Source organism: Peromyscus maniculatus, chromosome 11 (genome assembly GCF_049852395.1).
Source record: "Peromyscus maniculatus bairdii isolate BWxNUB_F1_BW_parent chromosome 11, HU_Pman_BW_mat_3.1, whole genome shotgun sequence".
NCBI classification, from domain to species: Eukaryota; Metazoa; Chordata; class Mammalia; order Rodentia; family Cricetidae; genus Peromyscus; species Peromyscus maniculatus.
In genome coordinates this window covers 57,034,324-57,178,502 of record NC_134862.1, presented here as the reverse complement: position 1 = coordinate 57,178,502, position 144,179 = coordinate 57,034,324, and the positions used below count along the sequence as shown (strand labels likewise).

The window sequence follows — 144,179 nt, the reverse complement described above, 5'->3', positions numbered from 1 at the left end:
AGTGAGGCTACCTGGAAAACGAGACCCCAAAAAAAGACACGGAGAAATGGACGAGATCTACATGAATAGCCTGGTCATGAGTGGGAACAATGAAGGGCGACAGTCGAGGGAAAGAGTGGGAGATCCTAGCTGGATCAAGAAAAGAGAGGGAGAACAAGGAATAGGAGACCATGTTAAATGAAGACCACATGAGAAGGTGAGAAGGGGAGGAAGCAGAGAGCTAGGGAGGCCCACGGAGATCCACAAAGATACCCCCTCAAAAGACTGCTGGCAATGGTCGCGAGATGGCAGGAACTGAACTACTCTGGTGATGGGATGGCCAGACACCCAGATAGTGGTGCCATAAACCCCATCCAAGGACTGAGGAATCTGAAGGCAGACATCCACGGCTGGGCCCCTGGTGGAGCACTGGGAGTCTAATTAGTGAGTAAGAAGAGGATTTATATGAGCGAGAATTGTTGAAGCCAAGGTTGGATAAAGCACTGGGACAAATAACCAAATGAATGGAAGCACAGGATCTATGAACCAAAGGCTGAGGGGCCCCCAACTGGATCAGGCCCCCTGAACGGGTGAGACAGTCATTTGGCTTGATCTGTTTGGGAGGCAGCTGTGCATTGGTGCCAGGTCCTGGGCTCGTTGCATGAGTTGGCTGTTTGAATCCTGGGACTTATGCAGGGACACTTGGCTCGGTCTGGGAGGGGGGAATGGACCTGCCTGGACTGAGTCTACCAGGTCAACCCCGGTCCTCGGGGGAGACCTTGATCTGGAGGAGGTGGGAATGGGGGGTGGGCTGGGGGGAGGGGTGGGCGAGAGGGGGAGAACAGGGGATTCTGTGGCTATTATGTTGAACTGAATGGTGTTGTAAAATAATAATAATAATAAAAAAAAGAAAAAAAATAAAATAAAAATCTGAATGAAAGCGTGGCTATACTTCTTCAGTAGAGAACAAGAAACATCTTAGCACTCTTACAATCTAGTGTAATTTGATATGGATATAATGTGTATGAAACAGCTTTCTGGGAGTGAAGCCTGTTGTGAAAGCATAGTACAGTTACCACCATGCATTCCAGAAAATGGACCTGGAGCACTGCATGGCTGTACTGAACGGTGTCTTGTGGGAATGGTGAAGCAAATCTGGGAAAAGATATTCTCTTGAAACCTGGTCATTACAATGGTGAACACACACACAAATAGATGATATAGAAATGTAGAATATAGATATGATAGGATAAAAGAGTAGATTGAATCTACTTTTAAAAAGAAACAACTCCTTTAAAATATTATACATTGCTATAGATTTTAATTTATTGATACAAATTTAAAGTTAGTTTTGTTATCCTGTATATATATATATATATATATATATATATATATGTATGTATATTTCTACTCTTGCTTAAGACACGATGTTTTTTTTTTTGTTTTTTTTTTTTTTTTTTTTTTTTTTTTTTTTTTTTTGGTTTTTCGAGACAGGGTTTCTCTGTGTAGCTTTGCGCCTTTCCTGGAGCTCACTTGGTAGCCCAGGCTGGCCTCGAACTCACAGAGATCCGCCTGCCTCTGCCTCCCGAGTGCTGGGATTAAAGGCGTGCGCCACCAACGCCCGGCTTTAAGACACGATGTTTATTCAATTCATTCAAAATATAAAATATAATTAAGAAATAAAGATTAATAATCATCTATGATAATCACATTTATAGTCACAATCCAAGTAGGCTTGGGTGAGCATCCTGACTCCCAGGAAGTATGAACAATGATGAAATAATTACTAGTAAATGTGGGAATCTATTCCCATTTAATCAGATTATGTGCTGAGTTAAGTACTATGCAACTGAAGAGGTCTAGTCTCCATTTGTTTTCTTTTTATTTATTTATTTATTTAATATTCTTATTTTATAAGTAACTTAATTTCACATATCAGCAATGGATTCCCCCATCTCCCTCCTCCCACCCCTCAGTTCTTCCCCCCAATCCACCCCCCATTCCAACCTCCTCCAAGGCAAGGTCTCCCTTGGGGAGTCAGCCCAGCCTGGTAGAATCAGCCTAGGCAGGTCCAGTCTCCTCCTCCAAGGCTGAGCAAAGAGTCCTAGCATAGGCCCCAGGCTCCAAAAAGGCAGCCCATGCACCAAGGACAGGTCCTGGCTCCACTGCCTGGGGGTCTCGCAAATAGTTCAAGCTAATCAACTGTCTCACTTATCCAGAGGGCCTGCTCCAGTTCCATGGGAGCTCCTTAGCCATTGGTTCATAGTACATGCATTTCTACTAGTTTGGCTATTTGTCCCTGTGCTTTTTCCAATTATGGTCTGGATATCTCTCACTCATACAGTCCCTCCTCTCTCAGCTTATGCTCCAGAGGATATGGAGCAAGAGGAACACTTTGGAAATCAATATGGCACTTTCTTAGAAAATGGGAATCGACCTCCCTCAAGACCCAGCTATACTACTTTTGGGCATCTACCCAAGGACACATGCTCAACTATGTTCATAGCAGCATTATTTGTAATAGCCAGAACCTGGAAACAACATAGATGCCCTTCAACTGAAGAATGGATAAATAAAATGTGATACATATACACAATGAAGTACTACTCAGGAGAGAAAAACAATGCCATCATGGTTTGCAGGCAAATGAATGGAACTAGAAAAAAATCATCCTGAGTAAGGTAACCAAGACTCAGAAAGACAAACGTGGAATGTACTCACTCATAAGTGGATACTAGATGTAAAGCAAAGGATTACCAGACTGCAACTCACAACTCCAGGGAGGCTACCTAGTAAAGAGGACCCTAAGAAGGACATAGGGATTGCCTAGTGATCTACATGAGCAAACTGGGGGTGGGGAGATAATGGAGGGCAAGGATCAGGAGAAAGAGAGCTTAGGGGAACAGGAGGTCCCAGCTGGATCAGGAGCAGAGTGGGAGAACAGGGAGGGAGATACCATGATGAATGTAGACCCCAGGGGAATAGGAAGAAGCAGAGTGCTAGAGAAGTCCCCCAGAAATCCACAGAGATACCTCCACTGTAGACTACTTGCAATGGTCAAAAGAGTACCTGAGCTGACTTGCTCTGGTGGTAGGATGGCTGAACACCCTAGCTGTCATGATCTCATCCAGTGTCTGATGGAAACAGATGCAGAGATCCACGGCCGAGCCCCTAGGTGGAGCTCTGGGAATCCAATTGGCAAGAGAGAGGAGGAACTCCATTTCATTTCTTTATGTCAGCTAGAAGCAACATTTTTCTTTTTCCTTTCAGAAGCTATGAATCCTCTATGACATCAGATCATTTTCTTTATTTCAAATCCAGTAACAATCAGCCACATCATATTCATACTTCCTATCTCTTTACTTTTGCAATTCACACTTTCTTCTTTGATAACTCTGACTTGTTCTTCAAATTTAAGGATTCATTGATCATATAAAACATACACAAAATCTTGCTGTTTTTAAATCCACCTGCTGAGACGTTTGTGAAATAAATCTATTGTACAGTACTTGTTTAACATTTTCAGTTCCTTAGTTTATTCTGTACTGTTGTTAACAGGAAAATAAAATGTTATTGATAATTTTAGTAGTATTTGAAAAATTCTTTCATGGCTGTAGATGGATTAGTATCCATTTAAACAGTTAGACAAGAATGTTGAAAAGATACTACCTGTTTTACTCACTTTAATCTGAAATATTGAATATCTTGTAACAGGGAGAATTTGCTAGTGACTGGTACTGACTAGAAGTCATTGTACTGGTTACTTAGTAATAGCTATTTATCAAAAAGTACAACTGATCTCCCTTTTGTGTAGGTTTTGGTGATGGTCTCTGTCTTAGGGTTTACTATTGCTGTGAATAGACACCATGACCATGGCAACTCTTACCAAGAAATCATTTAATTGACTACTAAACACAAACATTAAACACAAACGCTTGTTAGTGTCTCAGAGGTTCAGTCAATTATCATCATGGTAAGGAGCATGGCTAGGTGCAGGCAAAGATGGTGCCTAGGCTGAGACTGCTACATCTTGTAGGCAACAGGAAATGAACTGGCACACTGGGCAGTATCCTAGTGTATGAAACCTAAAAGCCTGCTCCCACAATGACACATTTCTTCCAACAAGGCCATACCCACTCTAATAAATCCACATCTCCTAACAGCACCACTGCTTATGAGACTATAAGATTATGGGATTATGGGGGTCAATTACATTTAAACTACCACAGTTTCCATTACTTTAAAGGAAAATTTATTTGATGAGGATTGATCTTAGGCTAGGAATATCCTGGGTTGTTAAGAGGCTAGGGCAGCTGAATCATTGCATGCTGTAGAGCATCTTAAGTTTTATACTTTATGATACTTCATATAAAAAATTGCTTTGTTTGGAATCACCATAAAAATTATGAAATATATCAAAGAATAAAAATATACAGCATAGTAAAGATGGTAATTCAACTAATTACTATGTCACAAATCTTACTTTATATAACAAAGGAAAATTTAAAAGGTAGTTATTCTCATTTGATTAAATATATGTAAAGTTATGTAGCTTATGTGGATGACAATTTCAAGGGTCACATGATATAACACCATGTGCTAGTTTCTAGAGATAAGCAGAAAGCATTCTCTTTTAAGTAGTTACAATGAGTCTATGCACAATTGAAAATAATTATAATTTATCAAGCACAAATACACCTTTTTGTCATGGGTGGCTTTGAAACTTATGATCTGTTCCACTGGTTTAACATTTTCTTCCTTCCTACTTTCCTCAATATATTTTTACTTGGAACATGTACTCAACAATGCATTAAGAGGAAAATGAATCATTGCTAACTAATCATAAATTTATTCCTCTAAATGTCCTTAATGTTTGAAATTTGATTTCTCAAAGGTGATGCATGGTTAACCATAACTGTAGCTAATAATAATGTATTGTGTACTTGAATTCCAATAAGAGAATGGATCTTAATTATATCTAAAACACACACGTAAATATAGGCACAAAAATCGTTACTCTGACATGATGGATGTGGTTTAAAGGAAATCAAGTTTATATTTCAGATATCTAAATTTATGAATAAGGAACCAGTTTTATAAAATAAATTAAAAAGTAACACTATACATATAATTGGTTATTTGATTATTATATCCATGTATGAATTTGAATTTTTGTGGCTTTTGGTTTTCCCAATTAGATATGGAAAAGTTGGTTAGAGACATGATATTGTTACTTTCAGTAATTAAAATAAATTAAAAATATTACTTTAAATATGTAATGAAAAACTATACAATTTTTTTATAAAACCTTAATGTCTAACTAGTAAAGGTAATATGTATAAGTAATAATACTTCTTGATTTGACAAAATATTGAAATTAGTTAGTAAAGTAATATTTACTGATTCATTGTATTTTTAATGAATGAAGCTGATATAAGTATTAAAGGACATGCTGATTAAAAATTCTAAATATTTTTGTTAAAAATATGTTATTCTTTGGCATTACAATATTGTTCTTGTTGCTTTTGATTTTAATCTTAATAAACATTAGTAAATCAATGAAGAGTATGTTGTGTAAATTTTTTATTTATATTTAATTAAATAAAATAAAAACTAAATTATTGGACTCACTGTTAAAAATGATTGCTGCTTTCTTAGTCCTGCCCAAGTATCTGGGCAAAGCTTTTATAAATTAGAATAAACCATAAGACTGAATAGTGATTTCAGGAGCTGAAGAGATGGCTACTCCTCCAGATGAACCCAGATTCATTCCAGCATGGACGTGGTGGCTCATAAAACTTTGAGGCATCAATTCTTGGGGTTCAGCAAAATTTTCAGGCCCTTGTGGACACTGCATGTGCACAGTGCACAAACATATCTGAAGGAAAACATCCAGATACGTAAAACTGAATAAATACAATTTTTATAAAAAGAATAGCGCATTTTAATTTTCAAAGTATATATCTTTTAAAAATCTTATTGATATACACTATACTGTGTTCTTTGTGCCTACTGCAGATTGTACACATTGTTGTCTTTCTCCTAACCCTGCAGGTGTGTTTCAGAGGTCTACAGCAGCAAACTGTCACTTTCCGTTATCCTCAGCTCATGGAATAATCTTAATGTTATGAGTTGTTTTCCAGGCATTGTAATCGTGCTTGTCTCACAGGAATGGGAGCAGAATGAGAAACTAGAAGCTCAATGTAGCTGATAATCGGTTGATGAACTACAGTTCCCAGTATGAACTATATGCAACATCTTTCAATTCCTGAATAGTGTGCCAGGAAAAAAAAAAAAAAGAGTCATTCATGGTATAAGAAAGTGTCAAGAAAAATAGCATAAATATGGAAGTAGTACTTGTCCAATTCTAAGCAATCCTGTCGAAGTTCATCAAGGCATAAATGGCTCTAGCTCTGCATTACATGAATCAATAGTGAAGCATCACAAGTCTGAGAGACATGCATCATTCTAAATCCATAATGTATATTCAGTACCTGACAGGAAACCTATTTTCAGAGTCAATTTAAGCCAGGAACTGCCCTGTATACTTCTAATGCCCTACAGAGGAGGCAGAGGCAAGAAGACTGCTTTGTATTTGTGGTCAACTTAGAATACATAGCTACAGCGTGATTTAAAATTGGGAAAATTTAAATTGTGTTGGGTTACATCACTTTATTGCCTGTATTAAATTATAACTTAAATTATAGTTTCCATGAACAGCAAAGTCATTGACAGTTCTTTGAGGACTATCTTCCTTCTCAATAACAAACAGTACTAATAATTAATAACCACATTCCTTCATGTGTCTGCAAATGTGATATCTAATTATCATTTGCTTATCTTCAAAGCCATTAATATTTATATTAATATTAATTATTTGACTTTGTAATAGAGTTAAAAATATAGTTAAATATAGTTAAAAATATAGTTTAAAACATTTAAGAAAACCTAGTAACCGAAACATCCTGCAAAGTTTCTGTTCAAGTGTAGTTTCAGTATTTTTAAAGACACTCCATGATGAATGCCTGGTGTTGACATAGTACTTTCCTATGGACAAAAAGAAGACTGGTGGGTAAGCCACAGAGGTACTTTAGGTAGTGCCACTCTTTGGGAATAAAAGAGTATTGTTTTTAGTCATTATCATTAATGTACAAGGGAAGAGGTCCACAAATGGGTGATAAAATCCATGTTAGGAGCAGGGATTGATTTTAAGTTAAACAGACAGGCTATGCCTGCCAGAAATCCAGGTACACTGCTAGAGACCTTCTCCTTTCTATTCCCCTAGACCCTATTTCCAAGACTTGGCCCTAGTACTACAACAGAACACCAGCTGCACCCTTACCTCTCCCCTCTCCATGTCTCCTGTGGATCCCCCACATCATTATCTCCTAACCTACCTTTCCTCACACATCACTGTATCCCAGCCCCCAACTCCAGCACAACTCCCTGCTAAGCCATAGGTCACAATTGCCGGAAATCCAGGTGGTCTGCACACAGACATTCTCCTCTCTTCTCCTGCAGAACCATCCCAAGTCATGTTACTATCACTGCAACAGAACACCAGCTACAGCCTTCTCTCACCCCTCCCCACAGTTCCTGTGGATACCACAAACCATCTCCTCATAACCTCCCTTCTCTGACTTGTTACTTTGTTCAAGACTAAAACTCCAGAAAGTACTCTTTGACAATCCAGGAGCAGTTGTTCCTAAGGCAACAAGTAGTCTGAAGGCAGACACACCTCTCCTACTTCTCCTGAGATACAAACTCCCAAGTTTCATCAACAGTTCTGTAGCTAGAAACCTGCCAGGGTTTCTCATCCCTTTCTGGCCCCAAAAACAATGGATCACAAAGACCTCCTCCAACTTTCCTTCCCTCAACTCATCCCAGCTACCCAGCCTCCAATAACAGCAAGCATTTCCTGTGAAAACACCTACTGAACCAGCCAGTAAAATAGTTAACACACATAATCACACTCTCCAAAAATCCAAAGAGGAAACAGAAATACAGGAAAAAAGCACCCATGCAAAAAAGGCAAATCTAGAAATAAGTACCTAGACTTATAACCACCTAAAACCCAGACGCCTAGATGCAAACATGAAAATGCAATTAACAACAGCCAAGACAACATGTCTACACTGGAGCCTAGCTATCCTACCATTCCTGTAGCTGGAAAATTTCCTGTGTCCCAGCTGGCTGGCAGTCTGAACAAATCTCTTCTACTCGCATCCCCCAAGTAAACACACAGATGCTAATATTAATTAAAACTGTTTGGACTTATGACTCAGGCTCTTTGCTAGCTAGATCTTACATCTTACATTAACCCATTTCTATAAATCTATACCTTGCCATGTGGCTCATGGCTTATGAGTATCTTTACATCTTGCTTCTCATGGCTCAGTTGGCAGTGTTTCTCTGTTCTGCCTTTCTCCTTCCTCCTCTCTAGTTAGAATGTCCTGCCTAACCTTATTCTGCCTCACCATTGGCCAAACAGCTTTATTTACCAACCAATCAGAGAAACATACTTTCACAGCATGCAAAAAGACACTCCCATCCCATATCAGGTCCTTAATATTCTAACATATCTGAAGCATAAAAAACAGACCTTAAAACCAACTATATAAAGATAATACAAAACCATATATATATATATATATATATAATATAAATTCCTTGAGGAAATCCAGGAAAACACAAACAATTTTATGAAATGAATGAACCCCTTTAAGAAATACAAAACCACACAAACAAGTAGTTCAAGGAGACAAAGCTGTTCAGCACCTGAAAATGGATGGAAATAGAAGCAGTAAAGCAAAAAAAAGCAGAGAAATCTGGAAATAAAAATTAAGAATTTGAACAGGAACTAAAGAGGCAAGTTTCAGAAGCGGAATATAAGAGATTGAAGAGAATCTAAGGTGTGGAAGATACAATAGAAGAAATGAACACATAGGTCAAAGAAAATATTAAATCTAAATAACTCCTGGCACAAAGTACCCAGAAAAACTGGGACACTATGGAAAGACCAAAATTAAAAATAATGGGTACAGAAGAAGAATATTCCCAGTTTAAAGGGTAAGAAAATGTTTTTACCAAAATTGTAGAAGAAAATTTTTCTAACACAAAGGAGATACCTATGAAGGTACAAGAAACATACAGAACATCAACCAGATTTGATTAGAAAAAAACGTCCCCTCAGCACATAATAATAAAAACAAAAAACCATACAGAACAAAGAAAGAATTTTTTACCCTGCAAAGGACAAAAACCAAATAACATCTATAGACAGACCTATTAGAATTATACTTCTGACTGGAGACTTTAAAAGCCAGAAGGGTCTGGACAGATGTGCTGAAAACTCTAAGACACACAGATGCCACCCCAGACTACTCTACCTAGCAAAAAAACTTTAAATAACCATAGATGTAGAAAGTACTATATTTAATGATAAAGTCCAGTTTAAACAATATCTGTCTATAAGTCCAGCCTAACAGAAAGTGCTAAAGGAATAAAGGACAACTCCAACATAAGGAGGTTAACTACACCTATGAAAATTCAGTGAATAAATAATCTCACACTAGGAAAATCAAAAGAAGGGAATTACATACATATAACACTGCCACTAACAACAAGATAATAGGAATCACCAATCACAACAATCATTGTTCATTTATATCTCTCAATATAAGTGGTCTCAATGCTCAATAAAAAGACTCAGGTTAGCAGAATGGGTGCACAAACAGGTCTGTCCTACTACATCAAAGTAACATACCTCAACATCATGACAGTCATTACCTCAGGGCTAAAGCTTGGAAAAATACATTCCAAGCAAAGGGCAAAGGGACCTAGGAAGCAATTTTGTGTAGCTATTTTAATAGCTAAAAAAAAATACAGATGATGTAACGGGGACATTCCTGGGTGGAAAGGCTGGAGGGGTGGGGGGAAGAGGGAATAGAGGAGTTCTGTGGTTGGTATGTAAAAATTAATAAAAAATTCCTTAGTTAACAAAAGAAAAAAATAGACTTCATGTCAAAGCTAATCAGGGGAGTTAGGGAAAAACACTGCATACACACCAAAAAAAAAAAAAATCTACAAGATGACATTTCAATTCTAAGCATCTCTTTCCCAAACAAAGGGAACACAAGTTGGCAAAAGAAAAAAAAATACTGCACCTAAATTCACATATTATACCCATTGATACACATACTCACACACTAACAGTGGGTGATGTAATTACTCTACTCTTACCAATGGATATGTCATCCTGACAGAAACTAAACAGAAATACTGACACTATCAGACATTATAAACCAAATGGACCTAACATATTTAAATTAAATTTTATGGAAAAACAAAAGGATATAACTTCTACACTTAATGGAAATTTCTCCAAAATTGTCTACATATTTGGCCTCAAAACAAGTTTCAACACATCTAAGAAAATTAAAATATTTCCTTGCATCCTCTCAGACCACCAATGATTAAAGCTAAATATCAACAACAAGAGAAATAATAGAAAGCTTATAAACTGGGGGAAACTGAACAACTGTCTACTGAAGGAAAACATGGGTCAGAACAGAAGTAAAGAAAAATAATAATGACTTTCCTGAATGCAATGAAAATAAATACAGAGCACACCCAAACTTATGGGACACAATGAAACTGGTGCTAAGAGCAAAGTTCATAGACCTAAGTGTCTACATAAGAAAAAAGAAAATTACTAATAAACAGCACACCTGAAAGTTCTAGAACAAAAAGAAACAATCACACCCAAAAAGAGCAGATGAAATAAACTGACAACTGAAACAATAAAATCTAAAAAAAAAAAAAGAAAGAAAAGAAAGAGAACAATACAAAGAATCAATGAAACAATGACTTGGTTCATTGAAAAAACAAGATAGACAAAGATTTATCATTTAGAGATGATATGGTAGTATGTATAAGACAAGTGACCCTAAAAATTCCACCAGAAGGAGCACTGGGAGTCTAATTAGTGAGAAAGAAGAGGGTTTATATGAGCGAGAATTGTTGAAGCCAAGGTTGGATAAAGCACCGGGACAAATAACCAAATGAATGGAAGCACAGGATCTATGAACCAAAGGCTGAGGGGCCCCCAACTGGATCAGGCCCCCTGAATGGGTGAGACAGTCATTTGGCTTGATCTGTTTGGGAGGCAGCTGTGCATTGGTGCCAGGTCCTGGGCTCGTTGCATGAGTTGGCTGTTTGAATCCTGGGACTTATGCAGGGACACTTGGCTCGGTCTGGGAGGGGGGAATTGACCTGCCTGGACTGAGTCTACCAGGTCAACCCCGGTCCTCGGGGGAGACCTTGATCTGGAGGAGGTGGGAATGGGGGATGGGCTGGGGGGAGGGGTGGGCGAGAGGGGGAGAACAGGGGAATCTGTGGCTATTATGTTGAACTGAATGGTGTTGTAAAATAATAATAATAAAAAAAAGGGAAAAAAATTCCACCAGAAAACTCCCAGAGCTGATAAAATCTTTGAGCAAAATGGCTAGATATAAGATTAACTTAAAAAAAATAGCCCTCCTATATGCAAATAACAGTCAGAGAAAGATATCAGGGAAAGAACACTTTTCATAGCAGCCCAAAATAGCTTAAAATATCATGGGGGTAACTCTAATGAAGCAAGTGAAATACATGTATTACAAAAACTTCAAGTCTTTCGAGAAGGAAACTGAAGCTATATCAAAAGATGAAAAGTTCTCCCATGCTTGTTGGTCAGTAGGATTAACATAGAAAAAATGACTATCCCACCAAAAGCAATTACACAGATTCAACGCAATCTTAATAAAAATCCCACAAATAATCTATACCAACCTTTAATGGATATTTCTCAATAACAAAAACAAAATAATAACCAAAAGACAGAACAAAATCAAACAAGCAGGAAAGCTTAAAGAACCCTGAAAATAAAAGAATGGCAGGAGATATCGCCATCTCTGATCTCAAGTTGTACTATAGAGCTATAGTAATAAAATCACATGTTATAGGCACAAAAACAGACATGTTGATCATTGTGACTGACATGAAGTCCCAGCCCAATTGTGGAAGACAAAATACACATAGTTCTTTGAACATGAGAAGTTGAGCTGATGCCTGCCTTGAGTCTTTACCCCTATGTTTTAGGGTCTTTGGTTGGAAAGGTACTCTTCAGGCAACTGCAAGAGAAATATATAAAACTCAGCCACGAAACCTTTGACCTACAATCTGTCCAGCCTGCAAAATATGCTTGAGCAATGGTGGCACAGAATGTGGGGGAGTAGCCACCCCATGTTTGATTTGATCTAAGGACAATTCCACAAGACGAACCCCATGCCCCAAACTGCTGGGATAGCCAAAGACCAGAAACTAGGTAGGCCAGAGATCTAGGGTAAATGAAACATTACAGGGTGGATGCAAAATAAAATTTTTAAAAAATTCCTAGTGAGATTCTCCTATACTAATTGATCAGTACCTTATCCAGTCATCAAAAGTGAGACTTCCTCCAGCATCTGATAGGAACAGGTTCAGAGACCCAACAAACAGACATTATGAGGAGAGAAAGTCTAAATTGGTGACATGCACCAAATTCCTTGCCTCGGAGCTCAGAGAATTCCATGAAAGAGGAGGCAGAAAGAGTGTGCGAGGAGCCAGAGGACAGCAGGAGAACAAGCCACTCTAAGTCAACTAAGCAGGTACAATGAGCTCACAGAGGTTGAAGGAGCAAGCATAGGGCCCACATGGCTCTGCCTCAGGTCCTCTGCATATATATTATATCCGTTAGCTTAGTATTTATACAGGACTCCTGACAGTGAGAACAAATGGGAGCTTGACTTATGTCTGCTCTTGGAACTCTTTGCCTCCTCTGGGGTTACTGAGTCCACCTTCATCAATGATAGTTTCTTTATTTTTGCTTCATATATTTTCTTTTGTCGTGTTTGGTTGTTATCTCTTAGGAGCCTGTTCTTTTCTAAGAAGAGGTTGAAAAGGAAGGTATTCAGAGGTGACAGAATGTGAGAAGGAACTGGGAGGAGTAGATGGGGGGGAAACTATAATCAGGGTATATTATATAAAAAAAATCTATTCTCAATAGAAGAAAGAAAAGGAATATATATTAGCATACAGAAGGCCTCCTCATTCTTTTTCACAGTTTTACAATAATATGGCATGTGTGCATGTAATATAACTTAACTGTATTATTCAGTGTACTACATTGAAAAAAATTTGTGATGCTTTTATTTTATTTTTTACTATGACAGATAATATTTCAATAAATCACTTTATACATGCTTCAACTAAAATTTATCACAGGAATGTAGAAGTTGTTCAGCCTCAGGGTGGCCAAGGTTGGCTAAGTCAAGGAGAAAGCTCAACATTCATGGATTCTAAAATGAATATAAATAAGGGGAGAATATCTTTGAATGACTTTCTTCTCTATACTTAGTCTGGCTGTCTTGTGATTTTCCGCAGTTAACAATGGTCGTTTTAATTTTACTCATTCAAACTTTTATTCCCATCTGCAAGGTTACAGAAAGCACGGGTTATACAGCCTAGTGACACATGAGAGAGCTGCAGTAGAAGAGTAAACAAACCATATGTTCATCTTATAAAAAAGAATTCAGTAGGATAGTTAACAAACAATATGTTCATCTTATATAAAATAATGAATTGGGATCATTGGTTTTATGTTGACTTCACACTTCAGTGTGGTCTGGTGTCCAGTTACCTGATCAAAGACCACCATAGGTTTTGCTGTGAAATGACTTTGTAGATGTAGCTAACACCCATGATTCCTTGGCTTAAATAAGATTGTCCTTGATTCTCTGACTGGGCCTTATCCAATTAGGTGAAAAGCCTAAAAGCAAACTAATGTTTTCTTAATGAAGAAGAAATAAGTTCTTGACACTGCAACCACTCTTCCCCTAGATATTACAACCAACCAGCATTTTCTGCTTGTTTTGGATTTGCCAACCCCTTCTATTGTGTGAGCCATTTCCTTAAACCTTTTAATATAACAAACCAAGGATGGTGATGGAGCCACACACTTGTAATCCCAGAACTAGAGAAGTGGAAGCAGGAGAATCAGAAGCTCCAGGTCATCCTTGGCTACACAGTGATTTTGAAGCCATCCTGAGCTACTTGAGACCCTGACTTTAAAAAAGAAATCTTGACTGAAACATCTCTTGAGAGTTTTATTACATCTTTTGGTAACTCAGTCTCCATATGGCATGTACTTTATGTTTAGGAATAAAAACATTGACCATACACCCAGTGTCTTCCTCTTCTGCTTATCACTTATATTTTTAGACTGGGTTCTGGGTTTCTTCTTGAACCTCCAGCTCACTGTTTTGGCTAGAGTGGATGATAGTCAGTCAGTCTCCAAGATTTCCTTGCCTTGTCTTTCAATATCAAATATTCAGACATGATTTCTTCCTGTAAAAACAAATCATCATTTGATTAGTCTTCAATATATCTTTGTTTTAATAGATGATAAAATTACATGTGTACCAAAAACTACAAAAAAGAAAATAATTAATTTTTATTTTTTTGGTTTTCCGAGACAGGGTTTCTCTGTGTAGCTTTGTGCCTTTCCTGGAACTCACTTGGTAGACCAGGCTGGCCTCGAACTCACAGTTTTCCGCCTGGCTCTGCCTCCCAAGTGCTGGGATTAAAGGCGTGTGCCACCACCGCCCGGCCAGAAAATAATTAATTGATGCTGAGCTTGATGTGGTGCAATCCACATATGGTATACGCATACCATTAACTATAGTATGCAGTAGCCTTGAAACTCAAATGGTTTGAAGTCATGCAGGAACATTTATTTATTTTTGTCTTGAATAGACCCTCATTATAAAGTTTTGACAATTTATTTCAGTTTTCTGATTCTTATTATCATGAAAGAAACAGTTTTGGCTATTGAGTTTACTTAAATTTCAAATAAATCCATTTTTCTCTCTTTATGCAATAGCCTTACATAAATGCTGTAAATATCCCTTTATGTGTAAAAAACAAAAAAAAAACAAAAAAAAAAAACAAAAAACAAAAAACTACAGAATCTTCCTCTCTTTATACCCTAAACTATAATTTTTTACTAACTCAAAAATTTACTTGAAATATATTTTGATCACATTTCCCCTTCCTGGAGTCCTTTCAGATCCTGTCTTCATTCATACTCATCCAACTTTAAGCTCTTTCTCAAGAAACAAGCAAAAACTCAGTATAACAACAAAATCCCCAAATCCAAACAAACAAACAAACAAACATACCACAGCCCAAAAGAAAAGAAAACAAGAATCCAGCAAACTATCACCAAATAAAAGCACACAAGTAAATCATGGAGTTTATTGTATGTTGTTCTACTACTCCTGAACACGAGGCCTTTCCTGGAATGATGAATATACCCAGTCTCACCCCACTGTAGAAAACTAATGTTTTCTTCCATCATGCATAAATGACAGTTTACTTGTTAACTTTTTCCTAGTGTCTATATTTACATTCATTTCTTAAAATTTAACAAAATAAAATACAGTAACGTAAAACAAAAGCTATTGCAGTGAAGTTGGACAAGACAAACCAACAAAAGGAACAGAACACAACAGAATGCACAAAAAGCAGAGATGCACTCATTTGCATACCCAAGAATCTCATAAAATCATTAAACTGGAAGTCATAATATACACACAAATTTCCTGGAGAAAGAAAAGAAAGGTAGTGCCCTTCTTGACAGGGATGGAAAAGGCCCTTGCTCCTAATAACACGCATAGGGTAAAAAAAATCCTCATATATTTAGGACATGCAGACAAGTTCCCAGGGAAGACAGTTCTCTGGATTCTTATTTTCACACAGTATTTTGGAAGAAGCATGGACCATGCATGTGGTTTCCCTACAGATTTCTTCATGGTATTGTTGGGTGTGACTTTTCTGAATATGTCATCAGCAAACCCAGAACCCATGTTGTGACATCTCAAAATCAACTGAATGAGTAAAACGTGTTTCTGCATCAAAAATTCTAAATTTGTCAGTTCTTTATGATCCTAGCCCTGTAACCATACCTGTGATTGACAGCCCTCATTAGAAGTGGAGCCCCACGGTTCCAGTCCTCCATTTTCAGTCTTTCATAGGTGATGCCTAATTTTTAGTAATCAGGCCAATATGATCATTGATTTCTATAACTAAAATGATACTATATTAACTCACAGAGTAACTATAAAATGAAAAATGAACAAATATGAATTGAGTTTGTGCTTTGAAAATAAAAGATGTTTATGGCATTCACAAATACAGAGAACAAATTATATACAAATTTATTAAACTAAAAATTGCTGTATATATTTAATTGCTTAGTTCTGTTCATTACTGTTGAATGAATCATAAGAAACTACCTAGAATTCAGCAGATTCAAATATACTTTAAAATTTCTACTATGATATTATATCAGGAACATAATATTTTCTTACACCAACTGTTAACTAATAGCTTTGTCAGAAACACATGCTGCAACAATTTTAAAATAAAGAAAAATAGAAAGTGTAGTATATGTGAACAGGATTTCTCTTTTTATTCTGAATGTCATTTATTTATGTCCTTGACTGTGTGGGTGGGTGAGTGAAGTTTAGCTTGGGTATTGAAACCATGCCAATATATTGAAAATAAAATCCAAGAACTAATGCTCAGGAACAAATTACATTCCACAGTGAAAGTAAGAGCCAGGTGTGCCAACAGACAACTGAGATGTATATTATTCAAGTGTGCAAAATGACTTCTTTTGAGAATTTTGTAGGAGATGAATACTAAATTGGCCAGACTCCACAGGCAAATCGTATGTTAGATCAGAAGTAGACACTTTAGTTTCATGAGTCATTGACTTGGAAAACTGTCTTAAGGGTATTAAGGAAGGAGAAGAGAAGAGAACCAAAAGTACAATAAAAAATAGAATATCTATCACAAACTGTGTCAGTAGGGGAGGAAAATGGCATGATGCATAGGTGTTATAGAAAGAGAGAGTCCAATTTATCAGGAAAAACTTCTTACACCTGACATGTTTTTTGACACCAAATTTGCAATAACAATATTTTCTGTCTGAGTTAAGATCCCAACTTCAATGAAAGATAACAGAGAACAAACATTAAATATGAAAGTTCCATGTCATTAAACCACTATTTTAAAGTAGCACATTTCTTTCCTAGTTATCTATCAATTTATTTATATAGGTAATAGTAAATTTAATATCAAGTATAGCATAAATAAAATAAATAACAGTCATCTCATTAATGGTGATCAAATTACTCATAAAATAAGTATGCAAGTTTGAATATACATCATAATGATGGTATAGTGACCCATGATTCTAAAATTTAAAAACAAAAAAAATCAATTACTTTGTAATACATTCAGTTGTATATTCTATTATAAGTACATAACAAATAAAAAGTATAAATTCATATGAACCAAGTTAGAATGCTTATAAAAATACCTTTAGATATATAAACACATGAAAAATAATAACAAATTCGATTGCCTTGTTTTGTGACAAAAACAGCCTAAAGCTATAAACTCAGAGTCAGCACATAAAATAAAGAAAACTGAGTCAGCTTGCTATTTATTCATATCTTGGAAAGTGCATCTTGAAAACGAACAGAGAATATATGAGGCCAGGTATAAAAACTTTAAATATAATACAGCAACAGATTCTGGTAAGTAATCAGGAAATACTCTGATTAAGATTTTTTTAGGTGAGTTGAATTGAAACATAATTATTCCATAAGAATAAAGCTATTAGTACAATAAGTATCTGCATGCCTCCTCATAATGTTCACTACAGAGAACATCTATAACTGTTTTAAATAGTCATATTTTCAATTAATGGAGGTTAAACATATCAAATTATCTCACTTGTTTGTTGGAAAGGCGCAAAGCTACACAGAGAAACCCTGTTTCAAACCCCCCCTCACGCAAAATTGTAAAGATATTAATGTGGTCTTTTTGGTAATTGTTTAAATGATTGTGTGTATGCCTCAACCCAATAATCTAATCCATTACTTACATAAGTTATTGGATGCAGTTTGAGAAAGAGGATCAAATTAAAAAAATACCTAATTTTTGTAATTTTCTATGATTAGCAAATCTTTTTTTTTAATTAAGGTTTTTTAATTCATTTTATGTACCAATCACAGATGCCCCTCTCCCCCTCCTTCTGCCCCTCCAGCATCCCCCCCACAACCCACACCCCCACAACCCACACCTCATTGTTTTCTCCAACAAGGCAAGGCCTACCACAGGGAGGCAACAGAGCTTGGTACACTCAGTTGAGGCATGTCCAAGTACCTCCCCCTGCATCAAGGCTGTGCAAGGTGTCCCACCATAGGAAGTGGGCTCCAAAAAGCCAGCTCATGCACCAGGGATGGATCCTGATCCTACTGCTAAGGGCCCCTTAAACAGATCAAGCTACACAACTGTCTCCTTATTCAGAGGCCTAGTTCAATCCCATGGAGGTTTCCACAGCTGTTGGTATAAAGTTCATGATTTCCCACTAGTTTGGTTTGGTTGTCTCTAGGGTTCCCCATCGTGATCTTGAGTCTCTTGCTCATAGAATCCCTCTTCTCTCATTTGGACTGGTCTCCTGGAACTTGGCCTGGTACTTGACTGTGGATCTTTGCATCTACTTCCATCAGTTACTGGATGAAGGTTCTATGATGACAGTTAGCATATTCACTGTTCTGATTACTGGAGTAAGCCAGTTTAGGCACCCTCTCCACATCCTTGTGAATTCCTGGGAACCTCCCCAGTACCCAGCCTCTCCCCATCCCCATGATGTCTCCCTCCATCATGGTATCTCCCTCCCTGCTCCCCTACTCTGTCCCTGCTCCAGCTTGATCATCTCTTTCCCTCATGTTCTCATCCCCTATCCCCAACCCTCCAATGCCCCTTGTCTTCCCCAGTTTACTCATGGAGATCTCCTCTATTTCCCCTTCCCATGACAATCAATATGCTCCTCTTAGGGTCCCCCTTGTTAGCCAGCTTGCCTGGAGCTGTGGGTTGTAGTTTGGTTATGCTTTGCTTTACATCTAGTATATATTCATGAGTGAATACATACCATGTTTGTCCTTCTGAGTCTGGGTTACATCACTCAGGATAATATTTTCTAGTTCCATTCATTTGCCTGTAAATTTCGTGATGTCATTGTTTTTTTTTACAGGATTAGCAAATATTATTCATTGAGAATAATATTAGGAATACTGTTATGTTCCTCATATTTACAAAATTATCATCTCCCAAAAATGAGCTCAGGAGGAAACTCAGTATATAAAGTTGGAAGTAAAACATCATATACACTGAAAACCAGTTTAAATGTGACACAGCATGGTGTCAAAACCCAGAAGTTTACAGAAATGCAGTGGAGCACATGCTAATAATAAAAAACTATATATTTCAGCATACGTCGTGGCAACGTTTCCCACACTGCAGTTCACTAATGAGGGTTGGTGGAAAGACTGCAGATGTAGACTTCAGGCTCCGGCCCTTGATACAGGGGCCTATTTTGCAAACATATTTCAATTTTTGCATGCTAGAGTGGTATCGCGTCGGAAGAAACAAAAGTCCTCCTGTCACGTATATTTGGCATGCCAATCTCTCCGGTCCCATTTTTTAAAAAAAATGTATATTTCATCTACTGTGCCAAGAAAGGAAGAGATAAAATATAGTAAGTCAATAGTTAAAATTAATGTGCATTTATAATGAATATATCAATTCTGAAGAAGGTAAATCCTGAGTATCTAACTTACTCCAAGGTATTTTTGAGATTTTGAATGTTTGATTAGGTTTTCAATTGTGAGTTTTGCAAGCAGAGGAAGACTTGCTGCTATAACAAATGTCATCTAAAGATCTTTAACACTAAAGGAATATTTAAACTGAAATTGTTAAAAGCTTTGTACATGGAAGGATTGAGGAATATTTTACAGGTAAGCCAATGGAAGTGAAAAAGAAATTTTTACGTGTTTGACAAATTCACATTTTTTGCTACGTGTTAATGCCAAAATATTTGAAAAAAAAAAGAACTATCGATATTGAATGTCATGATTACTTGTGTCTTTTCATAGTAATGACATAATTCAGACTTTCTCCCCTCCCGATTATGCAAGAAAATCTAACTAGTAAAAGAATCTAAGAAAACTACTATCCACTTATATAAAATGAGAGTGAAATGGTATTTATTGATTTTCATATATAGTTTACTCTTGAACTTTCATATAGTTTAGTGAGTTAAATTTTATTTTACCAAAATATTTATAATATTCTTTTAATTAAAATAAAAAAAATCATAAAAGTTATTTTTTTTTTGCTTAGGGACTTAATAATTGCCTTGTTGAATGAATATAATATAGTCTCTTGAAACTAAAAAAGAATGCCAAATATTTCTCATAATTATAAACCAACTGAAGCTTGTAGGACATAAATTTTCATGACAAATAGCTTTTAGTATCTCAGTAGCATTCAAGGATTTTCAAAAAAAGAAAATGACTTACTTGGTCTCTTCAAAATATGCTACCCACTAGGAACTAAAATATCAAGTACTACTAAAGCATGCAAGATCAAGGGACAGAACTAGAAAAATCTACTGAGAAAAATCTACTCTTAAGCCAAGAAGAACAAATGGCCCATGTATCCACATATATCTATATATCACCTTAGAATCTTTACTCTTGTTTGTTCAACTTTGAGTACTTGGAAAGGAAGCTAGAATAAAGGATAGTTTGAAGAAGAATGCTTTAACAGTGGGAGATATTGAAACATAGGCCAAATGAAAATAATGACTTGGAATGCTGGTTGCCAATAGTTTAAGCAGAGAAAAAAGGAGTGGGTGAGGTATTGGGGTAGTGTTATGAAAAGAAAAGGTTTAAGAAAATGTCATATGGAAATCCGACATCTAGTAACCCAGTTAAACATATAATTTGCAAAAGGAGTTAGAATGGAGAGATCCTGCATGTCTGGATAGGACTGTTGGCAGATGCCAGTAAAGAGTCAGTAAAGAAAAATCTCATTGCCAGTTATGGGATAGCTGTGTCAGAGCTGTTCGTCAGGGAATAGCTGAGACTCTTAAAATGATAGTACCCTTTATTATTCCTCTTAATTTTCCATTCAAAAGAGGAAAATTTCCTACTGCTGAAATCATTACTTATTTTAATTGCAAAATAGAAATTATCTAGTTGGAACTTAACTGAAAAGTCATCCCTGCTTGCTAGCACTCATAGGATTCAAACTATATAGTTCAAACTTCTTATGGAGAAAATGTATCAATAGTCTTAACCAGGTATGAATCCTCCAAACTATAATACCAACTGATCAGGCAAAATGTGTCCACTTATGTATTAGTGGCATGAAGATAGGCATGTAACCAGGTGTTCACTGATGGGAAATGAGGACTGCTCTGAAGGAAGTCATCTACGTCTGGTATTAAAATTTCAGTGAAAATAAACATGGCTGGGGAAATCATGACTCCTAGGAAGGCACTTCCTACTGTCATTTAGCTAAATTGACAATATACCAAATTGCCATCTAAATATGCATGCTTATTCCCAAAGATAAATGCTGTTTCTAGCCTTAATCAGATTAGCCATTTGTTGTTGTTGTTGTTGTTGTTTTGTTTTTCCATCAAATGCAGTGAATAAAGGGATTCATGGCCAACAAGTTGAGAATAAGTGACATATTGACTGCCCAACTGTAAACAAAGCATTTGTAATCCCCACTCCAAGGCTGAGGGAACACCATTGAAGTGAGGACTGAAAGAATATAAAACTCAAACAAGAAAAGAACTGTCAAATGTCATTTTCTGGACATCGCATAGACATTGGAAACTAGAAATCATGTTAGTTGTAGTACCTATGCCAATCTTGCAGAACAGTGGTCATTTCAACAGTTACAAATGGGGAAGAACCATAGAGTGCCTCATTCCTACCTTCAGAGTTGGTGGCTACTGGTTGAATCCAAAAGAGGTGGGATCATCTTCTGAAGATTCATACTCATGAATAAGCCATTCATGCTCCAGTGGATGGTTCCAAACTCATTGTTCCATAGATGATTCTGGTTAAACCAATAGGTTGCAAAAGAAATAGTAAAATATTTTACTAATCATTTTACTACGGAGTTTGAAACTACTATATAAGGTCCTCTTGTTTATGGTCTATTTAGAATAACTACAGCATGTTGACAGTATTGTTAGAGTGTAGAAACAAAAATCAATAATCTGTGTATTTCTTTTTCAAGTGGGAAGATTCACCTTTTTAAAAAAATGTGCATTGGAGTTTTACCTGCATAGGGGTTATCAGTTTCCCTGGAACTGGAGTTACAGAGAGTTGTGAGTTGCCCTGTGGTGCTGGGAATTGATCCCAGGTACTTCGGAAGAACAGACAGTGCTCTTAACCACAGAACCATCTCTTCAGCCTCAATCTGTGTATTCTTAGTGTGACTTTTGCACCATTCTGTAAGAGCTATACTTGAGTTAATGTATTATAAGGCTATATCTTATTTTATGAATATTAGGATAATACTTTACATTATAAATGTGATGTGTATCCGAATCTCTTTGTAATGTTAATATGTCTGATAATGAAACTTCTTAAGCATTATATATTCCTGCACCAAAAAAAAATACAATAACATGATAACTTGTGTACTTAGAGATGCTTATCACACATAATGTTTCCTACAAATATATTAACAATTGCTGTATTGGTAACATGTTATAGTCTCATATTTGAATTATGTTTTGTTAGCACTGAAAGTGAATATTTAAGATAACAACTCAGAAAAAGAATTTGTTTAATATTACTTTGTTAAATTAATAATCACCTGTTTTATCTGGACATACTAGTGAATGTTTCTAAACCTAGCAATCAGGAGGACCCTGATTCAACAGGACCCTTACTTCAGAATCATGTAGAGTAAAATGGTCTTGGAGGCAGGGCAGGATTAAAAACAATGGTGTCCCCAGTGGGTAGGTAATCTGATCATTTTTCCATAGCATGAGTGAATAAAAGTCACACAGTGGCACAGACTCTCTGCTGGATGAGATTCTCTGGACAAGGAATTATTACTCGTGGTGATGGTGATCTTTCTTGCTCTTTTATGTGATAAACCACTTTTTTATCTAATGCCTGAATGTGTCTTATCATTTTTGGTGATCCTGACACAGTCAATATAGAAGTGTGACATTCACCTGTGCTGCTTCAACTGGTCTGATCTTTGCTCTCTTCCATGCAGAGATGATTCCCTGAAAGATGAGCAAGTGTTATTTGCTCAGTAGACTTTTGAAAGATTAGTTAAACTGAAGGGTAAAGGACAGTGACTTGATTGTCAAAGGTTCTGGAGAAAATTGGTAGTGAAGTAGAAGACAGGGTGAGAATAAACACACCTTTTGCAGAATTGTTCTTTGAAAGAAAATATATCTGATCTGCATTTACATGTTAAAAAGTGTCTACTAGTCATGACAGATTTTATAAATAATGAGGAAACCAATAGATTTAGGGAATGATATAGTCATGAAATAGTTCATGTAAAAAACAATCATGTGATGAACTGGGTTGTGGGAGGCACAAGAATTAGGCTGTTAGTTATATGTTAGGGTATTTACATATCATTTGGGGTTCCAGTTTACAATGATATTTCAAAACACTAATATATATGTCTTGAAGTATTGCTTTTGCAGATTGTATAAGAGATTTTGGAGTCCCATATGTTCAATAGCAAGCCACTGGTTTTGTTATTGTTTGTTTGTTTTTACCCATTAGTTTGCTTTATTTGAAGATAGCATTTATTATTCATTATTTGCAGGACATGAATCGTTTAATAAACAATGTACATATACTCAGTTACTGGGAAGGTCTGATAGTGCTCAGAGGCATTATTATGCCTTTTTAATTGATTATTATGATGACAAGTGCAATAAAGTGTTTTAAATACACAATAGACTGGTGAATTATAGAGACTGGTAAATAAAGATGGATTCAGAGGAAGAGGAAATATCTGTCTTGTAGGATGAAGTGTCTTTTGGGTATATACCCAAATGTGGTATAACTGTACCTTGAGGTAGATATATTCCCACTTTCCTGAGTAACCACCACACTGAGTTCCATGGTAGCCACACAAGGCTGTGCTCCCACCATCAATGGGTATGTGTTCTCCTAAATCTCCTAACCCCATATCCTCACCAGCATTACAATTTGTTTTATTGATCCTAGCCATCCTGAACAGTGTAGGTTGAAATCTCAAAGTAGTTTTAATTTGCATTTCCCTGGTACCTAATTATTTGTATAATTCTTTAGGTGATTCTCAGACATTTTAATTGCTCTTTGTAAAGTTCTGTTTAGATCCCTATCCCATTTTTAATGGGGTTATTTGTTTTTTTTTTTGATGTGCATATTTTAGTTTTCTATATATTTTAGATATATCCATCCACTGGTTATGTAACTGATGAAAATCTTTTCAAATTCTGTAACCTGCCATAGTGTGCAAATGGTGGTGTCCCTTGTCAAATAAAAGCTTTTGTTTTCATGGGGTCCCATTTATTAATTATTCTTAATGCCCATGCTAATGGTGTTCTGTTCAGAAAGTCTTTTCTTGTGTGAGTGCTTTCAAGGCTGTTCTCCACTATCTCTTCTCTCAGGTTCACTGTATCTGATCTTATGTTGAGGCCTTGGACTCCTATGGAGCTGAGGTTTTTACAGTATGGTAAGTATGGAACTCTTTGGGTTCTGGTACATACAGTCATCTAGTTTGACCAGAGACATTTCTTTTTTTGAAGACCTTGTCTTTTTCCAGTGTGTATTTCTATCTTCTTTATAAAACAAATGAGGTGTTCATAGGTGTTTGGACTTACGTGTGGGTCTTCAGTATCATTACATTGAACAACATGAGAGTTTTATGCCAATATGATGCTATTTTTATTAATTTAGATCTTTAGGATGTTTTGAGGTTAAAGCTGGTGATATCTCCAATAGTTCTTTTATTCTTGCCAATTTCTAACAGAAAAAAAGATAATATGAGGTAGAAAATAATTTCAAACTACTATTTTTTAAGTAGCTAATGGAAAAAGAAAGAAAGAAGGAAAGGAAGGAAGGAAGGAAGGAAGGAAAGAAGGAAGGAAGGAAGGAAGGAAGGAAGGAAGGAAGGAAGGAAGGAAGGAAGGAAGGAAGGAAGGAAGGAAGGAAGGAAGGAAGGAACGATTGTTGATTGGGAAAGTTACTGCTCTGACACTTTCTTGACTTGTGCCAGTGTGTCTTAATTGCACTGAGTATATACCCAAGAACTTTTTAAATTTTGTCCCATCCCTAGCTGTACCGTTCTGACATTTCCCTACTAGTTTTCTCTTTAGAGCTCATTACTATAACCATATTTTACTTTTTTATAATCTAAATCTTCTTTCTTCTCATGGGACAAGAACTGTTTTCTCTATTGATTGCAGCTTGTTTTCTAGTTTTCAGAATGATGTCTGATATTAAGAAGTATAAACTTTTATTGTGTTCTGTAAATAAAACATGTAATAAAATCTGTAAGACAAAAACATGTTTGAAGGAATTTATGTAGTTGGGCTTCCAAAAGAGATAGTTTTGAAACCTAATATTCATGAAGAAAAGTGCTTTGTATAAAAGAGAACTTGATAAGGTTTCCTTTGAGTGAGCTATCAAGTTAAGATACTGTTTAAATAATAAAACATTCCATGTATAGAATAGCAAAGGAAATGTAATTTGGTTAGGAAGCAGACATTTTCACCAAGATATTCTGGGTCAAATTTTCTAGTACATATTTGAAATTAGAAAACATTTTTATATTGTTTTATGGTTCAAAATCAATTATATTTATTTTATCCCATTTATATTTTAAGTGTAATATTTATAATTAAATAAATCTTTAAATATGACTCTTATAATATTCATTGTAGAAGTAGAAAGAATAGATACAAAATTGGGCCTGAAATACAGTTAACCATCATTTATTACTTTGTTTCTTCTTTGTTAGTCTAAACACTCACTAAACTTTCTTTTTATCTTCGAATTTAGTTTTCATGTCATTATCAAGTTCATTGCCAAATGTCTTCAGAATTGAAAAACACTTTACCCATGCTTATGTAACAAGGCAGGTGAAACAAGGGTTGAATCTGCTTTCTGGCTTATTTCTAATTCTGTCAACAATGTCCTCCTCTAGCCTGCTTGGTGCCGTGCATTTCACCTTTTCTTTTATACTAGTAATCCTGCCATTTAAAACAGCCTTGGAGAAGAGTGTTGAAAGGCAGCATTGTGCTCCTAAGCTGAAGAAAACAGAAACAAACCATGCTATAGAGGACATATACATTTGAAATTGAAATCTCATTTAGCAGAAACACATACAAAAAGTAAACAGAGTTTTATATGCCTTCATTTATCAAAATATTATAACCTGAGGCTCTCTGAAACATTATCTAGTGTTTCCCTGGGAAACCACAATTCAGTGCAATTACATTAGTGTTTGAGACACCTGCATATTGTAAATTTCATATGAAAAAAAAACCATGATTATTATTAGTATATGTTTGACATGTTGCAAGATCATATATGTTGAGATACCCTAATTTTTTCATACTTAGCAATTACTCTAAAATTAATATTATACAGTATACAAAAACTTTATGCACAATATTTTATATAATATAGAAAGCTATGTAGTACATTATGATATTGGAAAAGATATAATGAAAACTTTACTTGAGATTATTTAGCCAAGGAAACAGCATACTTCAAAATTCATAATTTTTATCTTAAATAAATGCATTGGTGCCAGGTCCTGGGCTCGTTGCATGAGTTGGCTGTTTGAATCCTGGGACTTATGCAGGGACACTTGGCTTGGTCTGGGAGGGGGGAATGGACCTGCCTGGACTGAGTCTACCAGGTCAACCCCGGTCCTCGGGGGGAGACCTTGATCTGGAGGAGGTGGGAATGGGGGGTGGGCTGGGGGGAGGGGTGGGCGAGAGGGGGAGAACAGGGGATTCTGTGCCTATTATGTTGAACTGAATGGTGTTGTAAAATAATAATAATAATAATAATAATAATAATAAAAAAACAAAAAAAAAAAAGAACAGTTAGCAAGAAGCCTGGCACAGCCATAGAGTTTGTAAAAAAAAAAAAAAAAAAAAAAAAAAAAACTACACAGGAATGAAATACGCCATAGCCATCTCCAGTCATTATTATTGAATTATTGTATTTATCTTCACTAGAGTGTATGGGCTTTGCCTGGTGTTTCTAAGCAACTGTGATTTGTAATTCACACCTTCCTCACTACACCCTCAGAAATCATAAAATGGTCTCCTACTGCTGACCAACAGAAGGCTTTACTGATTATAACATTCTAATGCATGATGTAGCTATAATAAAGATACTTTCTCAATAAAAAAAATTCATAATTTTTATCTTAAATAAATGTATAGAAATGATTCATTTATATAAATATTTTAATAAATAATGATACATACTTGTATTAAAATAAAATAAAACTTTAATTATAGTAATGATCCATAATAGATAAATTAATTTAAAAATACTCCTTAAGTACAAAATTATAAGATTTATAATCCAGTAAGAAATAATTTATCTTGAATTAAAATAAGGAGTACATTTTATGAGTTATCTTTTGTATTCCTGAGTCCATTTCACTGGTGTATTTTTATGATTTTGATTTTTTGAAGAATCACCTTAACATTTTAAACCTTTTATATGAGAACAACACAAAAAGGATTTTGATTATTTTATTTTTCATCATTATAGATATTCAAGAAATATTTATTTTCCATATACTTAAGGTTATTTTTATTGTTTTTAAAGAGTTATTTTTGGGACACATTCCTCCTACTGGATTGTCTTATCCAGCCTTAATAGAAGAGGAGGAGCATAGTCTCAATGCAACTTCATATACCTTGGCTGGCTGATATCCATAGAGGTCCACCTGTATCTGAAGAAAAACAGTGGATGCGGAGTGAATGTAGTTGAAGGGCAGAGGGGAGAAAGCAGGGAACTGGGAGGAGGGGAGAGAGGGGAAACTTGGTTGGAAATAAAATTTAAAAAAAGATTATTTTTATTATTTTTTATTGTCATATTTCAATGTAAGATTTTATTGTTTTAAAGATTCATTTACACACACACTCACGTGTGTGTGTGTGTGTGTGTGTGTGTGTGTGTGTGTGTGTGTGTGTAGACATGAGTGTTGTTGTTCTTTGAGTTCTGAAATTTGGATCACCCTGGATCTGGAATTACAGGCAATTGTGAGCAACCTTTTGGTGGTGCTAGTATTTGAACTAGGGTCCTCTGAAAGGACACAGAAAGCTCTTAAGCACTGGGATCTCTATGGAGTCCCTCAGTGCAGTATTTTAGACCCAAATCTTCTTGCCTTTCCACCCCTTCCTTTGAAAACCTAGAGAATAATCAAAACTAAACAGAGCTTTCTAGGGAGTTGTTTTCATATTGATAAAAATCCAAAAATACGTCTTGGGATGTACTTGACAGGAAGGCTTTTGGGTGTCTCTATATATGTCCTTGCATCATTTTGTAATTACTGTATTCAGTCAGTACTGAAGTCACTGTGATCTGTTTGTCCACTAATAGACAATCATGAGTGCTAGATACCGGTTCCTGAACTGCCAGTGCCCAAAGTTTTAAATTTTACCATTTACAACAGGTCAAGGAATACAGTGTTATGCTTCCTTGCTGTATCGGCAGCAACAAACATGCACATGAAGTTTGTGGTTAAACAGTGGACTGCTCGGGGTCAGTGTCTCAAAATTGAATGCCTGGCCTCAAAATTAGTGATTTGAAATAATTGTGCTGCATCTTATTACTATCTTGCAATTTTCTTAACATACATAAAGGTTGCTTTGTAAGGAATAATTACTTATGGTTATCAAAATGAACTATGATTGTAAGGCCACCATGTGTGATCTGTATCTTTCGCTGTTCACACCATTACTGGGATTAGACCTGTGATTTAAAATTCCCCCCCAACGTAATGTTTTTTATTAATCATTTGGGAATTTTGTACAATGCACTCTAATCACAGTCACTTCCCATTCCTCCTAAGTTCACCCTTCCACCATACCACGTCCCCTTTCAAAAAAAAAAAGTCCAAATTGTGTTGCTCATATATATACTAATTGGAGCATGGACAAATGCCCAGTGTCTAGCACCTTAAAGAGTATTGAGTTCTTCCCACCCACAACTTCAACAGAAGTCATCCAAGCTGTCACCAGAAACCATGTTGATGACCATGATCAGTGTTGCCACTGGAAACCACATGGAAGTCCATGATCCATGCTTCCACTGGCTGCTATGGCCAAGACTGCTGTTTTTGCAGTGGTATCAATGACTGCAGATTCGTAAATGAGAATGAAACATTGGAAGATTTGTGATATCCTTCCCCTGAAAGGGAAAGGAAGGAAGGGAGGAAGGGAGGGAGGGAGGAAAGAAGAAAGAAAGAAAGAAAGAAAGAAAGAAAGAAAGAAAGGAAGGAAGGAAGGAAGGAAGGAAGGAAGGAAGGAAGGAAGGAAGACAGGAAGCTATTGAAGAGAGTCCTTAAAATAGTGATAGAGATGTTGAAGTGTAGCTCTTCAGAGCTCTGATTTAACTTGTTTTGTTTTAACCTTTTTTATTTATTTTACATACCAACCACTGATCCACTTCTGATTTAACTCTTACAAACAGAATAGGGTGTGGCCGCATTCCCACTGGGCTGCACCTATCTTGGCTCCAGAGAGTGGCACCTAGCCCTAATCCATCTTTTGTTTAGCAGATAGCTTTTGTTTCCCTTGTTCCCCTCTATGTGAATCCTGTCTTGGAGTTTCCCAAGGATCCGCCTATACAAAACTTAATTCAGGAAACCCTGAAGACAGTGGTACCTGAGAAATCGAGGAGTTTGCACTTGGCATTGTATTGTTGGGAGCCCCTTTCAGGTTGTTTTGAGCACATGGAAATTAACTGGCTAAACTGTATTGGAGAGAAATAAAATTGCCCTAGGGGAAGGGCTAGTGGTTCAGTCCTTTGAGGCTGGACCCCCTTGCAGCTATGAAAGGCTAGATTCATTCTTAAGATGCCTCTGTGTCTTCATTCCACAAACTCCCATGAACCCACACACCTGTGTAGCAACTCACACAGCCACAATAGGGCCAAGGTGACAAACAGAGTAGGTCCATCTTTTTTTGGAAAAGTAACATGACAGGAACATCACACAGTCCCTTGGAGATGAAGCTTCTCCATGAATGAAGATGAAGATGTCTCTTTGCAGAGAAAGCCCAGGTCCTTGGTAATACAGCTGGAAGTATTAAATTGTTTCAACCATGTAAATTAACTTGGAGGTGGAATAGTTCTCATGAAAGCCTCCGGATGAGAAAATACTCTCTCTGATGTCAGGATTGCAGCCAGATACTGTTACTAGAAGAAGAGACAGTTTGTTGTTAGAGTGTAGTGCCCATGAAGTCAAACAGGCTCCAGTCTAAGGCCATACATCCCAGACTATATGGTTTGCTGCACAACTGGATTTGATGGGTTGAAAATAAGCAAATAGAAAATTAACATAACACAAAGCTGGGCAAGTAGGAAAGGGGGCGATCTGGGAGAGATTGAGGCAGGGAACTGAATCTGATCAAAATACACTGTGTGAATTTCTATGATATAATTTATCAACAACAACAAAAAAGAAAAGAAAAAAAAACAGAAGTATTCTGAGAATTTGTAAAGGCCTTAACAGTGATACATGGAAAATAACTTTAAAAACCCACAGATTAAATTGTCATTTTTATATTTATCCAACAAAATAACAAGAAAAAGAAACTCAAATACTTGCTTAAAAATATAAAAAACAAACAAAAATAATGCTAGACATTAAAAACAATTTTATATATGGTAAATGTAGGGCTCTTTAAGAAATAATCCATGTGGATAAAAACATTTTATACATTTTGTTCTTTAATAATACTTATAAATGATTACACCTTGATAATATTCTATGGCAATATGTACAATATATGCTAATGAAAAGATTGGTGTGTTTATTTGCCTGATTTTGTTTAATGAATAAATAAAACCTATATTTTGAAAGATATTTCAAACAATTAATAAATTCATGCTTTGGAAGTTATTTGTTTTAGCATTACTGTGCCAACAAGTATGCCAATAAAAACAATTTATATGGGAAAACGATCTGTAATGTCAAATTGAGTATTAAAATGTACACTAATAAAATAATTAGCATGGAAATATTAGAAACTTAAATTGGAATTTCCATGGCTATATACATTTCACTACCTCTGCATGAAACAGGAATATTATTTAACTTGAAAGCAGTATGACAGAAAAGCTATGTGGGTAATTGATAGTTGATTGTGGGTTGTTGGTTACGTATCTGGGATCGTGGACATATCTCTATGATTTGCAAACAGTAGAAGCTTCATAAGGAGATTAAAGACTGTGAGTCACTATTTTCTAGTAATGCATATGAAATACTCAGAAGACTTCAGCATATACAGGGAAATATGTCAGTGTTGTTAGTGTTATACCTGCAAATATTACTATCATGGTTCAGGATGTTAATGATTATTTTATAAAACACAAAAACATCTTTAAAAAAAACTAGAATTTGTCTTCCTCTTCACATGTAAAATTTATGTGTCTCTCAGCTTTTAGAATACTCCAATATAATTAATGATTCTAAAAAATACAATGAATACATTTCAGGCAAAGTTAGGGCGATTTTAATATTCTTTCACTTTTAGTTTAACAAATACAGATGCTAAAATGACTAAGCCATGGAGCTTGTATATTGTAAAACATCTCCAATTTTATCAAATAAAGAACTAATTTTGTACTAATCACATAACTGATTACATATTTTCACTTACTAGTATTACCTAATGAAAAATTGCTTTGGAAACATAAAGGAAATAAGGTGAATTATGCAGAATGAGGAATCATGCAATCATCGGGCTTAAAGGCGAAAAAGTAGATGAAAAATCTGATGAATGGACATCAAAGGGTAAAACTCCATTTCTTCATATTATCCCCATACTTAGTGGCTGGGTTTCTTAATCTTTCATAGCACATTCACTCTGGGGTTCATATAAAGGCATTTCAATTTAATTTAAAGTGGCTGAAACAATCAGATAGCTTTTCCCTTCTAAATGAGTTGCTTGTGCAGTAGATGAAAAAGCCATTAGCTTTTTAAAAACACAGGTATGAGGAGTTGTCTCTTGAGAGACACGGTGATTATTAATAAAGAGGTTGTGAAAATGGAGCATGACTTTCGGCCAACATGGAAACACGAATCCTGTTAAGTGCCAAGTGCCATTAAGAGTGCTTGAGAGGCACGTTTGTTGCAGGAGGTGCTTCATGATCACATAAAGAGAACAAAATATTATCATTATGGAGGATATTGTTTTGGCTTTTATCTGAGGAATAAAGTAAACTAATGGAAACTTGTTGTTAGAGGAATTGTTAGGAAATTCGATTTTATTGAGCACCTGCCTTGTTGGCCATTTAAAAAAAAAAAATAGCCAGATGTGGTGGTGCACATTTAATCTCATGGAATGCAGGGACAGGAAGGCAGTCTGGTGTACACAGCAAATGCTAGACCAGCCAGGGCTGCATAGCAATAGCTTGTCTCCAAACAGCAAATAACCTTCACGCTACGTTTTCACTTTCCTCAAATGATGTGTAAATGCTTCTCTATTCTGTGCTGTAGAACAATAGTGTATATATATATATTCCCATATTGATTATCTGTTTTCTTCAAACTAGAGCATTCCCAAATTCTTAAACCCACATTATCCTCTTTGCATATTCAGGTGCCAAACCCTGCACATCATTGTTGTCCAAACCGGTTGTGGCTCATGAATGTTGTCGTCCTTGGACTGGCTCATCTTTTCCCATCGTCAGACACTTCCATTTTCACACCAGTTTCTGTGATTATGTATTACTTGACTCAGTCATAGTAGTACGATTGTATATGATGAACCTGCCTTATGTATCGTCAAATCTACTTATTACGAGTGCCTGGTCCTTGCATTGAAGCTTTTTTTATTTTTATAATTTTTTCATTTTGTCTTTCCAAACTTTTCCATTTCCATTTCCAAACCTTGTTCACTTTCAAATTTATTTTTACATTAATTTTTGTTATACATATATATTCTTAAATATGTAAATAAAACTTGCTCACCCTGTATAGTGTGATTTGTATATATGTTTTCAATGCTCATGACCACATTGATACTTTTTAACTATAAGTACTCTAGGAGAGGTTGCTGAGAGTTTTAAAGTGATAGTAGACACAATAGGTTAGCAAAACACTGTTTCTTCATTTTTTCATGTTTTTGAAACTCTCTCTCTCTCTCTCTCTCTCTCTCTCTCTCTCTCTCTCTCTCTTTCAGAAAGATCAGTAAAGGCTGATCAAAATTGTCAAAAAATTCCTGGGACTCTCACAGACATTTGGATGCCACAGATGGGAATGTTTTGCTAAGACTAAAAGATTAACAGTACTTTCCTAATAGAACATAATGAAGATTGCAAGTTCTAAAAAAAAAAAAAAACAGTTTGATAATGAATGCAACACATATTATGTCCAAGATAATCTTATATGTTCGTTTAGTTGACAATCAAAGCTTTGTTGAGCAGTCATACTTGTAGGACTGGTTCCTCCTGCATGTAAGACAGAGGCACAGATGATATGTGTGTCCTTTCTAGTTGCATTTCTTCTCAAAGAGTCCCTAATACACAAGACAAAGCCATTATTTGTATAGATGAATTGGACACATCACAATCCTGAAATGTGACATGTCATTTGATAGGGCAAGAGATAAGGAGTTTAAAGTCATTTGTATCGATCACATCTAATTCCGTGTACAAAACTGTCTCCCATAATAGATGTGTACCAAAATTCTTCTAGAGTTTCACAGCAGATCAGACAAAGCTAGAAGCATAGATAACACTACAGAAACTCTTGATTAACCAGGAGTATTATTGTGTACACTTGGTATTCAAAGATGTATAAACATTCTCCCCCAATATATAAGGAGTAAAAAAGTAGGGTGAGGATTTTGTAACTTTGCTACTTCACTTCATTTTCCTTTTTCTTTAACTTAAAGTGAAGTTCAGGTTTTGCCTTATTAATCTTATTGGCTATTTCTTTTAAATAGGTATAATTATATTCATGCCACCTGGAAATCATTTTCTTTTAATTACTTAGGCTTTTTCTTTTTTGCATATGCAGAGGGCATCATTGCCCTAGTTGCAGGCCAACAGGGAAGACTCCTGTGGGCAGGTCTTCCCACCAACATCCCCCAATGGACCCCGGCAATCTATAAGCTTTTTGTCTTTTTGAAGCTCAATGTATTTGTTCTTGGATGTCAAATTTTGCTCACTTAAGTTTCATTAACCTTCCTAAATGTCCATTTTTTCTTTAAAGCTCAAAAGCTCTTTTTCTTTTCAGTTATATTTATTGTTGAGATTCTCTGGTGAAACTATTTATATTATAATTTTACAATTTAGAATTTCCATAAGCTCCTTTTGCTCTATTTCCTGGTTACTTTAAAGGACAAAGGTTCTGGGGCTTTAAGCACCCCAAAAAAGCTCTATCAAGATAAGCCTGTGATTCATTCAGGAGGGCTACACAGGAAAACTAGCATTACAGTAATGTGCTTTTTCTGTTACTTGGTCAGTCTTCATAGTTGTTGTTTCCCCTTACATTTTCTATTTATGCCTCTTCTCCATCATTTTCCTTAGTAGGTAATTCCTGTGTCTAGGTTGTTCCATAGTTCCTGATTCCCAAAACAGAGAAATTGACATCAGACCACCCAATTGTACCAGCTTGCAAACATTCGCTATTATGCCTGGCATGGCAGCAGGGCTTTAGGAAATTTGAAAGCTCAAGAGTGTTTATAACTAGTAGAATGGAGACCACCTCACACTGGGAGATGACAAATAGAATGCAGAGCACACAAGCAGAGGAGATAGAGCATGGGACTTGCAGCATATCTAGGGCCATGATGGTATGTATTGGTTGCTTGAAATTCAGACAAATATCTGTACGGCACAAAGAGGGAAAAAGAAAAGATGTGCTCTTTCTCTTAGGATAGAGAGCTGTCTGTGTCCAAAGAGAGAAGGAGAGAGAAGCTTTTCATTTTGTTTGTTGCTTCAGATTTATAGAAAAATTAAACGCATTTTTTTAAATAAAGCAGCAAACTGTTTGGTAAATAAATGATCTGAATGTAGAGTTATACACTTACATTCTCAGCACTGGGAGTGAGCAGGAGCAACCAGACCTTAAGAGCAACTGGAACAATTTAGAGATATCCTATCTCAAAACAAAACAGAAATGACAACAACAGCAAAGATCTGATAGCCTACAATATTGAAAATATCCAAGTACTCATAGCCTAACTGTAGCTGAAGTTTTCCTGGTCCTGCCATGCTCCAGCAGCCCTGTGGCCACTTGGACCCAAGTAAACACACAGAGGCTTATATTAATTAAAAGTGCTCGACCATTCACTCAGGCTAACTATTGACTAGCTCTTACACTTAAATTAACCCATAATTCTTATTTATGTTTAGTCACATGTCTTGATACATTTTCTAAGTTCTGCCTTCACATCTTGCTCCCTCTGTCTGTCTGTCGACTCCTGAGTCAGGCTTCCTGTTCCCAAAATTCTCCTTTCTGCTTATCCTGCCTAAACTATACTTCCTGCCTGGCTACTGGCCATCAGCATTTTATTTATAAACGAAATCAGAGCAACACACATCCATAGCATACAGAAAGACATCCCCAGCACCTAACCATGGTCTAAGTGCTGAATGCTTCTTGATTTTTTCTGCCCATGTGCCAGGAAGATGTTCTCTGCTGCATGTGTGTCTGTTCTTACATAAACTGACATTAGATAAAAACAGACATGCTCTTATCAGCAGTAAACAACTGGGTACAAATGAGCCTGTTTAGTAAATGAAATAAGCAGTAATGAGACATTTAAAGTGTGCCTGTACCAGGGCTCTAGTGTGTTGACCTTTAGGCTATTTGTATCACAACACTGTTAGCTCTGCCAAGAGCTGTTATTTTGAAGGCTATTGGTGTTTTATCTCCCCTGTACAGTAAGGAGAAACTGCAAAAGATAAATGAGAAGTAAATTTAAACTCCAGTTGTCTATGGCATTTGATCAATAACTAACAATCTGAAGGTAAAAAACTCAACTTTGTAAAGCAGGCATTCTGACAAGATTGAAAATTTCTCCTGAAACTCTGTAGTTTCTGATACATTAGGGATACAATTAATACCAACTGAAGGTTTACTAGTCCAGTACTCCTCTGTAGAGTAACAACAAAATTCGATAACTTGAATTTCAGAGGTGGGTAGGTGAATGTGAGGAAGCCTATTAGTAGGTCATGATTTATGTCAGCAGCTTTGGGTAGCATTATAGCTATCTTTATTCAAGGCAGACAGTGCTGGCAGTGTGATTTAATCCACTCAAATAGATGAGATTGCAAAACTTACGTGGCCTCAATAGTCACAGGATCAGCCTTATATAAAAAGCTGTGATAAAAATAATTTTATCCTCATGGTTTATGTCACCCTCCCAAATTTCACTGCTACCATTGTTATGTATTCTCTCTTTAAACAAATATTGTGGGTTAGTGTCATTTCAAACATTTGGATGCTAAAATCAAGTTTTATTACTGTATTAGTTATATAAATAACTAATAAGTTATTAATATAACAGCTTCAGAGAAAGCCAGCAGTTATATAATGATGTGTGAGATGGTTCAGAAGTTAAGAGTATTTTTTTCTAGAAATCCTAGGTTCAGTTCCCAGCATCTTTAGTTGAAGGTGCATGCACATATGCACTTACCCATAAGTAAAAACAAAGTTTAAAAAAACAAAAAACCTTTAGCAATCTAAAATGGAAGATGCACTAGGGTTTTGTAGACAACTATTGATAGTACACCTGAAAAAATAACAGTATGAAATGATACCAGTCATTAAAAACAACCAAAATATCATTTATGTAGCTTCTGAAAGCAAGTAGCTGCCTGGCTGGAAGTGGTATTTCAAATTTCTAGGTTATATATCTAAGTGCTACCCTGGCTTTCTATGCACTTATTTCCTGACCCTGGTGATATTTTTTAAGGAGAATCTGACATTTTTGTGCCACTTTTTATTTAAACAATTCAGTGCACTGTAAGCTCAGTCTCATCCTGAGTGAATACTGCATTTCCTTCTTTTCAGAAGCTTCTGACATTTAATTTTGTGGGGGTTTGTTTTGGCTCTTCAGCCTTTTCTTCTTCAAGTCAAACTCTTCTGTGATTCAGAGACTATAGCAAGAAGTAGGGTTTGTCCTGCACTAACGTGGATAATTTTTCCATGATACAATTAACAATGTTTCTCCTGAAAATAATTATCAATTTGCAGTTCCATCATTTTCTTCTCATTCAGTCTTCAAGCTCTTTTATATGATGACTATTTAATAGAAGTCACATTAATGTATCTGAAATGTAATTTTTCCCCTGACTTCCTCTAATATGTACCTGTCTCTGTGATTCTTCTTAACAGTAAATTAATTAATCCATCTGTAAATTCCCTACCCCACCTCAAATAACACAGTGTGTGTGTGTGTGTGTGTGTGTGTGTGTGTGTGTGTGTGTGTGTGTTATCAGGGAATCATCAAGAAGATAGGCTTACAACAGTGTAAGACTTAAGTCAAATAAAGACAGACTGCTAGATGTGGCATGAACATAAGGACTGACGAAGAGGGGAAAAAGCAATGCACTGAAGTTCCTACTTTTTCAAATAAAAAAATGTTCAATGTTAATATTTACCAAAAATTTATGAATCATGAATTTTAATTGTAGGGATGCACAATGGGAGAGTACATGGGATTTTTAAATTGGAGTGAACGCTGATGGACTTCATAACAAAAGCCTCACAATAAATGAAAAATGTAGCGACATGTGGCTGACATTATATACTTTCACAAGTTTCATTGGAAGTGATACAAGTCATTGGTAGCACACACAAGAAGCCAGTGAAATATGAACTCCCTAAGACCCTTGGTCGTGCTCCTGACCTATATGATGTTACAGTTGGTATGGTTCAAGAGAAGTTAAGTTCCCATTATTTCTACCTGAGGAAGTTTGTTGGGTTTTGTTTGCTTCTTTAAGACGGTCTCATTATGTAGCCCAGTCTATCCTCAAATGCCCTGCAGTTCTCCTTCATTAGCCCCTCAAATTCTGGGATTGCAAGTTAATTCCACCACAACTGGATAACTGATGTACTTTAATATTACCTATTGGCAGTTTCAACATTTCAAGTGAAATGCATTTACATTATTGCTGATACAAACATCAATATCTTAGGAGCTGAGCACATTTGCTCCTTCTGGTACCAGAAAATGTGATGTAATTGATTTCTAAGCTGACTCATTTTGGCTGCCTCCCATGTATTTCCAGAGGACAGTAAGTACACAGTGAATATATACTCATAGCAGATAGGTACTAGAAAAATCTATGTTAGATACAGTTGGTTTATTTGTGTATGGTTCTCTTTTTTGTCCATATAGCATAAAATAAGTATACTCTAATGGGACAAACTTTTAAGGATTCATTTTCTACCCATCCATGACTATAAATGCTAACATTCTGTGAATTATATACCTCAGGTTATGCTTGATCATGGATTTGGGAAATATTCTCTTTTTTGCTTTATTCACTGTCATTTTGGAATGGCTTAATTATTATAAAACATCTTTTATTCCAAATTATTGCACAACATATTTTTAAAAAACCTTTTCGTGGGACATTCAAAAGAGCTCTATGAACTTAATAAATGTTAATGACACCAAATTACTTTTAGCTAAATAAATGTGTAAATGTATGCCAGCACATTTTTATTGGTAGCTCACATACATAGTCACATATTTCCTATCTAGAAATATATGAGAAAAGATATGAAACAGATTAGTTGAATAAGGTCTGTCAGCTTTAAAGCTTCAGAACAGATGCCTTTTTAGAATTTTGCTCTATATATCTCTTAGAATGAATATTCAAATTTTTCACCATTTCATCTCTCCTAACCATGTGGAAATATTGAAAAAATTGTCAGTCTCTAAAAACCATAGTGTCATAACAATGACATTGCATTTGCATTTTATTTGTTTTACAAGTAAAATAGAGGTCAATTAAAATACATAAAATTCTGCACAATCATTTTGTTCAAATAATATATTATTTTATAAGAGATATTTCAGCCTCTAGAACAGAGATTCTGGTATTTGTACGATGTCCTAGAACCATTTGGCATGCATCCTGAGAGACAACTATGATATTATATGTGCAGCAATTGTCTACTCAATATCAAATGTTCAAACTTGAAAACATATATACAAGTATTACATAGATTGAACAGGTTGTTTTTATGTACTTAGGAATATATATATATATGCATATAAATATATGTATGTAACAGCAATTAATGATAAAAAAAGAAGCCACAAATTTGAAAAAGTGGTCAGGGGCTTAATGGGAGGTTTTGGAAAGAGAAAAGGAAAGAAGGATATGATGTTATAATATAATATTAAAAAGAAGTAAAGAAATACTGTTTTAAATTTCAATATCCTATCATAACTTTGGGATAAAATTGAACCTTGTAAGAATTATAAAATATGTAAATGTTGCAAGCAAGTGTTCTATTGCGGATTTATAGCCTCTATCCCACATTATTGACACCTCACAGCATTTATCTGTGATGAGCCTTTTGAAATGTCTCCTGATGAGAGTTAAACACTGCTTCTTTTGGACTGAAGACAAATTGTTCTTGCTTAGGGCAAGGTGTGCCGCTCTCAGCGCCTTATCGATATCAGATCAGAAATGTGTGACTTATAAACGTAAGCTAGTTCTGGAATCCTGAGGACAGACTGGAGTCGGTAAGATCCAAAGAAGCTTCAACAAGTATAAAGATCAACCATATGAGAGAAGAAACACAGAGTCCTTGAACCTCTGGGAATACTTTATCAACAAAGAAAGAAACCGTGTTTTATAAGTGAGTGCTTATTAGATAGAAATATCCTCCATCTACTATGAAGGCTCAAAACATTTGCCACATTTTAGCTAGCTTCAGATTAGCATGACCTTCATCCTGTGCATAAATCTTCAGTTTCAATATTTTTGTGGGATTAAATTGACCCTGACCTTAAATTTATGAGTCATGTCATTGTAAGAGTTTGGATTTAGAATTACCTGAATGCTTACTTATGCAGATGGCTAATAGTTGATATTATCTGACAGATTACTCACCGTGTTGAGCTATCAATCCACACATTTTGCTTCAGTATATACTTCTCTACAACCAAACACTGGAAATAATAATGCCCATTCAAAATAATCTGATAAAATGGCAGGGAATGTTGAAAATCACTAAAGCACAGTATGAGTACACTGAATAGGTGATGTTCAGTGTGAAATGAATTTAAAATGCCACGTATCCTCTCCCAGATATTTTAAGAAAAGATTAAAAGATTTAGGAAAAGTAGAGGTGCAAATATGGTTTAAAATCAAAATGCTAAGAATATATAAATTCACTCAACAGAAAAACCTGCTACACACAATATTGCCAAGGTGTTGAGACAGGTGCTGATGTAGACACAATTATCACTAAGAAGTTAGTCAGTAGCATTTCTGCCCAATTCAGACTAATAGAACAGCACACTCTTATATCTTTGAAAATTGCAAAACTCATAGATAAGAAAGAACATAGTGTAAAGGAGCCAGTATTTAATTGTCACTAAAGAGGGTAAAAAGTTAGTGGCAAAACCACAAAGTAGTCAATCTGCCATTTTCTTTAGGGTTACAAGAATGTTTACTTTTATATAGATTCCCTAGGAACAAAATATTTGTGCACCAAATGTTGCATTATTCAATTTGTATTTAAGAATATATTCTAATACCTAAAAATGAATGACTAAGCAAATGAGATAGCAGTACTATTAAAAATGCAAAATTCTTGTTTGATTAACATAAAGTTCAGAGTCACGGGCCAGTGATAGCTGGTTAAGCTAAGAAAGAATCCCATCTATTCAATGACTTAAAGAGTAGAAAATCACATCTCATGTTTTGTAGGCTGTGAATTAGAAACTCAAAGCACCACCATTGTCAAGTTTAGTGAAGTTATTTCCTTGATTTGCAAATGTGTGCCTTTTCATTGCATTTCACTTAAGTTCACACATACCATGAGAGCAGCAACAATTCAATCTCCCCTTTCTTAAGGGCATTAATCACATTTATAAGTCCCCCAAATAAGGATATAACCAAATTAAGTATCTAGAAAATTTCTGTCCTACTGAACCCATCATATTGAGGCAGAGAGTTTTAACATAGGAATTAAAAATGAACGTTTGGTGCATAGATATATGATGTAGATGCTAGGATGAAATAGAAACATCTTCCCACAGTAAAGACGCCCATCACAGGATATTTCCTAATGATCTTGGGATCATTTGTGGATGGTTGTATACCAAAGCATAGTTAAAATACAATCATTTTCATTTCATTTGAATACAAGTTTAGAGTTAAAAACTATATATGGAAGCAAAAAAAAAAAAAAAAAGCACCATGTCTTCTACTTAAAACATGTAAATGGAAAACATGTCTGACCTTACATGACATTCTAATCAATGTTATCTGAAAATGATGAATTATGCATCATCTACTCAAACCAAGGTGACTATTTTTATCCCAATGATCCATTTCAGACATATAAAATTGCACATATGTATTATATTTTTAAATGTCCACTATAATAAAATAAACACAATATCTGATAGGAAACTGAGTTCTAGGAACAGCAAATGCCTTATACAAGGGTACTCCTCAAATCTACATAACTAAAGACATGAAATTTACCAGTTGTGAGTAGAATTCAAAATAGAAAATTGCATTGCAAACACATGGGTTTTATTGCAAAGAAGAGCACCACTTTCTCTAAAGCCAAAGGTGTTAAGAATAAAGTGGAAGTACAGATAAGTTTCATAATGATAGAATATTGCTATCTCAATATGTGCCTCCAAGACTATGCATGAAGCTGAGTAGAAGTCAACACATGGAAGCTGCATCATATGTATCTATGTTGTTCTAACTTAGATGTACATTAGAATTACTAGTAATGAGCAAAAGTTGTATATACATGGTTATTAACTTGGTATGGATGAAGTGTTATTTTAAATATACACAAACTCATGGGTAGTATGATTGTCTAAATATCTTGTCAGAAGATTGCAAAATATTACAAAATTATAAACAGTTTTTTTAATCCAGGAATGCAAATAACTGTGATACAAGCATGAAGAATCACATATTTTTGTTTACCCTGTACATTAAAAAGACAGCTACATTTTAGCAATAGAAATGATATGTTTATTAAGTATTATGGTCCAAATTCTGTAACTCCATAATTTATAACTTGAAATTCTATCCCCTTACTTCAGAAAGTAGTTCCACAGACATTGGGTCTTTATAGAAACTTGCTGGAACAAAACATATGAGGCATGTTTGTATGACATAATACATATCACCTTTGAAACAAATTATTATATTATTCAGTATTTCTAGAAAGAAGAACACATGATTTCAGAAAAAATAGTGTGGAAAGCATTTAATGATCTCATTCCCCATGTCCCACCCCCCAAAAGGAAAATTCATTCTCTAAATTCTAATATCACAAACCTTGTGAATTGATGTTATTTAGAACAGGATGACTACCACAAAGAGAAAGAGCATCCTCTTCAACCATTTATTTTGAGAATCTCCATCATGTGTAATGATACCTAAAGCTTAGAGCCAGTTGAGGAGTCCATATCACCAAAGATAAAGTAGGATGATATTGAGGATGCTCTAATGCAATGAGGAGAGGTGATAAATTCTTACCTTTCACTATGCCTGTCTGAACACTGAATAGAATTCTATCAGAAAATTTTAGTGAAAATTTTCAGCTACTTCAGACTAAAATTGTCACTGGTGTTGACGTTCAAAAACCAAGAGATCAGGATAAGGCAAATTCATAGTGAATTTGTTTATTCACTTGGCTAAGGGAAAAACTAAACCATAATGCTATGATAGAAACCAGGAAATATTTTAAATTTTTACGTGAATGACATAATAAAAACGATGTATGACTTTGTTTGTATAAGTCGAATGCTTATCTGCCATATTTGGATGCAACTAACAGAATCTGCATCAGGCAAGGACCTCCATTAACATCTATTATAATCTCTCCCTGTGTTTCAAATTTTTTAAACCTTAGAAAAACTCGTTTAAGTCATTTTCATGTTCCTATTATGCATCAGCATGAGTGCAAACTTTTTCAAAATTGTTCTGTTATCAAAATATCTGTGTTGGGAGAAGTATTGTGAATAATGCCTTTGGAGAAGTGGCCAAGTTTGTCTCTCCTAATGACTATTTTAAAAGAGAACTAATAAGGTCAACTGGTGGGAGGAGAATGTTACCCTCCTCAATGCCATGCATTCCAAGAGCTTTATCAGGTGCCATTATAATTACACAAACCAATTAACTGCCTCTACAGATCTCTCTATCAGTTCCTGGTCATGGTTTAGTGCGGGCTCTTAAAAAATATGTTCAATATATCTCTTCTTTCCTTTTATTGGAAGATATTAATTCTATGCAATAATATATACCAGTATGCCATTTATATAGCTATCTAACATTTTTAACAGATTCCTACAGCATGTATTGTACATTATGACCCTGTTGTCCAATTGTAATTGAGGATCATGAAGACTTAATTTTCTGAGAATTTTTTAAGTTTATTATGGTTATTGTTTGTCCCTAAATCATTCAATTTTGACACATATTTCTTCTGGTAAAAATCACAAAATCTCTTACTATTTCCTCGTCCTCATATATCAGCTATAAATAAAACTTCATCTCATCCTTTAATCATTATTTAAAACTTTTAAATTAATTTATTCCTTTAATCATTATTTAAAACTTCTAAATTAATTTATTCCTATTCATTTGTGTTAGGTATATGAAGCAAATTAAAGCTACAATGTAGCAAATCTATGAGAATTTCAAAGTCTCCCTGAAAACAGGACAGTGCCCCACCCTTCCCCCCATGTATTACACTTTTTATTTTAATGCAATGCTTACTGGTTATCAAAGCACATAAATGTTGGGTGTTTTATGGTTAAATGTAAATTTTACAGCCATTTTAATGAATTGCATCAATAATGTTAGAAATAAATTCATCATATTGGATGTCACCAAGAGAAAAAATACCCTAAAGCAAGATCCATTGACAACTTTTTGATATTTATTACAAAGTATATTATGAGTATAAATTACAATCTGGAGAAAACTTGCTGTCATTTCTTTTCTTCAATACAGTTAAAGTACACCTGAAATAAAAATTTAGAAAATATCTTTGTGAGTATAAGAAACTAAAATTTGTGAACATGTGGTCTGTGTCACTTTTTGCCATTTTGAAGTAAAGATATAAATTCAAAATGCAACAATCACAAATTATAGAAAAATATAATATATAGTAGATTCAATGATTAAAATATTCTAACATTAAGGATAACTTTATTTTTCAATATTCTAAAGAGATATTTTTCTCCTTTAATTCATGTTCATACTTTCTTGTATGAGATAAACACTCAATTTATCTGTCATGGATGAGATAACCAGAATATATGAATGATATTACTGTTCATATTATAAATACCACAAACCTATTCATCTAATAAACATAATATTCCATTCAATAGAAATCTGTGACATTTTCCAACTGAAACAAAAAAGCATTAAAATGACATTTTTAATATTTTATGAGAAAGAAAAATAATATGTGGTGGTCAATGATGTGAGCAGCCTGACATGTAAAATTAAAGAGTCTAGTATCATAAAGTTAGAAATGTACAGCCACAAATACTCATGGAACAAAGTAAGATTTGCATTATGGCAGAATCCCCGTGGACTATGTTAATAAAGCAAGGAGAAAAAAAAATGGAATCAGGAAGACAATGAAGGAGGCTTTTGATTCAACTCAAGATTCTGATGATGTAGGCAAAGACAGTGATCAGAGAGTATACTAAGTAAAGTTTGTGCCAAGCTTTTTATTGCTTGAAAATTTGAGCATTTGTCAGCATGAAATTACCATTAATGCCTAAGCATAACTATAGAGAAGCAATAGAATGAGTTGTTTCGATGTTGTTGTTAATTTTTCTTTTCCTTAGTTGAATGTTTACAGCTTGCTTATCGTGAGTCACATGCATGTTCCCCATGGCCATTAAGCCACAGTATTCTGCTTCATTGATTTTGTAGTCATTAGTCAGTATTCATGAAGAACCATGCTTAATTGGACATGCTTGACCCTGGAAGATATAAATTGTGTGGGATTTTTGATTAGAAATGGTGTCAATAGTAATCAAGGGACTAGAGGAAAGAAGGATCAGTGGAAGGAAAGCTAATAGTGTCTACTTTTAAAGGCAAAGGCTAAAAGATATGCTTTTGCTCAATTTTGGGGTAAATTTGTTTATTGCAGAACATGTTTGACATTTTGTTGGAAAGCCAAATTTGTTAGTATATAAATGACTGTCTTCTTTAAAGTATAAGCATGGTTCCTCTCAGTCCTGCAACTATCTCCATATTGCAGATATTAGGATTCCTATTTTTAGTAACTCATCTTGCAAAGGAATCTTATTTATTGTGAGTCTGAGTCAGACTATGCTGTCTTTCTGAGATGCTTGGAAGTCTCCCTTGACAATAGTTGTTGGTTACATAACAAACTTCCCTAGACTGCCAACCCACCTGCCCCAAGAAGTCCTCTTAGAGCTATTCTCAAAGGGTCAAACACACACACACACACACACACACACACACACACACACACACACACACACACAAAAAAAAAAAAAAAAAAAAAAAAAAAAAAAAAAAAAAAGGCTGTTTGGGGGAAGCATTTTCTAGGCAATAGAAACATCTGGTATTATATAATCTAGAGAACAGTTACCTGTTCTAAAGGGTCAATGGGGTGGTGTAAAATAAGCCTTTTGCCTGCTTGATCATTTGAGTCTTTGTGAATTGGAGGCTTTGATAATAATTGAGACATTTTTGTATTTTGGCATACATCAATTAAGGCAAACTGTTTTGATAATTGTTAAAAACTACATTGGGGATTCAGGCAAGATGATAAGATGATTAGCCTTCATAGCTCCAAGGTTGGAGGCTTTAATAATAATTATTGAGATATTTTTGTATTTTTACATACATCAGTTTAACACAAACTGTTTTGATAATTGTTAAAAACTACACTGGGGACAAAGGTGAAATGATTAGCCTTCATAGCTCCAAGATTGCTTCTCTACATGGTTAATTCTTGGCTGTTAAGCTCTTTCTGACCAAAGGAGAGGTTCTTGATTATTTCAGTTGAGTCTTATTGTCTTGTCTTTGTAACATAAGATAACTCTTAGCATCTCACATGAGCCAAGAAGTGCAAGGGCCACACCAATGTGGAAAGTTAGGATTGCCACTTAGGTGGGCTTGCCCTAGTGAAAGTTTGGGTTGGGCTGACTTTTGGGTACGTCAGGAATTATATCAGGAGTAAGGAGCAGGGGAAGAAGATAGCATTTTATGAAATTTTCATGAGTGATGCTGAGATCAAATCCCAATTGAATAAGTAACTAGTGTTGGTGTTCTGCAAGAACTGGAACAAATCTTTAGACAAGTTTCTCACGTAGGAAGTTAAGTCTGCTCACTGGACAGGCAGAAAGGAAATTTTATGACTCAGTGGCAGGCGAATAATGGTTCAGTGAAAAGGAAAATGTCTACATTTTGACATCATTCAGAAAGAACCATCAAACTTTAAACTGCCTGGCCTCAATGAAATACAAAGTGTTAAAGGAATCCCACAATCCCTCTCCCAAAAGTTTGGGACATCTCTTCTGCCCAGTAACAAAATAAGTGACTCCCAGCCATAGATAGGCTGTCTGCAACTTAATGTCTTGAAAACGTTGAACAACCCATAGGCATGTTTCTGGAATGTCAGTATTATGCTAGATCTGAAATCTAAAATTTCCAGTATCAAACTTCACCAGTAATGAAGGACACACCCAAGAAGTTAGTATGATAAGTAGAATGATATTTATCCCTTACATCTTGCTCTAGACAAGAAAGGAGAAAATAGTACTGTTGACTTGATTTTACCACAAAAGGATTCCCTTGAGAAGGAATAAGATGATGTTGAAAAGTCCAGACACATTACTCTTTGGATTCTCCTTTGATTCTGTACCTCTCCAGCTCCAAGTGAACATCAATACTTCTTTTGAATAAAATTTCCTCATGATATATGCGCTACTTCCAGTGAGAGTATTGATGAGTATAGCCAAATGGACATTTTTGTATTTTCTAAATAAGATTTTGGAAAAGATATTGGTGAATGTTCTGGGTTACTATCTGTATGAGAGTTGGGAGATGAGTCATCTATTTGGTCAATAATGATGACTCATTTTAAGGATAAAATTTTAGCAAGCCATAGGCCTAGCCATGTGCATTAAGGAAGAGTCATAATTTGACTACCTTCTTTCTCTGGCATTATATAGAAAATCTAAGAGGAGCAAACCATTAGGTGTTTTATAAATTTAATCCAGTTTACAGAAGAGTCTCCCTCACTTAGAAAAGCAGGATCATGGCAGCTTATATTACAAAATATAGAAGGTCTCTGGGTTTATATCTCTAGGAACTATATTTGCCTAAGAAAGTGAAGTGTTGATAGCTTAGCATGAATATTTTTGAAGATTCAACAAAAGTCAATCGAGAAAAGAAATAACATGAACTGCTAACAATGGCCATAAAAATCTTTACAAGAAGTGAATGCTATTTGGATAAATGACAAATCTGATATCCCTACAATTATGTAGATTGATCAATAATTACTAAGTAATTTTTTTGTGTGTTTGCTAATCCTTATTTTAGAAGTGAATATTTTGTAGCCATATATTCTATGTTAGCTACATTTCTAGTTGTGGCAAAATAACTCACAGACACAACATGAAGAAGAAAATATTTATTTTGCCTCATGGCTCCAGAGAGGGTATTTCATGTTTGTTTATAATCATATAGAACACTGTGGGGGCATGAGTACTTTCTTCACTTCACTTCAAGGAAGAAACAGAGAACAAAAGAAGAAAATATCAGTGCTAATATATGCCAAGGCATTCCCCAGTGACCCAATTTCCCCTCAGTGTCCTACCACTTAAATTACACCACCATAAGGTAATACTATAATACTGCGAAACAATCAAGCAATCAATTCATTGATTAGGTAAGAGCCTTCATAACCTAATATTTTCTCTCTTGAAACCCCTTACAGAAATACCCTGAAGTCTACTCTACTTATTCCCTATACAATTTCACAATGTTGATATTTTGAAACTAAACTAATTCTTCTGCATATGAAAAAGCATAAGTTTTACTGGGTCCAATAACAGAGTGAAAACAACAACAAAAAATTACACTGAACCAACTTTCTTTTATTTTCTGCCTGGCCTGTAAAAGCATTATTTTTGAAAAAAAAAAATAAGAGTCCTAGGAAATATGCAGACATTTCTTTTTGCACTTGTTACCCCTTCTTCCATGTTCTAGTGTCACATAGACATCACAAAGCAAGACACACTGAAGGAAAAAAAATAGCTCAAAGCAATACTGTAAGAACAACAGCTTCCTTCTGGATGCTTTCAGAGAGTAAATCTGAAATAGACTTGTGTGTCCTGAAATATTTCATTTCCTCTATGCAGGAAAAAGCAAACAATGTTCACTAGAAATGAGGAACTATGTCATGCATGAAGGAGTTAAGGATTTTGTTAGGCAGAGCACTGCCTACTTGAAGTAGTTTATCATAGAAAGTGCAATACTATTAACCAACAAATAAAATGTTTACAGATTAACATCTTTCATTAAAATATTTCAAGACCTTTGACAGAGATTAGAAGGAAGAGAAGAAATGGTATCAATTCTGGGGAGGAGCTTGGCAAAGAGGAAATCATAAAACCTCGGAGGAAGGAATTTTGTAGCAGAAACATCCTCTACCCTGATAAATATCTGTTAATTAACAAATATGAGAGATTGTCTATAAAATGTGGAAAAGTGTCAAGCAAATGATTTTTGCAAAATCAGCAAGAAATAAGCACAATGGAAAATTTAAAAATTCAATAAAACAACAGCTGCTTAAACTTTATTTTTATCAAGTTAAGTTTCTATCTTAGTGGCAAGTTATAGTGGTACATGACTTTAAATCCAGTTCTTAAGAGGCAGAGGCAGACAGATCTCTGTGAGTTGGAGGCCAGCCTGGTTTATATAATGAGTGAGAGGACACCCAGGAATAGAGACCTTGCCAAAAAAAATTGTGCCTTAGTTAAGTGATATCCATACACACGATTTTGCTATCTTAAAAGGAAGCATGGTGATAGAAATAAATACATTGCTCAAATCTAAATTAATATAAATGACAGATTTTTTCTTATAAAATTATTTTTTCACCATGCAGTAACACTCTATACTTCGTTGTACTAACAGTTAATGACATGTTTAATTTTTTGTTGTTGTTGTTGTTTTTTGAGATAGGGTTTCTCTGTGTAACTTTGGTGTCTTTCCTGGAACTCACCCTGTAGCTCAGGCTGGCCTCAAACTCACAGAGGCCTACCTCTGCCTCCCAAATGCTGGGATTAAAGGAGTGTGCCACCACCACCCAGCTAATTTTCTTTTTTTTAAAAATTGAAATAGAAATACTGCAATTCCCCCTTCTCTTTTCTCATTCCAGTGCTTTCTAGCTATCCTCCCTTAAGTCCACCCCCTATGCCCATTCTCACGAGAGAGAGAGAGAGAGAGAGAGAGAGAGAGAGAGAGAGAGAGAGAGAGAGAGAGAGAGAGAGACTCTTTCACCAGGGTCATCTAAGACCATCAGAAAACACAGACATTTACATTATGATTGAGAACAGTAGCAAAATTACATGTATGAAGTAGCAAAGAAAATAATTCCATGGTTGGGGTCACCACAACATGGGAGGCAATATTATAGGTTCACAGCTTTAGGATGGTTAAGAATCACTGATACAGATATAGATCCATATCCCCCAAAGTACTAAGAAGGTATATTTCATTAAGATGAGATGGAGAGTAAAACTGGAGCCCTTTCCTTATGGTGGGACACCTTGCTGAGCCTTGATGCAGCGGGGAGGGGCTAGGCCCTTTCTCAACCTGGTATGTCAGACTTTGTTACCTACCCAAAGAAGGCCTTACCCACTCTGGGGAAGGAGGAGGAATTGGGATTGGTATGTAAAATTTAAAAAAAAAATAATCTTTTTTTTTTTTTTAATAAAAAAGACACAGCTAATCCAAGCTTGGTTATATACCCAAAGGGCACTTCCATTTTACCACAAGGACACTTGTTCCACCATGTTCATAGTGGCTCTATTCATAATAGTTAGAAACTGAAATAAACCTAGATGTCTCTCCACAGAAGAATGGATAAAGTATATGTGGTACATTTACACAATGAAGTATTACTTTCCTGTTTAACAAAATGACATCATAAAATTTGCACGAACTAGCCGGGCGTTGGTGGCGCACGCCTTTAATCCCAGCACTCGGGAGGCAGAGCCAGGCGGATCTCTGTGAGTTCGAGGCCAGCCTGGGCTACCAAGTGAGCTCCAGGAAAGGCGCAAAGCTACACAGAGAAACCCTGTCTCGAAAAACCAAAAAAAAAAAAAAAAAAAAAAAAAATTTGCACGAACTAGAAAAATCATCCTGAGTGAGATAACCCACACTCAGAAAGATAAATATGGGATGTATTCATTTATAACAAGATATTAACCATTAAATAAATAATAACCAAGCTACAATCCATAGACCCAAAGAGGTTAAGCAAAGAGGAGGGTTCTGGGGGGATGCCTGGATCTCCCTGGGATGGAGAAATGGAGTAAGTGAACTGGAGTGGGTGGGAATGGGAGCCTGGGAATCGGGTGTGAAGGAATTATGTGGAGGGAGAGTGCAGTCAGATATATCTGCAATTGGCGGAGGGGGGGGGCAGTGTCATTCATGGGGTTGTGTGGAGAACTAGTGGAGTGGAATCTTTTTCTTTCTTAATTAGACACTGTCTTACTGTGACACCAGGATTGCCTAGTACTCACCATCCTCAGGCCTCAACCTTGGGGAACTATAATTAACAATGTTTGTGACCATGCCTGGTTGTTACATTTGTGTGTACTTTTTTACTGGGGCATAATCTCTAAGTGGAATCAGAGGTTTGCTCTTTAGGAAGCTCACTGGCCAGTAAATTCCAAGGATCCGCCTGGTTTTGCATCACAGAGCAGAGAATTCAAGCATGTACCACCCCACCCACAAGTTTATGTTGATCCTGGAAGTCCAACTCAGGTCTTCAGGTTTGCACCACAACCACATTACCAAGTAAAATATCTCCCCACCTTCTTTAATATTATTTATAATATGAAACTATCCATATTTTGTATTTTACATAAGCCTTTTGTTTATTTAAACACCATGAAATGTTAACTTTATCTCTTTTAACTTTGTTTCGAACCCACTATAGTCACTAAATACCTAAAATATTGTTTTCTATTTTTTCTAAAGAAGTCTACATACAAGTGTGAGTACATATTCATACACCATTTTGATTGTGGATTCTTCATTTATCAAAATAAAGAAACTATACTTTGGAAGAGGAGCTTTACTTCCTAAGAATTTTAATGTGAACAAAAGGAAATATAATAGCCTCTCTCTCAACTAAGATTTGAGAAACACATTTATATTTTCACATTATTGAATTCTATTTCTCCATGAACAATGTAAGATAAGTCATTTCAGAACACAATGAAATGAACTCATTGCATGCATCATTTGCAATAGTTTGAAAAATTCTTGACAAACAGGAGCCATCAGGTCTTCTGGAAAATAGAGGAATGAATGTCTAAACTCATTACAGAGATCCAATTCAAAATAAGATGAATGTTAAAGATATCAAATGTCTGTTACTTTGCTTTGGTATTCTGTGAACAAACACAAGAATTTTGAAGAATAGTCTTTCCCTTGTTGTGCAACTTACCTTTAATCCACCGACTAACAAATACACTCTATCTCTCTTTCTCTGTCAATAAAGAGTGCCTCTGATGTCTTTCACAATGCACAATGCTACAGTTTGGTCAAAGTTGATGTGAAATTTAAAAAATACAGAAGCAGTTCAAAGTATAATGCATATAATAATTAATTAATGTCAATGCTCACCTTAGACACCTCAGTTCACTCTCTTGAACTTGCACCTAGGTGAAAATAGGAAACCCATTTCAAAGTTTGTTCTCTGACATTTACTGTGCACTGTGGCAGAGATGCCTTCCCACTCATCATATATTCACAATAATATTTTAATTATAGATAGAAAAACAAAAACTATTCAACATCTAGAAAGAAATTTGATGTCATTACCTTTTATATTTCTTCAAAAAGGATTTATAGAAAACTACCTTTTTTTTACAAAGTATTTATCACCTTGTAACCTGAAAATTATAAACATCAATATCATCTCTAGCCCATTAAAATATATCAAAACATATTTCATTTTTTCTATCCAACTAGAAGCATATATATGAGAATCAGGTAGAGAGTCTTATAGAACACTGAATCAAATCCCTTTTAGTTATTTGCGTGTTGATAACTCTGCAGTGATATCTGCTCAATATCAGTGCAAACTTATGTATATAAATGAACCACCCCCATCCCAACTAAATGTCATTTGCTCACTTAGATGTCTTGAGAAAAACTGTTAATTTACAGCATTTTATTTATGTCATATTCCTCTTCTTCATGTATTACTGAGTATTTATCTCACAAAATAATTATCTCACTGCTTAGGGATATCTGATGAAATTAAAGAGTTTATAAACTTCAAACAACACTTGAGGGTGTTATGAAACAATATGAAATAAGAGCTAAAATTATTCATTAAAAAAGGCAGAATGATAAATGCTGGAATAATCACTCATATAATAGAGCTACGCACTTAAATAATTAAAGATAATTATTTGTATGTGTGGCTTTATAATATGTTAGATTACTCAAATCATGTATCAATACTAATGCTGGATTTGAAGTATTATTCTGTAGTAATGTTTCTCATTGGACTTCCTTTGGACTGGCTGCCTGCAAATAATCAAATGGAGACTGATTATTAATTATGAAAGTTTGGCATTTAGCTTATACTTTTCCCCAGTTAGCTCTTATAACTTAATTAAACTGCTTCTATTAATCTATGTTCTGCCACATGGCTCAGTTAACTCTCGTGTTTATTGTACGTCCGACTTGTTTCTTATCTTGCTGATACCTCCACTTGTCTTATTCCCAGAGTCCTTTATCTCACCAGAAGTCCCACCAATTCACTCCTGCCTAGCTATTGACTACTTAGCGCTTTATTAAACCAATCAGAAGATGCCTTAGACAGACACATATTTACATTGTAAACAAGTTTTCTGCAACCTTTCCTCTTTTGTCTTATTTAAAAGGAAATGTTTTAAATATAACATAGTAAAACTATATACAGTAAGAATAGTTATCAGATATGTCTAAATAAAAAGGAAATGTTTATCTCTAACACAGTAAAATTTTATACAATAAGAACAATTATCAGATAATAATTACATTCACAATATCCAGTCCATTTATATTTGACAAATTCAGAGAAATTATTATATTATCTATCCTATCTTGATGACTCCAAAGTTTTATAGCTAAACCACTTTCTATCATCACTTATATATTTTAAATCCTAAAATATTTTCTTAGATAAACAACTTAAGCATTTATGTTTTTCAATGTTATAAACTTTACATCTATATGTAAGTTTCTTTTCTGATTTGCTAACAAGGAAAACTGTAAAATTATAACTATACTTCAACCCCAATCAGAGACTCAAGAAGGATATAATATTACCTGATTAAACAGGAACTGCAGAGCAAAATCTTCCAAAACAATAGAAATGACAGGAATAGCTGGGTCCCTGGACAGCTACCCAAGCTTCTTCTGCAATCCTGGGGCATCAATCTTCACCCAGATGTGCCTAGAACATCTGAAAGACCTTTTGTGAAGCATGAACTTTTGTAGCACTATCCTATCTTGTCTTAGCAAAGTTTGGCAGTCACCTACTTTTGTGTCCTGCTTGTCTAATTTGGACAGTATACTGGGAGCAGTCAAGGCAAAGACAAGTTTTTTCCCCCCCCAGGGACTAACTTTGCTACAATGGAAGCACAATTCCATATGGAGGTTCTTTGATGCCCAACATCCTTTTGTGAAGTAGATAGGTGCTGCCAGGAGCAGATGTGTCTCATTCATGAAAAACTTTATGTATTAAAACATCTTAAATGTCATATTCTATAGGCCTCTGAAGTGTTTGAAGACTATATCTCAACTATATGTCTGTTTGACCTTAAGGACACACCTGCATGACTATAAGTTTGATTGTTATAGATGAGCAACTACTAAGCTACATTTCTCAATTATCCTAAACAATTTTTAATGAGAGCTTTTAAGGACTAGAGCTTTTTAAAAGGAGCTGCATAGCTGCAATACTTTAAACAAAAGGAGAAACTATTTACAGTATACTGAAAACAAAAATAGCCTTATATTTATATCAATATTCAAAAATCCATACCAACATAAAATATTTGAGATTAATATTTGCTTTTTTTTCAGTTTAAAAGTAGATTCAATAGTCTGCACATTTATTCTATCATTCTTATGTCACCCCTTTTTTCTTTTTAAAGAGATTCTTGAATCTAATCTCCATGGCTTAGTTGTTTTTGTTTTTTTTTTCTGACCATGACCAGTAACAGCTTGCAACCAAACCCCCTAAAGGATGACAAACGTACACTGAAAGACCAAAAGCTACTGCCTCTACCTCCTGGGAATGTGGACATTGTGTTCTCTGGACTGTTTCCTGTTGTTTGAGGGTGATGGTATCTCCAGGGGACCCTGAGGAAATTGGTACGATGGCCAAGTCCTGGGAGAGCCTTCTTTATGTTTTGTTTAGTCTCCGTGGGATGGGAAGTCCTGGCAGGAATAGTCTAGGAGGCTGAACCATCTAAGATAGCAACTTTGAAGTTGTTTTGGATGTAGATTTTTGAGGAAATGGCAACAGAGGCATTTTTCGAGATTGGATAATGCTGTGGGACGGTCTGTATGTCAAATTGCTCTGATTGGTCAATAAATAAAACACTGATTGGCCAGTGGCCAGGCAGGAAGTAGGTGGGACAAGGAGAGAGGAGAATTCTGGGAAGCGGAAGGCTGAGGGGAGAGACACTGCAGCCGCCACCATGACCAGCAGCATGTGAAGACGCCGGTAAGCCACCAGCCACGTGGCAAAGTATAGATTTATGGAAATGGATTAATTTAAGCTAAAAGAACAGTTAGCAAGAAGCCTGCCACGGCCATACAGTTTGTAAGCAATATAAGTCTCTGTGTTTACTTGGTTGGGTCTGAGCAGCTGTGGGACTGGCGGGTGACAAAGATTTGTCCTGACTGTGGGCAAAGCAGGAAAACTCAAGCTACAGGATAACCTGGGATACTTGTCTTTATTGGTGTCTGGTCTTTTTTTTTTTTTTTTCTGAAAACACACAAACTTTAAAGGTTCCTCCCGGCTTCCCAGAATCCTCTTTCTCCCCAGAAGTCTTGTCTATTCTCTACTGTCTAGCTATTGGCCATTTGGTTCTTTATTAAAGCAATCAGAGGCTACATTAGGTAGAGACATATCTTTACAGTGTAAGCAAATATTTCACATTATTCAAAAGATGATTCAGGGTACCTCACTAGATTGAGACTTCTTAATATATATATATTATTTATTTATTTTATATATACATATATATCAACAAATTCCTTCCTGCCCTATAGAGAATGGCAACATACCAAAATTTAACATTATACTCTAAAAGAACATAATAGAAATTTGTGGGAAAATGCTATTAAAATACAAATTGTTATAATATAAATTATATCTGAGAAAACACAAAATAGGAATCTAGATAATAAAATAGTATATAAGAATTGCAAATGTATAAATTATGGAAGACAAAGGTATTTATACATATTTTATTGATTAGTAGCTAGCAGTAATATAACTTAACTAATAATCTAGTTTATAACTAGTGACAATCCATAGTCTAAAATTAAAATAAAAATTTTAGGATATTTACAAAGACTAGTATTATTCTTTAATTTTATACACACACAAATATAAACACAGACACAAACACATTTTATGGTGAAGTATTTGAAATTCAAAATTTCAATTAACTTAGATATTCTACTAAAAATCAGTTTATGCCATTAAAAAAAGAGCAAAACATATAGCCAGGAATGTCAGGAGACTATAAGGAGATGTAGGATAGAAATACATTCAAAATAGCTATAGACAGTGTAATTATCAATCATAAACTAAAACAACCCTGGTTGATACACATAATATATCAAAAGACGAAATGAAAAAGTGAGGCATGGGCAATGGAGGGTAGGGGATAGGGGATGAGAACATAAGGGAATGGGATGGTCTAGCTGGAACAGGGACAGAGTGGGAGAGCAATGAAAGATACTATGATAGAGGGAGATACCATGGGAATAGAGAGAAATCCAGTTCTAGGGAAGTTTCCAGGAATCCCCCAGGATGACCCTAGCTTGGACTACTAGAAATAGTGGAGAGGGTGCCTGAATTGAACTGGCATACCCTAGTGATCAGATAGGTGAATACCCTAACTGTCCTTACAGAGCTTTTCTCCAATGACTGATGGAAGCAGATACAGAGATCCACAGCTAAACATAGATAGAGCTCCAGGAGTCTAATCTGAGAGAGAGAAGAGGTATTCTATGAGCAAATGCTTCAGGATCATGATGGGGAAACCTGAAGAGATGATCAAACCAAACTAGTGGGAACTCATGAAAGTTGAATCAATGGCTGTGGAGTCTGCGTGGGCCTGGACTAGGTCCTCTACATGGCAAGACAATTGTGTAGCTTGATCTGCTTGGGGATCCCCCTGGTGGTAGAATCAGAATCCATCACTGGTGCATAAGAGGGCTTTTTGAAGCCCACTATCTATGCTGGGACACCTCATGAAAGGGAAGGGCTTGGACTTGCCTCTACTGGATGGAGTAGGGAGGGAGTAGGGGTGGGTTGGGAGGGAGGATGGGGGGATGGGAGGATTGAAGAAAGGGATCTTTGATTGGTGTGTAAAATGAATGAAAGAATTCTTAATAAAAAAAAAAGAAAAAGGTGCCAGGAAACTAGTTATGAAAAGAAAAGAAACTATAATAAACTTCCAAAATTACATTTAACAACTGCATAAATAGACAGTATGTTAAACAACACTTGTAGAATTAAGTACTTGAAAGCTTATTAATTAAACAACCCACTAAAACACATAAAAAATAGAAATAAAAGATGGATTATGTATGTTTAATGTAGGTGTGACTGCTATTCTGAAAGAAAGAAAGAAAGAAAGAAAGAAAGAAAGAAAGAAAGAAAGAAAGAGTGTAGCGAGTGAATAATATACAATTTACGAAGAATTTCTCAACACTCATAATAATACCAAAGCCAAAAATTAATATTCCATTTAAGTTCCAAATCAGGTAGTCTGTAGCAGGAATCTTAAAAGTTCTTATTAATAAAATCAAACTCAGGGCCAGGTATTAGGGTGAATGCTAGAAGATCAAAGAAGCAAAACAAGCCACAGCTTCCTCACCTTGCCAGTTCCTCAGCTGATTCTATTTCCTCAGACTGGAAGCTCCTGTGTTCTTGTCCAAATCGATCTCAGCTGACTGCTGCTCAAAAGCCTAAAAGCTTAACCAGCTCTAGTTCCTCGTCCTCAAGCCTTAAATACCTTTCTGCCTTCTGTCATCACTTCCTGGGATTAAAGGCTGTTACCTGGCTGTTTCTAGTGTGGCCTTGAACTCACAGAGATACAGGAGGATCTCTACCTCTGGAATGCTAGGATTAAAGGCGTGTGTGCCATTTTCTGGCTTCTATATCTAGTGGGTGTTCTATTCTCTGACGCCCGATAAGTTTATTAGAGTGCACAATGTTTTAGGGAACACAATACCACCACAGTAGTCCAAGAATAGCACTGAAGAATATTGCAGTAAAACTGAGGAAGGAAAATGAAACACAAAAGCAGAAGCAAAGGCCATTTTAAAAGTATAATGCACTTTATGAAAATATAACTGGGGAGTATTTATTAAAAAAACAAAACAAAACATTTCCTCATGCCAGAAAGATGACTCAGTAGTTAAAGGTACTTACCCCCAAGACTGGCAACCTGAGTTAGATCACTGGAACCCACATGGTAGAAGGAGAATGCTGAGATCTATCAGTTGTCCACAACCATGTCCCTATTGCACAAGTGGTCATATTTTGCAAGACCTGTCATTATTATAGCAATCAGGAATCAAGACTAGATTAGAATGTTACTTATTTTTCTTCTCAATGAATGTGCCTAGTACTTTCTCATACTATGAAAGCTAGCCAGCATGGTTACAACTTACAAGATAGTTTCAGCTTCATTTTTTTTATGTCCTATGACTCAATTATGTTGTGTGAAGCACAAAGTATACACACTATAATCAGGAACATGGTAAAGATACTCACCCTTTCCAATCCTGTATTATATAGTATTTGAGGACTTAGAACAAAAGACAAGAGAACGCGGTTAAGGGCACACAAATGGGAAAGGAAGAAGATAAAGTATCCATATTTATTATTTTATGCATAAAAGGCGTTAAAGACAAAAACTTTCTATGGCTTATAAACACATCCAGCAAAATAGCAAGATAAAAAATTAATGCATGAAACCCAATATGCTTCCTGTACACCAATGGCAAAAATACTGAAAAAGAAAATAGGAAACAAATTTCATTTACAACACCCTAAAATTTTTTGGTACAAATCTAACTAAGGAAGTGAAAAACTTATATAATAAAAATTTTAAAGATGCTCAATCATACAACAAGGACATTTGCTCAACTATGTTCATAGAAGCATTATTTGTTATAGCCAGAACCTAGATGCCCTTCAATGGAAGAATGGATAAAGTAGAAAAATGGTATATATACACAATGGAGTATTACTCAGGAGGAAAAAACAATGACATCATGAAATTTGCAGGAAAATGGATGGAACTAGAAAAAAATAATCCTGAGTGAAGTAACCCAGACCAAGAAAGACAAACACTGTATGTACTCATTGACAAGCAGGCTACAATCTGCAATCCCAGAGAAGCTAGGTAACAAAGAGGATCCTAAGAAGGACACATATTAATCACCCTAGAAAGGGAAAATAGATAAGATCTCCTGTGTAAACTGAGAGGTGGGTAGAGGGGAGGAGATGGGGGATAGGGACATGAAGGATCAGGATCTGGATGGCTGAGTTGGGAGAGGGATGGAGAGGGAGAGCAATAAAAGATATTTTGGTAGATGGAGTCATTATGAGGTTAGGGAGAATTCTGGTGCTAGGGAAATTCCAAGGAATCCATAAGGATGACCCCAGATTAGGCTCCTATCAATAGCAGAGACAGTGCCCAAACTAGCCTTCCCAAGTAATCAGATTGGTAACTATGCTAATTGTCATCAAAGAACTTTCATCCAGTAACTGATGAAAGCACATGCAGAGATCTACAGGCAAGCACTGGACCAAGCTCCTGGAGTCAAGTTGAAGAGAATGAGAAGGGATTATAAGAGCAAAGGGGGTCAAGATCAGGATGAGGAAAGCCACAGAGACAGCTGACCTGAGCTCAAGGACTCTGGACTGACATTTGTGGAGCCTGCATGAGACCAAACTAGGCCCTCTAAATGTGGGTGACAGTTGTGTGGCTTTATCTGTTTGTGGGCCCCCTGCCAGTGGGATCAAGATTTATCCCTGGTACATGAACTGGCTTTTTGGAGACCATTCCCTATGGTGGGATACCTTGCTCAGCCTTGATTCAGTGGGGAGAGGTTTGGTCCTGTCTCAACTTGGTATGCCTGCCTTTGTTGACTCACCAAGGGAGGCCTTACCCTCTCTGAGGAGTAGATGGGGGGTGCAGAAGAAGAGGAGGGAAGGGGAATTGTGGGTGGTATGTTAAATGAAAAAAATTAAATAAAAAAATAAAACTTTTATACATACTTAAGAAGTTATCCAGATATATAAGAGGTCTCCATATATCTAATGGTCAGATTAATATTATGAAAGTTGTCATCCTATCAAAGCAGTCTATAGATTAAATAATTTGAACAAAGTAGTCTCAATCAAAATTCCAATAGATAATGAAAATTTGATATACATACTACATGGAACATTATTCAGCTGTTAAAATGTAAAATCATAAATGTTCATGTGTCTAAGTCAGTCTTTTATTGTTGGAAAGAGACACCATGACCAAGGCAAGTCTTTGAAAGGAAAACATTTAATTGGAGTTTGCTTTCAGTTAAGAGGTTTCATCCATTTTTGGCCCTGGGTGGAAGCATGCAGACACATATAGTGGAGAGAGAACTGAGAATTCTACAGCTGGATCCACAAGCAGCAGGAAGAGACACTGACCACACTGGGCCTAGCTTGAACATTTGAAACCTCAAGACCCATTCCCAGTGACACACTTCCTCCAACAACACCACACCTGCACCATCAAGGCCACAGCTCCTAATAGTGTGACTCCTTGTGAGCCGGTGGGGGTTATTGTCTTTCAAACTACCACATCAGGTAAATAGCTGTAATTAGAAAAGATCGTAATGAGCGAGGTAACCCAGGCACAGCAAGACAAACATCCCATGTCTGATTAGAAGCTACTACTTCAAATCTTTTGATGTTACTAACTATATTGACGAACTACAGAAACCAGGAAAGTTAGAAGGCACCATTGCTGTGGCAGGAGTGTGGGGGCACAATAGAAAGGAGAATAGAAGGCTAGAAGTGCTCTGAACAGGGAAACAGGGAAAGGAAGAGGGAGCTTTAATTAGAAATGAGGGAGGAAATAAATACAGAATAAAGCTAAAGTATCAGTAAAGATGATGGAAAGTCACAAGGAATTATCCTATTTATTATTCATGCTAAAGAAAAAAATTATAATACTCACAAATTTGCATATAAATAAACATTAGTTTGAAGGAAAATTTCACATCCATGCTGAAAATGCTCTCTCCAAGAGCTAAAGGCTACCTAATAAAAAGCCCAACATCAGGTTAGAGAAGCCCTCTTTTGAGTTGTTGGTCAAAATTGTTCCAATGAGGCTCCAAATATACAGGCTATTATTAATGGCATTAACAATGCCCTACAGGTGGAATGAAATTCCCTATTAGTGAGGGCATCATTACCCTCCAAAACATGGTCCTGAGGCCCCTGACCTGAATTTGACATAAACGACTCCTCCCTGAGGGGCAGCTTTCATGGTGTCTCAGAGTTTTTATTTCTGTGAAAAGTTACAATGACCACAGCAATTCTTATAAAGAAAACATTTAATTGGGGTCCTAGAAGTTTGGTCATTGTCATCAGGACAGGGATAATGGCAGCATGCAAGCAGATATGATGCTGGTAGCTGAGAGTCCTACATCTTGCAGGCAACAGGAAGTTGACTGTCAGTCAGTCTGAGGAAAGCTTGAGCAAATGAGACCTCAAAGCCTGCCACTACAGTGAAATACTTCCTCCAACAAGGCCACACCTCCTACTAGTGCCCCTTTGGGGGCTGTTTTCTTTCAAACCACCAAACATGGTAAGAGATAGTGCCATGCCACCTTCCAAAGGAAGGCAGCAACCGACAGTCCTACCAAGATATGACATATATGAACAAAGACCAGCAATGTATATGAACATGAACATATATGAACAATATGAACATATATGAACAATGAACATATGTGCAAAGACCAGCATGGCATAATAATCATAAGGGTGCATTAGTGACACTCCCATCTTGGTGAGAATCAACAGTTCTCTAATTATATACAAGACGAGCTTAACATAAGAAAACCATGCTTCATACTAAAAATCTAGCAAACTACCCAGGACTATTGAAGTCACAGGTCTTAGAGGAGACCCTACAACCACCACTTTACTAAACAAGCCTACACTCTAGATATTTGATCTTATACCCACAGATAAGTGTAATTCTAACTCCTGAACAAGAAAACTTCTCTTTGCAAAAGATAAAGACCATTATAGAAAACCACAACCAATCAAAATGCAGACTAATAGAGCCTCATGCCAATAAATACATCTACAAAACAGCTCCCACACCTAAGACTCAGGGAACATGGAAGAGGAGGTGGAAAATTTTGTAAGAGCCAGAAGAATGGGGAGATTGCTGTGAGATTGTCTCTCCTAGGAATGTCAGAACCACACCCTTAAGAATTTAACAGCATGACTTTATAAACAAAAGATTAACAAGGGCTGCAAAATTAGAGATGCCAAAGTGAATGGGGAAAAGCCCATTCTACCAGAAGAAGGACAGGTACCAAAGAGATGCAGAGAGTGGGAGAAATAATCTTCCCAAGGGAGGAGCTTACTAATTAGTTACACAATAGCACATAGTAGGTCCTGAAAATCCATATACAAGTACCACTATATAGACTGGGCAGGTTATATTTTGGAATATATAGATATGCTAATATACCTATATATGTGTAATAACAATTATTACAAAGTATGGTAAGAAGCCATACTTTGAAAGAGAATAAGGAGAGGTAGGTATACAGGAGGGCTTGGAGGGAAGAAAGTAAAGTAAGAAATGAGGTAATTATATTATAATCTCAAAAATAAAAGAAATAATCCAATGAAGTTCTTACAGTGTAAACCTAATAGTATCAGAACTTGATTTAAAGGGCATTTGACCCAGGATTGCAAAAATTATCCAGAGAAATGAAAATACTGATAGAGTTATTACTATATCTTTTTTTAAACTCTATTTTTATTTATTCTGTCTTTCACATCAAGTATCTCAATTTCATTCATTCCCCATCCCTTTTTTCAGCCCTGTATCCTTGCAACCTCTCCCACAAAATAAAATTAAATAAAACGTAAGAGAAAAAAGAAAGGAAAAAAAAATCTCATCATGGAAGCTGTAGTGTGACATAGTGAGTCAGGCATATTAAACTCTTTTATCTATATGTCGTTATGGGCAAGTATTCATTGATCTGGTGGTGAGGCCTGTGGTTTCTACTACACTATCGATGCTGGGTCCTCATTGGGACTCCTCTTGGATAGCTGTTGTTGCCCTGTGCCATGGAGATCCTGTAGCTTTGGGTCTGCGGGTCAGGCCCTTTCATGTGCTCCAGCAGATCATAGATGGGGGTGGATGTTGGGGTGGGCCAACATATAACCCTGATTCTGGGTCTGGGTATTTGCAGGGTTGGTCAACCCATCAGGTGTCCCCTATTTTCACCACTAGGGTGAACTCTCCAGCGTTGTCCTTGCTAGTTCATCCCTTGCAATGATGAGCAAGGAGCAGGGCCGGTTCTGCTGTTTTCACATTCTTAGGATCAGCTCTCAAATACCTAGCTTTCCTAGATGTTGCCCAGGCAAAGTGTAGGGGGCACTCTCCCAAGGGCAGCAGCTGATGAGAGGCAGAGCTAGTTCTTCCTCTTGCTACAGGCAGGAGCAGGTGTTACATTTCTCCCCTACCCAAACCACTATAAAGCAGAGGAGGGCCAGGACCTGATCTCCCATGCCCAAGTTCTCTGGGCAGTTCATCAGCACCCCTGTCTAGGAGAAAGCATGTTCCTGCCAAGAACTGTGATGGGCTGAGTGGGGCAAAGAGACATACACGGGCATGCCCTTGGCTTCCAGAAGAAAACATGGAGCTCCCGCAGAAGAACTATTATGGTGAACAAATGTGGAGTGTACTATGGAAGAGAGACAGAGATAGTCAGAGACAGACAAAGAGACAGAGAAAGAAGAGAGAATGCCTAATTAGCAACTAAGGGAGGATTCCTATCCCTTCTGAATCTTCAGTGGGAGGTACTTTAAGCAGCTAGGGTAAAGAAAGTTGTTCTTTTTTTCTTTGCAGTGCCAACCAATCTCTCTCCATATTATACACTGCATGGACTGTCATTCAGATTTCTGCATGATCATATTCATATCACTAGACCACTTACTTCTTTACTTGAATCTATGTAATATGCCTAACTTTTTGCATCCTTTGTACTTTCTAGGCTTCTCTCAGACTAGGCTAATCTTTATATTTTGTTATGGAGATTATTTTCTACTTTATTTCTAGCAAATGCATATTCCTAATAGATGAAATTGTTTTTATGTGTTCTTTGAATCACTTCTTAGAATGCTCATAACCACTAATTTTATGTGATTGTTTACATGGCATTTTGTCCACGTGTCTTGTGCTTAGTCTTTGCATATGACTTTATTTTTACATTTTGTTGTGCATTTATGTATGAAACCTCAGTATGGTGGTTTTATTTCTCAGTCTATCTGTTCTTTTCCCCCCTGCTTTTTCTTCTATGAAAATAACTACTTATTCAAGATTACTACCGCGTGTCCATTCTAGCCAATGCTCAGACATCCAATAATTAATTATCATTGTACCATGTGACTAAAGAAAAACCATGAGAGACATTTTAACATTTAAGCAGTGCTTGGATTTGCTTTAAGGTTTTCTTTGCAAACAACAAAAAGTTTCAGATGTGACCCAGCAAAAAGTTACAGATTTGACACAGTAATCATGCAATTTCAATTTACTTTGTTCTATTAGAAACATAAGAATTCTATTAGGAATTTTTAATTGATGAATATATTTTATCCTGCCATCAAATTTAAACATAAAGATTATATTATCTTGGTTAAACAGTATATATGTGGCTCAGTTGTTGAATACTTGCCAAGCATGAATGAAGCCTTAAGTCGGTCCACAGTACTGTAAAAGAGCATAAATTATGTTTTAAGAAACAAAGAAATTAGGAAATATTTTGGAACAAAACCTGCCTTTAGTGTAGTAAACTAATGTTCTATAGGTAAAGAATTCTTCCAAAGTACAAACAGATAGATCAGGACAAAATAAGTTTAAAATATGGAGTAAGAAGTTATGAAAAAGGTAATATATCTATATATAATATAGATATAGATAATATAATATATAAACAGATATAGATAGATAAACAGATAGAGGCTGGATGGAAACCAAAGGTAAATGTTTATGAAAGTTGTAACAAACAAACTAATGTTTAAATTTTAAAAAGTATTCCCCATTCTTTGATGAGGCTCTGCCTTGTGTTGTCCAACAACATAGAAAGGATCACAGTGAGAAGGAATGGGATACTTTACAGAAATCTTTAACAGAGTTTTGAAAAAAGTAAAAGCATTTGCACCAAAAATCCCAACTGACCCATATGGCAATCAGCAATGTTTATCAAATGTTAGTCCTACATGGTTGCCCTCATTGTAAAGTGAATGGATAGTTAAGTCAGTGCAACTGAATGTTCACATGAGGGGAAATCAACTTAAACAATTTTTAAGATTTATACACATATGTTTGAACATTTGTCAAGAGAAAGTTAACTTTGATAATTTTGATTAATTGTGAAAATTAGAATAAATGGCCTATTTTATCCTATATAACGTACATATTTATTTATGCATATTTTTATGTATATGCAGAGGCAGGCGGATCTCTGTGAGTTCGAGGCCAGCCTGGGCTACAGAGTGAGTTCCAGGAAAGGCTCAAAGCTACACAGAGAAACACTGTCTCGAAAAAACCAAAAAAAAAAAAAGAATAAATGAATTTGAAGTAATTAAAGTTATATGGCAATTTAATGTAAAGTACCTTGCTTTATATATGATAAAACTGTTACTAAAAGTCATGAAATTGCTTCCTAAAGGAATAATTATACATCAGCATATTTATAAATATACACATATAAAAGAATCAGTTTTGTTAATTATTATATGGATTATAATTGTATATAATTATTTAGTTTTATTAGCAAATTATTTTAAATCATGCAATTTAAATATATTTCATGTCAAGATTATAGGAATTTCTTTCACTGTTAAATCATTGTGTTATTCTTGGTGGCTTTTTTTTTTTTTTTTTTTTTTTTTTTTTGGTTTTTCGAGACAGGGTTTCTCTGTGTAGCTTTGCGCCTTTCCTGGCGCTCACTTGGTAACACAGGCTGGCCTCGAACTCACAGAGATCCGCCTGGCTCTGCCTCCCGAGTGCTGGGATTAAAGGCGTGCGCCACCACCGCCCGGCCTTGGTGGCTTTTATATGCTAGCAATTTTTTTTTTTAAGTAATTCATTATTTTCTGAGAAAACTGTTTTGTTAAAGAATTGCTGTTCATTATTAAGTGGATTTTGCAACATTGGCTATAATTATGTCTTAATTTTAGCCATGTGTGTGTCGTGCTTTTATCTCCTTATAAAGGACAAAAGGAAGAACGTTGTCTCATTACTTTTAGTGAGGAATTGCGGCTTGCTTTTCACCTGCTTTGCTCTTCCTCCTGTCTATAGAACCTTCCAAACCTTTACAGAACCACCCCTGCTTTGGCAGCAGAGAATGGAGCCCAGTGCTTCCTTCAATCTCTCCAGACCCCAGATGGGAACCTGAATCCTGCCAGTGCCTTCCAGGCTCCTTTGACAGCAGAGCTAAGTAATGTTCCTCTGCCTGGTATTCTTGCTCTCTCACTGTAATAGAAGCCAGTCTAACTAGGGTCAGATGTGCCTTATCCCTTGTAGTCTTTAGCTGATTGCCTAGAACAGAAATCAGAAATGGAGGGAGTGCTGTTCCTATCAAATACATAATGAATATCTTTACTGCCAGAGAAGAAAGTCTAAAGTTATGATAAATTATATAAAGAAATTGAAAGTAAGAGAGCAAGGCACCATCTGATATCACTGAAAATATATTATAAAAGCAGGTAAAAGAGTGAAAGAAAGAGACAGATAGAGACAGAGACAGAGACGACAGAGAGACAGAGAGAGAGCAACAATCCCATGATGCCAAGACAGAGGTGGTGGTAAGTATCAGGAGAAGTAACTTAAAAGCACCTTGTTAGTGTGCTCAGTTTGAATAAAAGTAATTCAAACACTATAGTTTTTTTTTTTTGGAAATGTTAGAAAGCAATATAACAAAAAAGAAAGAAAGAGAGAGAGAAAGAAAGAAAGCAATATAACCATGGTTTTTGATTACTGTTTTCGAGGTTCTTCACGATAGGCTAACACAAAGATATTTAAAAAAATCAAAATAACTTTTATTTTCTATAATGACTTTCTGGTTTCCAACACCTAGATCACAAATCTTTGTTTCTTTGCTGTTGGCTTTTACACAAATATTTCCAATAAAATCAATACTTTTAATTCATACTAGAAAAGACACCTTAAAATGCATTAGTCAAAATTTTTCAAAATTGAAATGGCAACAAAATTAAACTACAGTCAATTGAAATTTTTAATAAAGTAGATAGAACTCCTGTCCAAAACAGAATATATCCATGTATAGAATTCTCACAGAGAAAAAGACAAAGAAATTTTAATGCAAACAAATTTTCCTACCTTAGCTCCCTATAAAGCCTTGACTGCCCTTCTGAGAGTGAGAAATATTATTAAAAGTGACCTTACTGGTGTGCTCTCTGTGAAAATTTAGTGGTATTCCACACTATACTTTTTGCAATTACAGTTTTTGTTTGTTTGTTTATTTCTTATGCCAGAGGCAACGGGCAGGGGTTGTTTTTGAGAGTCTGCTGAAGGATGCTATTCTGCTTTCAAGTAGAAATATAATTTTCATGTTTTGCCAAAAGAAAGAAAAATGGCATCTGGACAGAAGTAGCTCACCATTTATTAAAACTTAAGGCAAAGCACATGGGATAAAACTGTGTGTACAGTAAGGGAAACAGCAAGTGGAACAGAAAAAGACCCCGGAAGAAATGAGTACAATTACATGTTAAAATCAACATGACACAAAAGCAGCATGTGGTGCAGGACAGAAAGTATGTTAATTCAATATATTGTGAGAAATAAAAACTAGAACATCCTATATGAAAATACACTTTGGAAATATTAAAGAAATAATTCATGTTTCAAATATCAAAGTATTACAAGCATCTGTGACTTATGAGACAATTGTTAGAAAAAAAAAGAGAAAACTAAAAATACTAAAAGAGCCAAGACCATGTGTGTACTTTATTTCATAGAGCATGAAAAAAATCAGAAGAGGGGCAATATATGAAGAGCTCCCTGTGAATATGCTTTGCTACATAGGTACAATTACTAAGAAGTTTATTAAGTAAAAGAATAGAATCAATAGTAGAAATGGATATTGCTTATTTTAAATTTAAATCATTGATATAAATACATACAGTCTTTTTAAATAATGATGGAAAAAATCATTTATCTTAAGTTATATTCATTAGGAATTCTGAGATAATAAGACTGAGAATTGCATTGAGGAGTTATTAAATCTGCCTATTATGGAGCTATATCCATATACATCTGTACTGAGGCACTATTCATCATATCCAATACTTAAAATCAGTCTATGTGCTAAGCAAGATATGAATTAATGTAAAAATATGGACTATATAGATAAAATGAAGTATTATCCTCTATCCATGTTCAGAAGGATGTCATGCTCAGTGAAGCAGGAAGATGCAGAAAAGTGAGGGTCATATATTTTCTCTTGTTGGAAACTATAATAAACATTTAAAGTTAAAAATTAACAAAGGACAATTTGGGGAAAGAAAGACTGAGGTGTGTAGAGAGAGGAGAAAAAGAGAGTAGAAGGTACATACCATACATCCACAGCAAAATATAGGCATGGATTGAAATTCCAGAGAAATCAATAATTTTGTTCAATCAGTATGAATTGATAATTATGACAAAAAGTAATGTTTTATAAAGTTATACATATTTCATGATTTTTATGATAATTTTGGTCGAATTTGTAATACAACATGTGAATAAATAGCTAGGCCAGTTTTGATGTTGGGAGTTAATGAGCAGCCCCAGCCTGTTTTCTGTCACATTGCATTTCAGGTAGTTCCCCTATATTCTCCCTACCAAAGTGTACCTATGGATCCTGGGATGGAAAGGGCAACTGCTTGCTACAATGTGTTTGTGAGCTGCCCTTTGCAAAGGTTCTACATCAGAAAATAGATTTTTTTATTATTATGAAGAATTTTTTATTAAGAATTTTTTCATTCATTTTACATATCAAACAAAGACTCCCCTCTTCTCTTCTCCTATCCCTCTAGGGTCCCCCCTACAAGAAAGCAAGGCACATCCAGTAGAGGAGAGTCCAAGCCCTTCCCCCTGCCTCAAGGCTGCACGAAGTGTCCCATCATAGGTAGTGGGCTACAAAAAGCCTGCTCATGCACCAAGGATGGATTCTGATCCTACCACCAGGGGAACCCCCAAGCAAATCAAGCTACACAATTATCTTGCCATGCAGAGGGTCTAGTCCAGTCCCATGTAGGCTCCACAGCTGTTGATCCAACTTTCATGAGTTCCTACTATTTTGGTTTGGTTACTTCTGCAGGTTTCCCCATCATGATCCTGATGCACTTGCTCATAGAATCCCTCTTCTCTCTCTTTGACTAGACTCCTGGAGCTCTGCTTGGTGTTCAGCTGTGGATCTCTGCATCTGCTTCCATCAGTCACCAGAGAAAGGCTCTGTGATGACAGGGCATTCACCTCTCTGATCACTGAGGTAAGCCAGTTCAGTTCAGGCACCCTCTTGGCTATTTCTAGTAGTCCAATATGGGGTCATCCTTGGGGATTGCTGGGAACTTTCCTGGCACCTGATTTCTCTCTATCCTCATGATATCTCCCTCTATCATAGTATCTCTTCCATTGCTTTCACACTCCATCACTGTTCCAGATCAACCATCCTGTTCCCTTATGTTCTCATCCCCCATCCCCTACCCTCCATTGCCCACCCCTCATTCCCAGTTTATTCATGGAGATCTCAACTATTTCTCCTACCCAGGGCAATCAATGCATTCCTCTTTCATTAACAAACTCCTTTTATGAGGCCACTGGTACTCTGATTCCCAAGCCACACAATAATGCAACAAAGAAAGAGAATTACAGACCAATCTCCCTCATGAACATTGTTGCAAAAATACTCAAAAAAAAAAATACTGGCAAACTGAACCCAAGAACACATCAAAAAGTTATCTACCATGATAACTTCAAAAAGTTATCCACCAGAGATGCATGGATGGTTCAACATACGAAAATCTGTCAATGTGATACACCATATAAATAAACTGAAAGAAAAAAAAAACACATGATCATCTCATTAGATGCTGAAAAGGCCATTGACAAAATCCAACACCCCTTCATTATAAAAGTCTTGGAGAGATCAGGAATACAAGGAACATACCTAAACATGATAAAGGCAATTTGCAGCCAGCTAACAGCCAACATCAAATTAAATGGAGAGAAACTCAAAGTGATTCCACTAAAATCAGGAAAAAGACAAGACAGTCTGCTCCCCATATTTATTCAATATAGTAGTTGAAGTTCTAGTTGAAGCAATAAGACAACAAAAGGAGATCAAGGGGATTCAAATTGGAAAGGAAGAAGTCAAACTTTCACAATTTGCAGATGATATGATAATATATAAATGACCCCAAAATTCTAGCAGGGAACTCCTACAACTGATAAACACCTTCAGTAATGTGACATGATACAAGATAAACTCAGAAAATAGATTTTAACATATAACATTCCCAGTTATTTTAAAATAAGTAAACAGGAATACAGTTTCATGGAACAAAGAATTTTTCTGAAATTTTTATAAGATTTAAGGCCTCCTCACACTCCGGTTAAATAGCACAACAATTCATATAATATTCTTTTATTAATCATATCATTCCTGAGAGATAATGGAACTCAATGCTTAAAAGATTTGTTTTTTGTTTAAGAAACAAATTTATTTTAATACTTAAATGTCTACACTACTCTGCACTATATAAAAGTACTTCCTTGTACACTTGTAGTCCATTTTCTTAAGCACTGTTTGCTCTCAATATGTAATACCTTGGTTTTTATTGCCATAGCAGGTTTAATTTAGCTTATTTTTTTGTTCAATGTACAATAACTTAATCTCAAATACTTGTAAAACACTTTGGAGTCTAGTCAATCATTTTGTCTTATTTCTGTTAATATTTCAAGGAGAAAGACTATGGAACAATTATAGAAAAATGAAGTAATGTGCTCATTAGATGATAATAGACACTTATGACAGTTTTCAATGAACATTAATAGCTGAAATGCAGTGGATATTTATCATTTTTCTAACTTTCCTTGTTATAACAAACTTGACTTATCCTTTTTACATTTTATGTAGAAAAAACCATTTCTGCATTGGATCATGAAGTCTAATTTTATTATTTATTTATTTGTTGGTTGGTTGGTTTAGTTTTTTGTTTGTTTCTGAGGAAAGGTTTTTCTGCCTAGTCCTGGCTGTCCTGGTCACTTTGTAGACCGAGTGGTCCCCAAACTTACAGAGATCTGCCTGCCTCTGCCTCCTGGTTGCTAGGATTAAAGGCCACCTCCTAGTAAATATTTTTACTTATATCAAAAAACTATTCCATGTGCTATAATATGGTTCTAGCACTTGGATTGAATATATAAATCTGACTCTTAGCTGGTGTTGATAGGATAACCAGAAGGGATGAGATGTAACTCATTATAATTATAATTATCATGTTTTTTTTTTTTTTTTAGAAAGAAAGCTAATAAAGGAAGTGACAAATACCAGAATATATGAATATAAATTCTTGTCAGAAATTTCTTGTGGGAATCTAATAGCAGCTTAGATTGTCAATACACACAAAAAGAATATACTGCTCACAGGAACAGTGCCATTTTGAAAGTAAGAAGGCAGCAAAGAGCCTTCCTCCCTTACCTGAATCCCTTAGTTTCCTTTTATTTATTAATTATTTTTTTTCAGACAGTGTATTTGAAAATGATTTCTCCTCTTTCTACTCCTCTCAGATCTTTTCCATCTCCTCCAAATTTAATATACTTTCTCTTTTTTATTTCTCTCTTTTTAAAAAAAATATCACAAAAATGAAAATCTAAACAACAGACAAAATAAATAACTCCAGTAAGACAAACAATTCCAATACATAACAAAATGATACAAAAGTTCCCCCAAACCAGGGAGTTTGTTTTGTGTTGGTCAATTAAACTCCTGGACACTGTACCTGTACCGACGTTTGTTTTATATACACAGTAACTCTCTATTGCAGAAAACTGACCTTCCCTTTGCCACTGGGTTTCAAATGCACAGAACTTCTTTTTTAGGGGTGGGACCCTGTGTCTAGTTAAGCATATCAGTGCTGAGACCCTGGCTGGCACGAACCCATGCATCTGTCATATTCTTTGTGAGTTTAAATGTCCACCAGTTCTGTTGCATCTGGAAGACACTGCTTCCAGGGAATCATCTCTCACTTCTGGTTCTTAGAACTTTTCTGCTTCCTTTCTCATAGATAAAGATATTTTTAGAATATCTTACATTGAAACACAGGATGATGGAATGGACATAATCAATGGAAAGACATTTAAGACAAATATTCATTCTGAAACAGTGAAAAAAATTATTCTAATTCTTTGTTACTTAGAAGACTCAGTGGAAAGGAGGATGGCAAATTTAGAGTGAATGGACATTGAATTCAATGGTAGCATGACAAATGTATTTAGCATTATGAACAACATATAAGGCTAATGGTAGTAGCATGATTTGTGAATTTAATATTATATAGCAATGTAACTGTGGTAATGCTTGTCTCTAACATTTAAAATAAAAAGCAGAAATTTATGTAGTCCAGACATGGATAGGACTAAAATATAAAACAAAAACAAAATCAAAAACAAAAAAACCCTCCAACTCCATAAATACACATACTTTATTAAAATAAATCAGAATTAAAAATTTAAATAATTTTGTATTAAGAAAATTGAATTTACTATGGGAAACAAAATACAATTAAAACACCAGATAGACTAATAAAAAATACAGTAGTTAAGGCTCTAGAGATGGCTTAGGGGTTAAGAATATTAGCTGTTTCTACAGAGGTCCTGAGGTCCATTACCTGGACCTACCCACATCCAGTGGTTTATAACCACCTCTAACTCCAGTTTCAAGGATCCCACTCCTGACTTTTGTGAACATATTCGCACATTTGTACATACCTATATTAAGGCAGGTATACAAATAAAAAAATATATTTTAGAAAGTATTACAAAAAATTAAGAGAATGCTGAGTGGTGAAGTCTCGTTAGTGCATTTAAAGAAAGAATTTAAACAGTAAATACAAATGAAATATGATGAAAATTACAGTGCATATTATGAGGCATTGAATTAAATAAGAAAGAAACCAGTAAGAACATTTTGCACCAATAGTCTCAGGAACTTCCCAGAATTAATTGATGGCAAGGTTCAACAAAGTTATAAAGAAATGAAATTAACATCTTACATCTTGAGGTTTGATCAAACTAAATGAAAAATTTAAAAATATTAGCATAATTTTGAAACAAATATAGAAAATAAATAAAAAGGTTGATAAAAACCCATAAAATAATTAAAATTATAATGGATGTAAAATATGAATATATTTTCAAATTCTGAAATAGTCATCCTTGATTATATATTTAGGAACAGTAGCTTTTTTGAATTAGAAATTCAACTGAAAAATGCATAGCAATATTAGGATGAAAGTCCATTCTATTAGATAATGGAACAAACAATATGAAAACAGTATTCAGTGAAGAATAATTAACCCATTTAAGATAACAGGCTCTCAAGTAAAAGCACAAGATGTAAAAACACTGTCACAAAAATATTTATAAAATGACAGAAAATCAAATAGTAAATAAAATTATAGAAAAAGTAAACATTATTTTCTAATAGAGAACAAATCTCACACCAAAGAGTTTACACACACAAACACACAGACCACTGTAATTTTAGTTATTCTTTAAGATTCCTTTAAAAATACGTTACATAGAGAAAGAAAGATTGGAAGTGAGTAAAAGAGGGCATATGAATTTTGTTTTAAGCTAGAGAGAGGGCTCAGAGGTTAAAAGCACTGGCTGGTCTTCCAGAGGTCCTGAGTTCAATTCCAAGCAACCACAGGGTGGCTCACAACCATCTGTAATGAGATCTGGTGCCTTCTTCTGGTGTGCAGGTATATGTGCAGAAAGAACTCTGTATAACCAATAAACAAGTATTTTGTTTTAAAATTTAGAATTAAATCATCATATAAGCCTGGTGAAGATAAGATATAATGAAAATGTATTTAAGTTACCCACATAAATGCAATTTCACCAAATACAGTGTACAGAAATAATTAATAAAATATACTTTTCTCATAATCAATAGTTAATTAAGATACGGGTATATGGAACCTGAAAATTTCCCTGTTATGCATCCATTTCTGTTTTCATAAGATTAAAGGAAGCCTACAAGATAATTTATTTGTACTAGATAAATCAAATAGAATTAATTCTACATTTCGTCTCCAAAATGTTGAGTGGATAGTTTAAGATTTGCATAGTTTAAGATTTACATAGTTAATTAACTGCATACTAAATATTAAGTAGTATTCCTGTTTTACCAAAGAATTTGCTGTTTAATAGGATTGCTGATTTATGAAAAGTGAATCAATATAAATATTTATAGTATGTATACACATACACATACATACATATATACATACATATCTCTCTATATATATAAAACCTATGTGTTCAGATTAGCATCACAATAAAAGATGATGCTTTCATTATGACTAATGAATTTTGTGAAACATTATGGTCCAATTAAAGAGTGCTATATATTTCACACAATTTGAATGATTGGTTTTACACATGGTCATGATAGGCCACTTTTTTCAAGCTGTATTCTAGATCATATTTGAAGAGATGATTTGATATATATCATTTATTAAAGTTCTATGAGATCTTGAAAGCCAGAGTAGAGACTTAACATTGGCATTGGCTGTCCTTAAGGAAGAGCAGATGTTCTCACATAAGGAGAGATCAGACTCTGATCTCGAAATTCGAACCTCCTTCTGGAAAACTTTTTGTAGTAACATATGGTAGACAATGAATCTTTAAAACTTGCTGGCACTGGACTTGACAGAAAAATGGGATTAGTTAAGATTTATTTACAGAGATTAAACAAATTGAGCATAGAAACTGATAGAATTGGCCATAATCCTTTGATATTCAAAAGATTGGCAAAAATTTCTTCTATTCTGCCAAAAATCATTTAAACTCTTTGAATTTTCTATGCAGCATCATATTTTCAATGCAATTCCTGTCTGTCTTTGTAAAATCATATAAGGTATTTTCCCTGCCTACAACATCATTAACTTCTCTAAGAGAAACATAAATTTACATTCCCTAAACTGTGGAAAGAAATGCTCAAATTTGAATAATGATACTCTCTTTTATTTGATATCATAAAAATGAAGAATTCAAAACACAACAATATCCACATTTAAATGTCATCAAGCAAAATCATATCTCTTTTCTATCACTGATGATAATTACATATGAGAATAACTTCACTTTTTTAGATTCACACTTTTGCAATTTAAAGGTTTAAAATAAAATGTTTATATTTGTCATCTATTGTGTCAAACAAGCCCAAATGTATATGGAACATTCTTGCATTTAAATAAGATGTAAAACATAGTTTTTACTTGCTTTCCTGGAGACAAATCATGTGTCTAAGACAAAAATAATAATCGACAATCATTGCTCTCTCCTTCAAATGCCACCACTTCAGTGACTTTTTCTTTTCCCCTTCAGTTTTTCCATGTTTAGTGTTCTCAGTGACAATTACCTGCGCGTTCAAAGGCACGAGAAAGCCAGAGTATATTTCCAGTACCCCTTCATGTTCATGTTAATCATAAGAATTTCAATAGTGCCATACTAGCAAAAGGTCTCCCAAGGACTTTGGATTTGAAATCACAGATAGAATACAGGTAATTAATTTACATTCATTGGCTCATTTTACCACCCTAAGATAGCAACTTATATGGGAAGAATCATACTGGGATCTGCATATTCCTAGTAATAATGTTTAAATAGTACAATGCATGATTTAATACTTTTTTTTCTCCAAAACACAAAGGATTTCAGCCTCATTGGGACTAAATATTAAAGAAAGTTTATATAATACTATTTTAGCTCAATCTGGGAATAAGGGGATAGTGTACTAAGGACAATGTAGTTATTCATGCTTTGTGAATTATTCAGTCCAGACCATTTTCCCATGCACAACTTCCTAAGACAAAATTCCTCTAACTTGTGAAAAATATATACCCAATATTTCTCTCATTTATAGTACAAAAGTATTTTGAATATTTCTTTGGTGTTATTATCAATTGTCCTTACCATCATTCATGCATATAATAATGCACATTGTTTTATTCTGTTTTATGAGCCTAAATAATTTCTGTTATGTTTATAGAACTTTATACTTATTCTTAACATTTTGTATAAGTGATTCATAATTATCTGAAATTTTCTCAATAGTAACTCATCAATTCATTTTTCCCCCTCTGGATATATTACAGTATCTATTGAGGTTAGTAGACAATAAGCATAGAAGTTTATATATACTAGTAGACATAATGGCTAACTTGTTTTCTCTGTGGGCGGGGGGGGGAAGGAGAGGGGGGCAGGAAGGGGGAGAACAAGGGAATCTGTGGCTGTTATGTAGAACTGAATAGTATTATAAAATAAAATAAATAAAATAAAAAAGTCAAAACAATTTACCACCTACATTTATGTATGTAACAACAAATAATTAAAGAGGCCCAGGATTTGAAGTAGAGCAAGTCGTGGTTTATGGGAGGGCTTGGGGGCAGGAAAGAGAAGAGACAAATGCTGTAATTATAATCTCAAAATGTAAATAAATTAGTTAAAAATAATTTTTCAAATTTTAAAACTTGTGTTTAAGAAAGAAAATAATGTTTCTTTTAAATATAACTAACACATCAATTATAAGTATAAAGCATTTAGTATCATTGTGAGTTTAGGTAAATTAGTAAGATTGGGACTCACTTTTTATCATCCACTAAAAGATTCGCTTAATACAATATTCTTCAAGACAAAATATTCTGTTTTTCTTCTTTCAAGCCAGCATCCCTTAATATCTAAACATTAATATTTAGAAATTCTTGGTCTAGAAAAATCCCTACAGTTTAATTTTGATATGTGTTCAACAATTCAAATACCCACAGAGGTTAAGTCCCCAGTAAGGAACCAGGGAGGTGCATAGACATCTCCATCTCAAAAGGAAGGAGAGGGAAATAGAAGAAAATACCTGGAGAGATAAAGGGAAACTAGAACAAAAGGGTAAAGAGGGAGGGGTTTGGGAAAGAAGGATAAAGAAGAGAATATGGGGAGGGATAAGCAGCACTAAAGGCCTTTTGAAAGAAGTATAGCAACTGCTGTAAGGGCTTCCGTGTGTGTGTGTGTGTGTGTGTGTGTGTGTGTGTGTGTGTGTGTGTGTGTGTGTGTGTGTGGTTTGTATACTTTATGCCACAAGGCAACACCTCCAGGGCCAGGTAAGGTTATTGGCTTGAGGGTTTTTATGGAAACCCACAACACCACAGACTATTATTGCAAAGGCTATTGGGTTCTCTCCAGACCTGGTATGACTCCAGATGGTATGACTAAAAACAATACTTACTTCTATCAACAACATGGAAAAAATCAAGCTGGTGCCTAACTAGAAGCCTCATCCTGCTAACCTGTTCATGGTGTTGGAAGGCACAGTGCATACTAACAGAGGAAAAGGAACCATCAATGTCATCCAACTATAAACCCTGTGATGGACAACAGGGACCTGCCTACAAGATACACTGGTGCAAAATTGGCACAAATTTTACAGCAGTAACTGACTTAGGTGGTGTTCTATTGTTGTGAACAAACACCATGAGTGCTGTAGAATATTATTTTAAGATGTGTTACATTTGTTTATGTTGTGGAATATTTGTTTAATGATGCAAAGATGTGTTGTACTTTTTACGTTGCATTTGTTGAACTTTGTGAAGCTGTGTTACTCTGTCTGATTAAAACACCTGTTGGTCTAATGAAGAGCTCAATGGTCAATAGCAAGGCAGGAGAAAGGATGGGCAGGGCTGGCAGACAGAGAGAAGAAATAGAAGGAGAAATATGGGAGGAGAGAAAGAAGGAACAAAAGAGAAAGGAACAAGATGCAAAGGGCCAGCCACTCAGCCAGCCAGCCAGCCATGGAGTAAGAGTACAGTTAGATTACAGAAGAAAAGGAAAAAGCCCAGAGCCAAAGGTAGATAAGATAATTTAAAGTTAAGAAAAGCTGGCATGAAACAAGCCATGCTAAAGGCCAGCTTAATTATAAAATGTATTTATAACTAAGAATAAACCTCTGTGCATGATTTATTTGGGAGCTGGGAGGCAAGCCCCTCAAAAGAGCCAAAGAACCAAAAGAGTATTAAAAAAAAAAAAAACACATTTTGGTGTACCAACATGGACTGATTTTCTATGTAGGGCCTGAGAAAGCTGGAAGAAAAGAAAAAAGAAAAGAAAAGAAAAGAAAAGAATGGAAAAGAAAAGAAAAGAGAAGAAAAAGGACACGGTTCCTTTAAGAGGTATTGCTGTTCAGGGGGCGGTTCTAAATAGAAACTAGAAATGGCAAGCTGAGTACAAACCTGTGTTGCAGCATGGGTGCAGACTTCCATAGCTAGGAAAGTTGATTACTTAATTTGTGAGTTACGCCATTAAATAAATATCCTTTTAACTACGTGGAGTGGCCAAAATAATTTCTCCAATAGAAGTCCTTCAAAATTCTTGCTTCACATATAGATATTCTGCAAGATATAGAAGAAAGCAACTGCAAACTTTGCTAATACAAGGCTGATCTGTCCTTAAAATTTTCTGCTTCACTGAAAAGTCTGCCAGATACTCTAGTCCTGTAGGCTGAACATGGATTCTCCAACATTGCAGAGGAACTTTGGATGACTGTTCAGGCAGCCAAGTATCTCTGTTGTTAAAAAATATTATATCCTTCTAGGTCTTTGATGGAGTTGAAGACTAGATGGTTATAGTTGCAGTTTTCCTTAGTTATGATAGAAAGTAAGTTAGGTGTAAAACTTTGAATTCACTAAGATAAAAGAGGTATTGGTTTATTTTCTCTGAATATGATAACTTCAAATGGGCAGAATATTGCAAATATAACTCTTACTTGATAACTGTCTTTGTTGGTTATAGTTTTTCTATGTTAAAAGTAAAAACTCTCTTTTTATTTAGACAAAAAGAGAAATGTTATAGAATATTATTTTAAGATGTGTTACATTTGTTTATGTTGTGGAATATTTGTTTAATGATGCAAAGATGTGTTGCACTTTTCATGTTACATTTAATTTAACTCTGTGAAGCTATGTTACTCTATCTGACTAAAACACCTGATGGCTTAATGAAGAGCTAATTGGCCTATAGCTAGGCAGGAGAAAGGAGAGGCAGGGATGGCAGGCAGAGAGAATAAATAAAAGAATTATGGGAGGAGAGAAAGAAGGAACAAGAGAGGAAGAAAGAGGATGCTAGGGGCTAGCTACACAGCCAGCCATGGAATAAGAGTGGAAGTAAGATTACAGAAAAAATAAAAGGAAAAAGCCCAGAGCCAAAAGTAGAGGAGATAATTTAAAATTAAGAAAAGCTGTCAAGAAACAAGCCAAACTAAAGGCTGGGCATTTATAATTAAGAATAAGCCTCCCTATGTGATTTATTTTGGAGCTGGGTGGCAGGCCCCCCAAAAGAGCTAAAGAACCAAAAGAGCAAAAACAAACAACACATAACCAGAGCAGCCCATAGACAAGTAATCATTTAATTGAGAGTTTCTAACAGTTTCAAAGGTTTAGTCCGTTATTATCATGCCAAGAAACAGGATAACACTTTTAGACAGCCATGCTGCTGGGGAAATTGCTGAGGTTTACACCTGGATCCACAGGTAGTAGGAAGAGAGGGACAGTGGCTTGTCTTTTTGAAACCTTGAAGCAATCCCCTAGTGACATAGTTCCTCAAACAAAGCCATACCCCCTATTCTTTCTCAAGTAGTGTTACTATTGATGACTAAGCACTCAAATATATGAGTCTATGGGGGCCATTCTTATTGAAACTACCACAGTAACCAACCACATTTTAATTAATTTAAGATGCACTCTATGAGACTGAATCCATACCTAACATGGCTAAAATGATGAAGAACTAGAGACTAGATAGCTCATGGGACTGGGGGAGAAAACATGACGCTATGATTCTGCTAAAGGAACATAGCAACAAAATGACTATTAAAGACGCATTTCTGTACCAATGGATCAATATCAGTGAAACACCCTTACCACACAATTTTCTTCTTGTAGTAGATAGGAATTAACAAACAGACCCCTAACTGGACAATATGAAGCAAGTGTGAGATTTTGGAATACTCAGTCCTAATTGTAATGCTTTTTTTTTTTTCAAACTCCTTCCTTCAAATCTCATGTATCTATGTGAAAGAGAACCTAGAAGATTCGAAGGGTCAGAGATGATGGACAAATCCAAGCAAATTCTGTTTTTCAGACACAACTGGATTTATACACATATGAATGCATGGGAAATGGGACAGTATGCACAAGGGCTGTAAAAGTTCAAGCCAAACACGTCACTGTACTGAGAGGGAGAAGTGAACACAGGATCTACTCAAATAAAGAAGTTTTTGGAAATAGATACATGCTGCAAAGGGAAAATCAGTTTTCTCCAATGAGGTATAACAGGGTGTATCACTCACATTCTAGATGGGGACCAGAGCCCAGGAGTAGTTGGCAAGCACAAAACAAACTCAATTTTTTTTGTACACTTTTTGTTTCATTTGGTATTTTTTGCTTTAAGGTACTTTGCTGATTTGTTATGATTTCAAATTATTTTATTTTATATATTATATATGTTTCCATATATATAATGTTGTGATAATATTTATGAGGTATTTTACAAAGACATATTGGTTCATACAGTATCAAAGTCCCATAGATCTCAATCATGTGAAGAAGATACAAGGATTTAATTCAGTTATTTTAAAATGCTGTGAGAATTATTATTTAATTTATAATTTAAAATATCTCAAACATTTAAAAAACATAATAACATGTTAATTATAGTTTGTATAGCCTGATTCCATTTTTATCATGTCTGTTAACTTTATGCTAAAGCAATTAACTTTCATATTTAGAAAATTATATAGAAAATCATTTACTCCAAAGGATAGACAAAGTATAGATCTGCCCTTGCTGTGATCTTGAGAATCTCATCACACAAAAGTGCCTTGTTCTTGTTTTTGTTTTGTTTTCAGAATCTATCATGCTCTATCAGAAGGAATAAAATAAAACAGGCAGGTATGGCCATATATTAGAGTGTAGGAATGGATAGACAAGTTATCTGAAGGTAGGACTTCTGAAGAAATTTTCACATCTTGATTCTAGGCATAGGCATCATCATACTTTATAAACTTTCCAATATATCTTGTGTTTTAAATATTTGCTTGTCTTGTGGTTCAAAAATCTTTAATCCTAGCATTTGCAAGGTGGAGACAGAAGAATCAAGAGTCCAAGGTCATCCTTAGCTACACAGCTCCTCCCAAGCCTATAGAGAATACTTAAGACCCTATATAAGAAAAAGAATTGATTGTGCTGCATAACCAAGAACAGAGGAGCTTTTCACAATGACACTGTCAGGCACCACTTTGTTAGAAACACAATAGAAATTTCTTTTCGATTTTCAAGAGCTTCTACAGCCTCACAGATACTTAGAAAACCTTAAAAAAAATCAAGAGGCTGGAACAATGCTACCCTGTTCTACAAGCCAGTATCTAAGGACTGAGAGATTAAAAGGTTTGTTGAATGAAAATCCAGAAATACAATTTTCTGTGAGTCAAAAGCTTGCTTTTGCTAAGAGTATCTACTTCAGTGTCTGAGGGCAGACAAAATACAATTCTTAAAGAATAACAAATAAATGATCATACTTGAAAAAAACCAAAATATTGATGTTATTTAAGGTGTTTCTTTTACTTTACACTTTTCGTACATTGAGTCTAATCTTTAAAATATCTTTCTTGTATTTGAAACATTTTAGTAATACCTTTGGACTGAGATTATTTTCCCAAAGCACAACACATGAAGGCACATTAAGGCATGTTTATTTTTAGTTATTCTTAGTGTAGACTAACCATCTTTCTATTTTTTATGATCTATCTTAATTTTGTTGTTGTTGTTGTTGTTTACTACAATGATCTCTGTCCCAAATCTGGACATGCACAGTGTGTAGGAGTAAAAAGCTGTCCTTACTGCTTAGGTAAGACTCTAGGAGCTTCCAAGATTCCATTGGCCAGGTTGTTAAGAATGTGAAGAAATTTTCTGCACATCTCATAAAGCAGCATCAATGCCTATTACTGCTCCTACAGGAATGTCTATCAGTCATAGGTAAAGCTTAGAAACCATGAAAACTGTCCAAATCAAAGCAGATAAAATACAAAGCTGGGGATTTACAAAAGAAGGATTCCCTTGCTCAACAGTAACTATCATAAAAGACAGTCAAAGATCAACCTGTTCAAAGGTCATCCATCATACATTATAAGACAACACACCTTCAAAATAAAACAAAATGAAATTCAGCAAGTGAACACAAGACCTCTTTAGGGATAGCTGGCTAGCAATGGCCTGATATCAGACCAATGCCATCCTTACTGAAGTTTGTGTCTGAGGACTACCATTTAAATTCTCTGATGCAATCCTCTCCATTCTAACAGTTGCAATTCCCCAATCCTTAAACTCACAACTAGAACACAATTGACAGGTTCTATGACTGTATGGCAAGGCTATTATTTTTATAAAGAAATAGCCTTAGGGACTATTCTTTGTTGTTTGAGTTGATGACATAAAACTGTTCCTTTAAGAATAAAGTAAATATATAGATATGAAGAAACGTTTCCTTTTTATTTATTCCTTTCTCATATAATACACCCCAATAACAGCCTCCACTTTTTCTACTCTTTCCAGTGCCCACCACTTCCCCTCTTCCCCAGATCCACTGCTCCTCCATTTCCCTTCATAAAAGAGCAGGCCTCCCAGAGATATCAACTAATCCTGGCATAAAAAGATACAATGAGTCTAGGCAGAAACCCTCAAATCAGGGCTGGAAGAAGTAAATCAATAGGAAGAAAGGAGTCCCAAGAGCAGGCAAAAGAGCCAGAAATAGCCTCCTCTCCCACCATTAAAAGTCCCACAAAACTCCTAAGCTAAACAATGAAAACATATGTATAGATGACCCAGTGTAGACCCATGAGGGCTCTGTGGTTGCCACTTCAGTCTCTGTGAGCCCCTATGAGCCCTGTTTAGTTGATTTTGTGGGCTGTGTTCTTGTGGTGTCCTTGACCTTTCTGGCTCCTAAAATTCTTCCTGTCTATCTACCCTGGGTTGCCCTGGGCTCGTTGTAATGCTTGGCTGTGGATCTCTGCATCTGTTTCCGTTGGGAGACAGAGGAAGCCTCTCTGATGACAATGTATGTACAAAAGCATTTGGTTTGTTTCTGTTTCTGAAAGCATCTCCCTATTGATTGCAGTGTTACCTGAGTCCTCCATGTAGCCAAGTTGCCTTTTGACCTTGAAATCCTTCAGTTCTGAATATTGCAATCCTAAGTATGTACCACTATAACTGGCACAAAAATTACCTTTTAATTTTTTACTCTATAAATTGTATATTTGAAAGGCATATGTATACTTAAAATTATGAAAATTAATTAACAATATATCACATGAAAACCTTCAAAACCTACATACTTGTTTAAACAGAAATGTAGTTGACAATAATGTAAAGATGATTAATGATAAAGTAAAAGGAATCCAAAATCTAGATTCTTTCTAACACTGATGAAGGGAATCAATATAAAAATCTATACAGAGCGACATGTTTCTTGGTAGAAAATAGAAACCTTTCCTCTTAGAGTCTGTGGAAGGACAGGATAGACAACTACATTGACATTCCTGTCTGTCATTATAGTGAAGCTTCTAGCTGAGGCAATCAGATACGAAATTCATACACATCAAAAGGAAGTTACAAAGCTATTTATGGTTTCTCATCATGTTACTTTGTATTTTGAACTGACTAAAGAACACATACTCACACATGTGTTATAGTTAGCAATTTTAACAAGGTTTCAGAACACAAAATTAAAATATTAAAACCAATTATAGTCTAGAGATAAACAATCCAAAAGAATAAACTCAATTTATAGTAGAATCTAAAAGAATAAAATACCTCAGAATAAATTTAATAAAAGAAGTAGATTATTGAAAAACTAAGGAACTGTAAAATAAATTCCAGAAGGCCATAGTACATGTAAAAAAATCGGGTATATATCTCACAGTCAATATGAATGGAAAGATTACCTGTGTTTCTTAACAGAAAACTTACCATCATTAATTGGCAGCTTGATTTTCAGTTTAAAGACAATTTCTGTTAAAAAAAATCTTGTTTGACTTTTGGGCAAAAGTTGCCATGTTGATCCTAACATATATAAGGAAATATAGAGAATACAAGGAAGCCAGAACATACTTGAAAAGACTTACAGAAAGTGGGCATTTAAAGAATTAGGTGTATAATCAAATTCTCATCAAAATACTCTGTTTGTGTTGTTTGTCTGTTTCTCTTTCTTTACTTTTTGGTTTCATTTGAACTATTGCAAAGAGAAAACCAAATTTCTCTGTCAGTTCATCAGTAAATTCTTGTGCAAATATCTACAAATGATCAAGCTTTTTTTAATGAAAATCTATTTACTTGAGGTCATATGCATGACTATGCGCAACATAGTTTAATCAATTTTTAAAAATTGAAGTCTTCAGGTTGGGGATTTAGCTCAGTGGTAGAGCACTTGCCTAGCAAGCCCAAGGCCCTGTCTTCGGTCCTCAGCTCTGAAAAAAAAAAGACAAAAAATAAATAAATAAAACTGAAGTTTTCAAATGAGGATTCAAACATGAGCTTAACTTTAATTTCTGTTATTTCTTCTGCAATAGCCATTTTTGACTATGCCTATCTGGGAATTGTTTTTTCAAACATAGCACCATCTTCTATAGTAAACAATGTTCTGGAAATTATTATTTTCTTGTTCATTCTACTTATTAAATATTTCTTAGCAACTGATGACTACCTCACTTTATTGTACTTACTTATCCAAAAGAAATGATACATCATTTGCAATAAAAAAATTAGATATAGGTTGGATGTATTCCCAGGGATTCATACATTGACATTTCTATTCATATTTTCTAGTAATGCGGTGTGATATTAGTAGTTTCCAAAAATCTATGCTCTGTTTTTATTTGCTGTCTATTACTTTATTTTTCTTCTAATTTTTCATACAATACATTTTGATTCTATTCTCCCCACTCAGCTCCTCCTAAACCTTCCTCACACTTCCAAATATAACTTCAGGTTCTCTATCCCTCTTTCCCTTCAAAGAAGCAGAGGAGGAGGAGGAGGAGAAAAAGAAGAAGAAGAAGAAAAAGGAGAAGAAGAAGAAGAAGAAGAAGAAGAAGAAGAAGAAGAAGAAGAAGAAGAAGAAGAAGAAGAAGAAGAAGAAGAAGAAGAAGAAGAAGAAGAAGAAGAAGAAACTGAAAAGCAACAACAAAAACAAAAATCAGTACAAACTTGTTACTTTATTTTTGGAGACAGCACCACAGTGCGTAACTCAAAAGCATATACTGTAACATGAATCTTAAATGGTCTTATTAATAAAAAACATGGAAGCCAGATATTAGGGTGAACAGAAACAGAACAAGCCACAGCTACCCTCACCTTGACAATTCCTCAGCTGATCTTGTTTCCTCAAACTGGAAGCCTCTGTGTCCTCATCCAAATGGATATCAGCTGAACTGTGGCTAAAAGCCTAAAAGGTTATAAAACTCTAGTTCCTGGTCCTCATCACTTATATACCTTTGTGCTTCCTGCTATCACTTCCTGAAATTAAAGGTGTGTGTCACCATGCCTGACTGTTTCCAGTGTGGCTTTGAATTCACAGACATCTGGATAGATCTCTGCCTCCAGAATCCTAGGAGTAAAGATGTGTGTGCCACCATTTTCTGGCCTCTTTGTCTATCTAGTGGCTGTTCTGTTCTCTGACCCCAGATAAGTTTATTAGGGTGCATAACATATATCACCACAATATATTGTTGTGTTTTTTTAGGTTTTATAATTCAAAGCAGGCTCATGAAAAAATACAATGAAAATATGAAAAATACATTAATCAGATCAAAATTTGTTTTCTAGAAATTCTGCCACAGGAAGATAGAACAATGAAATTGGATTTTTGCAACTGATTAATACAAAATTATTGTTTATTTGTTACTTTTCCCTGTCAGGGTTCTGGCAGAAGGATATACCAATTCAAAGTACCTTGTGAGAGAAATTTGGCTGTGATCACTTTAATCCAGATTTCTCAGAAAGCCAGATAAACAGCTTAGTTCCAGTTTGATGTTGTGGAACTTTGTCATGTGACTGCATTTTGGTGTTTTGCCCAGTCTGTTATGGTTCCAGATCAGTAGTGAGTCTAAAACAATGGTCTTTTATAAATACTATTTGCCATAGCTCATCATGACAGTGCACAGAAGGGAGACAGGGATTTTCTTCCTTAAAAATACTTAATTACTTCTTTATTATGGGAGACACCTTTCTGATTCATGTTGGCGTAAGCTGGTATGACTGTATAATTTGTAGGTTTCATCTAGATATTCTACAATACATGATATAAGTGAACAATTCTGTTTCTCCAGCATATTTATGTAGTTTTGGAAATGAAAGAGATGATTCTACTCTGGTCTCAAGGTTGAAGACCTTTCTAGGAAGAGTAAATGACAATTGACACATTTCCAAAATGCCAAAGCAAAGAATCCATGGATTCTGAGAGCAGAGTCTACCTTTCTTATTATTATAATAGCGCCCATGCCCAATATAATAAAGGCATAGTTGACAATCACCAGGACAAGTAGAAACCACTGGAGATGAGGAACACCACAAACTCCTAGGACAAATTCTTTCAACGTAGTTAGATTTCATTCTGTGGTTTTGTTTGGTGTTTTATTTATGGAGCCAATTCAGTTGATATAGGTTGTTTTTTTTCCCTTTAAGGTGAGAGGCATTTAACCTAATATCAGATTGTGAATATTAATTTCATGATTATGATAATTATTTTCTACTGTAAAATATAAATTTTACTTTAATAGTTTTAGATATAAGCATAATTCACAAATGCAATTCTTGAAATTTCTTCTTTTTAATTTTTTTTAGATTATAATTCACTTGCATGTCTCCATTCTCATTTCTCTGTCCAAACCTGACCATGTACCTTGGTCTATCCATCTTAAAGGTAAGGGTCTTTTTACAACTAGTCATTATCAAGTGCTTGTATATATTTGTATATATACACATAGTCCTAAATACAACCTATTAAATTTATATAACATTATTGAATGTTTGTTTGCTAGAATGCCTATTTGGCACTGAAAATCCAATTGGTAGGTTCTTGTCTGGGGAAGGCTGTCTACCCCTCTTCCAGCTCTCCTCGGTTACCTGTCGTTCTTTGTGCAGGGTTGAGACATCTTGAACTTTTCTCCATTCAGTTTGGCGTGTTCATTGCTAACTTTTCACTTATGTTGGTGAGACGTTAGGGGTGTTTCCTCTGATATTACTATGGGATACTCTTGTTTCTTTATTTACAGCAGACAATGTACTCTAGCCCCTCCTTCCTCTCAGCTCTCACTCTAGGGGATCCCACACATTTTCTCCTAAAGCTTTCTTGCACCACCCCAGGCTTTTGTTTCAGCCTCCACCACCGGAGACACTCCCTGAGAACCTACCAGCCTCATCGGCCAGGAAATCAGGTAGATTATCTTCAATTTTCCTCTTGTCCTCCAGTACTAATTCCCTAGTCTGATCCCCAGCTCTGTAGCATTTCATCTCTTCCTCTCTTTTCTTTCTGCCGCTATGCTCCCTGTCTAAGCAGATTCTGGCAGGATATCCCATCTTCCTCCATTCTGAGGATCCTCTCACACAAATACACCACTTCTAGCCCATTCCCACCCCTTAGTGTTTATTCCCAATACATAGAAACACATTCTACTCTGGACCTCATTTCCCATACCTGGCAGAATCTCAGAATAATTCCCTACCAGGCAGATCACAGCTAACACACCTTCTTAAGAATAAGAGAGGAGAACAGAATCCAAGTATTTGAACACCCATGCATTAAAGACAAGAAATATCAGCACCTATAATTACAGGCTTCCCAACTCCAGCTGCTTAGATGTCAAAGTAAAATGTCATGAATAACAACAAGGGTAATATGTCTCCACTAGAGCCCATGTGTACTACAGTAAGCCCTGAAAATATGCAAGACAGATAAAGCAGAAAGCAAGAGTTTTGAATTAGCAATTATGAATATGCTCAAAAATGGATGGTAAATAGAATATAAATAAATCTATTAAGGAAATCTATGTGTGGTTAATACATTTTGTTACCTAATAATCTTATCTGGGGTTCAGAGAACAAAACAGCCACCTGATTAGACATAGAGGCCAGACAGTAGTGGCACACATACCTTTAATCCTATCTCTCAAGAGGCAGAGTTCTATCTGTATCTCTGTGAGTTCGAGGCCACACTGGGAACAGAGAATCCCAGCACTTGAGATAACATGTCTTTGCTTGGGAAGAACACATGCCTTTAATCCCAGGAAGTGATAGCAGGAAGCAGAAAGGTATATAAGGCATGAAGACCAGGAACTAGGGGCTTTTAGACTGTCCAGCTCAGATCCCTTCAATAAGACCTTTTAAGATTTGAGTTACATCTATGAAAACATACAAAAGTAGAATGAAATGAAGAAACCAGTTCAAGACATGGAATTAGAAATGAAATCTACAAAGAAACACCAATTGTGGGAAAATATTAAGCAAATGAAACAGATACCTCAGAGGCAAGCCTCACCAACACAATGCAAGAAAAGAAAGAGAATCTCAGGTATTGAAGACCTAATAGAAAAAATGGATACCTATGTCAGAGAAAATTTTAAGTAAAAAAAAAAATGCAAGAAATCTGACACACTATAATAAGCTCAATCTACAAATAATAGGAATAGAGGAAGGAGAAACTCAGGTCAAAAGCACAGAAAATATTTTCAACAAAATCATAGAAGAAAATTTCCCTAACCTATGAAGGAAATGCTTATCGAGATACAAGAACACAACACCTAATAGACTGGAACAGAAAAGAAATTCCCCATGATATTTTAAAGTGAAAACACTAAACATAAAGAACAAATAAAGAATATCAAAAGCTGCAAGGGAAAAAGGCCATATAACATATAAACGGCAGACCTATTAGAATAACACCTGACTTTTCAATGGAGACCCCCCAAAGCCAGAAAATCTTGGAGGGATGTTCTACAAATTCTAAGAGACCACAGATGCCAGCAGAGACTACTATCCCAATCAAAGCATTCAATAACTATATCTGGATAAAGAAAGAAATTCCACATTATACAACCAAACTTAAGTCATACGTATCTACAAACCAAGCATTGCAGAAGGAACAGAAGGAAAACTGCAACCTGAACTGTTTAAACTATAATGTTAGGAAAAAAAACAGAACTCAGAACAGTGAATCAATTCAGGGGTCAAAACTACACCACAACCACAAACTAATGGGAATCAACAAACTCTACTCATTACTAATTCTTTACATTAGTGATTTCATTTCCTCAGCAAAAAGGTTGAATGCATAAGTGTACCTAAAAATTTCACTCTTAGTGCTGATAACTGTTCTCAAAAATGAGCAGGATACAGAATTACCAAACAGAATCTGTAACTTTCCTATATATAAATGACAAACAATTAGAAAGAAATCATGTAAACAACACTTTTCACAATATTCTCAAAACAAACAAACAAACAAATAAAAAAAAACAAAAACAAAAAAGCACCCTGGGAGGATTTCTAGCCAGGCACCAGGCAACTCCAATACTTGTATAAGAACTTGAAAACATAAGGAAAGAAATGGAAGAATATATCAGAATATTGAAAGATCTCTCATGCTCATGGATCTGTATTATTATTATTGGAAAAATTACCATCCTTCCAACAATGATCAACTGATTTAATGAAGTCTCCATCAAAATTCCAAAATAAGCCGGGCGGTGGTGGCGCACGCCTTTAATCCCAGCACTCGGGAGGCAGAGGCAGGCGGATCTCTGTGAGTTCGAGGCCAGCCTGGGCTACCAAGTGAGTTCCAGGAAAGGCGCAAAGCTACACAGAGAAACCCTGTCTCGAAAAACCAAAAAAAAAAAAAATTCCAAAATAATTCTTCACAGAATGTAAAAGGACAATTTTAGGATTCATATGCATACACAAAAAACCCAGGATCACTAAAACAAGACATACTAGGGCTATCACTATCCTGATCTCAAATTGTACAACAGAGCTATAGTAACAAAAACAACATGATGTTGGCATAAAAAATAGACATGATGATTAAGTGAATCAAACTAAAGACCCAGACATAAGTTCATAAACCTATGGACATATGTAGTTATTTTTTCTTTTTTTCACACTCAGGAATCCCATAAGTCACTAAAATGAAATGTCATGATATACACGAAAAGGACCTGGCACAGACCCATGCAGGTCATTTGGAAAATAAATAATAATAAATATTTCAATACAGATTTGTCCCTCTAAGAAAAACAGGAGGAGGAGGAGGAAGAAAAGGAGAAAGAGGAAGAGGAAGAAGAAGAAGAGGAGGAGGAGGAGGAGAAGGAGAGGGAGAAGGAGAAGGAGAAGGAGAAGGAGAAGGAGGAGGAGGAGGAGGAGGAGGAGGAGGAGGAGGAGAAGGAGAAGGAGAAGGAGAAGGAGAAAGAGGAGAAGGAGGAGAAAGACTGCTCGTAGCATAATTTTTCCATTGTGTTGTTCTGATGTTCCTGTAGTTGTGATAGGGTTATCTCAGTATAACTGTCATGAGTTGAAGATATTGCAGTTTAGAAATGTATTTAATATATCTAGTCTATTAAATATTGCTGCTTAACCATATTGTACATCACATGATTCAATTTTATCCACTCTTTGTTATGAAGCTTAAAAATTTATGCTGCTACACACACACACACACACACACACACACACACACACACACACACATTTTTCTTGTAATTACCTAAAATTAGAAATTATTTATATCTTACTTTAAGACATCTTCATAAAGAAAGTCAGTCATGATGTAAGTTTCTTTATGCTGTTCAAAGGTTACTACTTCATGGAGATACACAAAAGCTCACTAAATGTAATCACAATACATACAGGAACTGAGTTTGCATTCAGCACTTCTAAAATAATGCTCATATAAAAATTTAAGAGTATGTTATTTAACTGTTATTTTCAAAATTATACTTCTGTGTTCACAAAAATAGTAAGAAAGTATCAAGAACGCATCATATTATTTGTTGATTTTATATAATTTAAATGTAACATTTATTTTTAATTGAAATAGAATTATGTTAACAACACTTTTCTACCTCAAACCATCACACTCCTATTCTTTGATATCATTTTCACACCCCCCACACTATCACCCACATTCCTATATGTATACACATACCTGAAGATATAAATTCACCAGATGAATTAAGTTTTGTCATTTGTGTATATGTAGTTTCAAAGCTCACCACTCTTACTTGAACAAGCAATAACTGGGGCTTATCCTTGAGAGAAACTAATGATTCTTCTAGCAGTTATTAGGTGCATGTGATTTTTTGTCTAGTAGTGGGAAACTGAAAAAATTATTCACCTGTTGTGTTAGCATGCCCACTGATACTGTCATCATTCTAATCTGGTTTATGCAACCATTTCTAGGTAAGACTATATCACAGCAGATTTCGTGGACAGATACGCTAAGCCTATAGGCTGAAGATGATGCCCCAACACTGTGGAGAAACCTCAGGTGACTGCCCAGGCAGCTGGCTGTTTCTGTCAACTCACAAAATTTTTGGAAGCTGCTTTTGTGCACTTCTTGTTTTTATTTTTGTTAGCTAATATTATTTCCTTCTTGGGTCTCTGAGGGAGTTGAAGATTAGTTAGTTATAGTTGAAGATTAATTAGGATAGAAAGTGAATTAGATACATTTTGGACTTACTAAAATAGGATAGATAAGGGAATTATTTTCTCTGATTTGTCAAATACAAATGGACTAGACATCGTTTAGGTATTTGTTACTTGTATATATTGTATATAGTTATTGTACTTTTGTATATAGTTTTTCTTTTGTTAGTTATAACCTTTTGCCTTTTTTCTTTTTATTAAAATAGAAAAGGGGAAATGTGGTGATATTTTATTTGTACTGAAATGTTATTTTAATTTTATGTTAATAAATAAAGTTGCCCTGGGGTCAGAGCTATTAGAGCCATAGTAAGAGCGTGGTGGTTAGAAGAGCTAGGTAGATTTCTGTGTGTTCAGGGATACAGCCAGTATTGGAGACATACGCCTTTAAGACCTGGAGGGCGGTACTTACAGGCAGTGATGAGGCAGTCATGTGGTTGGGTTTACAACCAATGAGAAGGCAGAACAGAAAGATTATTTAAACAGGGACACAGGAAGTACCTCCCTCTCTCGGGGAAGCTAGGAGCACTGCAGGAGGTAAGATTTTATCTCTGAGCTCTGACCTCTCGGCTTTTCTCTTTTACCTTGGCTCTGTGTTTCTTATTTTAATAATACGATTGGTTACATCTACAGTGGTGCTCTGGAGTTTATGTTTATTCTGCCCCCTCTCTCTCTGTGTTGTTAACTGAGGCATAGATGCAATGGCTGAAATGTTCATATTGTCGTTGGGACTGGTCTTCCTGGGATCTGTTCATTTCTAAATTGTGTCCAATTGTGGTTTTCTGTGATGATCTCCATTTACTGTAAAGAGAGGCTTCATTAATGAGGGTGGTAGCTACATTAACCTATGGGTATAAGGCTTAGAACACAGTAAGAAATTATGCTGCTCTAGCAAAGTGATAGTAATAGATTCTGTCTAGATTCTATAAGTCATTACCCCAGGAAGCTGGCTAGATTTTTTTTATTACCAGGACTTATTTATTGCCTACTGAGGGAGTCTACTTCCAATTAGACAATTATTGGTTGCCACCAAAATATGATTGCCACTTATTGCACCTTTATAGATATCTGGCCATGCTGGTCATTGCCATGGTTCATAAGTGTAGCAACTGGGGAGGGCTGTTCGAGTGTTTTCCTCCCTTTGCAGCTTGTATAGTATGTTCTGGCACTGGTGAAGGTAGACCACAGGAGGGATAATTTCAGGCCATAACTAGCTTAACCAGACTCATATCTGAGTCTTATATCCTAAGAATGTGGTCTTCAGCAATGAAGTTCCACACTTACCCCAGAGAAACAACTAAGTCTGTATTGTATTGGGAGTCACTTGGATTACTCTGATCAGCCTTTCAAAGGGCACCTGATAACACAGTAGCATAGGGTAGATCAAATATATTTTCAATGATAATTAGAGAAAATGAGCAGATGTAATATTCTGTACCTTTTCAGATTGAATTTATGTAAATAAGTATGTACACATAACTGACCTTCATGTAAAATTTGTTTCTGAATGTTAAAAATCACTTGCCAAGGTATACCCATTCTCTATTGCACTTTAACACAGTGATAGAAATTTGTAGAGTTAAAATAGCCCTCATTGTCATCCTAAACACCTTCAGTTTATTATACAGGTCATCGTTATGTTGATTTCGTAAAATCTTAGAAGGATGTATTCAGATATTTGATTTGAGTTCTTAATTCAGGCAATCAAATGAATTCATTTTTATGTGCTCACTGTTTCCTGTTCACCATTCTGTCTTCTGTTATTGGGCACAAGAATGAATTCTTTTGCTCATTTCTCCATGTTCAAAATAGACAAAGATTTTGAAATCTCTCTTTTACAAATCACTCACATTTCCTGTTTCATTTAGTAACATCTATAATTACAGTTGATCCATCCTGGTAATTCAATACAATTAGACTGTCCTAAGTGTCTCATAACCTTAATAACACCTGCAAAGTTCCTTTTGCCATATTGTCTTTCAATTAGTCATGGCTACAAAATGAGAGGAAAGATCAGAGGGTCAAAAAATTACCTGTAGCTCAGTATAGTAGTATTTGGATAATAAGTAAAATCTTGAAATTGGACATTTCTATGATAAAGAGTTAATTCAACTGCAAAGTGCTTGTCTAGCAAGCATCACAACCAGTGTCTAACAAGGGAACTAGAAAAAAAATAAGAAAGGAAAAGAAAATTGGATGTCTCTTAATGTGGATGTATTCTTTTATTCTTGATCCCTTGTTAAAAGAAAAACAATCAAAACAAAAATAAAAACAGAAAAAAAAACCAGAAGCCAGAATCAAATCAAAAATATCAAAGCAATATTTTTATTTAAAAACTGTGCATAAAGACAAACATACAAACACTGACATTAAGTTTTTATTAGTTCTTTATATATTAAAATACAATTTAGACCCCATGTAACGTGACATGAACTTACTATTAATAAGCTACAAATTTCTTTCATCAGTTCCACTATTGTGACTGTTCATTTCAAATTACATCTGTTAAGCAAATAATGCTACATTTTGAATATGTCATAATATATTTTCATAAACAGAATTCCCCTTTAATGAGCTTATTTTAAATCACTGATCTAATTGATCATTCCACTTTTCTCTTTTGTAGAAACAAATAGGTACATATAAAGAGGCCCTTTCAGTACCCATTCATTAAATCCTTCCACCTGTCCTCATTATATTCTCTATTTGAATAGTAATTTTTTTCTAATTTATGGAAACAAACTTTAAAGTTTGTAATATACTTAAAAACATATTGTGATATTGTAGAGATATAATCTTTACTCCATAATATCAAAATGTATTAAACAATATTTTCAGTATGTTGCATATGAACATTACCATATTATTTTTCAAGTTTTTTTATTTGCTTTAAAAGCTCTTCTTCATAATGAGTCATTTACAATTCTACCTCTCAACTGCCCTTCAAAACTCACTCAACTTTCTAAAGCTGAATTTACTAGATGGATATTATAAACTTAATTATATAGCAAGCATACAGCATTTTGTGTCTGGATTTTTACCACTCATATGGCATTTGATCCCTCTATGTTGTAGAATATATTGGTATTTCATGACATTTTCTAGCAAAAATTCTTTGTATGAGTACATTGCTTTCTCTTTCATCTACTCCTAAAGTAATAGCTTGATTTGTGCTGTTATAAACAATGATGTAGCATTTTTGACCAGTCTCTCTGTAAAAGTGTGTTAATTTATAATGGGTATATAACTGGAAATGGAAAGGCTGAATCATTTGAAGTGTCTGTGCTTTACATTTTCTGGAACTACTAACATGTTGATTTCTAAAGTAGCTGCAAATTACCATCTCCTTTCATAATATGACAATTTTCTACATTCTCATACATTATTATTCTCTGCATTAGGCACGTTTAAAAGTGATTGACACCTCATTGTTGTTGAAATCATACTTCTAGGCACCTGTAGACACATTTTTACATGTATATTAATTGTGTTATTTAGACTTTGATTTCACTAACAAAAATTTTAAGAGACTTAATTTAAAAAATATTAAACATTTGTTTGTTTTCATAGTTTCAGAAGTTTTAGTTCATGATCACTTTTGGTTATATTGATTCTTAGCCTGTGCTGAAAGAGTACAAATTAGCAGGAGGATGTGATATCAGAAATGGATTATTTCATTTCATGAGAGTCAGGAAAGAAAGAAAGAGAAGGAGGGGGAATGGAGGATGAGGGAGAAGAGGAGGGTGTGTGCAAACTAAAAAATTATGGACAGAGGCAAAGAATATGAAATGAAGTTCCTGGGATGGCTCTCAGTGACTTATGCTTCTGCTGTTTGGCCTCACTCCCTGTGAGGGAGATTCCACCTTGTTCCTGGGAGCTCTACAGGTTGGTGAGTAAGACAATAATATATGGAAACTCCAGAGACACTTACTCAGTCTGTAGTTCTCTTCATGTAGTTTCTTTAAAAAACACCTCAACCAAGCATTTTATCCAAATGTTTCTTTTTTATCATTTTATTTGAAGAACTTCTTATACAATCAGATTCTGTGTCAAACATATAATTTACATGGATACTTTCCCTTTCTCTGGACTTTCATTTGATTGATGATATACTTTTTCATTCTAATGTTTCTTCCTTATTTTGAAATGTTATTCATAATTTTATCATTGTTTTATTTTCCTAGGATATGTAAGCATATATTGTCCAATCTTAGTGAGTTTAGGATACTCCATGATTTTTTGAGACTTGTTATTGTTTTACCTACAATTTCTCATACATACATTTCTCAGCACTAGTTGAGATATGATGGTATTTACTTAATGATTTTTGTTACACTTTGGGCAAAAACTAATTAACCACAGCTGTAAGGTTTGTGTTTAGAGTACTATTTATTTCTAATATATGTGTGTGCTGATTTATTCATCATAACATGCTTTTTAAATTATCATAGCATTAGTATTTTTAAGTGAGGTAAGGTGCAGTTTTCAGTGGTGTCCTATTTCAATCCTGTTTTACTTGGAGATTTCATGAGACTTTCAAGAGAGAATTGCTTATTAGAGTAAAAATGCCCATTGGATATGCCTTGTACTTATTGTGTCATTGTTAATAAATCTAACTTGTTCTGATAGTAGGAGTTAGTATTGTTTTCCATGAAATTAGTGTGTTTCAAAATCTTCATTTCTTCCTTGATATTTCAATAATATTTTATAAATATCAGATAGTGAGGCCTGGAGTTTTTTTGATAAATTAGTTTCTAATCATTCTTTCTTACTGCTATGTTAAGGACATTTTATCTTTACTATTTTTTATATTATTGACATTATATTACTTAAGATATGAAACAAATTAATTGTAATTTAATTTCATTTAGCAAATAGACATCTGTAGAGAAGTTCCAAAAAATTAATAATATAGCAAACAACATGTAAAAACCAAATGTGAGCATGATTGCTAGAATTAAAATTGATAAGCCAGATCTCTTAGAAGAGCATGGTGCCTGAGGGGACACATCCTTTAGCTGTCAACATGGTTACCTGTCCAGCTTCTTGCAGTCTGCCGGGCCCTCCTTGGTAAGAGGAGCCATGGACATCAACACAGACTACCACAATTAGCTCAGGGCCACAGACACAGACATGGCTCTTGGCAGCAGCCCAGGCTGGGACCTCACTATGGCCTATGTATCAAGCAGACCAGCCACATCAACCAGTTCCTCACTGCCCTCATCTCTTCACATCTGCCTCCTCTGCAGCACACGAATCTTTCAGCCTCTCTCTCTTCCCTTTCCCCACTATATACTTGCTCACCATAATGGTGCCTGACATCCCAGTGCCACAGGCACCTGGTGGACTTGTGGTTGATCTCTGCCTGCCTAGGACAACTGCCCTAGGGCAGAGGTATAGCTGTACCCTATCTACCCAGACCTCATGGTGCCAGGCGGGTAGCTGCTCATTGATGTCTCCTCCCTAGCTCAACTGTCCTGGGCAGAGCTGTAGCTCTTCTTTATGTGCCCAGGTCTCATTGCACTGGGAGACTTGCTAAACATTCTTAAACCAAAATAATAAAGTTGAAGGCATTACAATGTCTGATCTTGAGCATGCTATAGAGATTTAATAACCAAGGCAGTTTCAGAATAGCCTTAGAAAGACACATAAGCTAATAAAACAAAAAGGAATGGAATGCTAAGAAGTGTGAGATCTGAAACTATAAAACAATTGAAAAAACATAGGGGAAATACTTTATGGAATGAATAAAGACAATAATTTTTTATCCTTATCTCTCAAACTAAGTGAAAGAAAAACAACTGAATCCCTGATTATATAAAACTAGCAAACCTTTGAACAGTGAGTTGATCAATAAATCTAGAGAAAACATACAGAATGGGGAGAAATGGTGGCAAATTATTCATTTGAGAATTAATTAATGTCCAGAACTCAATAAACAGTATCACAAAAATAGTTTGTTAAAAGCAGGCAAATATCTCAATAGATATTCCTCAAAAGAAGAAATACAAATAAAATAGCCAAAATATTTTTAAAAATAACACAATTAGCCATCAGGAAAATAAAAATGTAAATTTAGTGAGATATTCTTCATGATATTTATAATAAAAAATATGCAAAATATTAAACAAAAATAAATATTGATGATAAGGATATAGAGAAAAGAAAACATTTACCTACTGTTGGTATATCAATAAGAAAAGTCATTATTAAGAGCAATATGTTGGTCCATTAAAAAGTAAGGTTAATACAGATCTATGGCATGATCGTTATTACTCTTCCAATTAAGGATGTCCAACTGCAATGAAGTCTTTAAAAAAAATGAGTTTTCCTTCTCATAATGCTTCATTGTAGCATACTCATGATAGCTAAGATTTCCAATCAGCTGTTGGAGCCCCTTAGGTTTCCTAGTGGCTATACCCAGCAGGACTCTATAAGAGGCTGATTGGACCATGGACCTGGGTACCAGGTGACTGTAACTAGCAAAGGGGAGGTCTTTTGCTTTACCCCTTGGCATTGTTATAAATAGACCATTGGAATAAATTCTGGGCCGGTGGATAAGGATCCAGGCCCACCTGAATCTATCCCGTGTTTTCTCTATGTTTTTTTTCTCCACTCTCTATTTCTAACTAACTCTCTTATCCCTCATTCCTCAAGAGTTCCTGGGGTAAATAAGTGTGGTGGCTGGTCTCCCACAATAATCAACATATGCTCAATGCCCAGAATATGTATAATGGAGACTATATGGAATATAGTCACACAAAAGTATTATTCTACTATTATGAATGTTATTTAGTAAATAAATGGTTGCAGATTCTTCTCCAAATACCATGACTTTAGTAGTACTAATTAGTTAACAAGGTTTTCAGTCCTATACATGGTTTCCTTCTTGTGAGTGGGTTTGAAGGCCAATTAGAGAGCTGTTGGTTAATAAAAATTTATTTGTAACATTCCTGAATCTTTGTAGTTATTACGACATGCCGGTCAATGTATGTATGTGGTAAGGAATTATATCCATCTAACAATTTGACATAGTAGATTCTCCTTTTTTTGTTGTTGCTTTTTGAGACAGGGTTTCTCTGTGTAGTTTTGGTGCCTGTCCTGGATCTTGCTCTGTAGCCCAGGCTTGCCTCGAACTCACAGAGGTCCACCTGGCTCTGCCTCCTGTGCGCTGGGATTAAAGGCATGTGCCATCACTGCCCGGCTCTAGTAGATATTCTTTTAATGTCTTTGATATCACTAGATTTTCAGAACTAGATTTTATTTCCTCAAATTGAATGAGCCTTAAGTCCAACTAGACAGCTGTTAGTTGGCAACAATCAGTGAGTGACACTTAAATGTGCCTTTGTGAGTATCTTACCATGGTGATAATTTTTGTGTTCATAGGTGTACCAGCTGTTTAGGGTTATTTAATTGCTGCATTACCTTGGCAGCTATTAAAATTAGTAACTATCATTTGCAGAAAAATATGTTAAACCCATAGATACTCTGTTAAATGAAAAGAGTCAGACACATGAAGACAATAATTTCCTATTTTCTTTCAGATGTAGAAGTTTTAAAAAGTTGATCTGAAGTATAAGGATCTATCTCTTCCACCATTAGTGCTGGGGACAGAGATGCATTGGGTAGAACATAGTGAAAATTTGTAAGAGGGAGTAGAGAATGAAAATGACCAAGATACATTTTATGCATGTATAAAATTGTCAAAAAATAATGCAAAATAAATTGATAGTAATTTATTATAATGAATAATAGAAACTAGGAAATGTTCAGGGTAATGGGGGTAAAGAGAATTTATAGTACATAAGCAAAAACTAGAAAGGAAAATTAGTTCCTGTGTATATGCAATGAGATGACTAGGCTTTATAATATAGTCTACAATGATCTGGAATAGAGATGTTTGAAAGCCCAGAAAGAAGGAAATGATGAGAGAAAAGAAGTTTTATTTTACTCCAACTTGTTGAACACTTACTATATTCATGTACTTAAATACAACAGTTTACCTCAGGCATATGTACAGATTTTGCATGCAAAATGAAATAAAAGGAATAAAGAATTATGCAACATAGTGTCTATGCAGTTATATTGTTCTCATAAATACTCTTCTTATTGACTTTCAATCTGTTTTGCTTTAGTATGGGCACATATTTATGCTATGCCAATTCTTACAAATTTAGCAAGATTTATTTTATGCACAGTATAATGTAAATACTTAGAATATACTGTGTATGTTTGAAAAGTGTATTTTTTCTAATGTTGTCTAGGTATGTGCACTCATATCAGGCACATTTTTGGTTTATTATGTCTTCTTTTAAAAGATTTTATTTTTAATTTTAATTATCTATGTGTGCTGCTGACTTGGATGTTAGCAATCAAATTTTGAACTTCAGTCTTCTGTAAACACAAAATTTGCTCCTATGCACTGACCCAGCTCTCTAGTATCAGTTTATTATGTCTTTCATGACTCAGTTATTCTTAATTTTTTTGTTCACTCCTTAAGATGGACTACAAAATTTGCAGTTATTCATAATGAATTATTAGTTCCTTCAATTTCTGCTATTTTTAATAAAACCTTTATCAACTTGAATCTAAATTTCTGTGTTTGTAATAGGTGCATATTTTATCATGAACATAGTTTTATGCATCTCTTGTGATTTTATTGAAATTGCAATTGGAACTTCAACTCTTTTGCAGTTGATATTTGCAGACATTACCCAGATATCTTCTGGGGATACAGAAAGCAATAGAAGGCGGGGCTTTATGCACTGACTTAGACACTGAGAGGCTAACTAGTCCAGTAATGGCATCACACAATTGGAGAACAACAGAAGCTCTGTCTAGGAACCTGAGGTTTTAGAGGGTCCAATGATACAGCCACAAAGTCTAGCAGACTGGGATTTCCTAGGAGAATTGCATTAATGTCCATATTTAGAGGAGAAGATCACATCTAGACATATATTTATTCAAGAAAGGCAGAACATACATCTGTATAATGACTTTTTACATATGAACTTCTAGCTCACTGGATGCTGTCACTCATATTCAGACTGGGGTTTTTGCATTCATTGTGATGGATCATATGGCAATCTATTCTGAATATAACATTAAAATGATACTCATTGTGTTCTTTGTCCTTTACCAATTCACTGGACATCACTCAATTTACTATATTTGATTTGTATCAACCATCACAATATAGCAGGTTTCTACACCTTTTAGTCTTTGAGTCTTCATATGTTTTTTGAACACAGGACACATGTCAGATTTTTATCTAATATGAGCTAATTTGTTTTTGATGGTACTCTTTCATCTAGTCACATTTAATATTGAATTAAATGTAGTGTTTACCACATGCCATGCATATTCTTGTGATATACTTAAATGTCTTCTTACTATTTTAAATGTATTTCTTATTCATATTAATATTTTCCCTGCATATATGACTGTGGACCACTTATGCAAGGATTACAGAAGGTTTTGAACCCCATGTGAGTACAGGGAACTGGAATACAAAATTTGGCTAAAGTCCAGTTGAGGTAGTTGAGTAGCAAAGTAAAGAAGCAAATATTGATGAATGCTTTTGCTCAGTTCACTTTCTCCATTTCATTGACCTCATAAGATGGTGCTTCCCACATTGTGGTGGGTCTTACCACTTCAAGAAGCCTAATCAAGAAATTGCTCACAGAACTTCCCAGAAGCCCATTTTCCATGTGTTTCTAGATCTCACCAATTACAAAATTGCTGTTAACCATCACAGAGACTGACAGATCGTATTTTAAACAGTGTTACAACACACTGGTTTATGCTAATTTAAGTTTAACATATAGAGTGCTTATCTCTCCATAGTCTCATTTTTCTTCTTTTATGTGTCAATATTTTGATAACATTATATACTATACAATTATTGCTGTGAATTACTAGAAATTTTCTTTTTATAATTACATATCTATATAACTGACATACATTAGTTATAAGAATAAGAATGAACTAACGTATGCTTGTAAAACATGTTTTGTTAACTTCTGAGCCACAATTTATACCATTCTTTATTTTGTGGAAGTGTGGATGAGTTATCATTAAGTCAGAGTGCTAAAAATACAAATATATCAAGAGTTATTATTCATATTGCATTTTTCAGTAAAGAGAGGAATGGAGGAGAAATACACACCCATGTTTTTTTTTTTCACATTTGCTCTATCATTTTCTTTCATGGCAGTCTCAGTTTATCTGTGGAGTTTGATTGCTTCATGTTGTCACTCACTTTCAGCCTAATGGACTTCTAGTATTTCTTCTATCAACATCTTAGTGGTTCCAAAGTTTTGTTTTTTATTGTACACAGAGCCTGAGAATTTGAATGTGCTGTGTTTATATGGCAAAATATGTCTTTCATTCATTTTGACTTTTGTATTTTTAATGGTGTAAAGTTGTGTTTTTCAAGTAGGATAAATTTCTAGACATTGGTTATAATAATATTTAGTCTGCATTGTCCCCACTTCTGAGGCTACAGTCATTTATATGTTGTTTTACTGAAATACGAATACTTCCTTCAGGTGTGTTTATTTCATTGTGTCCTTTTATTCAATTATTTTACTTATTGTTATATTAAAACATTATTATTATTATTATTATTATTATTATTATTATTATTTATCAGAAAGTTTCTCTCTATGAATTAAATCAGTCTCACATAGACTCTAGCTGGTCTCAAACTCACAATCCACTTTCCATAGGGCCTTTAGTATTTAGTATCTTGAGGACAGGTGTGCACTCCCATGTCTGGCTAGAATGCCAAATGTACAACAGTGTGTCTTCTGGTTGCTGCTTCTTTTCTCCAACAACTCAAATCTAATTTTGAGATGTCATTTAATGAAGTTTTTGTTTGTTTGTTATTCCTTTCATATCCCAGGTAAGTGACATTCCTTGAATTCTAAGCCCATTCAAGAACATTACTTTTCCTCTAAAGAGAAGGAATGCTTTAGATGATAGATTCCAACAGGTAACAGTTCTTTATAACAAGGAACTAGGAGAAGTTGTTCACTCCATGTAACATTCATGACTTTCACACTTTCCTAAAAAATTTCCTTTGACTTTATGGAATAATATTTCTCAATGTGTGTGCATCCTGTTCTGGTCTCCAGAAATCCCGAGGAGCTAAAGGATTCTCCATTAGAGTTTTCAAACTGGTCTTCATTGACCATTCCTAGCAGGACATTTTGAAATTTGGAATTGGGAATTGTGCATTGCTTGTAAAATCACCCTAAGCTTTATGAGTAAAATTTTTTCTAATTTTTTTTATTTTAATCCCAGCAACAGATAATATAGGAAAGTGACCCCATATTATATGCTGATGGGTATTTAAATATCATGAAACATTCAACATATATATTTGCTATTATATTAGCAGAGAATGACTTTATTTGCTTATTGACACTACATCTTTCTATATATCCTATGCTGCATCCAACAACTGTTCATCCAGTCTTTGTCAAGGCATTCTTAGATTTAAAAGATATACCTTTATACCCCAACTTATTTTTTGTTTTGATAGGACCTGTATTGGCAAGAAGTGGCCAGATGATTACTGTCATCATATATTTTAAGCACCAACTTACATTGCAACATAGTCTACTATCAAGATCAGATAATATTTTCTCCATATTGCATAAACCATGGGTTTTCAGAATGTGTCTTGCCCTCAAAGATTCAATTTCACAAATAACATTTGACACATTTACTAGAATAAAAGATTGTACACCTGGGTAAATAAATGATTTACTTCTGGGAATAGAAAAGGTGACAACCTACAAATTTATTGTGGTGGTTTGAGACCATAATGGCACATGAGCATATCAAAATCATAACAAAACCAGACCCAAGGACTTACTTAATACACGAACCCAATGAAAATTTAAAGTGAGGAAAACTGAATTGATCTGTTATCTGATCACCCAACATGTGCATCAAAGAATAATAGGCAGAGGAATTCTGACTATCATGGAGGCTTCGACATGGTTCATACAAGGCTATTGGTATGGCTCACTCTACTGTCACATGAACTTTCCCGTGCTCATGCATCTGAACCATTTATCCGTTCAGCTACCAGGACCTGGTCTATGATCTTTGCTTCATCTCACTCCTAATGCTCAAATTTGATTATTCATCCTGACTTTAAAACATCAGTGAGCCATTGCATGTATCTATAATCTTACCCCAACAAAGACTCATTTCTATTACTATAAAAGCCCTAGCTCCCAGGCATCCAAATCCTCATGAACTCTCTTGAAACATTTAATTCTGTAATATCTGTACTGCAAGCTATCTACACATAGACACATTTACTGTGTGATGTATAATATGTAATCTGAGAGTATCACTAATTAATATTGGAATAGTAGAAACATTGATAGAAATTGCTGCCTTTAAAACCATTATACCATTTCTATTTATTCAATAAATTCTGGCATTGAAGAAAGACACAGGAGTGTTCATGTATGTTTCTAACATAGCATGTTCACAACCTCTATCTTTATTTCAAATATATTTCTATAGAGAGTTTTATCTATTTAAAGCAGAGTTGACTTTAACCTAATGTTAAGGCCTATGTACAACTTACAGTTGTTAAGTGTCCTCCTCCCTTTGATTATCAGACTACTAATTGCAGAGTTACACAAATCAGATAATTAAAACCCCTGGTTTAGAAACTCAGATATAGGAGCATTAGTTTTGATTTCACATTCTGAATTATTGATATCAGAAAAAAGAAAACTATTAACTGGAAAATTGTTATGTTAGTTGACATTACTTAAAATTGCAATGTAATCAATTAAAATTGTCACTAGAAGAGTGACATCTTCATTGTCCAAAAAAATTAAATTTTTTTTCTGTAAAATTTGAAGAAACTTCAAGGAAAGTGAAGTCTTACTTGATACATACATCAATCTCATCTATTCTCCATACTTGTATGTATCATTATAAAGATATAGGTTAGTAATTTATCAGGCAAATATAAATAATTGCTACTTAGAAAATAAACATTATAAAACACAAATAAACATTAGATATGTATGTCATGCTCTTGCAAATAAGCAATGTTAGCTTATTTTTGATAGGTTTATAATATGACTATTAAAACATTGAATTCAATGTGGATAAAATTTGATAGGAGTAACTTGACTAAATTAAGTATTTGAGATTAAATTTCCTTATGTGATTTTTAAGTGATTTTTAAAATTATGTATTCTAACTTTGACTCATGATGTATTAAGGATTATTGTAAGTATATGTAAGAAAATTTTGTAGATGAAGGACAATAAAGGAGTTATTTGTGATATTTAATTTATTTTTAACCCAGATTTGACTCCAGACTTCAACATACTGAGTCTTTTGATATTTTTTTGTATTGTTGTTGGAGGGGTACCATTACAATGTGACAGAAAAGTACTATTTCCTGATTATTTAAACATAGTTCTGAAATATTGTTGTGGTTTAATTAATTCTAGTAAATACAAGTCTTTTCATCTGCTTGGATTTTAATTCTATGTCCCATGTCATGAGAAATATACTTGAAAGATGGGCATACCACAGCAGATATGCTTTCTAGATGGTACAAGGAGGAAACATTGAGTTTATAGTTAATTTCAGGATTTTATTATAATCAATTTATGTATCTGAACTACAATCTCCAAAACATGTTTTTAGTAAATTAAAGCAATTAGGTAAATGAAATCATTATATCTGTGCCTAAAAATGATATGTTAACATTGACTATAGCATGAATTAGCATGAGATTAAAAAATTCATAATGTCCTACTGATGTTATCACTAGAATATTTATCATCAGAAAATCTATATTTCATTGAATATTTTTTCTAAAGTGTATCATTCTGTGGGAGAATATCCTAAAAGAAAAGCTACATGTTGGATTAAAAAATTGCAGAAAATCTATTTTATTGAAGTCTCTTGAATTCAGTTATAGTGCACATGGAGACATAATGCTCTAAGTAGTTCTCTTTATTAATATTTAACAACTTACAAGTCATAGACATTTGATTCTTTATAAGGAGAAATAGCTTGTGAAGAGTCAGAATCCAATTCAGTAGAAGTTAACGTGCTTCCTGAGAAATTGACAACAAATGCGTCTTTCTCTGAGACATAAATGGTGAAAGATATGAGATGATTTAACTCACCATAGCTTTAAAACATACCCCAAATCAATATTCATATAATATTTAAAAGATTTTACAATTTATTGAGCACTAATTACTTGAAACTTGAAGTGATCAGTAGATCATTTATTCTTTATGATGCCACAACATGCACCTCTTTGTCTGTACATGCACCACGTGAGTGAATTCAGGTTCTTGAAGAGACAAGAAGGCATTGGATTTCCATAAACTGGAGTTACAGGCCATCTTGAACTGATTGATATGGGTTGTGGAGGGCAGACTAGGTATTTTGTAAGAGGAGAAAGCACTTTAAACACTGAACTGTCTTTCCAGTCCTTCAACTTTAATTTGAAAGATTTGCATAGCTCAAGTAAAAGTGTCTCATTATTAATTTATTTAAACAATACTTTTGCCATACAGCTGTAGAAAATACAATTTTTATTATTAAGAACAATAAAGATATAATGTGGCCAAACTATTTCTCTGAGATTGCTACCTGAACTTTAAGAGAAAGAAAAGTGGTGAGAATATTGTTGATGGCAAAAATTCATGGAATCTGAGCTCTATTGCTTAGAAAAAAATGTAAAGAATGTGGTCTTTGACCCTTGCTTTAAGTTTCATCAAATGTACAAAAGAATTCTTACAATTACTTCACTGTATTAATTACAAATTCCGGATGGAATTTAGTGACAGTGAGAACCTTAAATGAAATTTAAAGTTAAATGTTTGGTGCTGGAAAAAAATCATGCTGAAAGAACTAACTGAGACTCACAAAGGAAAATATGGATTATATTTGCATATGCATAGTTGTTAGCTGCAAAGTCATCCATAAGCAAGCTAAAATCCATCTAACCACAGAGGTTAAATATAGAGTAAGAGAATATGGTGAGGGATGGATCTAGCTAGGAAGGGGAAGTAGAATAGAAAGTTATTGGTGGACATGATTGGGGACAGGAACAGTAGGATCAAATGAAGAGGGGTGAGGAAGAATGGGGAGAGGGAGAGATTACAGGGAGGGGCAGCTAAAACTAAGAACTATTTGAGGGAGTTGATAGAAGCCTAACACAGTAGAAGCTTCCAAAATATAGTCATATATGAAGGGGTTTTAAGTAAATTGCAAAATAACTGAAAAAAAACTGAGCCTCAGTGAGACCTCTATCATCACCAAATGAAATATCAAGTGCCAGTAATGCATTACATCTAATGGAATTCTGTTTTTGTATCCATTCTGTTAGCCTGCGTCTTTTAAAAAGGAGAATTGAGTTAATTGAAATTAAGGGATATTAATGAGCAGTGATTATTAATTCCTGTTATTTTGTTGTTGTTGTTGTTGTATTGTGGGTGTCCCTTCTTTGGGATTTGTTGGTGAGGGATCCTCTATTGCCTGTCTTTTCATGGGTGCATATAACTTCCTTAGATTTGATTTTTCCTTCTAGTGCTTCCAGTAGAGCTGAATTTGTGGGTAGTTGTTGTTTTAATCTGGTTTTATCATGAAATATTTTATTTACTTTGTATGTGGTGATTAAGAGTTTTGCTGGGTTTAATAATCTGGGCTGACATCCATGGTCTCTGTCCAAAACCTTCTGGCTTTCAGAGTCTCCATTGAGATGTTAGATGTTATTCTCATGGGTCTGCCTTTATAAGTCATTTGGCCTTTTTTCTTTGCAGCTCTTAATATTTTTCTTTATTCTGTATGTTTAATGGGTTTAATGGTTTGATTATTATGTGGTAAGGGGACTTCTTTTTTGGGTCCAATCTATTTGATATTCTGTAACCTTCTTGTATCTTCATAAGGAAAGTTTTCTCCTATGATTTTGTTGAATATCTTTTCTGTACCTTTGAGTTGGTATTCTTCTTCTATCCCTATTATTCTTAGGTTTGGCCTCTTTGTAGTGTACAAGATTTCTTGGACATTTTGTGTTATGACATTTTTGGCTTTAGAATTTTCTTTGACTGACAAATCTACTTCCTCTATTGTATCCTCCACGCCAGAGATTCTCATCACTTGTATTCTGTTGGTTATGCTTACATCTGTAGTTCCTGTTCATTTACTCAGATTTTCTATTTCCAGCATTCCCTTGGTTTGTGTCTTCTTCATTGTTTCTATTTTAATTTTCAGGTCTTAACCTGTTTCTTTCACATATTTAATTGCTTTTTTTTAAATTTTCTTGGCTTTTATTAAGGGACTTACTGATTTCTTCCATTTTTTTTCGAAACAGGGTTTCTCTGTGTAGCTTTGTGCCTTTTCTGGATCTCACTCTGTAGACTAGGCTGGTCTTGAACTCACAAAGATCTGCCTGCGTTTGCCTCCCGAGTGTGCCACCACCACCCAGCACTTCCAATTTTTTTTGTTTGTTTGTTTGTCTTTTCCTCAATTTCTTTAAGGGGATTTTTCATTTCCTCTTTAAAGGCCTCTGTCATCTTCTTAAAGTCATTTTTAAGGTCATTTTCTTCTGTTTCTTCTACATTGGGAAGTTCATGTCTTGCTGATGTAGAACTACTAGGTTCTGGCAGTGTCATATTGCTCTTTATGTTGTTGAATGTATTCTTGCACTGGTGTCTACCCATCTCTTCCTCCAATTGGTACAAAAGATGTATGTGTCTCAGGCAGCCAATCTTGGTCCAGTCAGAGCTCTTGGTCCAATAGGAGATGGTAGAGGCTGTGTCTCATGCAGCACCTGTGGTCTTGGAGCATGGATGGGTTTGGGGGGTTGAGTGAGACTTGTAAGTAATAGGGTCCAGTTGGGGATGGTGGTGATCAGGCCTGCCTTGCAGGAGTCCTTGTTGGGGTCTGGGGGCACTAGTTTTGCTCCTGGGCCTAAAACCTAGTGGCTGGTGTGATGGGCAATGAGAACAAAGACTCACCCCTTGGTCCAATTAGAGTTGGCAGAGTCTATGTCTCAGGGATCAGCTGTAGTCTCAGAGGATTTGTGGGTTTGTGGGTAGATTGAGGTTTGTAGTTTACAGGGTCCGGTGAGGGTGTGGTGGTCAGGCCTGCCTGCAGGAGTCCTGCCCGTTGACCTGTGACTGGGGCTGCAATGGGTGGGGTATCCGGTCCCCCCCCCCTTTTTTTTGAAATTTCATAAACTTAAATTAGTATGCAGCCTTTTAAGTCTGATTGTTTCCCTCACTCTGACAGAGAGTGCAATGTACCTGGTCTAACAGTACTTATACTAAACTGTGTAGTGATTAATTATACAAATAATTTCTCCTTATGTATGGCTTTACAATTTTAGAGTTTGTTTGTCTTGTGAAAATCTGTGCTATAGATCTTCTAGTGCATTGCAATTTAAGGACCTGATCATTGAATTTCTACAGAATACATTATCAGGAATGGAACTGTCAAGGGATAAAGTTGCTGAATGTTCACTTTTAGTAGGTGGTATTCCAAGGTGTGTGTGTGTGTGTGTGTGTGTGTGTGTGTGTGTGTGTGTGTGTGTGTATAGTTTCACCTATTGTACTGTGTGAAAGGGCTGCTTACTCTACATTATGTCTGAATGTTACTGTACTCTCTTTTGGCATATTATTGTTTGTTACTCTTGTCAGGGTCATATAGCATACATAATTACATGCATTGCCTTAAATAGAGAGACTCATAATGTTTTAATATTTACTGTCATTTGGCTGGCATTTTATGAAATGTCAGTTTCTTTCCTCATTTTTTCCTGTGAGTTCTGCGTATGTGTGTGTATACATGGATGTTTATTTGCACAAGTGTTTGTGTGTGTGTGTGCTCCTCTGTGGGTGCACCTATTGAATCCAGAGATCAATATCTTGTCTTCTTCTATCACTCTCCACATTTTTTGATGTAGATTATTGGTAATTATTATTATTACAACAGGGTTTTCCATTGTATTTGGATCTTGCTATTGTGGCGAGAGTAGGTGGCTACCCTGGGATGTACATGTCTCCATCTTCCTGCCATTGCCATTTTCTAACTCCTGTACCAGTCGTAAAGATTAAGGTTTTAAAGGAATGCTGAGGATCCAGTAGGCATTTTATTTAGAAGATATTTCCTCAGCACTCCCTTCCCTTGCTTTATATAAAAACACATATTTTTCTTTTACTCTTCTCTTTGCAAGAATTTGATATATGTTTAAAATACTTATTATGAGTGATTTCAGCTAGGACCTCACCATATATAAAGGTCAAGTTTCTTCCAAAGCAACAATCATCCTGCCTCAACTTATTAGGGCTGTTGTTTCCTGTGGAAGCAACCATCCTGTAAGTGCCATTAGATAGTCATTTTTTGAGGTTAAAATATGACATTTCTCCCTCTCCTTTCCTCCCTTCAAACCTACCATTTATGCCTCCCTGTTCTCCTTCAAATTGAAGCCTCCTTTTTTACTAATTATTATTGCACGTATATATGTGCCAGTATATACATATTTATTCCTACATACACTCTGTTACCATATCTCATATCCCCCTGAAAAATTCTGGTATTTCAGGCACATGTTAATGCAGCTAAGTTTTTAAGTGGACTCTAACATCTAACTCAGAACTTCAGGAATGTTGGCAAGTGCTTTTATCCAGTGTGCTGTTTCATGGCCCCTGTCCTTTTTTTCCCCTATGAATGTGTGTGTGTGTGTGTGTGTGTGTGTGTGTGTGTGTGTGTGTTCATGTATATGTATTGTCTTCCTTGATTTATTGTCTTGTTCAATTGGTCTACTTTTAAAATACATTTTAATTTAAATAGATTTACACTAATTCCCCCTTTGTTTTCCTCTCTCAAGCCCTGCTCAGGTACCCTCTGTCCAACCCTTTCCATGTCCCCATTCTCAAATTGATTTCTTATTGTTCTTTGATTATTATTGTTACATATATGTATTCAGATTTATATAAATATATACTGTTGTCTATCTTTGTTGTTTATGTATATGTAATTTCATGACTGGCTACCCTGTATTGGATTGCTAATAAGGGCTAACATTCCTGGAATAGGATAATTCTCTTGATTCCAGGAGATATCAGTTGCCTAGAGTTCTTTCTTTAGGTGTGGAATCACATGAAACATTTGCCCTTCTGTGTTAACATGTCTATTGCTATTGCTATTGTTCTGGTATTGTTTATAAAACCATTTATGTGACTGTTTTATAGCATAATTTATGGTATTCTGTGGTATGGCTTTATTTGTCAGTGCTGAGCTCCCCATAATCTATTGGTTTCTGGATTGTGTACAGTTATGGTGTTTCTGTGATGATCTCCAATTGCTGTAAAGGAAAGCTTCTCTGATGAGGGGTGGTGGAGACACTTGTAGGTATATAAGGATAAGATATAGAATATAGTAAGGAGTTATCTAGCAAAGTGCTAAAAAAGTACATTATCTACTTGTCTAGCAAAGTAGTGGTAGTAGTTTGTTTTCTGAGATCCCTGACCTCACGAACACTCCTGATAAATGGGCCTTCAGTCCAAGCTATTGGTTTCCAGCAACATGTGAATGTCACTTGTTGCACCTGTATAGATTCCTTGTCATCATGACCAATGTGGTGGTTCATCAGCATTGCATAAGGGTAAGACTATTATTAGCTTAGTCTTGGAAAGTATTTTCTAGTATCATGGGATCCAGACCACATCTCTAGTGAAAATAACACTGTAATAGTGTCTTTACTAATGTCAGTCCTTCAGCTTTTCCATTCCTCATAAGATTTTTCCAGATTTCTTAAGGTTTCCTTGGATTTCTACCCTTTCTCATGTACTTTAAAATTCTATTTATTGAAAAATACAAACAAATTTGCTGTGATTTAGACTGCTTTGGCAGTAAAATTTTGATACAATGGATACATTTGTAATGTTGACTCTATAGACACCGGCAATTTAGTTAAACTTTTTCTTCCTGTGATACAATGTTTTGTACTTTTATAAAGAAAACATCATATAACTGTTTCCTAACTCAATAGTGAAGTGGCATCAAGAATGTTCATCTTGTTGTGTAAGTCTCATAAACATCCATCTTTGCAACTATTTGCATAGGTGAAACTCTATGAGCAATTTTTACTCCACATTCTTATATTCCCTGGCAACCAACATGTATTTTTCTTTCAATAAGTTTCAAAAAAAGAAGAATAAATATTCTTTTGTTCCTTGTTGATCTCACATACAATATCATTTTCAAAGTTCATCCATGTTTTATAGGATTTGTTAATTTTTCTTTCTTCTTTGGGACATGTGTGAGCATGTGGATGAGTATTTATTGATAATAGAAAGACTGTGTGTATATGCATGTATATTTACCATATTTTATCTTTTGATCTGTCAAAGGCACTTGAGTTTCTTCTACCATTTAGCTAAGGTAAGTGAAGGTATGAAGCTGCTGTGCAAATATCTATTCAATATCTTATTATCACATCTCTCAGGACATTATCAGAAGTAAAATTTATATATAAATTTCATCTTTAATTACTTATAGAATTGGCATTAGGATTTCCATAGCCTATCCATTATTTTCCATTCCTTTTAGTTGTGCAGCTGTTATTTTCACACTCTCTCTATTCTCTGCTTACTTTATGCTTTATTATATGATAAGTATACAAAATATTTAATTGTTGAAACTATCATAAAATTAATTACAAAGATCTACTTGAAATTGCAAAACTTTGAGAAGGATCACATTGCACCCATACTCAAGAACCAGACAGAGATTCATGTTAAAACTCAGCTCACTTTTTTTTCTTTTCATCCTGTTGGGGTTGCCAGCCCATGGGATCACAACAGTCAAGTTCAGGATTTGTCTTACCTCCTTAGTTATATCTACCTGGAAACAGTCTCACACACATGTCCAAGATTATTCTAGGAGCTAGCCATATTGACAATTAAGATTAACCATTCTATGGGTGAATGCAGTCTTATGAGAATTCTGCCATCCACTTGGGAATGTCAGTTGGTGTTGTCATTTATCACTTTCAAATTAGGCAACCATTTTGTTGAGTTTTCCTGGCCCACTCTCAGTGGCTGATAAGGCCTTGACCATAGAGGAGAACCTATTGCTATCACTTTTCACAACAGAAATTCTATATGGAACACTTTGGAAGCTTTAAGGAAAAGGTAGAGGAAGATTGGTAAGAACCGGAGGACCAGAGTCGGATGTCAAATGAGAGCTTGTGTCTACAGTATTACAGGGAAGCTGCTCTGAGTAGATATGGTTGAACTGGAAATTACCATGTAGGCATGCTTGGGATACTGCTTTTGTATACTGTTTAACAAAACGCTGATTGGGGACACAGAAAACTTTAGCTACATAGGCAACTTGTGCTGTAACTCAGAGATATCTCTGTCTGACAAGTTCTGGGATTAGAAAATGTGTTGCCATGTCTAGCTCACTCTATTATTGCTGTGTCTATGGCTGTAGATGCCAGGAAAGCTGAACCACTGAGCTTCAGAAAATTCTCAAGTCTCAGTCTCTTATCTTGTTAGAACACTGAGAATTCAGGTGCATGCTATCATACAGGGTATGTGGATTCTAGGATTTGAACTCAGGTCCTCTGCTTTGTGAGATATTTGCTCTATCTACTGAGCTATATCCCTGCTTATCCAAGTTCAATCTTTGCTCTTATAAGTAAGAGAAGATTCTTGTCCTTATTTTAATTCAAGACTATTCTCTTTGTCTTCTTTTCTATTGTATTTTACTAGATGCTGAATCTTTGCTGGCTTTGTAAGTCTTATTGTCGTACTCTGTACTAGGAACACACACTAGATATGCCTTCATAAACAATTAAAAGTAGCCCTGACATAACTGGCATATTTAGCTTTGCCAGACTTATGGATTCATGCCTATCTAAGCATATTTTCAAAGATTGTTGCATACTGGCCCTATCATAAAATTAATTACATGGCTTCAATATCTGAGAACAGCAATTGAAATATATTTTATATGTGTGGAAATCATGACCAATTCTCAGAGTATTTAACCATTAGATAATTTGAAATGTACCTAAGGAATAAGATTTTCTAGACTTCTTAGTAGATTACAGTTGAATAGATTTACATTCTGTTTTGTTGTTGTTGCTGTACTTTCTTCATGTTTTCTGATAATTGTCTTATGTAAGTGTGAAGAATAATTATTACCTTTGCTCATTTGCCTGTGTACACATGTGAGTATTTTGAATATAATTTTTAAATTATCATTAATTGTTAATAGTAAATCATCTAGGCTCCACACTTATTACTCTTATTTATATCTCACGAGGCTCTTGGAAGAATAGCATACTAACCTTATCTTATGGAAATGAAATTTAGATTAGTGGATTCAATAAAAGTGTCCAAGTACTGCAGCAATTTAAATACTAAATAAAAGCTACAGTGCACAATGTCAAGAAATGACATTCTCAAATGAAAATATGAAAACAAAAACTAAAGAATGGATAAAAGCATAGACACAAAGAAACAAAACCACATGAAATGGCTGAGCAAATTTGTAATAAGTAGAAAATATATCCTGAGCGACCATCCACAGAGTGTGCAAAGCCAGTGTTGGATTGCCATCAGATTTTTTCACTCAGAGAAAACACACACAAAATAATAGATCTATCACTGCCATCAGAGTAAATGGTCTCTGAGTTACATTGCATGATTGTTTAAGATAAGATTATAGAATGTCATAGCAGAGACTGACAATGAGGCACAAAACACCCTAGATGCCTAAATCAAACTTAGGGGGAAACAAAATTAAGGTAAGAGATTTTCAGAGTCCCCTGCCATGATGATTATAAGAACCAATAGTGTATTCTAACATCAAAGAAAACATACTTTTGTAATACAAAGACCTAGAGTAGAACCAAACATGGCTGGGGAAAAAAAATCAATGCAATGATTTCTTAGAATATTCTGCTACTTATAAAGCAGTGTCTTGTCCAGTCCTTATTGAAGAGACTACCTCCGGCAGCAATTGGGAGTCAGTACAGAGAACCACAGTCAGACATTATTTAGAGAGAGTCTAAATTGGAGAACTCTATCAGGTCTCTTTCATAGGAGATCAGATATTGGGGAACCCCATGCAAGAGGGAGAGGAAAGAGTCCAGGGGTTAGAAGGGATTGAAGACACCAGGAGAACACAGCCCCCTGAATCAACCAAGCGGGGCTTATATGGGCTCACAGAGCCTGAAGCAGCAAACACAGAGCCTGCATGGGTCTGTGCCCGGTCCTCTGTGTATGTGTTATGGCTGTTAGCTTGGTGTTTTTGTGAGACTCAAAATAGTGGGAGGAGGTGTATATCTGACTCTTTTCCTGCTCTCAGGACTCTTGACATCCCATTGGGTTCCCTCACCCAGCCTCAATATGAATGCTTTCACAGTGTCTTATTATATCTTGCTTTGTTTTGTTTGGCTGTCATCTCCTGGTTGCCTGCTCTCTTCCGAAGAGGAACAGAGTAGGGTAGATCTGGGGTGGAGGAGACCTGTGGGGAGCTAGGAGTAGTAAAGAGAAGGGAAACTGTGCTTGGGGTGTATTGTATGAGAGAAGAATCTATTTTTAGTAAGAATGTAGAAAAATAGAAAAAAATAAGATTGATAAGCTTTTCATGTTGGTTAATATTTGTAAAATTAGTTAACATAAAAAAGCAAAGGGTAGTAACTAAGCCATTTTTTAGCTGTTGTATTATTTGAAAAGTAATTTAAGAGATGTTGATTAGCTCTTCTAACTTTCCTACTGTTCCTTACTATATGACTCTTCTACTTCTTCTCTCACTTAGACTTTCTGCCCTCCTGTTCTGAAATACATGCTTCGCTCTTTAGTCTGCAATGGAAACCAGTCAGTGACAGTTGTCTTCTTAAAGGTAGGTTTAACACTTGGAACACTTTCAGAGGTTTCTTTACTTTGGCAGATTCTTCTCTGGTGAAGCATTTTACTCCTTTTGTCTATGTGTATGTTTATGTATTTTATTGTATGTATGTACAATGTATGTGTGTGCATGCGTGCCTGAATGTGAGCATGACCGTGTGTGTGTGTGTGTGTGTGTGTGTGTGTGCGCGCGCGCGCACCTAAAGTCAACATTCTTGTCTTTCTTCATTGTTTTCACATTTACCTTTTGATAGAGTCTATCCCTAAACCCAGAAATCCTGGGTTGTCTAAACTGATTGGTAAAGAGATTTGGCAGGCTTTGTACCTCTGTTGTTAGGGTTTCAGACATATGACCACTCCTGGCTTTTATATGAGCACAGGGGATATCAACTCAGGTCTTTTTGCTTGTGCATAGGAACTTTGAAATCGAACTGTTTTTCAACCTCATTAAAGTGCTCTTAATGTATTTATACATACTTCTAATTTTTTGTTTTCTTTGAAAGTTGCCTCCACAAATGTAAATGTAAATAGTCTGTATATTAGCCAGAATGATTTGTATGACCTTTTTAGTTGTTTTATGTTGCAAATAAAAAGCTCAGATCTCTCTAGACTGATATGGTTATCATTCCTCAGGGGTTAACATAACCAGGACCCAGGTAGTCATGAATCATTACCTGACCTATAATGTGTAGTAGATATTTCATAAAATATAAAATAAATAAAAATGTTGTAACTAGCCTAGTAATGAAATTAATACATTTGAAATCAGTTATATCATAAACACTATTATATTTAGCTAATAGAATTTCTACCCTATGTGGGATTATAACACTTTCCACACTGAAAAATCTTGATAAATTACATTTCCTGATTGGTAAATATGCATCTTTATTGCTTCCTCAAAATACCAAGGAGTATAGATATTAGAAAAATGTAAATGAGTTATTCAGTGTAAAATTAAATATTCTACCTATAGATAATTTGTAAGCAGTTCCATATGTCTTGAAAACAGATTCTCTGTTGGCAATAATTGTTACCTGAATTAATAGCTAATACGAAATAGTCCTTTTTGCATGAAACTAAAGTTCTTGAAAAGCAATATTTTAACTAAATTTGCAGTGCTTATGAGTGAAAAAAATCAATCTAGCTTTCTGAGCACAGCGTAGGAATTCTTCTCAAGAACTGCTTAATGTGACACATTCATATAATTAATGTTTTATAAAGGAAATTTCACAGCAGAGACCCGAGGCTGTGCGGTTTTATTATCTCTAGATAGAATGCACCATATTCTCTGCTTATTACTTTAGGTTTTAGATCTTTGTGCAGCACAGAATATTACCTTTAAGCAATAAACAGTTGTGCATAGATTGCATGGATCTTAAGTCTCCATGATCAAGTACTTCCTTTTTTATTTCATTGTTTCTAAAGTTTTAGTCACACTTGATACAACTCTCTCCCCTTCTGAATATCTGTTAGTCCTCTCCTCCTAACATTTCTCACACTGTAGCATTTTCTCTCTCCACATATCTGCCCCTCTCTAGTGCTTTATGAGCTCTCACCTGTACAATAGTTCATCTCACATGAACATAATAGAATATTACTTGTGACTCTGCCTCCTGCATTTTTTATCTGTGATTCATTATACCCATGACCTCCTCAATATACCAATTTTCCTTATTCTGTAGAGTGGTATACAGCATAAACAGCAGTACATCTATAAGTCTGTACTTATAACAGACATTTGAATATTCTCCAGTGAAAAACTTCCACAAGAAAACTAAAACTTATCTTGTAAAATTAGCTTCAAATGGCATGAATATAACTTAATAGAAGTTTCCCCTACACTTCCTTATTTCCAAAATTTCATTTTTATAAGCAGCTGTATATTCTGGAAACTTTTTACTTGTTGTCCATGTAGAGATCTTGCTTACAACTGACGTTCTAATCCAGGCGTCTAAGCTTTAACAGTAAACTGTTTCAATTCTATAATCTACTTAAATATAAAAATAATCATTGAGTTTATTATGTAAAGTCTTTGTCAAGTTCAGACAATTTGAAATTAGCATGAAGGATGCTTTCCCATCCCTTTGGAGGACATCCACAGAATGGCAGGCAACAATGACTGCCTTAGTGTCTGTCAGTCATGAGAGATGGACACCACAATGTTCAACATATTTGGATTTGGGCAATAGTTCTATACGTGTATGAGCTATGAAATACACGAAATCTACACAGGAGAAGATCTCTGAAAGAGATTTTCTATTTTGAAAGTAAGCAGTGATGCTTAGGATGAAAGAAAAGGCAATTTCTCTATCTCTAAAAAGATGATTAGAGGAGAGGGGGTCTTCTGTGTGTACTCCAGTGCCCAGGGGCACCAAAAACAGCCTGTACAGTCTTCCAGGGCTTTATATCCCAGGGCAGTGTTGCAAACGGGGACAAAGAATTTTAGGTCATTCCACTCTATGAGAAACAGACATTCTTAGCTGTTTTGGTATGTGTTAAGTATTTAATGATTTTTTTATTCCCAAATATTTTGTAGTTATTCTTTTTTCTACTCAAATAAAATTAAAAATACATCTTTAAAACATTTATGAGATAAAGGTTAAATAGTATTAACAAATTGTTCTGGTGATAAAAACTTGTATACTTACATGAAGTGAGACATATGTGTAACCTCACATAATGAATTGTTTGTGGAAGTCCTTTGTTCAATGTCTTAGACAAATAAATTATTTATATTAAATGTAAGTAAGATTAATAAAATATGTCATCTCTTGGAGAAATGTAAAAACTTCAAAATGATGGTATCATAATTATTTCGACACTAATGTATAGTTTAAAATGTTAAAACTACAGATACTTGAATTTTGTAGTATTAAGTTTTTCAGTCTCAACTGGCTGACTGTGAATCAGAACAAGGTATTTCATGTGTTACAGTAGGATAGAGGTATAACTGTGCTGGAAAATCTCTTTACATAAAATTTTGAAGTTTAAATTGTGGTAGGAATGCAAGTAATTTCTTATTATGATAAAAATTCACATATACTGATTGTTTGAATGCGAATGTGCATGTTTCTTCAATACTTTAACAAATTACCGAGATTCTGTCTAAGAAATTAATCATCAATATCTGATTCCTATCTAGGAGGAAACCTGAAGGTTTTGCTAAATGTCGGCTTCAACCTCCATTGATAATTACTAAACCATCTCTATAAAGTTGTAAGATAAAAATATGTCACAGAGTTTCACTAAATATTTTCAGTTGCCAGATCCTCAATGAACTTCACTTACAACCTTGCTGTATTATTTTTCTAATACTATCCCTGTGTTTTTTATAGTCTTATTTAATTTTGTTAATATCTATAATCTTTGGAATTTTGAGGAAGCCACAAAGTATTATAATTGAATATATAGTGAAAGTTTCTTTTAGCAGAATGTAATAGTGCTTATGATGTAACTGATTTCAAATATATTAATTTTATTACTAGGACTAGTTATAGAATTTTTATCCAGCTTATTTTTTGAAATATCTACTACACATCTGGTCAGGTAATGATTATGTACCTACCAGAATCTTGGTTACATTAACCTATAAGGAGTGGTAACCTAGAGAGTTTTCAGTTTATCATTCCTGGTTTAAAACAACTAAAATTGCCATAAAACATCCTGTCTAATTTTGCCAAACTTCACATTTTTTCTTCACTATAAAGCTCCTCATTAGTCTTAGAATATTTACTAGTAATTTGTCAATCATACTGATAAAATCCATAAATGTTTCAGGATAAGAATTATTGTAAAGCTTTACTTTACTAAGTAATATTAATTATGTTTTAAATTTTAAAACAAAATGTGAGGAAAACATAGTTGGTTATCATTAAATAAAGCTGCATACTTCAAATTATGTTTTATTTTATTTTCTATTGTGTAGTGTGTGTAGTGTGTGTGTGTGTGTGTGTGTGTGTGTGTGTGCCATTTTTGCGACATTCCATATATGGAGGTCGGAGGACACTTTAGGACAGGCATTTCTCTCTTTCTACCATTCAAGTTGTAACAAAACACAGACTCAAGTGGTGAGACTTAGAGACAAAGGCCTTTACCCCTGAGCATGTGGCCCAGATGTGTGTTTGATAGGATTATTTATTTATGAATATTTGTAGTGCAAGTTGAAAGCGTTACACAATTACATACCACCTGTGCATAAAAAATAATTGTAATAGTCAAAATTGGTTACCAGTATATTTTTGATAATATACAGGTTATATTGTTAAAAGATAAAAGATTAAGAAAATAAAATCATAGTAGCCATGTCTTTAACTTGAATAAGTTTAAAAATAGCATTTTAGTTTATATTATAAAAATTGAAAGTCTAATATTTTAATCATATAATTGTAGATTTGCTAGATATAATGACAAAAAAGAGTGCTCAGGACATAACTGCAGTGTAGAGTACTTACATATAAGATCTCATTTCCCCATCACAATACGCTATTTTCCTCCAGTGTACATTTATTGTTTGGGAAGGTAGAATTGGAAAGTATACTAAAATACATCTTTGTCTAGAGGCATGAAGTCCTTCCCCTGGCTTAGGAGCCATTGGGAATTGACAGCTGCTGGGAGAGGGAGAGTTGGCTTTCTTCTTTTGGCTCCTATTGGGCTATTTTCCAGTTGATGTCTACATATCCAGGGGTCTATAGACAGCCAAACTGTACTTGAGTAGTTTAAAACAAATAATGAAGAAACAAATTTGGGTAAGTGAGGGAGAAGGTTTGGGTCTGGGAGGATTTGGGAGAGGTGAGTGAATATGATCAAAATACAGTATATTGGATCTCAATGAAATACATAAAAAGAGTAATAATGTTTTTTGATTCTCAGATACAGGCTTCCTTGTACTATAAGAAATTCAGTGGCATTTTATCACTGAAATAGACCTTCTTAAATCTGTCACTCTCATGTAGTGTTTGATCTTTTGTCACTTCACTGTTCAATACTTTTAATCAAATGCAGGAGTTAAGGGACCTATCTATGAGGCCTACACTTGAACAGTGGACACACAGGAAGTGCTCATGGATACGTGTAAGACATGCAGGCTGTCCTTGAATGTCCAGGTCAGTGATGGATTCCAGAAATAGTTGTCTTTCCTCAAAATTGTTACTTCAAACCAATTTGTGTGGGTTTTATTAGCAGGCAGGTATAACTTTCTCCGTCTCTCTCTGTGTGTGTCTGTCTCTTCCTCTGTCTCTGTCTATCTCTCTGTCTCTATCTCTTTCTCCGTGTGTGTGTGTGTGTGTGTGTGTGTGTGTGTGTATGTGTGTGTGTGTGTTCTTTTTGAATTGGGATAATTATTTCTGAAGATGTCTTTGTCACACACTTCCAAGTATTTATGTTCTATTCAACAAGAATACAGACTGGTCCATATTTTTTCATATTAAATTCTGTGACATGCCCTTTTGTTAGCACCCAACAGCTGTTCCTTCAAGAATTAAATTTTAGGGGCTGGAGAGATGGCTCAGAGGTTAAGAGCACTGACTGTTCTTCCAGAGGTCCTGAGTTCAATTCCCAGTAACCACATGGTGGCTCACAACCATCTGTAATGAGATCTGATGCCCTCTTCTGGCCTGCAGTCATACATGTTGTATATATAATAAATAAATAAATCTTAAAAAAAAAAAAGCTAGAATCAGGCTGGTTCCCATTTTTTAAAAAAAAGAATTAAATTTTAGAAGACAATCTCTTTCTTTGCTCCCATACTCAGTCCCTCCCCCAGGTAGACCATCCTGTTCCCTCATGTTCTCATCGCCCTTCCCCTCCCCTTTTTTGCTCCTCCTCATTCCCCGGTTTACTTGTGGAGACTGCCTCTGTTTCCACTTCCCAAGGTTATCCGTACATCCCTCTTAGGGTCTTCCTTTTTTCCTAGATTCTCTGGAGCTGTGGGTTGTAGTCTGATTATCCTTTCCTTTACATTGAACATCCACTTATGAGTAAATATATTCCATGTTTATCTTTCTGGGTTTGAGTTACCTCACACAGGATGATATTTTCTAGTTCCATCCATCTGCCTGAAAATTTTATAGTGTCATTTCTTTACAGGTAAGTAATAATCCATTGTGCATATTACAACATTTTCTTTATCCATTCTTTGGTTGAGGGACATCAAGGTTGCTTTCAGGTTCTGGTTCTTATGCATATTGCTGCTATGAACATAGTTGAGCAAGTGGCCTTGTGGTATGATTGAGCATTCCTTGGGTATATGCCCAAAAGTGGTATCATTGGGCTTGAGGTAGATTGATTCCCAGTCTTGATAGAGGGAGACATTATGGGGTAAGAAAGAAACCTGGTAATAGGTGCTAGAGAAATTTCCAGGAATCCACAAGGATGACCCTAGATTATAATACTAACAATAGTGGTGAGAGTGCCTGAACTGGCTTACTCTGGTAATCTGATTAGTGAATATCCTAACAGTCATCATAGAGCCTTCATACTCATGGAAGCAGATGCAGAGATCCACAACAAAATACCAGGCCGAGACCTGGGAGTCTACTTGAAGAGAGAGAAGAGGGATTATATGAGCAAGAGGGGTCAAGATCATGATGGAGAAATCTACAGAGACAACTGAACCAAGCTCATAGGAATTCAGGAACTTTAGACCAACAGCTGTGGAAACTGCATGGGACCGGACTAGACTCTCTGCATAAAGGAGACAGTTTTGTAGTTAGGTCTGTTTGAGGGGTCCCTGGCAATATGATCAGTCTCTATCCTGGGTGCATGAGCTGGATTTCTGGGTCATATTACCTATGGTCAGACATCTTGCTTACCCTTAATGCAGGGGTTGGGGGGGACTTGGTCCTGCCTTAACTCAGTGTATCAGGCTTTGCTGTCCCCCCATGGGAAGAGGGAACGAGGGGTGGAATGGCATTGGAGGGGGTTAGGTATGAGAAGGGGATCTGTGGTTGGTATGTAAAATGAATTTTTTTTAATAACAACAAAAAGAAAATCATTTCATAGAATAAACCCCAGCCTGCTGCTGAAACCCACCCAGATTTGTTTCAAGAAAGAATTTTGAGGAAAGACTACCCTCTGGAATTCAATCATTGATGTGGACTTTCAAAGAGAGCCTGTATGTCTTACATGTATTGATGACCACTTACTGTGGATCTAGTGTTAATCAGCGGTTTTTAATCCAAATAACAAAGTAAATGTCACTCAACTAAAGCTTCATTTCCTTTTCTGTTTGTTTGTCTTCATTTGGTTTTTGATTTTTCCAAAATAGGATTTCTCTGTGTAGCTCTGGCTATCCTGCCACTAGCTCTGAAGTCCAGGCTGGCCTACCTCTGCCTCCAGAGTGCTGGGATTAAAGGCATGCATCACAACCACCTGGTTTACACTTAGTTATTAGTGTAAACTAATAGAGCCACACAGAAAGTCAAGAGCTCAAAACTGGAAAGAGACAAAGTTCTTTCTTCAAAATGTAAACATACATTTTAATTTTAGTATCTTTGTTAATTTCTTTGTTGCATAGCTAACGACTGAGATCTTGAGACTTTATTTTGTAAATAAGTAGGTGCTAGAGAGATATGTAACATATGGTTGGAATGGATAGACAAAAAATTGAAAAACATTGCTGATCATCAAAAAAAGTTTAAACATAATGTTGTGGTACTGAGAGCATATATGACAAGTTATTGTGATTATAACTCTACAACAATTTACATTAATATTAACATTTTCAAGAATATGCGTTTTAAATATAATTCCAGATGACATTCTGGGTTTCAAACATCTTTTAAAATTCTGAATAAATTGATCTTAAATAGGCATGCCTGATAATCTGGTGTTGATTGATGCCTGGAGGATAATTTGATAAGTAATTACTGTGATTGATTTAATCATTACATTCACATCATTTGTATGCTTTTCAATAACCCTTACTTCACGTTTTCTCCAGTCTTTTTTTCTTCTAAACCATATAGATCTTTAAAAGCATTTTGTAATCTACTATGTAACAATAAGCTGTTTAACTATACAAGTTAAGGAGGCTTTCTTTTAAACAGGCTTTCTATACTACTATAGGGATAAATTTGAATGTGAATTGCTTCACCTTTGAGGAACAGCTATATCATTAATCTATAATCAGCCATTGACATATTCATTTGTTCAAGAGGCCAGATGTTGGTATGGCAATTTTCATGAAATTAACAAATCAATGTTATAACCATATGTAGTGTTTGATTGAATGCATGGGGAATTAGTAATAAAACTAGAATATAGTGCTTCATAATGGACTGTCATTCACATAACCTTACTCTTTACAGTAATAAATGTAAAGTTAAAATTGTTTTATACTTAAAAGCAGTTTGTTTAGTCTTCTCATTTGTATCCTGAGTGTTTCTTACTCAAATTACAGAAAAGCAATATCAAAAATATAACTGTAATGATAAAAATACCCTTTACATATCTATGATTAAATTAAAATACCTAAAGCAATAATTTAGATGAAAAAATATCATTTTTGTAATTTATTGTGTATAAGTGGTATGGGGTGGCATGCACATGTTTGTGTGCAGTTGTATATACATGTGTGGCTATTCACTTAGACATAGAGCTCAGTCTCAGGTATCCTCCAGTATCACTCTGAAACTTGTTTTCTGAGATAGGATATCTTGCTTACCTGAGCATCACCAATTGCCTTGACTATTGGCCAATGTGGTCCTCCATCTGCAGCCCTTGTGATTGTTTGGTCTGCTTCCCAATCTTGGGATCACAGGAGCTCATGGCTAAATATGTCTTTTTCCTGGGGATATGAACACAGGGTTTTTTGGTAGGTCAGCAAGATCTTTACCTACTGAGCTATCTCCTTAGCCCACTGAGTCATTTTGTAATGAAATAAAAATGTAATTTTTGTAACAAGGTGATGTATTTGTGAGACATGGGCTCTGAGCTGGACTGGAAGTAATTATCCTTTTTCTTCAGCCACCAAAGTGTTGAGATGCTGGCATGTGCTACAATGCATTTAATAATATTTTAAAATATTTTTATTATTGCATTAAATGAATTCTGTATCTACTTGTGGGGTGTGTGTGTGTGTGTGTGTGTGTGTGTGTGTGTGTGTGTGTGTGTGTTATGCATGGGGCATTGTGGAAATCAGAAGACAACTTGTGGAAGTAGGTTCTCTCCTTTCATAATGTGGGTCCTGCTCATTTAAGTTATGTTGATATCAAGTGCCTTTATCTGTGGAGCTATCTTCCTTGTTCACCACAAATGCATTTTGTCAAAACTGTGTATATATTATGTATATCAATCTAGTCAAATAGTTTAATTTCTGAAAACCAAAGGTAAAACATATAAACAAAAATTATTTGAGAATGAATGTTATTTTGAACAAAGAGATCAATATCAAGTATTGTACTATTTATAATGTATTCAAATTTGAAAGAAGAAAAAACAGTATACAAATGGTATTTATGGTTTTTAATGCATTTGTTGAAGAAATCCTGACAACTTCTAAATGTCAATCAATGGTGAGCTTATGATGTAATAGGACGTATAATCACATATGCATGTACACACATCAATGCAACACACAAAAGCCATAAATTTAGCGTTTCCTATGATTTTAGATACTTAAGTTGCTGTAATAATTGTTAAAAGATTTACTGTTTCAGTTTTGCATGTAGCTTATTTAGCTTGTCTGGCATTTGAGAACTCAAATCTCTCTTCCAAATAAACTGATCTCCAGATGCCTGCTAAAAACAAAACAAAGCTATTCTTTGATACCTTCTATTTAAATAAAATTACTTTGAGAAACAATAAAATAAGCAATTATGTATATTTATGAATATTTTAAACATCACCATCATAAATCTAATATATGTGAAAATCAATAATATTTTTTTAAAGAATCGGATATTATATAATTGTCTCCATTTACCCTGGATTGCCTGCAGATAATCTTAATATAAAATGGTAAATTGAAAATCCAATAGATAAACACATGAACATTTGGTGATGTTTCATTGGCATTTCTCCTAAGTCGTGCGCCAAAATCCAAAGTGAGCCTGCTCTAATCCTCGCAGGAAGTGACTCACCTTGTCCAGTACATTCATGCTGTGTGTGTTAGTCATTCAGATGCCAGCATGAATAGCTCACAGCCACAGGGTCACACTCCTTTTACTCAAGAAATCTATACTTTTATTACATTGGTCCTTCATATGTAACAGTTAACTATGCTGGCAATTTGGGATGAAAAACAAGCCATAAAGTACTTCCTTTATGTTTTGAAAATTCCAAGTTAGTATGAAAAAAAAATGTATGCTGAAGCTGCTAAGATTTAATGTGAGAGTAATTTTGTGTCTGTAAAATTGTGAAAGATAGAAATATAATTTGGGGATTGTTGTGACAGTATAAATTCTGGTAATTATTGGTATGTTGCTGGACTAATGCCACTGTCATTGGCTTTCAAACAGTTGTCACTCATGAGTACAGGGCCAGTGACATAGTAAGCTTCCTTCCTAATGTAAAATTTGGATTTTACTTAATTTTGTAAATAAGATTTTTGTTGAAGGAATCTTATACATTGGAGATACATGTGCAGGCCAATATACTTTTAAAAACTTGTGTGTATTTATGTGTTAGTATGTGTGGGTGTGTGCATGTGAGTGCAAGTGACTTTGGTGGCCTGGAGAGAATTTCAGATCACTTGAAGCTGCAACTTCAGGTAATTGTATATTACCTGTGTTCTGGTAACCAAACTCCAGTCTTCTGCTGCCATATACTCGAGGGTGGTCTACACACCAGTGGTAGACTCTTAAGAAAATTGATTCTTCTTCCCCCAGTATCATTTAATGGCCAGTGGCACCTTAGCTAGGGATGGGACTTTCTGCCTCTCTCCCCTATCCATGGTAGAACTGTGTCTGGCCTGAGACTGCACTGGTTTTGTCCATGATGCTGAAATGCTGTTGTTGTGAGCAACTGCCCTTTTGTGGCCAGGAAACACTTGTAGTCACAAAATGGCTCCTACAATATTTCTAGCCTCTCTTCCACCATGATCCCTGAGCCTTGGGTGGAGGGAGTGTGATATAGGTATTCCATTTCATACAAAACATTTCTAAGTTCTTATTTTCTGGCCTTCAATAAAATGTGGGTCTTTGTATTAATTATTATCTACTGTATAAAGAAGTTTATCAAATGAATGGTAATTGACATACTAATAAATGGGTATAAAGCTAAATCATTTACAATTTATAGTATGTCGATTTAGCAAAATGATTTTAGTGGGTTCTACTTTATTAATTGGAACCTGTCTACACACACTCTCCTGTCCCCAGTAAGAGTGTCAGATATCATTTTCAACTTGTGGAGCTGACCTGAAATTGAATCAGAAAGTTATTGGTTATTTCCATGATACTATTGTGCCACCATTGTACCAGTGTGCCTGTTTTTAGTGTCTAGTCATTGTTGTTGCTCACATGGTTCACAGTAAATATAAAGACTAACTTTACAGATAGGTTTCCCTGCTTGGGATTGTATCTTAGCATTATAAGGTTGGTCACACATTACTCCTCATTTTGAGATCAATAGCCAGCAACTGAAATTAGTAGTGACACATTTGCTAGGTTACATACAATCAAGAGGTTTAAGCCAATGTCTTCCCTTTTCTAAAGAAAGTGATATTCATAACAAAGACTCTGCTAAACCAGTCAGATGCTCAAAATGATGCATAGCCCATAGCAGTATGAAATGCACAGCACGTTTTTTTTTGTTTGTTTGTTTGTTTGTTTTTGTTTTGTTTGTAACTATCATGCAGAGTGGTTTCTGCTCTAAAGAGATTTCTTTTTAGTTGACAAGAAATATCAGGCATAACAATAAGGACAATACAAGGTCACAAGTTATCTTCCTCATGTACACAGGTTGTCCACTTGATTCCAAGACAAGTCCACAGTTGACAACTTTACACTTCTGCTAGGGTCAGGGTCACCAGCTTTCTGTCTATTGCTGAGTATCATCATCAAAGATGCCAAAGTCTTGTGTTTGCTCCAACCCTTGCTCTCTAACAAGTGAAGTTTTGCTTACTTTCTGCTGTCTCTGTCGTTAAGAGAGTAGGCACAGCTGCCACGTTGGCACCTATCTAGTGTTGCTTCAGCACCTCTGTATGTAGGATTCTGCCTAACACAGTGGGTTTCTCTACTGTGCACCTAGTACAAGATTTCGAGATGAAGACAATGACTTAGTTACTTCTTCCTACATACAGTGGGAGACAAATCTGTCATGTGAAAAAGAGTCGGAGAAAGTAGAATGTGTGCCTGTCTTTCATTTCTGAATTCTTAAATGTATCATTTCTTTATATTTTTCTAGAGCCAGTCAAAAGGTTTACCCATGTTTCATCTTCAGTGCCTATGAAAGGAATTTGATAGCAACTGCTGTTCAAATTGCTGAAGCTATGTGGAGGCCATTACTCATACATCTTCCCCAGTAATCATCTTGCTCCAATCCTTATACAGTGATGTTTAATATTCATTAGCTATGTTAGCTAAATGGTCAATGGTTCAGTTAAAATATCACATTCTTTGATTGTTCTCCAAGTAAATAGATAAATATTTAACAATATGTATTATAAAATTCACTGATATTATGACACAATGTTTCGTTACTTTTCCATTTTAATTAATCTATACTTACTAATATTTACCAAGGCTTATTTCATTTATCAAGTTGACAAAAGTTATTAGGCAATATTTTAAATCCTATAATATGTTGTCACAAGCACAGAAGAAAAAGCAATCAAATTGCTGAGCTTAGCCTGCAGTAAGCTTCTTTGTAAAAATTCAATTTTCTTTATTGTTTCTTTAAGATTTTTGTAATATAAAGTATAATAATACATGAATACCAATTTCAAAACATTGGTGCCTTCTGGCAACCTTGAAATAAATTATGTTTCATTTCTCTTCTCCATGAACCTGTGAAAACCAGAAGAATGAAGTAAAAGTACAAAACCATTGCCCAGTGATGCTATATGCAGGCACGACCCTTGCCTTCTCCTCCTTCTTAATACATTATCACTGACAGCAACCCCTGTGCAGGACTGTTCTTCACACTCTTCAAGATGAAAAGTCATTCTGCTTTGCCTTGTGTCTGAGGTGGACTGCTCTCACCTCACATTTAGTCTGTATCTGCTCCAGAGGATTCATCACTGTGTACATTAAAACCATTCACAAATATTAGCAAATTCATGGAGCGTTTGCATAGAGCTACAGACATTTTTGTCAAGAAGAGCAGAAATATCAAAGAAATTGAATAATGATATTTTATGAAGGAAATCCTGAAGAGGGATAGTAATTAAATGGTGAATAGAGTTTCACATTTTGCTTTCTGAATGTTAATTAAATTATGCGGTATAATTCACAAATGTCTTTCTTTTATCAGTCTCCTGCAAGTGTGTGAACAAAAAAGGTGCTTTGCAATTGGAAGGCAGTGGTATTTTTCATTTGTACACATGTCCTTTTATCTACAAGGGAGATTTACTTATCACTAGGGATTTCTACATAATTATATTTAGGAATATAACTTCATTTTATTTATGACGAAGATTTTGTTCTTTGTTCTGACAATACATACAATTGAGTAATGTATGTATAATAAATCTTTTAAATAATTAAATTTATCTGCTTAACCTAACATATTAAAGATATATAAGTGACAACAGAGAAAATATTTTTAATGATATAATATATGAAGTTGCATGATTGAACCAACTGGCTAAAATTATATAGTGTTGCTCTACAAAAGGAGTGGGAATATCTTCCATCTTTTTCAGTTATTTCTTTGAGATTTTAATATAATTATATCATTTCCCCCAGGCCCTTTCTTCTTCCAAAACCTCCCAAATACCCGTCCTTTTCCTTTTTCATATTTATGACTTCTGTTTTTATTACTTGTTGGTAAATACAGATACACACATGTATATGCATGTATATTTCTAAATACTTAAATACAACCTACTCATATTTTGATAGAAATTTAGCCTTAATTTGGTATTGGCTATATACTTCTCAGATTCATTTTTCTCATGTAGAATGCAAGATACATGGAGCACATATAAGTATAAAAACCCATTAGTAAATAAAATATTCCTGTTCCTGTGGTATGATTTATTAGCTGATGATATAAACTAGGATTTTATTTGTAACTATTTACAAATTAGTGTTGATCCTGATATTTATTATGAGAAATTAATTAAAGAAAAATAAGAGTAGGTAATTTATTTTTATTATAAATTTATATAAACATGCATTCTGTAAGCTCAGAATTTAACTCAGGATCTTGCTTAGAAAGGTCAAACCCATGGATTCAATACCTAGTACCAAATCCAATAAAAATGTTGACATGTTGATGCATTTGAGAAATTCAAAATCTACTCTAGTTTAAGTTTGTAGCCATTTATGTCTGGATGAAACCTTTAGTATGTGAGTAATTCAAAACAAATCAAACTAAAACAAAAAAGCATGAACATTATGTAGACTATTACAGTTGTTCTTAATTTCCAAATATGAATTGATGGTAAGCTTCTATGGCTAAAGACACTACTCATCCACATCAGCACATTAAGGGCTCAAGCTGATAAATACTGGGAAAGTTCTTCCCTGATGGAAAGCTATCACAGTGATAGAAGATGCTAGGCAGACTGATCAGGGAGGAAAGTTATCAATGGTCTTACTCACCTGTAAATTATGTGAAATAAAGTAATGACTAACATTGCAAGATATGGCTATTAGTACAATGATGACATGATTTGTAGGGGGCAGGGGAGTAACCAATTTTCTGTCAGATTTAAGGCTCAACTCACAGGAGGGAACTCACACCTGGTACTTTTAACCTTGCCAGGAATCCCTGACTGAGAACATGGGCCTTGCTAGAACATAGTACTTTTATTTTGCCAAATGGAAATAGCATCAACATGCCATCATCTATATAACTATAATTTTATTAATAGAATGGTGTATCTGTCAGTTCTCATAAGACAAGTTGCTTATGGCTATAGACAGTGTATAATCCAAGAGACTCACTAGTAAATATGTCTATATTACTCCCTAATCCAAGGCTTAGGAAACCTGAAGAGGGAAATAAAATTTCTGATTATGAGTCAGATATTGAGAAAAAACTGCTGGGAATTAGTGTCTTATAGACATTGCAGAGCAATTGCTCTCATGGTCCCATAACCACTGTGTCTCATAGCACAACATCAAGCCAATTCGCATTCCAGCATGAATAGGGGAGGGATTATTATGGGAGTACCCCTACCTGAGAGCTATTCACAGTTGATAGCTGCTGTGAGAAAGGAAGTCATTTTCCATCAGGACTGTAGTCTCTCATAGGTTGACCATGATGCAATTGATGACACAGCACCTGCATTCATATCAGAATCTCTAACTGGACTCAGTGGTGTATAAGGAAAAAAATAAGCAACAAGGAAAAGGAAATGAAGTTGGATGGGAGATGTGGAAGATGTGAGAGTGGTGGGTAGGAAAATGTCTTAGTTCAGTTGCTATTGCTGAAATAGGAAACTAGGAACAAAAGCAGCTGGGGAAAATGGGTTTATGTAGTCTTCTAGCTTGTAATCTGTCATCCAGTGAAGCAAGGGCAGGGACTCAAGGCTGCAACCAGGATGCAGGAAGTATTGAAAAGGCCATGGAGGAGGGCCGACTTACTGGTTTGTCCCTCATTCCTTGCTCAGATTGCTTTCTTATAGAGCCCATGACCACCTGCCTACGTACAGTGAGCTCCATCATCCCTATGGTGGTGACATTTTCTAAAAGAGATTCCCACTTCCAAAATGACTCTAGCCTGTTCCAAGTTGACATAAATCTGGACAGTGCAGGGGAGGGGAGTATATGAACAAAATGCTATATGAACACATGGTATATATGTGTATGAATTTTTCAAAAAGATAAAATATAAACTCACACTACCAAAAGCCCTGCATTCTGTAATTGTGAGTATTGTAAAAAAAACTAAGATAGATTAATAGTGATTTAAAAATATGTATGCTCCCCAAAACTGAAAATTTCTCATTATACCTTTCAAATGGATTTCCCTCAGCTAGATAGTAATTTATTTTCATTCACATTCAGCATAGTAGAGTAAATTTTTATTTCTATCATCACTATTTTCAAGGAACAAATGATACACTCACATAGAGTAATAGAAGTTTTTTTTGGATTTTAATACATACTAAATATACATAGAAAGTAATTTGGTGTTATACTTTATATATTAATATGATAGTCATGGATTGAATACATTTTCATTTTATTTATCATCCATCCATTGAGTTGCCAATAGTGTAATCAATTGTTATTTTTAGCTACTATATATAAGTAATCACATTATTTACTTGTATTCTGTGTCTGATTTATTCCACTATATATGCACTCAAATTCTATCATCTTACTTATAACCCATAGAGTCTAAAAGCATAGGGAGAGAAGAGGAAAAAATAGACAAGTAACATTAAATCAAACTGAAAAGCTCCTCCAATTAAAATAATGAAGTCTGAAAGGAGAAAACTACAGATTGAAAGAAAATATCAGCATATAATTTGTCTAGTAGAACACTAATAATGCTCAGAACATACACAGAATGAAAAGATAACTAAAAACTTAAAGACCCTCAAGGAGTAGTCTAATTTAAAAATGATCTACATAAATTTTCCTCATAAGAAAAAAATAATTATCCACAACAAATACATTTCACAGGCTCCTCAACACTAGTCATATTGAATGACCAATTTATGGGAAATGAATTCTAGGCAAGGAAAGCTTAGCAAACTGTTTACAAAGAGCACATAGGGTTGATAGAAAACAACTACCCTCTGATAGTCCATAGACTTTATCCAAAATATATAAAGAACTGAAGAAAATGCACATCAAGAAAAAAATAACCCAGTTTAAAAATGAGGTGCAGATCCAAGAAGAAAATTCTCAAAAGAGGAGACTCAAATGGCTGAAAAACATTTAAAGATATATTCAACACCCTTAGTTATCAGGGAAATATAAATCAGAACTGCTTTAAGGTTTCATCTTAGACATTTCAGAATAACCAAGATCAATACAACGAATGACAGGTCATGTTAGTGAGGATGTGGAGTAAGTGACTTTCTTATCCATTGTTGGTGGTAGTATAAACATGTACAGCCACTTTAGAAATCAGCGTGGAGAATTCCTCAGGAAGATGGGTACCAGCCTACCTTAGGATCTATCTATAACATTTTTGGGCATACACCCAAAGCACGCTTCATCCTACAACAAGATATTTGCTCAATCTTGTTCATCAATGCCATTAATAATAGCCAGAATTTGGAAACAACCTACATGTCCATGAACAGAAGAATAGATGTAAATATGTGGTGCACAATGGAATACTACTCAGCTGCTTAAACAAATAATGAAATTCACAGTTAAATGGCTGGAACAAGAAGGAAAAAATATCATCCTGAGTGAGGTAACCCAGACCAAGAAAGACAAATATGTTTGTATTTTCTTAAATGTAGATATTAGCTGTTAAGTCAGTGATAAAAAAGCTAAAATCGATAGAACCATAGAAGTTAATATAGAGTAAAAGACTGCAGGGGTGGTGGTGCGAGAAGATCTCCCTAAAAGGGTAATAAAATACTTATGGATGGACAAGGATGGGGAAGACTGGAATAGGAATATGGAGCAGTGAGGGGGACAGAAGAGGGTGACAAGAGAGGGAATACAGAAAAAGACAGCTAAAATTAAGGGTCATGTTAGTGATCATATAACACAGTAGAAGCTTCCTAAAGTATTTATATACATGAAGGTGATATAACTGAAATTTCCAAAAAAAAGGGGGTGACAGAGCCCTAAATGGACATCTCTTGTCATCTAATGAAGCTTCCAGTACTGGGAATGGCTTATATCTAATTGAGTTGTTGGCCAAAGTGGTACCATGGCACCCACACAAAGCCCTAAAGTTGAGGTCAAGGCTATTGATTGCTCTCCACAATCTGATAATAGTGCCCGATTGTTGAAGACAACACCTATATAACTCACTGCAAAAGGAGAAATGGAGCTGGTGCTGACCTAGAGCCTTCATCCTTATGGGATAGTGTTCTTAGTATCAGAAGGTACTGTCCATACTACCAAAGAAGAATCATAAGCACCAACTTAGCCACAAACTCACTTATGCTCTCCTGCCTGAAAGATACATTAGTGCAATGGTGGCACATAGTTTGTGGGCATAACCAACCAATACCTGAATTGATGTAAGACCCACTCTAAAAGACAGAAGCCATACCTGTGATAATTGGGTGACTAAGTATATGAGACTAGATTGTCCAAGGGCCTAGGGGAAAACCAAATACTAGCATTATCCTAAAGAAATAAAGGAAAAAAAAAAGAAAGGACTCCTAATGGCATTCTATGCTATACTCATAGATCAGTTTCTTGCACACCCATCATCAGAGACATTTTCTCCTGTAGCAGATTGGAATGAATACAGACACCCACAGTCAGACAATATGCAGAGGACAAACTTCAAAACACCCTTCCCTAAATGGGGTTTTCTATTAATTCCCTCCCCTAAGGGATCAGAAAACCCAGCCGAAGAAGAAGTAAAAAGAGCATAAGAGCCAGAAGGCAATGAAAACACCAAGGAAAGAAAGTGTTCTACTCACACACGAACTCACAAAGACTAAGGCAACATGCATGAGGTTTGCATGAGTGTAAATCAGATAGAGTTTAGAGCTGAAAAAAGACATGGACTCATGCTGTCATCCCTAAGCCAGAAGCTATCCCCAAATGATAACCACTTGCAAGAGAAAATTTAGTTTATTCAAGGGGGTCTCACAGGGGCAACTACTCTTAAGGGTAGGCAGCATGCCTAGCAGTACACACCCAACAGAAAATAACTCAATGTCATCTTTGGATGTTTCTTGACTCATCATGTCATGCCAGGACTTTTAATTTTATCGGTATTTTTTGTTTTTAATTTTATCCTTTTTTAATTTTTAAACATACAAGTCCTTTGGATATTATGTTTTCTGGCCTTTTTTTTTTTTGTAGGATACCTGAGTCTACAAATGAATGTGTCTCTGCACCAAAATCTGTTTCTTGTGCATTTTCATGGGCTTATTTTCCTTCTCTTTGTTTGTCTTGTCCTATTCCTGTTTGTTTGTTTTTGTTTTATCTCGTATATTTGTTTTATTATTATCCTTTAGATTCATGTTTATTTTCTGATAGGAGACAGAAAGGGAGTCAAGCCAATGAAATAGGAGACGGTGAGCAGCTGGAAGGAGTCAAAGGAGGGGAAGACATAATCAGGGACTATTGTACGTAAAACAAATAGTTAAAAGTAGTTATAATGATAAATAATCCAGCTATATGTTTGTATAATAAATAAGTAAACAAACAAACAAACAAATAGGAGTTTCAGTTATTAACAGACCCATCACTGTTCAAAGATCCAGCAGTCTCTGAGGATTAGGCCATCTCTTACATCTGAGCAACCAAAATGTGTACATCATGCAATGCCACAATAAATATTTCACAGAAATGTTATTTTAAAACAAGGAATTTCAATGTTTTTGAGAAGCCTTACAAATTTAAACTTCTGCCAAATGAAACCTCAGTGTGTGGTTTAAGAAGAGAAAACACATTTTATTTTAACACATTGACTCAGAGTAAAAACAATACTCCCCACTGAGAGACTTTGAGGTGTGGCACATTGGCAAACACTTTACAGGAGGTAGTCTTAGCTAGAAAGTCAACCATATGCATCAGGAGCTAAATGGTGATCTTCTAAAAATAAAACTCATATTGCTTTATCTGCGATTTAAAAACATTACATATTAATTTCATGAAAGTACTATAGAATTCTAGTAAATTTTAAACTGCAAATTATTTAAAACTCTGATGTTTTTCCTAAATATTTGTTTAGAAGTAATCCTAACTTTAACCCGAACCCTAACACTAATATATATCTACCATAAAACACACTTCCTATGTCGTTTATCATTCACAGTGTTTATTTTACTTCTTAGAGACTGTATTTTGTACATGTTTAAAAAGTTACAATCTCAAGATAAACTTTGTAAACATTTGAAAAAGACAATAAAATATATTATTAAAGCAACCCAATCCAATTTGCACATGTACATTTAATGTGCTCACATATCTTCTTTTATAATAATACATTATCAAACATTCTGAGTTGCATATATCAATTCATTTTGTTAACTTCTACAGCATCTCACCTTTTTACAACCCCCCTTCACAATGTCTTCTTTAACATTAAGCAGTAAATATTGTCATTGATAGCTTGAGAACAAGAGAAGAGCTAATGGTATATTTTTCTCTCATTTACATATATACCTGGGGCCCATCGCAGGTATGGCTGTTTCTTCATGGTGTTAGATGTGAACAGGACAGTTCATCCTTCACTATGATTATTGGAGTGTGTTTAATATCATCATCCCCAGTAATATAATCTTTTCCACTTCCAAAGAGTGTAAGCTTGCAATTGTATTTACATTATTTAAATTCTCATCTTTCTCCTCTCTCTTTCACTTCTCTCTCTCTCTCTCTCTCTCTCTCTCTCTCTCTCTCTCTCTCTCTCTCTCTTTCTCTCTGTGTGTGTGTGTGTGTGTGTGTGTGTGTGTTTGTGAAATATATTATCTGCATTAAATCAATTGTAATTAATAAATGTACAACATTTCTGGAGAATATTTCTAGAAGTACATGTTCATTGTGCTAGTGAGACTTAGAATAACCAGGAAGCTGGGTATGGAGGCACATTGCTGTAGCCCGAGCACTTGAGAAGTGATGAGTATTGAATGATACTAGATATACTGAAGTTTTGAGGTAACTGAAGGATCCCCCAGAAGAAAAGAGTGAAACTGTAAGTTCTAATAGGTGTTTCATTTGTAGTTTGGATATTAGTTGATAACCTGTTTGCCTAATGGTATCCATATCGGAATCCTAAAGGTGATGGGATCATCTAGTCATGAACAGAAATATTTAAAACATGTGGAAAAGAGAAATAAATAAAGAGTAACTGAGAAAAAGAAAAAGAAAAACACAGAGACACAGACAGACAGATACACAGCAAATAATAATAATAATAATAATAATAATAATAATAATGAGAAAACTCTCCTTGGACATTGTATATCCTTTCTGTAACTTTAGCACTTTTGCAGGTGAGTACAAATGATTCTTCATTTGATGTAAAGGCCAGCATATGACATACAGTGAATTATAAGACATCTTATATAGCCAATATGATTCTCTGGTCAAAAAAGAATAAAAGAAACCTCAGCATCAAACAAACAAAAACATGAAAAAGACTAAGTCAGTGGTATACTGTTAAGTTAAAAAGAGATTTGAAAGTCAGCCCGAGCTACCTGGAAAAGCATTACCTGATGGATAAGAATCTAGGTTCCAACCCTTGTACTTTGTATGGGCTAATCAACTCATGTGTGTTTTCCATTAAAGGCAATAACAAACACTACATCTAGCATATAAAATATTGGGGGAATTTACTAGAAATATTGATATTTGAATCTAGCCAGATAATTACTAAGTAGCAACTAGCAAATACATAATCAATGGGTCTACTACTAAGTTTTTATAAAATTGAGCAACACTTAAAAATTGTAATATAAGCAACAAAGATATCAAGAACAAAATAAAGTTTATGATTTTCTTCTTTTAAAATCTGGAACAGAAAGTATGTACAGAAAATGTGAAGGTCTTCACTTCGTTATACTGAACTTGCAAATTTTGTAGTTTCTTAGGCATCATTCCAAGTCATTTCATTCTATAGTTAAATAGCCCTCTTGTGGCCTCCTTGAGCATTACATACTCATAAAACAGAAATAAATCTATAAAAAACACATCCCTTATCCTTAGGTGGATGTCATTGAGAATCATGGAACTTTGCATATTTGTTCTCCCCAAACATTGCTGTTATATAGAGGAATTCATGAATTTTGAGAGGACTAAATTGGGTCAATCCTGAATATAATGAAAAGTACCTTTATCAGTTTTCTCTAAGAATAAGTCCACTAATTGATTATCTAATTCCAAGCTACCTAAAAACACATACATATGAGCAACACTAAACAATAAATTAATCATCGTAGTGACAATAATAATATGTGAATAAGAAGGCGTGAGTGCTACATAATAAATGAGGGGTGATACCATGTATGAAAAAAACAAAAGTCAAATTAAAGAGACATGAAGCCAAAACTCTAGGGATGCCTAGAACCACAAGAAGCTGGAAGAGCAAGAAGGCATCTTCCTTGGTAAGGAATACAACCTTTTCCATACTTTGATTTTAGAGTTCAAACTTGCAGAACCAAAACTAGGCATCTCTTGCTTTAAGTCTCCCTAGTCTGGTCATTCATCACAACAGTCCTAAGAGATGGATACAGATACCACCTGCTAGAACATGAAGAATAACTAATTAATTTCCTGTTGTACCACATAATTCCTAGAATGTAGAGCAGTGTAAGATTTTAAAATAAACTTAGATATGTGCAAGGAAATCAACACAAACAGTTGAGGGTGTATTCCACAGCCCTACTCTACTGCAATTCTCTCTGGATATTCCTCTCTTACCATTATTCTCTGAGAGGTGCAATAGGAATGAGTCTTAGAACTAGAACAACACCCCAAAAGAGGAAGAGTGTGAGGTTATACAAAGGACATGATAGCTTTTCAATAATGAGTTCTGATAGCACTCAGAAGCATCTGGCTTCAGTTATACCTTGTATTAAATGTTTATTCGGATATGAAAATGTGTCTTTTTTCCTCTTCTAAAGAGACATTATCACTCCTTCTTAATAATTTAAAATAAGAGAAATAATTTAACCAAATGAAAAAAAACTTCCAAAAAGTACTATTTCTACCCATTTCTAAAACATGCCTTTCTAATGATAGGTGAGGTTGGTAGAGCAACATTTTCTGCTTGTAGTGGATATGAAGTGATGAAAAATGAAACATTGCTAAAAGCAGAATTTTATTGATACTTGGGATACTTTGCAATAATGATTAAAGTGGAGACATATCATATTATCAATTGGTTAAAAGAATTTAATGTAATGGTTTCATAGGCGATCCAAGGAGTGGAAATAGATAGGATGCTGGAATTCTTAAGGTCTTAGACACATTTGAACTCTTTAATAGAAAGAAATGGCACTCCTGGCTCGCTATCATATTGACGAATAGAAAGTATGCACCTTTTGCTTTCTATCAAATTGCTTACATATTTTTCTTAGCGATCATAATATATGTTACACATCACACTTATTTTTATGAGCACTGACTTAACAGGGAATAAATCAGAGGTTTTCAACCTCTGGGTCTCAACTCTTTTGCCTAACCTCTGTCTCTACAAATATTTATTCTACAATTCAATGACAGTAGCAGAATTACAGGTATGAAGTAGCAACAAAAGAACCTTATGATTGGGAGTCACCACAACATGAAACTAAGAGGCACAGCATTAGGAAGGCTGAGAATTACCGATCTAGGGGATAGTTCAGTTTAACCCTAAAGAATTTCAGTATGTGCATGTGTTTTCAAATACATTGAAGTTACATTTTTTAACAGAAAGAGATCACTATATTTAATTTTAACTAAATCTAACATAAAAATTAATAGTTCAAAATAACAACAAACTATGATACTTGAAATAAATTAAATAATAAAAAGAACGCAGTAAGATTCATGAACTTCATGAACATTTCAAAATCTCTAGGTGAAATGATGAAGCATGCCTCTTCTTCTCCTGTCCATTCATCAGTCTTGTATTTGCAATATTAGCACAGTAGTGGGTGAATGTTCTGCTTTCCCTAACATCGGGACTCTTCCCCCCATTGGGCTGCCTTGTCCAGCCTCAATATGGGGGCTTCTGCCTTGTCTTATTGTATCTTGTTTTGTTTAGTTGTTGTCTCTTGGAGCCCTTCTTTGTCTGAAGAGAAATTGATGGGAGGTGGATCTGTGGGAGAAGGAATGTGGAAGGAACTCAGGGAGGAGGGCAAACTGTGGTCAGGATGTATTGGAGGAAAGAAGAATCAATTTCCTGGAAAAGCAATCCATTCTCTTTACCACTTAATCATCTCTCCAACCCCTAAAAGCCTTTTTTAAATCCTATTTATTTTATGAGTCTTTTACATCATGTAACTTGATCCCATTAATTTCCCTGTCCCTTTGCATCTGCCATTCCATTCTGTGCTCCCCAAATAAAACAAAATTTAAGAGAAAAAGGAAAAAAAATAAAATAAAATTTAAAAAGAGAAAAACTTAGAAATCTCATCATTGAAGTTGTAGTGTGACACGGTAAGTCATGCTGTGAACCTCTCTGTCCATATATCTTTTCTTGCAAGTGTTCCCTGCAAAGAGTGATTGGTCTGGTTTGAGGCCTCTGCTTTCCACTACTTGATGGATGATGGGCCCTCACTGGGGTTCCTCCTGGGTATCCTGCTCTTGCCCTGTTTAATCCTAACACCACTAGGTGACTCATAGCCTCCTGTAGCTCTAGTTTCAGAGGATCTGATGCCTTTTTCTAGGTTCTGCATTTACCAGGCATCCAAGGAGTAAACTGACATACATGCAGACAAAACAGCCATCCGCACAAAATTTCAAAAATTAAATTTTAAAAATTTCAAAAGGATTTTAAAATAAAAGTGTGTATAGAAAGTAATTGGAACCTGGATACTGAAAGTTTAGGATGGTTTTAAAAATTGCTCTTTGGCTTCGTTCAGTGACTGACAGAATCCTGCTGAAGAGAGGGAGGAAGGACTGTATGAGCCAGGGGAATCAATGTCATCACAAGGGAACCCACAGAAACAGCTAACCTGGGCTCATAGGAGCTCACAGACTCTGGACCCACAGCTAGGGCGTCTGCATGGAAGCGATCTGCGCCCTCTACATATGTATGACAGTTGTATAGCTTGATCTGCTTGTGGGACTCCTATTAGTAAAAGCAGGTCCTGTCCCTAAAGCTTTGTCTCACTTCCAGAAACAGAGGAGCAACGGATTGGTGGAGCCTAGGGAGATGTGCTGAGCAAATAGGAGGAGGGAAGGACTTTGGTTGTGATGTATAATAAATTAATAAATTTAATGATAATAATAATAATAGATAGATAGATAATTCATTTTCAGTAAAAAAGAAAGAAAACTATAAAACAGTTCAAAACTGCAAGTGAATGATTTTAAGGAAAGTTCAAAATCTTGACTAGCATGTAAAGTTAAAGATATGAATTAATTTACCCTTTTTATTTAATCTCTATGTATGTAGGGATAATATAATTTCTAATATATGATACCTGGATTTCAAACTACACATTAACACATATTGTAAAATAATGAAAACCCTGTCTTTTTTGTTAGTAATTTAGACAATGGCCATTCATTATCATTTTTTCAAGTGTATCAGATAATAAATTTTCTGTCATAATTGTGTTATCAAGCCAGTGCAATTAAAGGAATTATGAAAGAAGTTTAATGATGAGTAGAAAAAAACTTCTGAATTCAGAATATACTTGACTTTTTACAATCTTCCCATGCACAGACAGAAGTACAAGAGCCAGAAGTCACCCTGATCTTTATCTATTTTTCCTCCTCAACTCATTCTTGCTAGATAAAAATCAGTATGTGAGATGACTATGCAGACAGCTGGCTAGTAAAAGCGATGATGGGCTCCAGCTGTGCTGAGAGCAAGGGGATTAAAACATAGTAAAACAGAATCTCCTTCCTCTGTCAAAATATTTTAAAACTAATGTCCTCATGATCTGTTCTTCCTTTCATCAGTGACACTGGTGAACACACTGGCATCTTGGTCTCATCCAAACTGTTCAGGTTTACTCAAAAGACAGAATATGCAACAACAAAATGAAGTTTAAAACCTCACCAAATTAGGAGAAATGCATATTTGAAATGTATTAATTTTCAAAATTACTATGACCAGAGAAAGTTTAAAATGTCAAGAATGTCCCTATTTTCTTTATTTAAGGTGAACTCATATAATTTATAATTTCTGAAAGAGCATTAGGTTCAACTGGGCATTACTCTGCATGCCCATAATCCCTTTTGTTGACTGGGAGAGGCAGGAGGCTCACTGCAAGTTTGAAGTTATCTTGGACTGTTGGTCCGTTTCAGGTGAGCTAAAACTTGATAGTGAGACTCTGTCTCACAACACAAAGAAATGAGTACATGACTCACTATCTGTACCCTTCACTTACTGTAACCTTTTGAGGGAGTCTTTATGGCTGGTCGTGCTCATTACCTAAGATAGTGCTATGGTTGGCTGAGGCCAATTCTTCACTTGCTTTTCTCATGTTTTCTCCCCAGATTTTTATGGAGTTCTTTAGTCAGCCAGATACATACCATGCTATTTCTAGGCATTGTTTTGAATTGTGTGATATTTACTCTTTATTGTCAGGTTTGCTCTAAGATGTCCACAGTCTTATCTTAAGCTTTATGTGTAATCTGTTTGTTGCTGAGTACAGTACAGGTGGTTGTAAAATTAATATTCCTAATTTATTTAATTCCTTGTTATATTACCACTGTAATAATGGCAACAAGTGTTGTTTATTTAGGTCATCAGCAGGGATGCAGTGGAAAACATTTTAGTGACATGTACAAGTCTTTTTTTAATTTTACTTGCCTATTAACTGATTCATAATTTTTTGTAAATAAACTGGTACATAATTTTGTGAATAACTACTTAATAAATAGTGTCTGACTCCACTTTGTCCTCCACTATATACTCAAAATATGCAACATAGTCCACACATATACACAACACACTTTCACTTGTAGAAATGTCCCAACACTCACTGGTTTCCAGGGGCATAGAGGATAAACTATAAGCCCTTTCTCCTGACACAAACAGGATGTTTAAGACTAGTGTGTACCTAGCAACATGTGCCCTTCTGTTCTCTCATTGAGCTATATAATTATGGTCCTTATTAATGAACATATTTGAAAAGGGCACATAGAAACCATGTCAGTTCCTAGCAATCAGAAACCGGCCTCTCCCTTTTTTTCCATTAGAATAGCTTACGTTTCCAGGCTCCTGACTGTGAATGTCTTTGTTTCTTCACCTTTCATTTTTGGGCATCCTAACAGCTACACTGAGATCTTTGTTCTTACAGCACCAGCAGGGGTTTTGTGCTCAATATTTGTCATTTTGAGCAGGCTAAGTTAGGAGAATAGGCGTCTTGTGCTATTTTATGTAATGATGAGACAGGGACAGATAAACATTTTTAAAGTAACTAGAGAAGCAGGAGGAACAAGAGTTTATAATATTCCTATGTGGCATAACCAAGAACCAAGTGAGGAGAGGCCACACTTACAGGCCTTAGAAGACAGAACAGTGGTGGAGCATAGGAGAAACTGGAGACTTTCATGAGGCTTATGAACGGAAAGTAAAGTAATTTTTGGCTAGCTTCATAATAAATAACCCAATAGAACTTTTCTATTTTGCAATTTGGCAATAATATGAATCTTCTTTATATTTATGAGTGAGGCTTTGAAAAGCCTACGCCCTTATAAAATGACAGCTCCTTTTCTGTGTTTACTTTAGCAAAGGAAGAGAGGATTGACTGTATACCCATCACTACCTATTAAATCAAGTTTCTTCAGTCAAATAATAGTAATGATAATAATTACAATAGCAATAACAACAATAATAGATAGCTTAAAATTATTTAGACAAATTAATATCTGTATTCTCATGGCCTCTTAAAGCCTTTGGTAAATTTCCAGAACCATGGTAACATATGCTTCATAATAGGATACCATGCTTTGAAATGTATTTTACTAATGTATACTCAAAATGGAAAGGTATTAAATGAAATCCTGCATTATTTGTCTTCAAAACCCTGCAGAAACTTGACAAAACAATTATTACTCCCTGTAGCCATGCTTTCATCTACCCTTCTCTGCAGCT

At 35.2% G+C, this 144,179-nt stretch overlaps 1 pseudogene; it reads left to right on the top strand.

Annotated features, from left to right (window-relative positions):
• The first annotated feature begins 15,658 nt into the window (after positions 1-15,658).
• On the top strand, positions 15,659-15,761 carry LOC121821450 (U6atac minor spliceosomal RNA; annotated as a pseudogene).
• Positions 15,762-144,179: the final 128,418 nt, after the last annotated feature.